Below are 143594 nucleotides of genomic sequence, written 5' to 3'. Positions count from 1 at the left end.
TTCCTTATAGTCCTATTCTCCATGTAATTCTGGGGAACTGCTAATTATGATGACTCCACTTTCTACCCACCCAAGCAGAGCCAATGGAGTGTCCTGTCCCCCTGGCCACCCAAGCAGAGCCAGTTCAAGTTTTCCTTAGGATTGATATGTGAGCCCTTGGAAATAGAAGACTTCTGGTCCCTACTGTAGGAGGCTATAAACCCAGGGTTGCTGATGGTCACTGTGCCAAGCAGAGTTGAATGGCAGAGAGAGAGAGAGAGAGAGAGCCCTGATGACTTTCTTTGAATCCTGGATTCAGTTGTCACTAAGACTGGTGACATTCCTGAACTTTTCTGTGTTGACCTTAAAAAGAAAACAGTTATTTTACCAGGAGAAATGGGTTTACTCAGGAATAGCAGAGAATTATAATTTGGGACATGCAAGCTATGCAAAACCATAGGCAAGTCCGGAGAATAAAGGAGAGGAACTTTCTTTTATAGGATAGAGGAAATTGGGAGGAGCTGTTATAAACAAAGAGTCTGTTGGAGGAAACTGGGGTTCGAAGTTTAGTGGTTTTCATTGGCTGGGCCGTTGCCGAGGGAGGAGAAAAACTTCCTTCCTCCTGCTGGGGTAGTAGAGTGAAAACCACCTTCTTGTTGGAGATGCAAGGCACTTGCCTTCCTGTTTGGGGCAACCCAGGATGAGTGGTAGGGTGTAAGCACTCCCCCATGGGTCCTCCCAACTCCAATCTTAGTGGAGATCTTCTTTATTAATTTTCACACCTGTTGTGTGAGTCTTGTTGCTTTGTCCTTTGGAACAGGGCTTTCTGCGATTTGCAGCAGAACACTACTAACTTGAGACGGAGACAAGAGATGATGACTTGGCTGGGTTATTTTTGCTGCCACGGAAGGATCTCAAAGCAGCCACTGCCTGACTGGTGTCCGATGTCAGCATAGGGAGGGGACCATGTTAGCAGGGTTGGCCCCATGCACAGTGGGGGAGCCTTCAGAGCATGTCGCTGGGATCCTCCCTTCCCACCGCAGCACCCCAGGGCCCCTCCATGGCTTCTTGCATGCCGTGCCTCATGACTGCCCAGGTTTTCTGTGATTCATTCCCAGCCCTGGGGGAACTAATTCTTGTTGGAGACTTCATAGGTGGCACATCAGCTTCTTGCTAGAACCTGGAATTCTCAAACATTTCCCCCCAAACAGGCTGGCTTGGGGAGAACAGGCCTGTGTGGGGACAGAGCCTGGAGTGCAGTTTCCAGGCTCTTGCCTCACGTGGAAAGGTGCCGGCTCAGGTAGTAAATGGCCATCAACTGTGATTGGATGGCCATCAGCTGTGGCTAGTTGGCCGTCAGCTGTAACCAGTGAGCCACTGGCCACTAATATAACTGCCGTGGCTACGCTAGCAGAGAATGGGGGCTAGCAAGAAGATGGGGGCTGAGCTAGCAAGAGCGGATTGCAGTTAGCAAGTGGGGTTGGTTGACAGAGAGAAGTGGACGGCAGGTTGCAGATCGTGTGGCTCCTGCTTCCTGTGTCCCCAACCCAGTCGCCAGCAAGACTATAGTGGTCTGACTCCCCTACCTATGGCTCCGTGGGTGTTCCTTTTTGGCCTCACCATGTCCTGTGTTCTTATGTGGGGAGTGGGAGCAGAGACCCTGCCTGACACCCCACATGACACCTGGACATCAGGGGTCTGGACTTGGTGGGCTGGGTGCAAAACCTCTTTGATGCCTTGTCATTCATCCTTACAGTGTATGTAAAATTCCTTGTCTATTACATATTCTACCACCATTTCATGTATCATGAAATAATGTTTTCAATGACTTCAGTCTCCCCACTCCCCCATCTTAGAGTTCAGCAACACTCCAGGGCAATGGTCGAGGTCTAGGCTGTGATGTCTCACCATGCCTTGTCCCACTGGGGGCCGAGGACCCTAGCCCCCAAACAGGGTTCATGTGAAAGGGTTGAGCAGTTGGGGCAGGGCCTGGTCTCTTGAAATCCCCAAAATGAGTTTCTCTCCTGGAGGACGAGTCTGCCTCCCCCACGCTCCAGCCGTGGTACCTTTTCTTTCCTTTCTGGAGTCTGACGCATGGTCCTTCTCGCTCCTGTCAGAGAACACAGTCTCTCTGGGGCAGCCTTGGACACCAGCCCTTCCCCAGGACCTGCCAAGTCTTCCAGCCCACAGGGCTGTCTCCCTTCTCCCCATCTCCCCATGTCCCCACAGCGTTTGGATTCCCACCTCTTCAAGCCATTACCCAGGTGTCCCTTGTCCACGGTTAGAAGCATGGCACCCTGGCCTGGCCGCCTTGGGGGCTGAAGTTTCTTGGAGGGGAGGAAGGATGCACCATGTCACCATCATCTCCGCCTGGCGCACAGTAGGTGCTCACTAAGCAGCGGGGAGCGGATCCCCCCGCAGGGCCACCCCACCTCTGTGGAGGGCTGGTTTTCCTTAGTGACCATAAGATGAGGCTGTTTGAAAAGACTCAGCAGTGCCACAACGGGCTGTAGGGGAGCGACAGCAGCAGGACGGGGGCTGCTCAGGGGAAGATGGAACTGCCCCCCTCAGCGCGGAAGGCGTGGGGGTGGGGTGACACAGTACATAAGTGTTAGGGAGCATGTTCCCAGCTGCTGCTCATTTGCACAGGGACTGAACAGGAAATGGGCCTCAGCTGTAGCAGGAAAGGTTCTGTGTTAAAAGTGAGGGTTACAAGACCACTCCACAGGCAGATGCTGCTGGGAGGGGCTCTGGGTTCCTGCCAGGAGCTCTTCCATCAACCAGCTCTGGGGCTTCTGACCCCTTTCTCCAGAACCGACTCACTAGGTCCCCGAAGAGCCCGTTCCAACATCTGGACATCGGCCCCATTGCCCCCTGTCAGAGCTGAGGAGCCCGGCTCACTGGCCAGTCAGTCCCTGACCAGTAATTGTGCCGGAACCTGCAGCCCTCTTAACCGCCTGAGTATATTTCAGTCCAGGATTCATAAAGATAGACGTCATCCACGGGAGACCAGGATCAGATGGTCATTGTCATTTCGTAGCGTTACAGCTCCTCCTGGACCTGGTCTGGGAAGGTCCCTGGTCCTGTCCTTGCCCTAGCTCTTTCCCTCCCAAACCCCCTCCCCACAGCCAGAGGGTCCCAACTAGAAGGGAGTGGGACCCTGTGCTTCCTCTGCCCATGAACCTTGAGGCTTCTTCTCTCACTCAGAAAAACGGCCGGGCCTTCAAAAGCCCCTGAGACCTGGCTCCCCTTCCTGACCACACCTTCTGGAACTTTCCATGTCATTACTCCAGTCAGGAGCCCCTGGATTCTTCATCGTCTGTCTGGTGGTCTGCAGTGGAGCCTGTCTGAGGGCTGGGGTCCTGGCTGGCCTCCCTTGTTCCCCCAGGCCCTGCTGAGCAGCGTCTGGCATGGAGAAGGTCCTCTGTGCTTGGGCACACGTGTGAGGACCAAGTGAGCACATGGACGGCCTTACATGTGACACCACAAGGCCCATTTCTGGCACGAGGAGAGTCGACTGACCACCATCAGAAAGGAGGCGGCGGTGTGTCCCAAGCTGGAAGGCCCTGAGAAGTGTCTGAGGATCTACTGAGAATATTCCAGCCGACCTGTATGGACACCTGGGCCTTCAACCACAGTCCTGCTCCCAGGGGGTGGTTTCAGCACCAGCACTGCCAAACAGGAAACACTCCAGTTACTGAAAATGCTTTTTAACATGGTTGACAAAAGTGCTAACCTGGAGATTCTTGATGTGGACCTTGGGAAACTGGGGGGCGAGGTGAACGGATTCCATGGAAGCCACCTGTACATGGGGTCTTGTCCAGGATCAGGCATGTTAGGGCAAGACGTTCTTCAGCTGAGGGCTGAACTGGAGGATGAGCCAGTGTGCAAATGCTCTCCTGGGGGGCCAGAGAGAGGGAAGGAGGGAGGGAGGGAGGGAGAGAGGGAGGGAGGGAGGGAGGGAGGGAGGGGGGGAGGGAGGAGGGAAAGAGGAAAGGAAACAGGGAGGAGGGAAGGAGGAAAACAGTGAGGGAGGAGGGGAGGGAGGGAAGGAAAAAAGGGGGAGGAAGGGAGAAAGAGAGAAAGAGAAGCAGAGGGGGAGAGAGGGGCTTTGGGAGGGTGCTGTCCAGGCAGGTCAAAGCTGTGACCCCATCCTGCTTGCCTGCCCTGAGCTCTGAGGGTCCCAGAGACCAGACTTGCCATCGTCCTGTCATGGAGGGAAGGGAACTAACAAGGAACAGTTGAATAAATACAACTTCACACTCAAAAATGGGCCTCAGACGTATCATGTTATTCCTTTTTTTTTTTTTTTTTTTTTTTTTTTTTTTTAAGTACAACAATAAATCTCCCTGTTTCGGCATTCTGAAAGCGAGTTTTAGTTTCCTTCTTTCTGGGTGTTCCCTTCCAGCTTAGACCAGAGACAAGAACGACCACGTGACTGCAGAACCTTCTAGATGCGGGGGCAGGGCCTGCTGCCCTTCCTCCTCTGCCCCATCTGGGCCAAGGCCTGGGTGGCCCTGGGAGTGCTGCTGTGTACAGCCCCCCATCAGTCCAAGCCACCCCAACACTGTGCGGGCCCCTTAACCTGCAAGGGGACATAATCAATGTATCCCTGTGTTGCATCTCCGCTTGTAATTCTAATGTCATGGGGAGATTGGGGGTGACTGGTAATTTGTGAAGCTGTGATCTTGGCTCTGAGCACCTTGTACCCTTGTACCCCAGGGATAGCTATCCCTGCATCTTCTCAAGCAGCCCCTCCCAAGGGCAGGCCTGACAGGGCCCCCTCACCACCCCAGGGAAGTCCCTGGGTTGAGAATTCCTCCTGGAGGGCAGTGAGTGTCCTGAGTCCCTGCCCAGCCCCTCCCTGAGGAGAGGACCCTCTGAAGGTCACAGCAGGGGCTTCTGTCCCCTGAGGTACTGGATGTGCTCCTGACCAGGAGCAGCAGGGAACCCTCCCTCCTGTGGTCAGGCTGGGCTGTCCCCAGGCCGCCTGAGGGGCCTGCTCTGTCCAGGTGGCCTGAGGGCTCACAGGCCTGGAAACCCCTCACTCAGCTTCATCACCTGTCTGGGGAAAAATCCAGGGGACAGTGAGGTTCAGACGCACAGGGAAACAGGGATAACTGGGGACCCTGGGGGAGGGGAGCGTCACCCTTTGAGAAGCCAGGTGCAGTGGAGGGTGGGGCATCCACCTGGGGTGTGCCATGTCCTCAGGAAGAGCACCTCAAGGTCAGTGATGGGGGCAGGGATCTTCCCCATTTTGTTCACCTGTGTCCTCAAGGCCTGGAAAAGCTCATCAGATGTGCCCACAATGGACGTCCCAGCACCCCCAGCTCCAAAGCAAGTCTAGACGGAAAGAAAGCTGGACAAGGGAAAAATTCTGTGGAACCTCCTGGCGGGGGGCGCGGGCCTGGCACCTGGCCCTGCCTCCTACCAGCCCTGGGCTCCTGGGCTCTCTCTGCACCTTTCAGGCCCCCACCAGGAGAACTGGGCAACTGTGGGCGGTGGCACAAACACTGTTGGAGGGGTCCAGGGAGGGACAGTGGGAACATGTCCCACAGCCCTGGGAAATGCGGCTACTGGGGAGCTGTGGCAGGGGTGGCTCAGAGGGGCAGTCACCCAAGGCTCTGCCAAAAGGGCTGCTGCCATTTCTGGGCGGACTCCAGGGTACAAGATCTGGAAGGTGTCCCCAAGGCGGCCTGAAGCCAGGGAGGAAGAGCCAAGGGACAGGGCCCGGGAGGAGGCAGGTCGGCCCAAGCCAATCATTTTAAAGTAGAAGCCATACGAGTGACCGGTCATTCACCTCCAAGCAGGTCTCGTTCTCTGTGCTGAGTGACCTGGACTCTCCTCATGTCACTTGCATTTCAAGGACTCCAGGTCCCTCTGGAATATTTCATACACTGAAGTGTCATGAAAAAGCCTTCCATGGACTTTTTCATGTAACAAATGCATTTATTTTTTCCCCCCTTAGTTGAAAAAATGAGGCGTATTTGCAAAACCCACAATGTAAGTCTGTCACAGTAAGCCCTCTCAGTGGCTGTTTCTGATTACAACGGTTTCAGGTTTTTCTAATTATTCTGCTCTAAATGTTTGTCTTTGTATTTTGCCCTCTGCGGAGAGGGCTGTGTTTACACCACATTATAGGGCAACCTTAGGCTAAGTTTGAGCACTCCTGATACCTGAGGCAACTAATGTGCATTGAGATTAAGCTTTCACCATGAATTCTGTATCGTCTGCCAAAATCAGGCTGTACGGCTTGATACCCAACCTCTTTTTCCCCTCCCTGATTAAGGAATGTTTTTATTTGGAAAGCCTAACAGGCATAAAAACAATACCATGTGGAGTTTTGCGTATCGTAAACCTTTTGCTGAAAAGAATAAAGTTTCAAGCGTCCCAGCACTGTGAGTTATGATGGCTCCATTCTTCATGAGTGTACGGGCGGTTTTATTTTTTTTAACACAAATAAATGATTTTTTGTGATAGCAGTCAAAAAATCTGAATATTTACTGTTCTAACTTGATGAGCTCAGCTCCTATGGCATGAAACTCTGTTTCGGGACAATGATTTGTCAAGCCGAAATCCCCCTCTGTGCGGTGCTTCGTTCCACAAGTATCTGAGCCCCACTAAGTGTCTGGCCGTGCGTTAGGGGTCGGAGGTTGACATGAGATAAAGTCCCTGTCTTCAGGGAGCTGATATTCTGGTGGAGGAAGAAGCTGACGAACGAGGCAGCAAATGATAGCAAGAGATAATTTCTGATCGTGATACGTGCTCAAGAGGGTTTGCTAGCAACTGGGGTGGGGCTCCTTCCTAGAGGGGTGTCCTCTCTTAGGTCACAATTCCTAAGGGCCGCTACCAGTTCAGGACTTGGGGTCCTCACGCAGGCCTGTTCCTGGGAGCTGAGGGACCCCCTCCAACGGCAGGCTTTGGCTCCAGGGCTTCCCGCCAGCCCAGCCGCAACTTTGCTGGAGCTGCATTGGAGTCCAAGGCGCTTCCTTTTCCTTCTTCTTCCATGGGCGTCAGCCCCGTACCCGCCTGCAGGCTGGCTGCCTCCTCCTTCTCCTCCCTTGGTCCCTCCTGGGTGTCCCCAGTGACGGACTCTCCCACACACCTAATCTCCTCTTGGCCTCAGCTTCCTGAGAGGACTGAACCAACAGAGCCTGTTGGAATAAAATAGGGATATTTAAGACATGTCTTGTGGCAGGCACATAAAAACGACCCTTGGCTGGGGCACCACCTGACCCATCTCCATTTCCAAAGTTCACTGGTGGAGGTTGCTCAATGCTGCTCCCATGTTGCATGTCTTTGTTAAGAGGACATCCTTCTGTCTCCCTCCCCTTCTGCCTTCCCCTGCCCCCTCTCCTCCCCTTCTCTCTCCCTCTTGCCCTCTCATCCTCTCCTGGCTAAGCGCCTCTCACTGTGATTCATATTTTGGTTCCACCCAGGTATTTTCTCTGCAGGGTCCCCAGGCTCTCCACCCATGCTCAGGAATACCTTTGCTCTATTTCAGCTGCCTTTGCAACATTATAACAACCAAGCCCAAAGGAATTATCTGTGGAAATCTTAGCTGGAAAATCAGGACTGGGTGTTGCTTAATATGTGGAAAAAAATGCAGTGTTTCCTTCTGCAAAGAACCACATGGTGGTCAGTGCACCAGCAGCAATGAGGGCCTGGCCAGGGCAGGTGCTGGGCGGTCCCACCAGGCTCTGCCCATCATGCCTCCTGAACGCTTCCCAGATGTGGGTTACCCCACAAAGGCATCACACTCCCCTGCTTCCAAGCCTTCACCTGTGTGAGCCTCCCCCATTTTGCCACGAAGGCAGGGCATGGGGGCGGTGGTCCAGTGCCGGGGAGGAGGGCCAGGGCCGGGTCACAGTTAGTAAGAGGTATGGGGCTTGGGCAGCTGCCAGGCAGTGGTGGCAACATCCAGGGGGTGGGGGTTCCCAGGGCGAACCTTACCTAGTCCCTCCTAGCCATCCCCTCCTGATCCTGGCTGAAAAACATTCCCCCTTGTGGGGGTCCACAGTCACGTCCACACAACAGCACAGACTTTTCTCGCAGAAAAAGGATTGATGGTGCTAGGATGTGAACCAAGAGAAAGAGAGGAAGGTTTAGGAATGGGGGGTTCGGGAACAAGCCAGAGATGGTTTTATGAATCACTTTCATCTAGAACATATTCGTTCTGGCTTTGATGACACCGCCCCAATGTACACTTAAGTCATATAGCGAGTGATGGAATAAATCGTATGCTTCACAATTATATGCAAATCGCCATGCAACCCCTTTCAACACCGTCATTTTGAAAAGCCTCATGCATTTAACTTTTTATGTGTGTGAATCTAATCTCTGTCTGGACCGGCCATGGGCTCGCCACGAGAGGGACGTGTGGGACAGAGCGAGTGCCAGGGTCAGGTTCCGGCCCCTGGTCTGTTCTCCCAGGCCCCGCCTCCAGGTGGGTACTGAGGCCTCCAGTGGACCTGGCCCCTCGCCGCCGACACAGTCCTCTCCTGTGAGTACTGGTTACTTTTGACCTCACTGTCGCCTCTGGCTGGAGACCAGCAGGGCTCAGAATGGTCTTCTTCTCTGGCGTCCCTGAGGGGCCCCAGCCAAACTGCCTCTGGGATGAGTGGCGCCTGTGCTCTGCGCTTGTTAATAAATGGCTGGCTGGTCAGCCGAGGGGGGTCACAGGAGGCGAGCCCCCGGGAGGCGTGCAGCGGAAGGAGGGAGCAGCACTCCAGGACCTCCATGGAAACAATGTGGGCAGGAGGTCTGCAGGATGGAACTGCAGAGGGAGCCAGGCTGAATGACTTTTTAGGGACTTTCCTGGGAATGATGAGTGTTCTGAGCAATTCTGAGAGATACAGCCCTGAACAGGTCTGCTGCTTCCGGTAACATCTTGGCAGCTGGAGCCTTTCTTTGGATGGGCCCGTGTGTGCAATGGGGTGCACGAGCCTCCCTGTCCCATTTCAGCCAGAAGGGAGACAATTGACTGCAAGGACAGGATCTCAGGGAGATGCCAAGAGCAGGGTCAAGAGGAAGATGGTAGGAAGTGACCAGAGAGAGAACAACTTGTAAGCTTCATCAGCGCAGTTTTAGAAAGATAAATTATACGACTGTTGATTTCCAAAACAGGATTTGAGAAGACTTATGATGACCATGCTTAAAGCATGTTAGTGCAAGGCTTCCAAGCCAGGATGGTGGGTGGACCATATGCCTTTGTCTTCTCTCCAGCCTGCAGCCTCATTAAAGGATAGTAAAGGGATTGCTGAAAGTTATACACTCACAAAAACAGAGACTGGGAGGGGATTGTTTGGAGGATGGGCGCTTCAACACATTTGGGGATGAGGTGGCGGGGCCGCCCTCCTGTGGATACTTGAGAGATGCAGAGCCCAGGAGGGGGTGTCAGCCCCACAGAGCCTGGGACGCCCGGGACTCAGGGTGCCCAGTGTGGAGAAGGTTATGGCCCTGAAATGGGAGGGGTTAAGAGGAAGCGCACCACCTGATTTTCCCCTCTCCGGAACCCCTAGCATTTAAATATTGCTCCCCCTCCCAGAGCATCTTACCTCCCACTGAAAATGTAACCAACTTACTGACCAACCAACCCACCCACCCAGCAACCAACCAACCAACCAACCAACCAACCAACCAACCGACGAACCAAGTAAGCAAGGAACCAACCTAAGTTTTTGCTCTAAAGAAATTCAGTGAGTTATTTTGGGAGGACTGAAGTTGGCATCACCTCTGCTGGGTACCCCAGAGCCAAGCCCTGGCAGTCTGACATTTACTGACACCTCCCCAGACCTTGTTCCCAAGGTCCTGAGGTACTGTTTGCCCCAGCTGGTCACCCAGTGTGAGGTCTGCCAGCGGCCAACCCCTTCTCCAAGCGGCTTCTATGCCCTGCTCCCATTAGTGAACACACCACTCGTAACTGCCAGACATTTAAGGCAAGCTGGCAATGTGAAGGAGAGCAGCAAAGAAAAAGCCCTCAGGGAAAAAAATGCAGAAGAAAAGCGCCTTCAGAGATGCCCGTGGAAGCCATGGAGGTGTGCACTCTGATCTCGCTCCCGGAAAGACGGCAGCTCGCTGACAGCCTGGCCTAGGGCCTTCAGGCTGTGCCCTGTCTTGTGCTGAGGCCATGTGCTCCATCAGCAGCCCCCCGCCAGTGACAGCGGTGACCAGGCTCACCGCTTCTGGCCAGGGTGGGAGTCCTCTAAGGGTGGGCTGCACAGCACTCTCTGATGGGCTGGCTGGGACATCCTCAGACTGCATGGCGGTCTTGCCCTTCCCCCCCATCTCCTGCTGTAGGGGCCGGACCTCCATCACCATCCGAAGGCCCTTCCCACCTCCTTCTGCCCCTCTCCCTTTATTTTTCACAGGTGTGATGCCCAATAAATCTCTTGTATGTCTGTCTTTGACCTGCTTTGCAGAAGACCCAAGAATTGGATTTAGGGACTCGTGCGCTCACAGCCTGGCTGGCCAGGGGTCTCCCATCTGCAGCGGTATGTGGGCTGTGGCTAGTCCCTGGCACAAGGTGGTGGCCTGGACACCAACAAGTTTAATGGTAGTGACTTGGGAGAGTGTCCCAGTGAAGGATACCCTGACTGGTACGACGACCCAGTCTACTGAGAATCGGGAGGCAATGACGCACCTGAGGAAAACAGAGACGGCGCTGCGCTCAGCACTGCAGCGCCCACAGGTGTCACTGCACCCACACACCTGGCACTGGTCTAGCCCTTCTGCCAAGGTACGGCATCGAAAACAGTGTCACCTTCCGGAAGGTGGGTGGGTTGGCACAGTCAGTGATGCCCTGGCAGATTTTAGAGTGTGGGGTGGTGGTCCCTCTCGTGTCTCTGTTTATGACCCACGAGTCGTGTAGCTGGGTGTGCCCAGGGCAGTCTCTTCTAACATGGAGCTGCTCCTGAGCCGATGCTGAGCAGGAGCGAGGGGCACAAGGCAGCTGCATGGCCCAGACCTCACCCCCACCGCAGCCACCGCAGTTGGACCAGTGCCGCGCCCCCAGCTGGCATCTCCGGCGCTGTGGGCGGGTCTGCTGAGGAGGAGGTAGTTCCAGCTTTGCAGATGGGCGAGCTTGGAACCTGCTGGCCAGATGGATACTCTCCTCACAGGCTTTACTGCCAAGTCTCATTCACTTTGCAGATGATCTGACATGCTAAAGGAAAAAACAAAACAAAACTAAATAAGAACAACAACAAACCGTGAAAAGAAATAAGACAAAAACTCAACATGAAACCTAGACTCGTTAGTGTCTTCAACAAATTTTTCTTTTTTTTAAAGATAATGCAGCCATGAAATGTGAACACAGGGCTGTGAGAATAGAATAGTTATAACAAGAAAGTGCTGGGACATTAAAAATATAGAAAAGAATTCAGTACAAGTGTTAGACGTAGAAGAAATCTCCTGGAAAATAGTACAAAAGACAAAGGTACAGACAGCACGAGAGAAAATGAGGTCAATCTAGGAGCTCCAGTGTCAGACTAGTAGTGTTAATAGTTATTGGGGACAGCCCCTTCTGCTCTGATGGACTCCGCTGGTGTGACTTCCTGCTTCTCACAGCTCCTTTCCTCGCCGCACTGACTTTCCAGACTTGTAAATTTGGGGAGGTTGCTGGGACACACAGCCTCATCTTTCTTCCTCCGGGAGGGGACTGTTTCTGCAGAGCACCCAGTTTCTGCTCTGTCCCAAAGTTGGGAGATCTGCCATGGTCCCATGTCACTGAGACTGGGTAAGCATGTCGGTCGAGTTCTGCAGCTGTCTGATTTGCTTTTCACTCTGAGGCACGTGTTTTCACGTGCCATCCACCAGCAACATGACTGATATTGCTGACCTCCTGTCTGGCGCTCTTGTGTCTCATTTCCCAGTTTGTTCTCCCCTGCCTCCAAAGCCAACAAGTGCAAATGGGCGAAAAGGAGGGGAAAACATTCTCAGAGAGAAAAAGGGGGGAAAAGATACCCTACAAAGAAATCAGTAGTAGACTGGCCTCAGGCTTCTCACCAGCAGCAGAGGTGCTGGAAGACAGTGGGGCAAAGTCTTCCAAGTTCGTAGAGGAAATGATTTTCATCTCAGCATTCTACACCCCATTCAATTACTACTGAAGTACAGGGAATAATAAAGGCATTTTCACACATCTAAGAACTCAGGACATTTACCTCCTGTGCACCTTTCCCTGGGAAGTTGTAGAGGACAAACCCCCAAAGAAGGAGAGACGAAAGGAAGAGACAGATCTGGATTCTAGGAGACAGTGCATTTCATTGCCAGAGCATGTTGTCCCCTCTGAGAATGATGATGGTGGGTAGTCCTGAGTGCAGGCCAGAGGAAACTCTCTGGCAAAGCAGGAGATGGTAGAGGAGGGAACAGCTGAGATTCTGGAGAACCTCAAGGAGATGGCAGAGCAATTGGTGGAAATATGTCTAGGGAGTTTTGTTTGTTACAATAGGATTGCTGGCCTTCTAGAGGAAGAAACGTAATCTTAGCACATTATTCACTTGTGTAGTGAAAAATATTTACACCATGGATGGGTGTGTGTTTAACTTTTAGATTCAATTTTTGGATCATGTACTCAATGCAGAAACATCATCAAAAGTAAATGTTTCCAATTTTTTTTAAAAAATAATCAGTGCCAGGATTCCTCACACGGGGTGGGGCAGTGGGAGGTGAAGGGAAGCGGCAGAGGGAAGACAGACATCAACGTCCTCTCACAACATGGGGTTCCAGAGTCACTCCCGGGATTCATGGTTGCTGTCAGACCTCTCAATCTGCTGACTCAAGTCTTTCAGTTCTGGGATGTTTTCTTTTATTATTTCTTTCATAATTTCTTTTCTCCATTCGAGACTTTTGGAATTGATTGATTCTTTTTTTTAAATTTTAAAAAGATTTTTATTAAAATATAGCTAACATACAATATTATATAAGTTTCAGGTATACACTGTAGTTACTCAACATTTATAGGCCTAAAGAAGTGATCACCATAAGTCCAGCAACCATCTGACACTATTACGCTATGACAATATTATTAACTATATTCCCTATGTTGTACATTACATCCCCATGATGTATTTGTTTCATATGTCGAAATTTGGACCTCTTATTCTGCTTCGACTTTTCCTCTCTTTTAAAAATTTTCAATTACAGTTGACATTCAATATCATTTTGTATTAATTTCAGGTAGACAGCCTAGTGGTTAAGCAGTTGTATAATTTAAGAAATGATCCCCCTGACTAGTCTAGTAACCCCCTGGCTCTATACATAGTTATTACCATATTTCCATGCCTATTTTTTAACTAGCAGTTTGTACTTCTTAATCCCTTCACCTTTTTCATCCTGCCCCCAACACCTCCCACTTTTCACCCCAACAAATCTAGTACCCATCTGACACCATACATAGTTATTACAATATTATTGACTATATTCCTTATGCTATATCCTACATCACCATGATTACTGTGTAAGAACCAATTTGTACTTCTTAATCCCTTTCCCTTTTCACTCACTCCCAACACCCTTCCCATCTCGCAACCATCAATATGTTCTTTGTATCTATGAGTTTGTTTCTGTTCTGTTTGTTTATTTTGTTCTTTAGATTCCACATATAAGTGAAATCACATTGCATCTGTCTTTCTCTGTCTGACACTCCACTCAGCACAATACCCACCAGTCCATCCCTGCTACCGCAGATGGCAAGAACCCATTCCCTTCCATGGCTGAGCAATATTCCACTGTATACATGTACCACCTCCTCCTTATCCATTCTTTCATAGACAGACACCCAGGCTGCCTCCACATCTTGGCCATTATAAACAATGCTGCAATGAACATATGGATGCACACGTACCCTTGAAGTAGCATTTGGGGTTCTTCCGATAAATCCCACTTCTTCCTGAAGTGCGATTACTAGGCCCTTCTTAGTCTCTTGTTATAGCCTTTGTTTTAAAGTTTATTGTGTCTGGTATAAGTATTGCTACTACAGTTTTTTCAGTTCTATTTTTGTGAAACTTCTTTTTCCATCACTTTACTTTCCATCTGTGTGTGTCTTTCAATCTGATGTGATTCTCGTGTAGGCAGCATATTTAAGGGTTTTGTTTTCTTATCCATTCAGCCACCCTATGTCTTTTGAGTGGAGCGTTTAATCCATTTACAATGAAAGTAATTGTTGATAGATGTGTAGCTATTGACATTTTATTATTCATAATTTTGATTTTTTTTTTTCCATTTTAAGGAAGTCCTCTAGCATTCCTTGTAATACTGTTTTGGTGGTCGTGAACTCCTTTTGCTTTTTCTTGTCTGGGAAGCTCTATCTATCCTTCAATTCTAAATGCTAGCTTTGCTAGGTAGATTAATCTTGGTTGTAGGTAGATTAATCTTGTCCTTGCTTTACATCACTTTGAGTGTTTCCTGCCAATCCTTTCTGGTCTGCAAAGCTTCTGTTGAGAAATCTGCCAACAATCTTATGGGAGTTCTTTTATAAGTTACTAGTTGCCTTTCTTTTGCTGCTTTTAGGATTCTCTCTTTGTCTTTAACATTTGCCATTCTAATTATAATGTGTCTTGGTGTGGGCCTGTTTGGGTTCATCTTGTTTGGGACTCTTTGTGTTTCCTGGGCTTGTATGTCTATTTCCTTCACCAGGTTAGGAAAATTTTCAGTTGGTATTTCTTCAAACATGTTTTCAATCCCTTGCTTTCTCTTTTCTCCTTCTGCTGTCCCTATGATGCAAATGCTATTACGTTTGATGTACAGACGTCTCTTAAAATGTCCTCATTTTGGGGGGTTCTTTTTCTGTTACAATTGGGTGTTTTCTTTTACCTTCTCTGTCAAATTGCTAATTCGATCCTCTGCTTCATGTAGTCTGCTGGTGATTCCTTCTAGTGAATTCTTTATTTCGGTTTTTGTATTCTTCACTTCTGACTGGTTCTTTTTTGTGGTTTCTATGCCTTTTTTTTTTTAATGCTTGCTATCTCTTTGTTGAAGCTCTCACTAAGTTCCTTGAGCATCCTTAGAACCATTGTTTTGAACTCTGTTTCTTGTAGGTTGCTTACCTCCCTTTTGTTTAGCTCCATTTTTGGAGTTTTCTCCTGATCTTTCATTTGGGATTTATTTAACTGTTTCCTGATTTTGGCTGCCTTTCTGTTTGTTTTTATGTATTAGGTAGATCAGCTATGTCTCCCAGTCTTGGCCAGGTGGCCTTATGTAATAGGTGCCCTGTGGGGCCCTGACACAGTCTCCCTGGTCACCTGCTTTGGGTGTTCCAGAAGTGTCTCTTGTGTGGGTTGTGTGTGTCCTCTTGTTATAGTTGAGCCGTGATTGCTATTGGCACATCAGTGGGTGGGATTGACTCTCAAGCTGATTGGCTCTGGGGTTTGGCTACACCAACAGCTTACATGCTGCTGTACAGGGGGCTTACCCCACTGAGTAGGATTTGGTGTCTGTTGAGAATGCCCTTTGGGTTTGCCACTTATGGGGCTAATTGAGTGGTGCTCTGCTGTGGTCTGAAGCCAACCTCCAAGTATGTTCATTCTGGGGTCTCTTGGGAGGGGCTCCTGTGCAGGTGCAGGTCACCCACTGCCTGTGACTATCTGGTAGGAGCTACAAAGTGACCTGTGGTTGTTCACTACCTGTGCTAACCCTGGTGGTATGTGGGAGAGGCCATGATGCAAACTGAGTTGGCTGCCACCAGTAGTGGGCCTGGGGTAGCTCTACAAAAAGCCAGGACACCCCCAGGCCTGCTGCCACCTGCTCGCTCCCTTCAAGTTTAGCCCCTGATAAAGCCTCGTGCGGTACAGAAGTTGGGTGAAGCAGGGTCTAAGGAAGTCACGAGAGTGGGGAGGGCTGTGGTTAACAGGTTAATGGAGACTTTGGTTTTGTTCCAGTGCTGAACCTGAAGCTACTCAGCAAAAGTCTCAGAGCACACTGAGGCCAGATGCAGCCCACCTGAGTCCTGCAGATTGATTGTTTTTCAAGAAAGGGTGCAATGCAGGCAGGGCTGTCTGCTCTCAGAGGAAGTGCCTCTGGTGTTGGGCGAGTTGGGTGCGGTGGTGCTTCAGGGAGTCAGGAGGGTAGAGCAGCAGAGGTCACCAGACCAATCAAACTCAGAGTTGGTGTGTGGGGACGGGCTCAATACAGGAAAGATGGCGCCGGCCTGCTGGCTGCACAGGAGGATGGCACACAGCAAAATTGGCTACTGTCCTCTAGCCCTCACTCTGATGTTCCCTGAGTCACAGTCCCTCCACTGGAGCTCAAGGTAAGTGCCTGAGAGTGAGATAATCTGTGCTTGGGCCATTTAAGATGACGTCTGGGTTTCCCACAGCCTTCTGTCCTACCTGGATAGTTGAAATTCGCACTGTTTTTCACAGCCAAATGTTGTGGGGGTTCCTCTTCCCGGCACCAGTACTCTGGGCTGGGGAGGCTGGTGTGGGACTGGGGTCCCTCACTCCTCTGATGGGGAACTCCTTTGGCCGAGATACCCCTCCTGGTTTTCAACCACCACACACATAGGTTTGGGGCTGGCCTGTTTCTTGTCTCCACCCCTCCTATCAGTCTGTGGGGACAAAGCCCCCCAAAACAGTTTCCAGGCTCTCAGCCTCACAATAGAAAGGTGCTGGCTCGGGTAGTAAATGGCCAGCAGCTGTGGCTAGTTGGCCGTCAGCTGTAACCCGTAAGCCATTGGCCACTAATATAACGGCTGTGTCTACGCTAGAAGCAGATTGGGGGCTAGCAAGAGCAGATTGCAGAGAGGCGGATGCCGCCGGTGAGAATATAGTGGTATGATTCCCCTACCTATGGCTCCGTGGGTGTTCCTTTTTGGCCTCACCATGTCCTGAGTTCTTATGTGGGGAGCGGGACCAGAGACCCTGCCGGCCACCCCACACGACACAGTCTCAACCTGACTTCCTCTTTATGTCCTTAGTTATAAAACTTCTGTTCAGCTAGACTTCAGATGGTTCTCCAGGTTGATTTTTCTGTAATTTAGTTGTAATTTTAATGTATTCATGGAAGGAAGCAGGCAGAGTGTTTATTTACTCCACCATCTTGGATTGATTCCTGATTCCTGATCCCTGATTGATTCCTTAGTGGTTGTATCTTTGTTCCTTCATTGTAAATTCCTTTTATTTTTGTCCTGCCTTTTTGGAGATTTCTTCAACTTTGTTTTCTATCACTTTTTTTTTTCTGTTCTCATCCTCATATTTTAAACTATCAAGTGGTCATTATTCTATTAAAAAATTTAAAAATAGTGTCCTTGTTTTAAGAATACATTATTTTATCCTATTTCTCTGAGGTTTTAAATATAGTTTTTTTCTGAAGGTTTATTCTGCTCTCTTTATTGTTTGCTTTAACTCAGAGTTCCTTTTTTTTTTTTCTTCTACAGTTGTTGATCTTCCTTGGTCTATGACTTTTATGTCAGGCACATATTTGAATTTGGGGCCTCAGGATGCTGATGGAAGAGTCTTGTGTATGGGTGACCGTGGGCCCCACTGCAGGGTAACCTGGAGTCTTGTTGGTTAGGGTCCCTCCACCCCCCGCTGTCATTCTCCACAGCTGACCTTCCCACTTCCAAATGAGATTACATCATCACTGGACAAGGGGCCCATGAGACCCCTTCTAAGGGCATCTGCCTCTATTAGTTTGCTGTGGCTGCTGTAACAAATTACCACAAACTTTGTGGCTTAAAGCAAAAGAAATTTACTTTCTCACAGTTCTGGAGGCTAGAAGTCTGAAATGAAGGTATCAGCAGAACTGTGCTCCTTCTGGAAAGTCTAGGGAAGGATTATTCCTTGCCTCTTGAAGTTTCTGGTGGCTCCAGCATTCCTTGGTTTGTGGCCACCTCACTCCAGCCTCTGCCTCCATTTTCTCCTTCTTCTCCCTGTGTCTTCTTTCTTGTCTCTTATAAGGACACTATTCATTGCCTAATTTAGGGCCCACCCAGGTAATGCAGGAAGATCTCATCTCAAAATCCTTAACTTAATCACATCTGCAAAGACCCGTTTCCAAATAAGGCCACATTCTGAGGTTCGAGGGGGTCCGGCTGTGGATATATTATTTGAAAGGCCACCATTCAAACCAGTACCCTCCCCGAACTCTTACACACCCCTTTTTCAGATGAATTCCCTGTAGAGTGAACTCTCTGCAGAGTCTGACAGATGAAAATAAGGGTAAAGTCAACTTGTTGGATCTCCAGGGGGCCATTCTGCTCCATGACTCCTAAAGGAGGGAGTATACACCATATCAATGAGGAGCATCTCTTGATTTTTATTTGTTTAGCAGATGGTTATATTCTGCGTGGCTCGGGTAGGTGTACAGTGGCAGATCAGCTTATCCCCGGTGTATATCTCTGGTTTCCTTTGGATGATGTTGGTGCCTGAATCCATCTCCAGGCTCATAGACCCTTCGCTGGACCTGGACATTGGCCTTCCTCCCTCCTGGGCTGGCCTTTCTCTGGTTGACTAATTGTCTGGCCAGTGAGCAATGCCTTGCTATCTCCTTGGACACCCAGACCCTGGTGACGAGCCACAAGTTCATTGCCCTTCCAAGGTGGGTACATCAACAGAGCAGAGCCTTATTCCAGGGATTGGGGGGGGGTCACCATGGTAATTGCAGGCGATGTGGTGAGTCAGAAAGGGTCATATTAGGGAGTGAAGTAGTCCTTAAATTATAGCAATAAAAACACAGATGAACACTTAAAAGGAATGGTAAAAATAAAACAGCAGAAACAGGATAAAGAAAGGGGTTAGAGGGAGAGTGTACCAGAAACACTGCATTATCCCGCAGAAGTGCTGACATTTTCTGTTTGGGGTCTGTTGCCTAGTGAAATTCCACAACTGGAGCGTCATTCCTGCTCGATCCAGGGTTGTCCAGAAACCTCAGGAGACCAACGGCTTCTACTATTTTAATAAAAGGGTCAATGGAAAACAGTTGGAAACCTGGTAGTTGGTTAAGCTCTCACTGGCCAGGCCGTGTTTCAATAGACACATTTATAATGTAGTTAATGCTTTAATAAACTACACCAGAGTCAGTTAGAAAATTTAAGTCAGGATTTTTTTTTTTGAGGGCTCAGTGCTGTGAGCCCCTGTCTGAACTGAGATCTGTCCTCAGGTCTCCCACTCCAGCTGTCCCTCTTCTGTGATGGAGGTCCTGACTGGAAGCCTGCAGGACATGTTTGGTTTTAAAAAAAATTTGCTCCAACATTTTACAATTCAATTTCACACGAAAAGTGAGATCTTAAGCTTGTCTTGAAATGCAGAAGCTCTGAGCACCCGGGGCTGGCATCTTTGCAGGGCAGTGGGGATGTTCTCGTTAGGTGCCACGGTTCCAACCTCACCTTACCCACACAGAACTGTAGAAACAGGTGTGCGAGAGGGTTCCAGAGAGTGGTGGGGCCACAGAGAGGGAGGCCAGCGTCCAGGAACCCCAAATCTGTCTTTGGAAGGTATATATATGCATATATATATACATACAAACATACACACACAGACACACACACTATCATATGTGTTTATCTGTTCTATCGTCTATCTATCTATCTATCTATCTATCTATCTATCTATCTATCTATCTATCTATCTATCTATCTATTTATCTATGTATTATCTATCATCTATCATCTATCTGTGTATTATCTATCTGTTTATCTAATCTATCTATGTATTATCTATCTATTATCTATCTATCTTTCTATCTAGTATACTAACATAACTGCAGCTGCCCTTGGAACTTGGGTTTACATGTGTGGATCCCCTTGGGATGAGAAGAACAGAAACTGTCATTCTTAACCCCCGGTGCTACATTGAGCCTGTGAGGAAAGAAGGATATGGCCAGCTCAGAACAGCTGGGCTTTGGCTTGAAATCCGTCTCAGAGACGGATCTCAGAGATCTCAGAGATCTCAGGGTCTCAGAGAGCTATGGATATCTTAATCAGCATGTCTAGAGAGGAAACATCCCAATAAAGACTTTTTAGAACTGGTTTCTGGAATCTATAGTGCATATTTAATTAAGTGATGAGTTAATTAATACAATAAGATATAACATATATAATTATATAACTATACATAATTATAGAATGTAAAATATAATACTTGATCATTTTCAGCCTGAATTTTTGTACTAAAGTGATTAAAATTCCTACTATACACAAACACACCCCTTTATAAAAGGTAATTGAAGTAAGAGAAAAGGAGAGGTCAACTGGAAAAAGGGTTACAGGATCAAGATCAAAAGAGGTAAATTTTTTTTTTTTTTGGATATTAGTTATAGAAGGAAGTAATTGCATGGCTTCTGAGACAAAGTTATTGTCTTTGTCTTGTCTGTATAACATGGTCTTATTGATGACTCTTTGTAGCTTGTCCCCAAAGAGAATATGGTGAGGAAGGTATTTTGTGGGACTGCATTCATGGAGCCCGAGGGGGTGGCGTTCTGTGGTTCCATTAATGGTGACAAAGGGGCCTGGAGACTGGAGAGCCACAGGCATCCATCCCCGGTTAGAGGACGTCTCCGAAATCATCTGTTCCTAGAAGGCTTGAAGAACCAGAAGAGGCTACAGCGTATCACAACATTGTACATTCCTTTTATCGGTTTGGGAGAGTGACAGAGGTTTAAAAACCTCTACATTTCATCACATCGTGCCGTAACTCGCACGATGTGAGATTTAGTGGAATAGCAAATGTTAAAATTTTGTCATTGACCTCCTTAAATTTTGGTTCCATACCTCCTTCTTGAAGCATTCTGGCAAAATGGTTTATTGAAACCTTTCCCTTTCCCTAAAGTCCTGGAAAGGAATTAACCGCTGGTTTTTCTCAAAAGGTGAAAGCATTCACAGACTCTACAAAGTGGGAGAGCAAGAAAGTTTTATAAAAGTTACGGCCGAGAGAAAATGCCCATGGCAGTGTCCAGAGATGATGGCTGCCACGGGGTGTAAGGAGAGAAACACCGGTGGGCGGTTGCCAGGGAAGAGTCTCAGAATGGACAGCTGCACCGAACTTCAGGTTAGCTTTTTCTTATATGGGAAAGGGGGAGTCGGTCTGGCAGGTCTGAGGGCTGACGTCGCTTCCTGGGTCTGGTCTGTTTGAAGATAACGTTATCTCGGACCCCCGAATGGGCCTCGGCCATCGAGGCCTGGGACTTTCTGCGTCACCAGGAATATGGCAAAGGAGCTGTAGATTGGATTCCGGTGTCCGGGCGCCTGAGGATTAAGAAATTGCTCTTTTCAGGTCAGGATTCTGTTAATTAAATGGCTTCAGGAGATATGGGTAGCCTGGAGAAATGGAACAGAACAGAATTCTTCAGTTAATCAGTGAGGGGAGAAACAAAGAAGAAACAGCTGAATATCAGGAAGGCTCAAACTGCGAACTACCCAAGTCTAATTACAGGTGGCTAGAAAGCGAGCTATGCGGAGAGTCACACTGCAAACTAGCCAAGTCTAACTGCGCTATTGATTTCCCGAATTTCACCCTTACACCTAATAGGATGGTCAGGGGCATGGATTGTACCAGACAGGAAGGGCTGGGAGCTTTTTAGGAGGAAATCATTCTCTGTGTCACGGAGACTGTGAGTAGGAGGAGAGCAGAACAGCCAAGGACCAAGTCAAAGTGATTTGTGAAGCTGGAGAGCTCTTTGTTCTGCTCATCTCCTCTCTGCCCACAGCCAGGGGCCGCCCTGGTCTGAAGGCCCCGAATGAAGGCTGCTCGCACTCCCTCCGTCCCTCCCCATCGGGCTGCTGTAGGATTTGTATTTAAGTAACATTATTAAGTGCCCATAGCATACTGTTATGCAGATCAACACTGTAAAGCACACCAATCATTTTAGACATTACTAACTTAAAAGGAGCTGTATGACTATAAAAATAATCCAAATTATAGACTCTTGCTTTTTTTGTCTACTCCTGTGATTTTTTATATTTTAAGTTTTGCCAGGGCTGGGACCTGTCTGCTTGTTCTGGTCTGTCTCTGCTCTGAGCCTATGCTGGCAGATGGGAAATGCCTAGTAGTAAATACCCAAGAATTAATGATGTGTGGTCCTGAAGCTCCCGCAGAGCCCCTCCTGTCAAAGATCTTTTGTGAATGATCTCAGCCAGCCGTGGTGGCCCCAGACAAGGACGACAGCACTGTCACTCGGCTGCAGAAGGCACTACCCACCGCCTGGCAGGCCAGTGGATATGCCCACCTGGCATCTGAGTCCTGTGGTCTTGGGAGGAAAGCAGCCCGGCGACCTTTCTCCAGTTCCTTCCCACCCAGCAAAGGTAGCCCTGAGGGTCCTAATGGGATGAGGATGGGCAAGAAGGGAAGCTTCTAGAAGGCACATTGAGGCCTTCTGGGTCATTGTTAGGGTCCGGTGGCCTGACAGAGAGGGACCTGGAGGTCTGGTCTTCAAGGCTTCATCTGTCATCTCCTGGGGTGATGTGGGGACAGAGGCATGAGGATAGCAGGCTCAGAAGCATCCAGAGGGGCTGAGAGAAACTTCGTGTGTGTCAGGGGCAGCAGGCTGACCATGATGGCCGGCGTGAGCCACTTCTGGCACTTGCTTCAGGACAATCGTGCAGAGAAGGCTGCAGGTATGAGCCTTGATTCGCCATACCTGTGGCAGCTGGGCAGTGGACATTCCTGAGCTGAAAAGGGATCCCAGGGGTTGGGTGGGGGCTGTAAGAGCCTGTGTAGCTGTAAGAGCCCTGGTCCCTAAGTACCACGTAACCCATCTCAATAGGTGTAAGTCTGGCCAGGGCAATCCTTGAAAGGGGGGTGCTTCTGGAGCTTTTCCTGGGCTCCAGAATCTTGACAGAGGCAGCCGCTAATAGTAGGTTTTATCACCAGGCACCTGTCTGCTGTGGTACCTAGTGGGACCCTTTTCGTGGGCATTTGAAGGTGACAAAAGGATGTCCTGAGAATGTGCCAGCCCTTTCTCTGTGCTGCGAACCACATACATTTGTCTCTAGCCACTGGCATTTTCTGCCATGTGAAAGCCCTCAAGGACAGCTTGGTTGTATGTATGAATGAATGAATGAATGAATGAATGAATGAAGCAATGGTGTCTCCAGCCTTGTTGCTACCAGGTTCTGGGCAAATGCTGCTGCTGAAAATCCTGCTGGGGAAGACTAAGGTCTCTGTACCTGCCTCTTCTCAGTCTCTCTAAGAAACAGGCTGGCAGTGCACCCCCATCTCTCGCAGAATTCGACTGGAAGATTTGGCATAAGTCTTGTGTGTCTTTTCAAGTGTCACTGTGTGTTTCCTCAGCATAAAGCTGCTGCTGTGTGGGTGAGAAGTAATGGGACATTTTTGGTGTCCCCAGTCCCCACTCAGAGCTGGAGAGGTGAGACGAGGAGAAGGCAAGGTGGAGACGCACTGGCATGGTCAGTTACTGTTTACAGCGTCTAGGCCGTGGCAGCCAGTGGAAAAAGGACTTCACCGCTGCTTATAAACCGTGAATCAGTAGCCGCCCTTGCTAACAGCTTCCTCTGTGAGTATCCCATTCACTTTGCCCCTGGAGGGAGGGCTGAGGTGGCAGCTGAAATGGGTGTGCCTGTGCCAGTTCCTATGAATGGCTGCCCGGCAGTCTGTCTGTTCCTCTCAATTGCCTCATTGACCCCAACTCAGTGCTCAGCCCCTCCCGGTCTGTGGCTGTGGTGGGTGGGCAGGAGGTGAGCTGGCTTTCCTTTGCTTGCTTCCACCCTTACTCACTACCATGTCGTCTTCTGGGTGTGTACCTACCCACCTGCGGGGCAGCTCACCGTCCTCCCTGAGGTCTCCCACCTCTATCCACCCACACCCCAAGGGCACCTGGCCCTTTTTCCCCCAGGTTCTCATGCTCCCCTCCCAGTCCCGTGTGCCAGTGGGTGCTGGATGAACAGACATGATGACACAGCACATGGCCTCCCCACGGCAGGAGGGGCCACTCCGTCAGGTGCCAAGGACGCCGTATAGAGGGAGTGATTGTCGAAGATGCTCTGGGCAGGGAAGGGAGAGGGCTTTCCAAGCAGAGGGAACAGTAGGGAGGCTATGAGGTGCTAAGGCTTTGATTCTCACCTGCTACATCTGCTAGAACCTCCTGTGTCTTCAAAATTCTTTCACTTACGCCTCTCAGCGGACCTCCATGACAACCCCGTGAGACCAGAATGAAGGGAGAACTGTTCTCATTTTACCGCAGAGAAAACTGGAGCTCAGATAGAGTGACCAGCTCAAAGTCCCACAGCCAGCCAATGGAGAGCTGTGTCTACAGTCCAAGGCCTCTTGTTCTCGGCTGTCCCTTACTTCTTGACTGATTGATGCATAGAATCTGTATTATCCTGTCCTGTCCTGTCCTGTCCTGTCCGATCCTATTCTGTCCTGTCCTGTCCAATCCTGTCCCGTCCCATCCCGTCCCATCCCATCCCATCCCATCCCATCCCATCCCATCCCACCCCGTCCTATTTTATTCTATTCTCCTCCTTCTACCTCTAAGCAACTACTAATTTTTTGGTTTCTATAGATTTGCCTATTCGAACAGTGCACATAAATGGAATCTTACAATATGTAGTCTTTTGTGATTGGCTTCTTTTGTTTAATGTAATGTTTTCAAAGTTCAACCATGCTGTAGCATGTGTCAGAACTTCATTCCTTTTTAATGCCGAATAATATTCCGTTGTGAGGATAAACCACATTTTATTTCTCTATTCATCAGTTGTTAGACAATTGGATTGTTTCTACTTTTTGGATATTATGAATCATGCTGCTGTGAACATTTTGTGCAAGGTGGAAAATTAGATGATTAATTATAGATCTTTCTTCCTTTCTAATAAATGCAATTAATGGTACAAATTTCTAAGCACTGTTTTTCACTGCATTGCACAAATTTTTATAAATTATGTTTTCATTGTTCTTTTGTTCAATATATCTTTAATTTCTCTTGATACTTCTTTGACTCATGTATCATTTAGAAATGTGTTTAATCTCTAAATATTTGGATTTCCTAGCTATTTTTCTGTTACCAATTTAAAGTTTAATTCCATACTTTATATGATTTCTATTCTTTTAAATTTGCTCAGGTGATTTTTATGGCTCAAAATGTGGTCTCTCTTTGTGAATGATTTATGTGACTTTGAGAAAAACGTTTATTCTTCTATTGTTTGGTGGGATATTTTATAAATGTTAATTGGGTCAACTTTATTGATAGTGATATTCAGATTACCTATATCTTTACTGATTATCTGATTGACTGACTTGTCAATTACTGAGAGGGAGATTGAAGTCTCCAACCATAGCAGGGATTTGTTGATTTCTCTTCATCAGCTTTTGCCTAATGTATTTTGATGCTCTGCGGGTAGGTGCATACATGTTAAAAATTGTTATCTCTTCTTGGATAACAATTCCTTTATCTTCATGTAATGCCCCTCTTTATCCTGATACTTTTCCTTGTTTGAAAGTCTGCTTACCTGAAATTAATATAATTAGTCCAATTTTCTTTTGATAAATGTTAACATGGCATATATCTTTTCACTGTCCATTTATCTGAGTCTTTATCTTTACACTGGGGTTCTTGTAGAAAACATATAGTTGGGTCTTTTTTTTTTAAATCCACTTTGACAATCTCTATCTTTATTTAGCACAGTTAGACTATTCCCATTTTAAATGATTTTTGATCGAGTTGGATTAATATCTACCATCTTTATAACTAGTTTTTGTTTATCACACTTGTTCTTTGTTTCTTTCTTCCCTGTTCTTTTTATGCCTTCTCTGGTTTTAACTGAGCATATTATGTGATTTTATTTTCTCTCTTCCCTTAGGATGTTGATTATGTATCTGTAAAAAGAAACATAGTGGTTGTTCTAGAGTTTGCTGTACACACTTACAAATAATCTCAGCCTTCTTACAAGTAACACTATAGTGTTTGACAGACAGCACAGCTATTTTTGTAAAAGAGTCTTTCCAATCAATCCCTCCCTCCAGTCCCTTACAACTTCCCGTCATTTATTTCATGTCCATATGCGGACACCACCTAATACATTGTTGCTGTTATTGCTTTGAGTAGTTATCTGTTGTATCCATCAAGCATGAGACAACCAAAATACTTTGTTTTGTCTTCATTTATTCCTTCCCAGATGCTCTTCCTTTGTTTATGAAGATCCCAGTTTCTGATATCCTGGCCTTCTTCAACCCAAAGGACCAGCTCAGCTTGGTGCTGGATGAACAATAAGAAAAGCAGATCTATGGAGACAGGAATGGGGAGCAAGGGCGAGAGGTGAGGAGCAGGACAGTACAAGGTGATGGACTCCAGTGGAGCCCTGAGGCTAACCTTGCTTTGGTGGGTGCCTCCCTCGGGGACCTGGGTGGATTAAAGGCACTGAAATCCCCCAGAGTCCAATGGGGCTGCTCAGCTGCCTCTGCTAAAAGTTCTCGCCACATCTGGGACAAACTCCTGTTTATTTGGGGGCTGATGAGAGAAGAGGACTTCGCTCCCAGCCCTGTACTGATCGTGTGAATCCTTTACGTCAAACTTGGGTTGCATATATGTTCATTATCTTGGAGACTTGTGACCCCAAACAACATTCTTAAAAGCTGTATCCAAACTTTAAAGGTTCTAATCTTGGAGATGAACCTGGGGCTGGAAAGCTAGCAAAGAAGGGCAAAGGAAAATTATTTCTTTCCCTAAGAGGGTTGTAGGGATGTGATTCAGAGCCATTTAGATGATATGGACAACATGAGGGAAAAACCTCGGTTGACTTATTATGTGGAAGAAAAATCTCATTATAATCTATGTTACACACACACACACAAAATCTAAATAGTGAAAAGCTGTCCCCATTTTGAGGCTGAAAATAGGCAGAATAGAGAAAACAATCAGTGTTCTTTTTATGAAGTTTATGGCTAAGTGTGAGAGAATGTAGCAGCCCGCAGGGAGAACCACAGACAAATGAGAAGGTCCTAGAGAGGGTGGGGAATCGGAAGGCTGATTTCCAGGGCTGGCTCTGCAGCTAGATCTTCCTGTGGCCTGATGGGTCATCATCTTTTCCTGCCTTGGTTTTCTCATCTGTAAAATGAAGAATTTGTACTATACGTCTCTCAGGAGACCTTCAGTTCTCGAATTCTCTTAATTCTATAGAGTGACACATTTTGACATGATAGGAAGTTCTCCTTTTTCTGTTGAACCAGTGGTTTGAAAAGACTCACGGGAAATGAGGCATTTATGAGACTAAAGAACAATTTGGGAGTTTGTGTTTGTCTCCTTCCCCAACTGACAACATCCAATTAAATTGTGAGCAGTGGTTTTGGTTGGCAATGTATTTGTTCACATGCTAAGAATTGAGGAAGCTTGATTTTCTTCCAGCTCTCTTACAGAATTAATCTTGGCAGACACCATGATATTTTAAGAGGAAGGATAAATAAGGAGTATTGAGAAAAAGTTACAAATGAAGGAAGAAAATGAAACAATGGCCTGGGGTGGGACACTCTGTCTGAGCCCGTCTGACCCCCAGTCACCTTTAGGGCTGAACTCTGGGCCCAGGTGATGTCTTTCTTCATTTTCTCCTGTTGGGAGGACATACAGGGTTCAATTGTCTGGGTTCTACTCTCTGCCCTACATTTATTAGAAAGGTGAACTTGGGCCAATGTATCAGCTGCTCCAAGCCTCAGTTTTCTTATCTGTAGATTGCAGTGATGACACTGGTATCTCATGGGGTTGTCATGAAGTGAGATGAGGCCCAGCATGTGTAGCTGTGAAGTTGATGCTGGTCATTGTCACTTGACGGGGGTGGCAGAAGTCCCCACAGAGTGCTCAGAGCTTATGGCAGATGACCTTGGATCCCACGTTCCAGAGACTGGAACTCCCCCCAGAGACTAAAAGAGCTGAGAATGTGATAACGACTCAGGGAGAGGGGCACCTGACGGCAGAGAAAGAGTGGCATTATTGGGTCGTGAAGAATACCCAAGTCAAAATCAGACATCACACCAGAGTCAAGAGCTGAAGCCCCGCCGGCCTCAGGTCCTGCCATTAACAGAGCAGGGCAGCCAGGACTGACTCTAGGCCGCAGACGCCTGGCCACACTGAGGGCCAAGCGGAAGCTTCTGGGATTGGGAGGCACGGCCACTTTCAGAGGAGGCAAGGAAGGGGCTTCCAGTCAAAGGCGTGGACCCAAACCACGCTTGAATGGCCAGGAAGGACCACTGTGATGATAAGCCACAGACCCTTCACAGCCAAAATGCAGACGTCATAGAATCCAGTGGGAGGGCAGGCGGCAGGCCAGGTTGGCACAACCTCACTGACATCTGGGTGCTCAGCTGTGGGGGCTGGCATAGGAAATGGACGCAACGTGAGCTGGTGGTTTTCAGCTGCTCTGTGCTGCCTCCCTTGGAGATGAGCAGTGTCACGTCTGAGGGGTGGTGGCGGCATTGATGGCAATGATCCCTTGGCCTGCCCACCATTCAGGACTCTTACAACTCATCCGAAATGCCCATCTTCAGGGGGAGTGCAGGTCAGTGAGGTGTGACCCTGAACTCACATCTCTGTCGGGTGGTCCAGGGCATTTGCTTCCCTCCCCTTCCCCAAGGATGATTCTGATTTTTACATATTTTATCCAATTTCTGTATTGAATTTGTTTACATTTATCAGGGGCAAAAGATTTGCTAATTATAACTTTCTTTATTTTTTAAATTGTATTTGTTAAAAAAATGGCAAAGCAAATTGAAAGCAGACCATAGGTGTATTGTGATATATTGATTCTCTGCGAAGTTATTACAACAGAGTGGCAAGTAATATATCAGACCCAGGGAGAACCATTTCTTTCAGCAAATAAGTGCTTTTTCTAGAAAATTTCAAGGCATTCTTCTAGAACCTGGGGGTGGGAGGGACATACATCCAAAGTTATGAGTAGCATTTGACCCTGAGGAGCACAAAGCTGGACATATTTAAGGAAAAGAGAGGGTATAGAGAGATAAGACACATATCTTAGGGAACTATCCCCCGTCTTTGCAGTATGTAACTGTTGCAATCATTCTAGTAACTTAGTCCATTAGTCAGCTCTGCTGTGATAACAAACACCAAATCTTAGTGGCTTTCAATACTGAACGTTTATGTCTTCATCATGTTGCATCAGAGTGCCTGTGGGTTGGCTGAAACATCTATTCCATTCACTCTGCAGTCTAGAGAAGCCTGGGTTGGAGAAGGAGCTCCCCTTCGGGTCACACTGTTGTTGTAGCAGACAGAGAGAGAGTTAGAGAGCAGCAGAAATCTGTGATGCATTTCTTACATTATGCCGTTTTCTCACGTCCCATTGGCTGAAGCTACTCACACATCTGGCTTGACAGTGGGGCGGGACTTACAATAAGCTGGAAAGTAGGTGCTGCAAATCAATGGCAGACGGAGGGAAGGTATCTGTGGGGACAAAGCCCCAAAAAGCAGTTTCCAGGCTCTCGGCCTCACATAGAAAGGTGCTGGCTCGGGTAGTAAATGGCCATCAACTGTGATCAGATGGCCAGCAGCTGTGGCTAGTTGGCCATCAGCTGTAACCCATAAGCCATTGGCCACTAATATAACTGCTGTGGCTACGCTAGCAGAAGAGATGGGGGCTAGCAAGAGCGGATTGCAGAGAGGCGGATGCCGCCGGTGAGAATATAATGATATGACTCCCCTACTTATGGCTCCGTTGGTGTTCCTTTTTGGCCTCACCATGTCCTGCGTTCTTATTTGGGGAGCGGGAGCTGAGACCCCGCCGGACGCCCTGCACGACAAATGGCTCAGCGAGCAGGGTCTCCAGCACGAAGGTATCCTCTTCTACCAGGGACGAGAGTGAATATTAGCGGGGCAATAATACACTCTGTCCCACCCAGCATGTTCTCTTCTTTGTAAACAAGGGAAAAGCAGAGAACACTGCAAATTTCACGTGAACTTTGCATGGTGAGGTTGTTCACTAGATGGAACCCCTACATTTAATGCAGTGCCCACGGCTTAAAAAGTGTGTGTCGAACGAGTTAAAGAATGAGAAATTATAGATGCAGTTGCGAGTCACATGTGTGATGTTCTTTAGCTGTTTTACGGGTATTGCGTCCAATATTTTAAAACACAAAAGCTGCAGTGAATTTCATTGACAAAATAAGGTGTATTTGGGGAGCAGCTCTCAAAATGATCTCTTGACCTTTTTTAAGCAGGAAAAATTCCTTGGAACACAGAAATAGCAGTCCGTTTAGAATTAATGAAAACCAGATATTTATAGGAATGTTTAGAAGTGTTTGGAACCCTTCCTGAAATAAGCCCTTTGTCTTAGAAGAATGACTAAAAATGCTCTTTGAAGGCATAATGGCATGGCACAGCTCAAACCTCTCAGCGCATGTCAATAGCAGGGGTGGCTTGCAAACAGCATGGCTCGCTGCCATTTGCAGTGTCCCAGGCCACTCCACATACGCTCCAGCAAGGGTGCGGCTTGCTTATCAGTTTGTGATGAGGCTGGAATGTGTTTCACAAAAACAGTCTGTTTTAATCATGACAGAGACTCGGTTGTAGAAAAACACATGAGAAATAAGCATTTTTAATGAAGGCTTTCCTTGCTTCAGCTTCTTGTAGGGAAAATCCCTTAACTGGGGACATTAAGACATAAGAAAACATCCCCGGGTTCTGTTCAGATTATTACAATTATCTTCCAAGGTATTTCAAGGGGAATTATACATTTTAAGAAAATGTGACCACACTTTTTTTTTAAATGATGGAAATATGTATATGAATTTATGCCAGGCACTTTTTCAAAGCCCGTTTCTCCAAATTGAAAAGTAGTGGCTTTGGTTCGAATAAACTTGATGCTGTTGTTGGGGACCCTCTCCCAATTTTCCACCCTTTAATCATCCTCAGAAAATTTGAAACTAAGTATTAAACCCACAGTTATTTGATTTTCTTCCAGATTGTTTCTTTATTTTTAAAAAATGTTCATTTTTTAAAATAAACTAAAACCCAGCCACCCTCTATGCCACCATTCCTGAAATCCTTTTAACTCTTTTCATTCATCTGTTTTGCTTCCATCTATCTTTATCTATCTATCTATCTATCTATCTATCTATCTATCTATCTATCTATCTATCATCTATCTATAATCTATCTGTCATCTATATCTATGTGAAATGCTTGTACTGTCCTCAGCTTTTTCAGTTACAAATGTCTTCTGACTTTCTTCTGTGGAAATGAGTGCTTAGCTTTTTTACGTCCACAGTTCCCCTCTCCTTATTGATAATTATGTCACAAGAGTGCTTATGAGAGTTACCAAGACTTCTTTGTTTCCTTGTCTATGTACCTATTGATATTTCTTCTCTAAACTCCTTTCAATAATCATCAAGCACAACACTACCCTATCTGTTTTCTCTAAGTTTCTGGGGCCTCCCATTTGGAACCCCCATCCTCTTGTTCTGGTTCCAGACCGTTCATTTTCAGGCTGGCCGCACAAGCTTCTGCTCCTTATCTACTTATGATCTACTTGGAAAGGCTCCTTCCCTGCCTCGTCTGTTGGATTCCTGTCCACCAGAGCCCCCATTTTCCTCTTTCTTGGTTTCCTTTCTTAATTTGGTGGAACACGTCCTTTAATGGACTTTGGAGAAAAGGTACTGGGAAATAACTTTTGGGATTTTGCCTAATGGTGTCTTTCTCCTACCCTTATATTTGATTAATAGTGGTTGGGTGTAGAATTCTAGAATGGTATATTTATTTTTTCCCCCAGACTTTTGAATGCATTTCTCTATGATCTCCTTGTTTCTAGCATTGTTTTTGAGAATGTCTGATAGGTCTTCTGATTCCTAATCCTTTGCATAAGTCCCTTAGTCTTTTTTCTTTTTGACTTTCTGTAAGTTTTTAGAATCTTCTCTTTATTATCAAAGTTTTGTGAGATGTCACAATGATGTCCCTTGGCAAGGCTCTTTCTTCATTCATTGTTTCATTGTTCAATCTAGAAAGACATACTCTCCAATTCTGTTTTTACCATATTATTTATCTAATAAATTTCTCCCTATTGTCTTCTGTTCTTTCATTGTATTACTTTTATTCCTCAGATATTGGATCTCTTGAATGGGCTTCCAATTTTTAAAAAAATTTTCTCTCACGTTGACATTTTTGTCATTTCTGAGAGATTTGTTCAAGTTAGTCTTCCAAAAACTTCTACTGAATTTTTTAGTTTTGTTATGGTATTTTTCTAAATTTATTGAGGAATAATTAACAAATACAATTTGTATATATTTAAGGTGTACAACATAATGTTCTGATAGACATATACATTGCAAAACGATTATCACAATAATTAACACATCCGTAACCTCACATAATTACTGTTTTTTTCTTTTGTGATGAGAACACTTAAGATCTACTCTCTCATCAAATTTCAAAGAATACAATATAGTTTTATTAACTCTCATCACTGTGCTGTATGTTAGAGCCCCATAACTTATTCAGCTTATAACTTGAGTTTGTGCTGCCCTCTCCAATATCTTTGACCGTCATCTCCTCATTCTCCCCCATCCCCTGCCTGCTGGCAACCACCATTCTTCTCTCTGCTTCTGAAATTCTACCTTTTTAGAATCCACAAGTAAGTGAGCTATCTTCTGGTATTTTTAACTTCTAAATAGATTTCTTGTTCAGTAAATATTCTCATTAAAAAATCCAGCATTCTTTTCTTGTTTCATGCATACAATATTTTTTCTTTGATTTCTGTGAACATTCAGTATTGACCTGTAGAAAAATTTTCTCTGCTTCTTGCATTGTCTGTCTTCTCTAAGTTTCTTAATTAATTAATGTTTGTTTAAGTTTCTGTTTCTTATTTAGAGGTTTTCCTAGAGGGCTTATCTTGTTGTTTATATTAAAGAATAGGGCTTCAAAATCTCGTTGGAAGCTCAATGTTCAAGGATGGGGCTTGTTGAACAATGGACTGCACAGTCAGGTGAGAACCGACCTATTTTTCTATGGACCCCTATATGTCAGCATATGGATATTTTTTCTTTTGGACCAGTGAGTTTCTCCATGGAGGAACTTTCCAATTTTCTGCGAGGCAAGTATCATGAGTTCAGTTGTGATTCCTAAAACCGGTATGTCCAACTCCTAACCCCGAGTACCTTATGTGACCTTATCTGGAAATAGGGTTGTCGCAGATGTAGTTAAGATGATGTCACAAAGGAATAGGGTGGGCCCCTAACCTAATATGACTGGTGTCTTTATAAGAAGACAGACGCAAGGAGAATGCTGTGTGCTGACGGGTTTAGAGTAATGCTGCCAGATTGGAGTAATGCTGCCAGAAACCAAAGGACCCCTGGAACCACAAGAAGCTGAAAGAAGGAAACATCCTCCCCTGGAAGCTTCTGAGGGAGTGTGGCTCCATGGACACCTTCTCTCTCTCTCTCTCTCTCTCTTTTTACTATTTATTTATTTTGACCTTCAATATTATTTTATATTAATTTCAGGTGGACAGCATAGTGGTTAGACATTTATATAATTTAAGAAGTGATCCCCCTGAGTAGTCTAGTACCCACCTAGCACCATACATAGTTATTACCATGTCACTGACTGTATTCTCTAGGCTTTGCTCTACATTTTTGTAACTACTAATTTGTACTCCTTAATGCCTTCACCTTTTTCACACTGCCCCTGAATCTCTCCCATCTATTACCCCAACAAATCTAGTACCCATCTGACACCATACATAGTTATTACAATATTACTGACTATATTCCTTATGCTGTACCCTACATCCCCATGATTACTGTGTAAGAACCAATTTGTGCTTCTTAATCCCTTCCTCTTTTTCACTCATCCCTAACCCCCTTCCATCTCGCAACCATCGAAATGTTCTCTGTATCTATAAAATTGTTTCTGTTTTGTTTGTTAATTTTGTTCTTTAGATTCTGCTTATAAGTGAAATCACATTGCATTTGTCTTTCTCTGTCTGACATACTCTACTAAATATAAGACCCAGCAGGTCCATCCATGCCACTGAAGATAGCAAGAACCCATTCCCTTCCATGGCTGAACAATAGTTCATATTATATATATATATATATATATATATACACATACATACATATATATGTATATATATACACACACACATATATATATTTTATTTTATCTATATCTATATCTCTATCTCTATCTATATCTCTATCTCTATCTCTATCTCTATCTCTATCTCTATCTCTATCTCTATCTCTATCTCTATCTCTATCTCTCTATCTCTATATCTATATCTATATCTATATCTCTTACTCTTTATCCACTCATCCATTGATGGACACCCAGGCTGCCTCCACATCTTGTGCAGGCAACAGTGGTGCAATGTAAACAATGGTGCAATGAACATAAATGGATGCACTCATCCCCTTGAAGCAGCATTTTGGGTTTCTTCAGATAATTACTCAGAAGTGGGATTACTGTGTCCTTCTTTGTCTCTAGTTGTTGCCTTTGCTATACAGTCTATTTTGTTTGGTATAAGTATTGCTACCCCAGATTTTTCTTTTTCTTTTCCATTTCGATTTTCACGAAATATCTTTTTCCATCCCTTTACTTTCCATCTGTGTGTCTTTTGATTGGAAGTGAGTCTCGCGTAGGCAGCATATGTAAAGGTCTTATTTTTTTAATCCATTTAGCCACACTATCTTTTGATTGGAGCATTTAATCCATTTACATTGAAAGTAATTCTTGATAGGTATGTAGCTATTGCCATTTTATTCATATTTTTGATTTTTTTCATCTTTAAGAAGTCCCTCTAATATTCTTTGTAATGCTGTTTTGGTGGTGATGAACTCCCTTAGTTTTTTCTTGTCTGGGAAGCTCTTTAGCTCTCCTTCAATTCTAAATGATAGCTTTGCTGGGTAGAATAACCTTGGTTGTAGGTCCTTGCTTTTCATCACTTTGAATATTTCCTGCCTATCTCTTCTGGCCTGCGAATTTTCTGTTGAGAAACCAGCTGACAGTCTTATAGGTAACTAACTGCTTTCTTATAGGTAACTAACTGCTTTTATCTTGCTGCTTTGAAAATTTTCTCTTTGTATTTAACCTAAAATTTTAATTATGATGTTTCTTGGTGTGGGCCTCTTTGGTTTCAACTTGTTTGGGACTCTTTGCACTTTCCAGACTTGTAGAGATAGTGCCAAAAATTTTATATACATTTTAAGAAAGGAAAACTGTAATGCTCAATATATATCAATAACAAAAGATGAATACAAGTCATGTTTGACTTCTGCAATTACAAGAGGTGCTCAAAGTGCTTACCATTAGTGTCCAGACACTTCTGATTATGGTAAACTACTGTTTGAACAACGTTGACCAATGTGTCCACTTGTATACATTTTTTTTTTTGCACCCCCAGTATGCTTATTTCCTTTGTCAGGTTAGGGAAGTTTTCTGTCATTAGTGTTACAAACAGGTTTTCATTTCCTTACTCTTTCTTTTCTCCTTCTGGTACCACTGTGATTCTAATGTTGGTATGCTTGATGTTTTCCCAGAGGCCCCTTAAACTATTCTCATTCTTTTGGGATTCTTTTTCCTTTTTGCTGTCTGATTGGGTGCTTTCTGCTACTTTCTCTTCCAAAGTGCTGATTCGATCCTCTGCTTCATCTAATCTACTGTTAATTCTCTCTCATGTATTGTTCATTTCAGTCATTGTATTCTTCATTTTTGACTTTTTTTTTATGTTTTCTATCTCCATTTTTGTGGCCTATCTCTTTGTTGAATTTCTCACTGAGATCACGGAGCATCCATACAAACAGTGTTTTGAACTCTGCATCTAGTAGATTGCTTGTCTCTGTTTTGCTTCGTTCTTTTTCTAAGACTTTGTTCTGTTCTGTCATTTGGGACATGTTTCTTTGTCTCATCATTTTGGCTGCCTTCCTGTGTTTGTTTTTATCTATCAGGTAGAGCTTCTATGTCTCCTGGCCTTATGTAGTAGGTGTCCTGTGGGACCCAGTGGTGCAGTCTCCCTAGTCACCAGAGATGGATGCTCCAGGTGTGTCCTTTGTGTGGGTTGTGTGTGCCCTCCAGTTGTAGTTGAGCCTTGGTTGCTCTTTGTACGTCAATGGGAGGGATTGACCCTCAGGCTGATTGGTTGTGAGGATTGGCCCTGACTACAGTGGAGAAGCTGTTGTGCAGAGGCTGACCCTACAGAGCAGGGTTCACTTTAGCATGGCTCTGGTACCTGCTCTGTTTGCCCTTTGGATGTGTCATCCTTAGAGGCAGGCCAGGTGATGCTCTGACTTGGTCAGAAGCTGGCCATTAGTTATGCCAGCCCTGGTGCCATCTGGGAGGGGACCCGCTGCAGGCCAAGTTTAATTGCAGCCTGTGCCTTACTCGGGGCCACCTGGTATGAACCACAAAGCAATCTGCATATGGCTGCTACCTACACTGGGTTTGGAGGTGCCTCGAGAGGACAATCTGCAGACTGAGGTCAGCTGTCACGAGTGCTGGACTTAGGGCTGCTCAGCCAGGGGTTCGGGACAAGCCAAAGCCAGATGCTGCTTGTTTGGGTTTTGTGGACCTGTGAGAGATTTTAGGAAAGTTTGCAGCATGAGCTAAGACAGGTCATTTGCAGGGAAAAGTCACTAAAAGTGACTTGGGTGTACCTGAAAGTTGGGTGGGTCGTGCTCTCAGGGAATCACTAGGGCAAGGCAGATGAAAGGTAATAGCTAGTTTAATGAAGACTCAGCTATGGTAGCTGCCTGAGTCTGCATGCCAGGAAGGGGGAAGCTTAACAAAGAAATAATGGCTTCTGCCAGCTCCTCCCTCTGGGAGAAAGCTGCCCCTCCAGCCTTTGTCCTGAGGCCAGACAACTCAGTTCCTCCCCATGTGTCCCTGGTGCCTTTGGAGCTGCTGCCCCATCGCTGGAGCTCAGTGAGTGAGTCCATCATCAAGTAATCCATGCATGGACCCTTTAAGAGGAGCACCTGGGAGTGCAGCCACCCTCTGTCCCACTCAGCCACAATCTCTGGTTTTTACAGCGAGAAGTTATGGGGACTTCTCTCCTGGCACTGAAACCCTGGGCTGGGGAGCCTAGTATGGGCAAGGGACCCCTTGCTCCTGGGGTGGGGGGAATCTCTGCAGCTGAGCTATCCCTCCTGATTTTTAGTGGTCACACGAGGGTGTGGGACCAGCCTGTTCCACATCTCTGCCCCTCCCCTCAATCTTGAGGTGGCTTCTGTAAGTGCGTAGTTGCAGGGCTTCAGTTCAGCTATACTTTAGGTGATTATCAGTAATGGTTATTCTGTGGTTTAGTTGGTCCTGAGAGGGGGTGAGCACCTACTTCGTCATCTTGACTAGAAATCTCCCTGTTGATACCTTGATTTTAAACTGTTAGCCTCTAGAACGAGAAAGACTAACTTTCTGTTGTTTTCAGCCTCCTGTCTGTGGCACTTTGTTTCAGAGGTTCTAGGACACTGTTCCAGAGACTATGTGATGAATGCTCCTTGCTATGGGGGCTGAGGGATCAAGCAGATTGCAGGGGATGGTCTTTTTCCATATAGAGACTTTACTTAACACCCCATTGTCAGTGTAGGGTCTCACCCTAGTCTTATTCTGTGCCCCATGTTTCCATGCCTGGAGCTTCTTTGCTTTTGAAATTAACCTCCTGATTCCTGTTTGGGTGAGGAAGGAGTGATCAGCATGAGGCAAGATCTAGGGGCCTGTGCCTTCCCCACTGATCCTTGTGCTTGCAGCCTCAGCTCACTCTTGAAAACTAACGGGAACTTCCTGCTCCCGAGTGACCTGCCTCTGCAAAGCAAATGTCTAGTTTTCAAGCCCCTCAACTAAAGGTCACAGCTTCCAGAACCCCTGCAGTCTCCCAGATGGAAATGAGGGTGCCCTCTTCTGGCCTCTTCAAGCATTTACTCGGTGCTCCCCCAGGCCTCTTCCTTTATCCTAGGTCTTACCTGCAATGGAAGATTCTAGAGGGAAGTCTCTGTGTCTGATTCCTCTGGGCATCACCTCCACTTCCCGGCACAGCTTTTGCACACCATAGCCCCTCAGTACACAGTGGCTGAATAACTGAGATGACAGTGAAGTTAAAATGAGTATATGTTTGACTTTAAGCCTAAGAGTAAATCAATCTGGAGGCTAAGTTTAAGAAAGAACCAACACACCTATACTTTACAAATGGAATTTATATTTCAAAGTAAAAAAAAAAATGAATCAAATTGGACCTTTAGTGTAGTTTAATAATTATAAAACCAAACATTTTCTTGCTAAAATTTTTGAATTGCAATCAACTGCAAACAGTTTCTTAGCCCTTCTCACATTTGGGTTTGCCATCCTTAAAATTAATCAGCTGACATGGTGTACAGCTCACAAAATTCTGGGAAAAATGCTGTATTTTTAACTGGGCAATTTTGCACACATTTTCCCAGAGGCAGTTCAATGCTGGCATATTACTTCTACTCAAAGCAATCTTCTCATTTCCTCAAATGGAGGGGCTCACATGTTCCCCAAAAGTTACTGATTCTGATTCAAGAAAACATAAAATCCCACTTGTTTGGCATGTCTTTGCAAGAACGTGTATCGTTACAAGGTGTTTTCCAAGCCTTAAAATCAAAGGCTGGCTTTGGGATGCTTCCCCAACCCCTCACCCTCCCCACCCTGCTCCTGCCATATCTTGTCAGTTGGACGCTTTAGTGAACACATTGAATATCTAGTTTCCATTTCAGGCTTTGAGTCCACGTGCCACGCGGTGACAAAGACTTCACTTCCTGTATGTGTGATTAGAAAAATGGTTTTAAGGAAAATCAACATGAGGTACCTTGTTACAACAACAGAAGTAATCATGGAATTACAGTGGTATTTATTGCAAGAGCCTGACTGACCTGCTAGCCTAGGACTTAGATTAGAAAGTTGCCCTGGAACTATTTTTATTAAGGCATCAGGCAGGACTCTTTGGGGTGCAAATTTCAGAAACCTCGCTCGAATTAGCATAAAAAAGAATAGTTTTGGGTCATGTAATCAAAGGGAGAGTTGAGATGGGTGGCGTGGGACCAAACTAAGGGCTGGGCTTGGCCTTAGGATGTGTGGAAGCAGGAAAGTGATGGTGTTCTCCCCTTCTCTCCTTTCTGTTTCCTTCCCTCTGGCTGCCTTCCTTCACATGGCTGCAAATATGGCAGCTCCTGGGATCACATCACAGAGGTCCTGAGACTGTCTGGCTGGAGGCACGAACTGGAAACCTTGGGGAAGGGCTTAGTTGGGACCATGTGTGTCATATGCCCATCTCTGGATCACGCAGTGGAGATGGTGGTGGAAGCTTCTGCAGGAAGATGGCAGATCCCTTTTGAAACACTTGATGAAAGCAGGGGAAAGGCTTTTCCCAAAGTAAGGGAAGTGCGGTGTAGACAAATGACATAACTGGTGTCTGTCCCCTACCAGTACTGTATTTTCCTTTATAGCCTGCTCTGCTTTGGTAATTGGAGGAGAAATGTCACTTACTTTTAGGCTCTCAGAAATTGCTGCAACAGCATTATTTGAATGGTAGACTAGACCAGTGGGAGGAGAGAAACCCTATGCGTGTACCAAGTATAGGAGAATGGGGTAATGAGCCCACCACCCATCTTCCATCCTTGACTGGGGTTGGGTGGGACTGAATCTAGAGGTGGATAGTCAGAAGTCTGCAGCCTGGGGCAGGGGAAGAGCAGAGGCTGGAGATCAGGCAGAGGCAAATATGCTTGATACAGTCCCGACTTCCAGGGGGTCAGTGCTGGACTTGTCCTGACATTGTCGTGACAGCTATCACTCCTACTGCAGATGAGGAAACTGAGCCTATCAAGCTTAGCTGATTCACCTGAGTCCTGCAGTTCATTAGTGGCAAGAAGGCATGAAGGCCTCGTTCCCACTTTCCACTATGCTGCTTCAGGAAGCAGACAACGGGTCCAGGGATGGAATGAGGAATCCCAGCTGCCCTCCAGCTGCGGGGTCAGTGGAAACCTCAACTCCTCCTTCTTGGTTGGGCTCACATTCCTTCTTCTCTTGAAATAGTAGAGTTGCCTCTTTGGAGCATTTCACTGTTAGTGGACTTTGGAATCTCACATACCCGGTTTCCAGGAAGATGACCCTCCAGCCTTCCAACAGTCAGCACGTCCATGAACGTGACTGCAGAGGCAGACGCTTGCTGTGAGCTCTGAATGCGGGGATGGTGCCGACACACAGGGAACCCTTGAGATTCTCCCCTCCATTCCCCAGGCTGTCTCTTCCAGGAATTTAGTTTTTATCTTAGAGCAGAAAGGCCTGTTGACTTTCCTTTTCTTCCTTGCTCAGTGTTTTCTAGGCGTCAACACGTGCAGGACTTCATGCACAGGATTGTCTGTAGGAGCTCAGGAATCCCAACACGATTGACCGATAAAGGGATACTCCTCATCTTTCAAGATTGGGGCACAATTATGTAGAACTGAGATTTTCCTTTACTCATAATGCTATAGTCTTCACGTCTGCTTGTTATTTGCCGAATTTTTTGATGCCTGTTGGGAAGATCCTTCTGGTCTTAAGCAGCATCCTTGGGGCTGAGAAGAGGGGGGTATGAGCTGTGACCCAGATAAAGGCTTTTTGATTATGGAAGGTGGTGGGGCACCTGTTGGCTTGTCTAGGGATCATGAGCTCAGCGGGCTGGACCCCAGGTCACATATCTCCCAAATGGGGACAGAGGTCACATTGGTGGCCTCCCGGGGCCCGTCCACTTTGTTACCTGTGCTTATTATGGATGGTGATGGGGGTGGGGATGGTGGTAGGGAAGTGATCTGTGGGAGGATTGGTAAAGATGTAAAATCAAAAAGGGTTTTGCTCCTGTGGACTTCTGAAAGCTCAGTTCTGGAAGCTGGTTGTGAACCATCTAATTTCCTATTCCCAGGGTGTCTGCCAGTAGCATTTCTGAAGGTTCACGCAAACTTGATGGTTTCCATTTTCACCGAGAGGCCATTTACAAAGTCCGGGTCACGTGAGATGTGTTATCTCTTCTCCTTCAGCATTGACTTCCCATGTTGACTTAAAATGAAGAGATGGCATTTGAGGAGAAATTGTTTCACATTTCTTCTAAAAACCAACCAATTTCCACTTAAGTGTATGCTCCCACATTTCGTTACACGTGGTACACATGAAACATTGCCGCTCATTGTCATGGTCTGCAGCTGTGACATTCCAAGAGAAGAGGCTCAAAGGCACAGAGGCTGCCAGGCACAGAAAAACCCGTGTAGGACTGAGCTGGAGATTAAGCAGATACAATACTCATCAAATAAAATTGCCTCTACAATCCCATTTGGGCCTAGTATTCTTTCTTTTTTTTGGTCTGCCATATGAAATATATGAGGACAGGCTTTTATTGCCGAACGAAACTTTACAGCTGATGTAATTGCCGGCACCAGTCATGGTTCCATGCAGGGAAGAGAAACACCCGTCTGTTGTGGGCAGAAAGGGGTTTGTGGCCAGGAATTGTTGGGGAGGGCCGGAGGAGTGGGCTGGCGGCGGGGACTCCAGCAATGACACCTGGAACGTCCTGCACCGTTTTCTGGCCCATCCTGGGAGGTGGGGAGATGGGGGGGCTGCACTGACACAAACAGCACGCTATAATCCAGGGTTAGGGAACATAGATGGGGAAGGGGTGGATCCCCAGCTGAATGTGGAGTCTGGCTGCAGCTACTCCCTTCAGGACATACCTTCCGCTCTTGGAGCCAGTGAGGGGATGCTGAGCTCAGCTTCCCCTCCCCCACTGCTGCTTAGCTCCCTGGAAGCTGGAGTCTCCCTGAGAATTCTGCCTACCAAACACATCATGATATCTCCAGAAGAGGCCGCTCCCAGCTGCCCAGGGAGTCCTCCCACAAGGTGCACAGTGGCTGGGGTGGGTGCCCCAACTTGGGAAGGGGTCTGGGACAGGCTTCCCTGTCCCAGAGTGACTGCCAGAAGCAAAAAGCCCAGCCGAAGTAGTAGAAAAGCTGCCAGAGCTTGTGTCCATCTTCCCCACACGACAGCAGTACGTCTGAGGGAAAGCTAACGTGCCCTCAGAGGCCCCCCTGCAAGGAGCCTGGGATATGGGCATGTAACGGTCTGTGCAGAAGGAAATGGAGGCGGAGCCAGGGCCAATTCAAACCAACAGCGAAAGGGAAACTGACTCGAGTGATTCTGTGGCGTCTGAGGCCCCTCAGGTGGCCAGGCCCTGACCCAGGACCCTCGATATTTAGATCAGTGCTGACATTTGCCGTGGTTTCTTCTTGAGACCAGGCAGCATAGAGGAACTGGACATTTCGGTGAGAATCCCCAATCTTAGTGATTATGTGAGGAAACCATGGGACACAAAATACTCTCGCTAATATACGCAAAGGAAGACGCTGGAGGCTTGCCACTCACTGCCACCAGCCTCCTGAGGTTTCTGGAGCCGCAGGCAGTGTTGAACAGGGCCTAGGTCATCCATGATTAGTGACTGTGGGGACAAAGTCCCCCAAAAAACAGTTTCCAGGCTCTCGGCCTCACATAGAAAGGTGCTGGCTCGGGTAGTAAATGGCCATCAACTGTGATCAGATGGCCAGCAGCTGTGGCTAGTTGGCCGTCAGCTGTAACCCGTAGGCCATTGGCCACTAATATAACGGCTGTGGCTACGCTAGCAGAAATGAAATGGGGGCTAGCAAGAAGATGGTGGCTGGCAAGCGCGGACTGCTGTTAGGCAGATTATGTAGATCCTGCTTCCTGTGTCTCCAGCCCAGCCGCCAGCAAGAATATATTGGTTTGACTCCCCTATCTATGGCTCCGTGGGTGTTCCTTTTTGGCCTTACCGTGTCCTGCGTTCTTGGGCGGAGAGTGGGAGCTGAGACCCTGCACGACAAATGGCGCAGCGAGCAGGGTCCCCTGCACGACAGTGACAATTAAATATTATGGAGTACAGTTCTTAACGGAGTGGGCTTTTTTCTATTTCTTTAAATCTTGTTCTCCTAACGTCAAGGAATGTACATTCTTAGCTATTCTGTATGTGGCTGTTGTGCAGGAGACCCTGCTCGCTGCGCCATTTGTCGTGCAGGGCGTCCGGCCGGGTCTCTGGTCCTGCTCCCCACATAAGAACGCAGGACATGGTGAGGCCAAAAAGGAACCCCTACGGAGCCATAGGTAGGGGAGTCATACCACTATGGTCTCACTGAAGGCTGGATTCACACGACGTGCAACCTGCTGTCCGCTTTGCTGCCAACTGACCAACTCTCCTCCTCTCTCCTTACTCTCCTCCAGTCTCCTCCTTCACTCTCCTCGGCTCCCCTCTGTAGCCGCGGCAGTTATATCAGTGACCAATGGCTTAATGGCTACAGCTGACGGCCAACCAGCCACAGCTGACGGCCATCTACAATCCGAGCCAGCACCTCTCCACATGAGGCCGAGAGCCTGGAAACTGCTTTCTGGGGCTCTGTCCCCACAGGCGGCCTGCGGGTCTCAGCTCCCGCTCCCCACATAAGAACACAGGACATGGTGAGGCCAAAAAGGAACACCCACGGAGCCATAGGTAGGGGAGTCATACCGCTATAGTCTTGCTGGTGGCTGGGTTGGAGACACAGGAAGCAGGAGCCACAAAATCCACAACCCGCCATCCACTTCTCTGCCAACCAACCTACCTCACTTGCTAGCTGCAATCTGCGCTTGCTAGCTCAGCCACCATCTTCTTGCTAGCCCCCATTTCCTGCTAGCGTAGCCACGGCAGTTATATTAGTGGCCAATGGCCCACTGGTTACAGCTGATGGCCAACTAGCCACAGCTGATGGCCATCCAATCACAGTTGATGGCCATTTACTACCTGAGCCAGCACTTTTCCACGTGAGGCCAAGAGCCTGGAAACTGCTTTCTGGGGCTCTGTCCCCACAGTGGCCTTTCCACATGTCACACGGTTGATGTGAGTCCTACTCAGAGCCTCTGCTCATTTCTTCTTCATCTACTGGTGATGAGCAGGGACGTGTCTCAATGCAGGTCTCTGTCCTTGTCCTCTAGCCTGACAGTCTGCGAGCTGAACCCTAGGGTGCAGAGAAGGGCGAGTCTGGAGGCCCTGGGGCTGCAGGAGGAAGCAGGCACGGCCTTGTGTGCACGGTCTCCACTTCTCCCCTAAACTTGGAAAGGAATTAATGGTGTCTCAGATGTCTCTGGATATTTTGCAGTCGCCATGTGACAGGAGAGCAGCGAGAAGTGTGGGGATGTCCAAGGCCAGGGTGCAGATGTGTGCTCTGCTATGAACCTAGGTTTGTCTCATCTGTAAGATGGGACCATAATCTCACCTAACCAAAGCAACGACATGTATCTCTGTGAGAGAGCTTGGGGTGGCGATGGTCGTGATCAAAGAGATGACATATATCCCAGTGTTGTGGACCATGTGACGCCTGTTAGAAACACAAGTACTTTCTCAAGAATTTTCTTGGAACCTGAGCGGGAGAATCATTGCCTTTCCCCTTATACATGTCCTGGTATAGGGGTATGGGGTCCTTAGCCTCACCATCAGCGTCATTACTATAGAACTGCAGGAAAGACCACGTGGTGGGTCTCCTGTTCTTCCCTTTTCACTGGCAAACAGAGCTTTGGTTAGCAGAGAGCTCAGGCGACGTGAATGGCTGGTTTTTTTTTTTTTTTTTTTTTTTTTTATATTTGAAAGGGGAGATTATTAGGAGAAATCCCAATTCAGAAACTTCAAGAAAAAACGGGAGGGCGTGGTGAGGGTGGAGGGGGGCGACTGCATTTCCTGTTTCCCTTTCTGATGGTGTTGGAAAACATTGCAGGAAAACCATGGATACCCACGAAAAAATTCCAAAATTCATTCTCTTTGCCACCGGGGCCCAGCCCAAAAAGGGGACGAGTAGAGTGGATTTTTTTTTTTCGTGTGTGTGTGTGTCAAAAGGTGGGGTTTGCAGGAGGCCAGCGGAACGTCTGTAGGGTGAAGACAGCATTCAGAGGGTGACATCAGCCCGCGGCCCGGGCTGGAGCAGCAGAGCACAGAGAGTCTGGTTTTCATTTACAGTTCGGGGCAGGCCAGTGGTGGGGAGGGGGAGAGGAGGGTCCGGGGAGGGGGCGGAGGAGGAGCCAGAGGAAGCCCGGACTGTACCCTGGACGCCGTCCAGTCCGAGCTCAGTATTCCACCCGGGGCTGCTCCGCGCTCCTGCGCTCCGTCCAGCCTCCTGCAGGGACCGCCAGGAGGGTTCCTTACCTCCTCCGCTCTGGTCCCCTCCGCTGCGGGAAGGGGAGACGCTGTGAGTGGGAAAAACATGCGTCAGGTCGAGCATAACTGAATATCGACGCCCGGGGACACACACCTCTTCAGGCTTGCTCAGGGTGAGTGCCAGCTCCCCTCTCTGTTCCCAAGTCTGTGAGCGCCTTCACCCCGGTGACCGCTTCCAGATGGCTCTCAGGTGCCCGCGGGGACAGTTTTCTGTGCGCGTTGCGGGCCTCTGGGAGGTTCCGCGGGTTTTTCTCTCCCAGGTGTGGCGACTGGGTTTGTGGAGCCGGGTGGAGGCCGTGGGGCCCCGGGCTGCAGCTGGGGGGCTCCGGGGCTTCCCGTGCTCGCCCGTGCGCTCCCATGCAGACTTCTCGACTTAGACTCACCGTGTCTTGGACGGTGTCTCCTCCTTCTAAAGCCCAGCTGGAACCTGCTTTGTTAGCAGAAGTGTCTTTGCGGGGATTCAAGGGAGCTACCTGTTGGGCAGCGCCTTGGGGAGACTCCACCTGAGATCTCCCAGGTGTGGCAGGCGGGTTTTCTGCCCCCGCAGGAGGACCTGGCCTGGACCCGGGCTGGTGGAGCACATCTGCGCCTTCTGGGGCCCTGGGGACTTTGGTGCCCGGCTCTGGGCCAAGTCGAGGTCCTCAGCCGTTACCATCAGGCTTCATCTTTTCAGGAACCTGAAGTCCCTGTTGAAGCCTTTGTTTTCTGAGGTTGCTTAAAGCGGCTGCAGGGGTCAGAGGAGGAGAAGGCGTTTGGGGTTTGGGCTGCGGCCCAGTGGATAAGACAGGGCTCCTGGGGCCACAGGCCGGCCTGTGTTGCCCAGATGTGGTATGGGTGCCAAGCTAGGAGGCCCAAGGCCTGTTCCCTGGCAGGGAGGGTGGGGCTCAGTCCTCTGGCCCAGGATGGAAAGTGCTTCCTGATAGTTGCCAGCCTGCTTTGGGGACCTGTTTCAAGGGCTTACTGTGTTAGGAAATCAACTGGGGTTGAAGTAGGTAGGGGTGGGGGACTGGGGAGGACCCAAGGGAGTATTATGTAGTGTAAAATAAATCAGCTCAAGGGACAAGTTTAGAGGCTGGTCTGGACCCCAAGAACAAACTGCTCTGAGTGTAGGGGAGTGTCCTGCACCCAGGGGAGATGCAGGGGTGTTGACCCATGCCAGCCAGCTTCTTGGCCTGCACACAGCTACGTCTGCCTGTGAATTGCCAGCGTGCACAGAGCTCACGTAGATAGATTATTCTTAGCCTGGGATTCCCCCAGTGTCTCAGGGAACCCTTTCTTAATACTTCAAACACCTGAACGGAAATGGCTTTAAAATCAAGTACTCTGTTTCTAACTAAGTCGAGAGCTGGCTGGCTGTTGGACAAGATCAGAACCTCTGAGTTTTGTGCTGGGCCAACAATGATGGACGAGGTTCTTGTTCAGCAACCACTGAGATGTGGTTCTTTGCTTTTAAAGATGCAGAGTTGGGGTTCTGAGGTGTTAAGTTACTTGCTGAGGACACAGGATCAGCAGGTGGCTGAGATGGCAGTGAAATATTTACCATTTCAGGAAAGCAGGTGGCCTAGCAATGGGGGATCTCGAACTAATTTACTTCTGGGTTTGGAATGTGCTATTTGATTTGTTCCCCCAGAAGATAACATCCTCCTGTCTCAGTCTACTACAAGTAATAGGAGAAATGGTTTGTGCTCCCTAAGGCTCTACCAAGGAATGGAGAAAGAAGTGCTGGACAGGTCAGCTGACCCGCAGGCACGGACATCAGCTCTATGAGCAGATCACCTGAGCAGGCTTCCTTGTTGCGTAGGGCTGGGGAAGTAAGGGGCTTTTGTAGGAATTCAAAATATAACAATGGTGACAGCGTCTTGCTATCTTGTTTGCTGAGACAAGGGTTTTTCATTTCCATGGGTTTACTTTTTCCTGCTCATGGCAGTGAGAAAACCATTAAGAGGACACTGGTCGGAGAGGAGGACCATGATATCCTTGGGAAAGGATATCATGGCAGGGTGGTGAAGCGTGGCTGTCCTGCCTTTTTAAAACTGGGGAATTGGAGGGTGTGGCCACCCCACCGTCCTGGGAGGTGGCTGGGGAAGGCTCTAGAATGTTAGCCCTTGGCCCTGACTCTTCCAGCACTTACGAGGGTGTGTGCCCCACCTCACTCTGCTTGTGGTCCTCAGGTGATGGGGTTTATGGTGAGTGTTCAAACTTGGGTCTTACGGACATATTTGATAGACGATAAGCATCTTTCTGAATAGGAACTGTCTTTTTTTCTGCACTTCCTTTGATTTCTAACGTGTTTAGGATTCACTGTACCTCGTTCTGTCATCATGGTGCTTTTTGTAATTTTGTAGCTTAGAACCTAATACATCACTGATGATAAAGCAGGAAGAAACCCCTCTACTCAATCAATGGTCTGTGAACTATTTGTGGCTCAAATGAGGAGCCCCATCTGACCTTAGTTTTGAGTTAGGAGGCTGCAGACAGCACTGCTTAAAGCCAGCTTGAAATCAGCCCTCCTTTCCCTTTGAAAGTTTGTAGAGAGTTTTTGCCATTGAGGTTTCTTATGTCTCTTTGCTCAGTCTTTAGACAACCAAATAAAGTGTGGTCCTTACCAGGAGTCTGTGTCACCACCCACTTTTATGTGAAATTCCACATTTAGGATTTAAAATTCATCGGCAAGTCCTGAATTTTGTAGCATGTGACTGTCTTACAGGTATAATGTAAATAACTTTAGCCAAAAGTTTTATTTGAAAATTTGTTCTTTTTGGAAGAACCTGAGGATTTGTTATCTTGAAGAAGAATCGGACCTTGAATGACACGTCCCATTCTGAGTGGGACATTGTGTACCAGGCAGCTTTCTCCGTGACCTACAGGAGCAAACTTTTCACTGTGTCTTAGCTGTGGAAAGCAGGCAGTGAAAACACACCACGGCCTCGGAAATATTGGATGATGTGAGAGCAACCGGACATTTAAAAAAATTTTATTAGTAGCTCTGGCTAAGGAAACGAAAGCCCCAAATGCTTCAAATTTTAAAGCAGGGAAGCTTAAAAAGTCCCTGCTAATTCAGACAGCTTTGAAGTAGTCAAGGACTGTTATCTCCATCCCCCCCATCTCTAGATATGGTTTCTCTCTTTCCAGTGTAAAAATTCTGGGAGATAATCCCTTCCTTTACTGAAAAGACGCTGCTTGTTCCCTCTAAACCATGGGTAATGGCTGTCTCACACTCAGTGTCCTGATTTACAAAGAGGGGTTCTCTTCAGAAATTCATTATGTTGGTTCTCTTTTAATACCTACTGATCTCATAGGTCTACTTTGGGAAGGAGATGAAATTTTGAATTAGAGCACTGTTCCTGAAAATGCAGTCTGGCTTTCTGTCCTCTAGAGGGCGGTGTATCACTCCGAGCTCTAGAAAATTCTCCAAGTGGTGCTGGAGTTTCTCAGGGTGGGGCTTCCGGTCTGCAGGGAGTGGGTTGGGAGGCACTGCAACAGAGCTCGTGGGTAACTTCAGGACCTATCTAGAGATGGTTTCAATACATAATTTAAAAAAATCATGACTGTAATATCTGAAATAGATGTAAATTTAGAATTTTATTTTTTTCTATGCGCAGGTAGGAGTCTATCGAGGTGAAATTATTCCTTGAAATGAAGCATTCTGTACTCTGAAATCATTTCGTTACAAGGGTATTAAGCAATCAACTTTTAAAAGAAATGTTGTACCAATATCTTCTATAAAAAGTTTAAATTAACAAAGCCAGTTTGCATATTCATGCTGTGCTGTATTACGTAGAATTCTTGACATTTAGAACTGGAAGGGAAGTTAAGATGAGCTGATCCAGGAACTCACACTTTATAATTACCTGCCTTTGTTATTTTCTTCTAATAGGGCCACTTTTGAATATTTGAATATATTATTAAAAATTCACACAAACTATAATTATAAATGTCCCATTTTAAATATTTGCTAATTACAAATATATCACTGACTCTCTGACCTCTGATTGTTACTCTGAGATGTCCGCTGTTAGGGTGCTGAGTTATAGAATTCCAACTCCGCGCGAACAAACTTCACCTTCTACTTGGTCTCTGTGGTTAATATACGCCACTGGGCGCCATGGCGGATAGCTTTGGGGTTGAGGGAGGGGACAAAAATGACTAAGACATGAGCCCTACTCTCTGGCTGGCAAATATGATTTCCATTTGACTATTTGAATTGTCAAAAAATTCCTTGGTAGATGCTTTCTCCACACCCTTGACATTTTGAATGAAGAACTGTAGCACAGAGAGGTGAATTCCTGGCTTGAGGTCCCAGAGCAGGTCCCAGAGCAGGCAGTGAAGCCAAATCATCCTTTCCTGGGGGCTCCTGCACATGTTAGCGTATTCCCATGGGCAAACCCCTGGGACCAGGAATCCCGGAAGCACATGTCTCTAAGCGTGTATTGTAGAGCAGCATGTGAAGAAAGGCGCTTCCTTCCATTGACCAGTCTTCTAAAGAGTAGCATATTTTAAGTTTATTTAGCAGAGAGGTAATTGTTGTTCAAAAAAATTATATGAATAGAAGAAAATTAAGACAAATATGGAAAGTTCTGCCAAACCCTCTCCCAAAGGCAAGTTGTTAATCTTTTGTAGGGGTCTGGCTGGATTTAGCATCGTGTAATCCTGCTGCTCTCTGGAACGCTAAGGCTCAGGAAACACACAGAAACATTATCCAGATAGGAGAGGCCAGGGAAAGCACAATGGGAAATACTTCTATTCCCCCATCCCCCCATTTCGTGCTATACATGCAATTTTCATGGGTCCCGAGCATGGAGAATTGGCTACTAGAAGGAAGAGCTCATGGGTTGATTTAATTTCAAAATTAAAAATTGAACAGCAGCTGGAGATGACTCAGGTCTCAAGGGAAGCCATTCCAGGAAACCGGTTTTTCTCTTCTGGAATCTTCATCAGTTGATTCAGTGGCCCAGTGCTGGCACCCAGAGCTAGAGCCAGCTCAGCTGAGCCCATGGATTGCCCCGAAGTGCACTGGGGGGCTCTCTGTTTGTGGTGGGGGCAGTGGGAACCCCATCACCAGTCAGAGCCTAGGGTAACAGATGGAAGACAGTGGTTGCAGAAGTACTGCCTGTCGGAGCACCAGGCAATTTGCCTCATTTTACCCCTAAGCGAGGCTGGGAGGAATTAACCGGCCATTACTGATAGAGACAGTGAGGAAATAGAATTTTTCCAGGCTATTACACTACATCCAGAGTTGATATTTTATCAGATGTTTTGACTTAATTTTTTAAAGTCTCCACTTTACATAATTTTCTCTTTTACTTGATCATGAATCAGACTGGAAAACAAACTCAAATGTTTAATTGTTCCTCATAATATGAGAACATTTTAGTCACTTTGAATAATTCTACAAAGGAACACCATGGTTTTGGAGAGGCCAGTAGCCTCGAAGTCCGAGGCCCAGAAAGGAAGGGAGGAGGGTGAGTGCCGAGGGCTGATCTGGAGCCAACAGCCCCCGTGTCCTAGGGCTGGGATGGAGTGGGTGTTCGTGCCATTTCTTTTGAAGCATTTCTAAAGCACCCTCTTCCTTAATGTTAAATCCGAATGTGTCTCTGCCCCATGTTTATAATTAGCAGTAGAAGTGGAGGAAGAGCCTTGTCTGGCTGCCTTAGATTTAAGAGGGGAAAATGTGTTGTACATTTGCATGGTGGTAGCTGGCTTTTCCAGCTACAACAGAGATGGAACTTTCTGCCTCATGGTCATTATCTTGGACTCTAGGAATATGTCTTTAAATAAATTCCCAAATATGTGGGCAGTTAATCAGGAGGTTCTTCAAGTTGCCTTCATGGGGGGAAGGAAACTAACCCCGACGTGCTCAGCACGTCCTTGCTTAGGACCTCACGTGGAAGGAGGCTACTAGCCAGGGATGTCCACCCCCTTTTCTGTCTTACTCTTTTGTAACACGTGAGCTGCCGAACAGGTATTGTGTCACTTGATTTTACCAGGAAGAACTGCGGATCTCGAGTCAGCCACTCAGTCAGCCGCTTACAAGGACACCAGTAAGTGGCAGTGAGGCTGAGGCAGCACACACAGGGTCAGAAGAGTTAAAATTTTACTTCCCCAGAAACAGCGTTCAGAGCGTGGGTCAAATAGACTACTGCTTACAGATATGTATGTATAGCTGATATTTCTTATCTATTGAGGTTTCGTAGAATGGAAATGAGATTCGAGTTGTAAAATAAACAGTAAAAAAAAAAATATTCTGAAGTATTTCTTTGAAGAGGTTTTCTTAGGCTTGTTCCAAATCATTTTTGCTTTTGAGGATTCCCCCAAAGCTCTTTCAAACGGAAATAATACATCAAATCCCACGCTCCTCCTTCCCTGTTCGAAGGACCCAATAAATCTCTTAACTTCCTCTCTGGGGATAAGAATGGGGAACTCCTTTCCCAAGATTCAGGCAAGAAAGGGAAGAAGAGCAAGAAAAAGAGAGAACGAGGCAGCTTGCAAGCTCAGAGCCCCTAGGGTTTACTGAAATGTGACTTCTCATTTCACAGCGGATGGCAGGGTTCTCTCACCATGGTCTTTTATTCCTGCGGCTCCCATTTTAAATGGGACAGTTAGGAGTTAACAGACGTCCTAGAACTTCATAGGAGAACCAGCCTGACTTTCAGAGGGAGTACTTGGAGAAGACCAAAGAAATGACTTCAAAATAGGAGCTCTGGATGTATTTAAGCCTTTGTTTTAAAATTCTTTCCTTGTGTGCATGTGTGTGTCTCCTTCTTTAAAAAGATTTCCAGACATGGAAAATGAAAAGCTTTTGAGTAGACTGAATGAAAAGTAAAGTCACAGAATTACAAAATAGCTTGGGAAAGTCTTTGGAATATGACTAAATACAAGTTCAAGTCGAAGTGTCGTGTAAAGCAACCTTTATAAGATGAACAGCTGCTAAAAGGAAAAAAGCATCTCCAATCCTTTTTAGAAAGAGGCAGAGTAGAAAGAAGGAATTACCAATGCTAAATAGAAAGAGTAAAAATGTATTGAAGTTCTATTATTGAATCTGTTGCCTTTGGGACATTGAATCTATGACACAAAAGCAGCATGTCGCCCCACCCAACCCAAGGGTCTCAAGCAGCCAGTTTTTTTCATACTGGAAGGAACAGCAACAGACAAATGGATTCTGTTGACATAGAATCTGTGGTTTGTCACCACCAAAGAAGTCTATTTTTTTCCCCCAAAGACATGGGGGAGTTTCCTTGATCTGGACCAAATCTGGCACAGCCTCTTAGGGTTTCTTGGGGTTCTTCCCCTGGGCTTTGGAAATGCAGACTCTCATGAGGATGCTGGTTCTAGTTTGTTTTACCTGTGTGCCCTTGGGCAAATCACTTTGCCTCACCTGGTTTAGGTTCCCAGCTACAAAATGGGGGGGAAATAGCCATTGAGTTATTGGGAGGAAGGCACAAAATCCCACCTATGAGATAGGCACCCAGTAAATATTCCTTTCGCTCTCTTGTCTCTATTTCCTGGGGGCGGGGGAGGGTCATGAGGGGGCTGGCTGCCTTATTGAAATGGGCAAGCCAGGTGGTCACTTGGAAAGATGAGGTTTGATGTCATTTAATAAACTGAATGAAATGATTCTCCAAGTGTATTGCCAGGAACTTCAGTTTTAAAAATTGGGACTCCATGACATGATAAGCAATAGAATAGATTTAATTGCAAACAAAAGCATTAACAAATATTTAACATCTGGACTAGGAACGCTCAAGCCACATGGCTGGCTCCTAATTATGATGGCAGGAAAAGCGTGTGGAGCCGAAGGCGGTTTTCCCACCTGGGAATTCAGCTCAACCAAATCATGTGAGTTCTTAGTCATCAGTCTGCATAACTCATTAGCTTACAAATGTCTCTCCCGTTCTTCGTTTTCAGAGTTGGAAGGGCTTCTCCTCCTCCCTTCCTTCCTCTCTCAATATCTGTATAGATTTTGGAAAAGATAATTCCTGTGCACTGTATATTTATTTCATTACTTTGTGTCCCAGTGGGAAGCACTTCATTTAGGGGGTTACTCTTTTAAAGATTAATATCTTGGAAATACAAATATTTACATATGATTTTCAACTAATTTAAAATTCATTTTCCTAAAAAAATAGTTGAAGTAAGTAATGTCTCAGAGAGACTTTACAGATTTCAGCCTAATACAATTTAGATTTTGTTAAGCTCTATGAAAGATGAGAGCATTATTTTGGAATACCGCCTAACATCCTGCATATTTAAAACAATTGAACTGGCCCCCTGGAAGACTTCCATTAAATCTTTTCATTGAAGCAGTGGTAGTTAAACTCCAGTGGGGAGTTGGAATAGATGCCGTCCGAATCGCATTCGAGCATGGATCTTATGCCCAGGAAACCCCAGGCACATAATCTGCACACATTTGTGAAAAGTTGTCAGGTCCTTTAAAACTGTGGATTCCATATTAAAAATGTTCTTGCCCAATTATAACGTTACAGGTTGTTTTGGAAAGGATAGGCTATATTTCTGGAAAGGACCCAATAAAATTTAAATAACGTGGACAGGTAATTTCCCCATAAAATGGCTTTCTAGTAGAGTGATTATCACTAATAAAAATTCCAATGTTTACTTTTAATAGAAAGAATTAAGACTAGCATGTGTACAATTTAGTTTTACCTTTTTCTAAAGTGTATTCCCTCAATTAGTTGAGAACACACACACAAATCACAGACACTGCAATTGCTTTTTTTTTCAAAAGAAAAACTCAGGAATAGGTCTAACAGGGTGTGGGGAAGGAAGGTATGGGTGGGTGGAAAGGTCTAGAAGATTCTCAAGATAGAGCATGGGCTTGAGGGATTTCTAGAGAGTGAATGGGGCAATGCTGGGGCTGTGGCGTGGCAGGTCATTCTCAATGGAGAAAGCACACCAGCCAGCCAAGCAGTGGGTTTCACTGTCCTGTTTCCTTCCGCTGCACAGAAGTTTTTGTTTGATGCAGTCCTATTTGTCTATTCTTGCTTTTGTTGCCCGTGCTATTGGTGTCATATCCAAGAAATTTAATGTTATGAAGATTTTCTCCTAAGAGTTTTATACTTTCAGGTCTTACATTTAGATCTTTAATCCATTTTGAGTTAGTTTTGGTCAATTGTGCAAGGTAAGGGTCTAACTACATTCTTTTGCATGTGGATATGCAGTTTTCCCAGCACAATTTGTTGAAGAGACTATCTTTTCCCCATGTGTAGCCTTGGCACCCTTATAGGAGTTAATTCGACCATGTACATGAAGTTTTATTTCTGGGATCTCTATTTTATTCCATTGCTCTGTATGTCTATCTTTATTCCAGTACCATACTGTTTTGATTACTGTGGCTTTTTAATATGTTTTGAAATGTGAGGCCTCCAGCTTTATTTTTCTGTCTGAAACTTGCTATGGTTCTTCTGGGTCCTTTCAAGTTCCATATGAATTTTAGGATTAAAAAAAAATTTCTACAAAAACATGCCATTGGGATTTTGATAGGGATTGCATTGAATCTGTAGATTACCTTGGGTAGTATGGACATTTAACCAATATTAAGTCTTCCAATTCATGTACACAGGATTTCTTTCCATTTGTTTGTGTCTTTTAGTTTCTTTCAGCAATGTTTAGTGGTTTTCAGTGTACAAGTCACCTACTTGGTTAAGTTTATTCCTAAGTATTTCGTTGTTTTTTTAATGCTATTGTAAATGAGACTGTTTTCTTGATTTTCTTTTCAGATTGTTCAGTTAGTATAGAATTGCAACTGATTTTTGTATGTTGATTTTATACCCTGAAACTTTGCTAAATTTGTTTATTAGTTCTAACAGTTATTTTCTCTCTCTCTCTCTCTCTCTCTCTCTCTCTCTCTCTCTCTTTCATCTTTAGAGTTTTCTACATATAAGATCATGTCATCTTCAAACAGAGACAATTTTAACTTCTCCCTTTCTCATTTGGATGCCACTTATATTTCTTGCACAATTCAATACTATGTTGAATAGATGTGGTGAGAGAGGGCATTCTTGCTTTATTCCTGATCTCAGAAGGAAAGCTTTCATTTTTTTCACCATTGAGTATGGTGTTAGCTGTGGGCTTTCCACATAAGGCTTTTATTATGTTAAGGTAATTTCCTTCTATTGCTAGTTTGCTTAGTGTTTTTATCATGAAAGGGTGTTGAATTTTGCAATGTGCTATTTCTGCATCAGTTGAGAAGAACTTTTTTTTTCCCCTTCGTTCTATTATTGTGATATATTACATTGATTGAATTTCATATGTTGAACCATCATTGCTTTCTAGGAATGACTGCTGCTTGGTCATGTATAATCCTTTCTATGTGTTACTGAATTTGATTTGCTAGTATTTTGTGGAGAATTTTTGCATCAATATTCATCAGGGATATTGGCCTTAGCTTTCATTTCTTGTAGTATCTTTTTTATTGATTTTGGCCTTATAGAGTTTTGAAGTGTTCTCTCCTCTTCAGTTTTTTGGAAAAGTTTGAGAAGTGTTGCTGTTAATTCTTCTTTAAATGTTTGCAAAATTCTCCAGTGAAGCCATCTGGCCCTAGATTTTTCTTTCTTAGATGATTTTTGATTATTGAAATTATTGAAATAATCTCCTAACTAGCTCTAGGTTTATTCAGATTTTTTATTTCTTCATGATTCAGTCTTGATAGGTTGTATGTTTCTAGAAATTTATCCACTTTTTCTAGGTTATTCAATTTGTTGGTACATTTCTGTCCTCACTTCTTCTGGGTTTCATGGAGTCTTGCAAGTGTTCTCAGCTTCTCAGTAGTGATGATATTTCATAAGCCATTTTGCATTCCTGATTTGCTCTTGTTTCCCCTTGCCTCTCTCAGGGAAGAGTCAAGCCATTCCTTACGCAGAGTATATAAAAGCAATTTAGAAGCGTTTGGACTTTTAGGATTATAAAATGAAAAAAACTACATTTGAAGATCTGACATATACTTGAAAATCAAGAGAGATGTTTTTGATTTTCATTCACACTGCAGCCGAATGCCTTTTTGTGTTGTCATTCACAAGGCCTTCTTTTTAACCTTCAAACCCTAACAATGAAATATAAATTATGATGGTAACCCAATCTCTCTAGATTAAATAGTTAAGTTTCTTAAATCAAGTGGGATTTCCCACTTAACTGTACACTACACCATATAATTTCCAATATCATATAGTACTTCCTGAAACTAAGTACAAGAAACAATAACCAATAATATGAACTAGCACCCTAGATGTTCATGCTGGTGATGAGATTGGTCCTGCCCCTCCGCAGAGCCTCTTTGGAGATACTTTGGTCATCTCCACATTCCATCCTCTCACTTGGTCACTAGGAGGTGGTGAGCTTCTCCATCAAGGGACATGGATCCTCTCTTGCAGTTAATAGAGTCCAAGGGAACAGACATCAGCAAAGCCCTGACCTGGGTCAGGAGATCTGGGCAGGTGCAGATGCCTCTAGCTTAGTGCTTTAGAGCAGCAAGGATTTAGCAAGACCAGACCTGGGAATGAGTACCCGCTGCTCCTAATGTGTGCCACTTGTGTCTTTGGATGTGAATAGCTATTATTGAAGAAAGATTTTATGAGACATGTTTGGGAAATTCTGGGTTAAATAAAGTGGAACAGGTTTCTTTCCTTGTCCCAGCTGTTAACAACAAAAGATACTCTTTTGTTGTTAGTGTATATTGTAACTATTCCAGAAGGTGGCTGGCTATTTAGTGCTTCCCAAACTCTGTTGCTCATGGAACCCCCTCCTTTTTTTTCTAGAACATTTCATAGGATGAATGTTCCATGGAATATACTTTGGGAAGTGCTGGCAAAACTTACCTTGGAAGAGAATGGTAGTTAGAATTCACCTACTATCCAGTCTGTGTCAGGCATTTAACGAGCAGCTGTTACAGGTCCCAAGGAAGCTGGCAAGAGAGGTGTTATTAGTATTTCTCCATGTTACAGAAGAGGAAACTGGGGCTTCGGGCAGTCCAATGACCTGCCCAGGTGGGATGTGGTGGAATTAAGACCCAGGTTTATCCGACTCCCAGTACCTTGATAGTCACCCAATCACTGTCACTGGCTCCTCATTTGATTTCTAAAAAGCTCCAAATTCAAGCTGTTGAACTTGATTGACAAGTTCAACTTGATTCTACAAGTTGTTGTAGAGTATAATAAATGCTTTTCTTCTTATAGACCTTGAGAGTAGTGGGTGCCATTTGAATATCGAGGTGTCCATTAATAGTTGTGTGACTTGGGCCAGTTACTCTCTGAGCCCCAATGCCTTCTTTATAGGCATGAGGATGGACATCTACCTAGAAAGATAGAGTGAAAATAAATGAGATAAATGGTGAAAAGCAGTGCTTGGCACATAGGAGGTGCTTAGTAACTTTTGATAACATGACGTCAAAAACAGTGGTTTGATAATGTCATAGCGTGTTCATGTTGCCAGCGCCCTTTCTCTCTACTGTTGTTACCCGAGCCCCTGACCAGGAAACCTCTCCTGGTCTGGGTAAGAGTAAGGACAGTCTTGATATACATACACATCTGCACCCAGCATCAGCTCCATCATTGGTGGGCCCAGTGCAAAGTGAACATGAGGGGCCCTTGTCCAAAAGTTATTAGGAATTTCAAGACAGCATTAAATTACGCATGGGATTTTATGGGATTGCAAGGGTCACATAGCCATGACCCAGGAAAAAGTTGGGGGCCATCAGAGCCTTGGACCACGGGGAAGAGAAAAGAGGTGCTGTCCTGGCAAGGGGACATAAGCCTGGACAGAGAAGACCTGGCCAGCTCTCTGGAGGGTTGTAAGGAAAAGCCCAGGTTTTCAAGCTGATGTCATTGGATTGGGGCTTGGAAGGTGAAGAGGGGACTTCAAGGTTTGGTATGGGTGGGGTGCTTTCTGGTTTCGCGTGGGGAGTGGGTGTTGTTAGCTTGCGGGGAAAAGGTTCGGTGACCAGGAGCTTAGCTGGCCGGAAGTCCTGTTTGCAGCCACCAGCTGGTGGGTGGGTATGGGGACCATGCAACTCAGTAGTCAGTCCTCAGGTCTGGTTTCACAGTGTTGCTAATTCAATAGCTCTGAGCTTGTTCCATTCTGAGATTGGAGGTGGACACACAGGTGGTTTTTGTTGGAGGAAAAGTACTAAATGCGAATAGGGAATAAGGGGATGATTCAAAATGGTCCCAGCTGCTGTGGTTGTGTTTGCACGTGCTGTGATTTGGGCAAAGTCCCTTCTCCATGAACTGAGGCTTTCCTATGGGATCCCGTTACACGTGATTTACAAAGTTAAGCTGGGTGTCACAAACCTGCCGCTTTTGTGCCCGAGCCGGCCTTTACTCCTGCTTATTTCCATTTTGCCATTTGTTTAGTGATACGCCATTGCTGCCTGCCCCAATTTGAGAGGAAAAAAGTTTAATTGCACAGTTTTTGGCTATGGTCAAAATAATACAATCATGAGATTCAAAGATTCTCATTTATGTGTTCAGTCAAAACTATTTTTCATAAACGGGATAAATCCTTAATTCGCTAGTTAGCAATCTGAGAGTCAAACACTGGTCATTGTCCTCTGCTCTGTTTTCTCTTTTAGGTTCACATTTGGTGCTCAGACAAATTCAAAATGAGGAAACACCGACATTTGCCGTTAGTGGCCATCTTTGGTCTTTTTCTCTCAGGCTTTTCGTTAACTTGTGCCCAGCAACAAGCAGGTAAGATCCAGAAACGTCTCTGAACGTTATTAAAATAAACAGTGTCTTCTGATTTGAGGTCATGAGGTCATGAGCGGATGTAGAGCTTAGAGAAGCTTTAGGGGCTAGCTAAGCTGTTTATCATGGAATGTTCATCTAATTTACAGACGTCCTCAGATACTCTTTATCCAGTGGGATATGGCTTAGTTTTACGAGTACTTGGGTTTCATATCTTGGAGTTGGTTTGCAAGTCGTTTGTTTTTACATTGGGTATGAACAGAAAGTTTGTGTCACAAAGACTGTACCATCCGAACCGCTTTTCCACATTTCTGGCCCTGGCTGGTCTCTGAGCCCATCAAACCGGGGGAAGACAAGTATTGAGAGTAAACATGATTTTTCTGGAAAACCAAGTACAAAGAGCACCCTCTCTCTATAATTCTGGACACAGAAACATTTCCCATCTAGAATCATCCGATCTTTTCAAAACCAGTTTCCTAAAACTGTTTTAAAAAATCAATCCTAGATAACCTTGTTAAGAATTGGTTTGCAGAGTTTTAGAAAACTGAGAAATGCTTCATGCATTATGAGCTCAGAAGGATTGATTAGGGTCTTCCCCTCTTGTGCCGGAAGAGCTGGGTCTCTGCTAGGGATCCTCCCGTCAGACCTGCTAATTCTTAGATGGTGGGGAGGTGAGTGCCACCTCAATGGAAGGGGAGCATTGGTTGGGGCACGGGGTCAGCCCGAGGTAGGTAGAGCCCAGGAGCCAGCCTGGCCCATCCCAACCGCCCGGCACCCTAAGTCTCCTGCTCCCACTCCTGAGGGAGAACGGGATTCATCTCTGAAAGAGGTAACCTAAGCCCAACAGTTAGGAAGGCTTTTCTGGCCCTGAAAAGTGTGAAGAAAGGTCTCGTTACGGGACCTTTCTTCATGCTGAAAAGTCTGAGAAAAATGAGACTTGGTGTTCTCTACAGTTAAACAAGTCTTCTTCACTGAAGGAAGACTTATTTATTGCACTTATTTTTCTTGACATTCCCCAAAGCATTGGAGGTTAGTAACGTAAAAAGTAGTAGTTTTCACTGTTGCTTCTCTTCAAGGCCCAGTTTCAGGCCCCAAACTGAAGAATGAGTTTAAACAATGATGGTTGGTCACCTGTCATAGGCTGTCCGTCGGGTCTGAGAAGGTGGGTTTTGGGGCTCACAGTGCCACAAAGAATCATGCTTGAGTTACCAGACAGCCCAAGCGTGTTGCTTCCTGTTCTGGGGCGCGCCCACGGGTGGTGTGCGCTCACTCATTGCACACAGAACTTGGGCCGGGACTGGGTACCAGCAGCTGTTGAATCCATATGTCCAGGTCCCTGCTTCTCAGGTAAGTCAGCCTACCTGCCTGTATTGCAAGTGAGGTGTGAATTATTTAGTAACAGCATAGCACAAACTGAATTAGTTTAGGAAGGCTTTGCTTGAACAGGAGAAAAATCTAAACCAATGTCTTTTTTTAAAGATGTCAAAAATGGTGCCGCTGCCGATATAATATTTCTAGTGGATTCCTCTTGGAGCATTGGGAAGGAACATTTCCAACTTGTTCGAGAGTTTCTATATGATGTTATAGAATCTTTAGCTGTGGGAGAAAATGATTTCCGTTTTGCTCTGGTCCAGTTCAACAGCAACCCACATACCGAGTTCCTGTTAAATACGTATCGTACTAAACAAGAAGTCCTCTCCCATATTTCCAACATGTCTTATATTGGGGAAAGCAATCAGACTGGAAAAGGATTAGAATACATAATGCAGAACCACCTCACTAAGGCTGCTGGAAGCCGGGCCAGTGACGGAGTCCCTCAGATTATTGTAGTGTTAACTGATGGACACTCGGACGACGGCCTTGCTCTGCCCTCAGCGGAACTTAAGTCTGCTGACGTTAACGTGTTTGCAATTGGAGTTGAGGATGCCAATGAAGGAGCGTTAAAAGAAATAGCAAGTGAACCGTTCAATATGCATATTTTCAACCTAGAGAATGTTACCTCACTTCCTGACATAGTAGGAAACTTAGTGTCCTATGTGCGCTCATCCGTGGCTCTAGAAAGGGCTGGAGACACAGAGACCCTTAAAGACGTCACAGGTAATGGCAACGCTGTCACGCTGCTGCCTGCCTTGCTGTTCTTTGGAGATAAGCTTGGCAACTGCTGGCATTAAAGCAACATTATGGCTAAAGGATGGCGGGTGGATTAGGGAAGAGATGACTGTTCACAGGTTTAAAAACAAAGGTTTGGATACTCTCTGTAGTCTCCTTCTAAAATAGAGCATTCACTTACATCCAAGAGGATGGTTTTTGAAACAAGTTTTAACTCGAAAAACCATACCTGGTAGACATTATGATCTCACAAGAGGTACTTGTATGATCCATAGAAAAGAAAGCCTCAGTGAGGCGAAGCAGGCTTCTAACGGAAACCCCTCCATTTGTCATGGGAAAACAAGGCCTGTTTCCTTTAAAGAAAGCTCCATGTCTAAAAGGGCCTGAGTGGAAGGAGAAAGAAGCATCCACTCTCGTGTCTAGTGGAATACCATAGAGAGCTCTTCTCTTCCGTTCTATGGAATTTATTTCAGAGAATTGATGGAATTAGACTCGTAAGAAACCTTAGATATATGATCCAGTCCAGATCGATTTAGGAGAAATTGAGTCCTGGAGGGTAAGTGACATGGAGTTAGAAAAAGCCAGAGCTGGAGGCCCTTACGTGTGGGTTCTGGGTCTGGTCTTCCCTCATCTCTATGCTACAACCATGGCTGTGCCCACAGACACTCTTCTGTTCGAATGGCCTTTGTCTCTGCCGCTCTGCGAGAACTGGCAGTGCATGGGCTTGGAACTGAGGTGTTATTGCACAGTGGTAAGTGCAGAACTAATTGGCAAGTCATTTAACCAGTCAGGCCCATTAGCTCTCTCTCTAGTGCTGAGTGCCTAAAAGACCGACAAGGAAAGAATTTGGCAAGTAAAATGTCAAATATTCTGTACCGCAGCAATTTGACCGATGCCCATGACTCAGCTTACTCATCGTGGATGGGCAGGTTCGAAGGCCTGACTTTGTCTGGAAACTAGTCCATGAAGCCGATTGACAATTGATAACGGAGATTTCTAGGAGAGTGGGCAGGGGGTTAAGGTGGAAGCAAAGGGCCTCAGGGGAGAGGCGAGCTCCAGAAAAGAGAGAGGCACATCCTCTGAGATGGAGGGAAGGAAAGAGAAAGGGGCTGTGTGTTTAGGATTTTGAGGTGGATGGGGAAAGCTGAGCGAGTTCCACTTGAGTTGGTGTCAATCATCTCAGTAAGAGAAGATGACAGAGAGAGAGGAGGCAGTGGCGTTTGGGAGTTGGAGGCTGTGGTGGGGGGGCCACAAAGTGTCCAGGACACCACCGCTGAATCGCAGTGACAGGCCGTTGTCAGCAGAGATCCTGGGTCTTCTGGTTAGTGGGCCACCCTGACTTTCTGCTGAGGTCTCAGGCCCTTTTAGAAGAAAAGGAGTTCCCAGGTTTAGAGTTTGCAAAAAGAGAATGATAGAGAGGCAAGATCTTGGCAAGGAAATCCAGAGTGGTAGCAAGTAAATTCCTGACCTAGCCCGCCCTGGGGTCCTGGCTGGGCTGGGAAGCGGATGAAAGCTGGAATGAGCTGGGAGACTTCAGAAAAGCCGGGCGACCAGAGGCCAGACTGAGGGGACAGCCCCAGAGGCAGCCGCGTGCTCAACACGGGGACACTGCCAGCATGCGTGGGGGGCGGACGGTGGGGGTGAAGAGTTTCAAGTGAACGCACAATGGCCCTCACGGGCTTAGGGTGCAGTCATCGGAGGACCACAGGCATGAGGAAGCAGGAGACCCGAGAGGCTGGTGCTCAGGAACCTCATCTGTCTAGACGTAAAGTCACCACAGGGTATGTGGTGTGGACGCAGGCTGAGCCTGTGTAACTGAAATCCTTTAGGAAGCCTGGAGAATCCCTCCAGGGTACTTAGCTGCAACAAGGATGTGGATAATTCTGTGAATGAAAAAAAGGAGTGACTGGGCAAACGGGCCTAAGGAGGCATGCAGACGATGGAGCAGAAAGATCTCTGGGGCAAGACTTATGGACTGCTTTTGTCCCGGGCTTTTTAAAATGGTTCCCGCCAAGAGGGTTGCAGAGATAGCGGGGTGGAGGCGAGGTGACAGGTTGCAAAGTCAGTCTCTGGTTAATTCAAGACATTGGATGGAGCAGAAAGAAGGAAGAGTTGTAGATTTGAGGCATAAAATCAACCAATCCGAAAAGCCATATGGGAGGGGCCTAGGGAGGCCAGTGGGGCGGAGAAGTGTAGAGAAAGGTAGAGCGTTCGGGATGATCAGGGTAATGGAGGAATTGTAGGGAAACAGTACTAGACATCAGTCCTTTGTAACAGAGATTCCGAAATCAAGGGACGAGGAGCGAGATGACTAGAAGTCAGGAGAAAGGAAGCAGCTGTCTCGGGCAGGCAGAGAGCTTAGTTAAGAGAAGGGTTTCAGAACTAACCAACCTCAAGGTGTTTCATTTGGTTGTGCATAAAATGGTTTCCCTGATGGTTACGCATGGTTTCAGCTTTGATGGGGTGGGAGAGCTAATGCCCCCACCAGTGGGTCTGCTTCCAATAGTGAGGGGTGAGTGACAGTCCGGATCATTTATATTTAACACTAAAACATGTCTCCTCCTTCAAATGACATGCTTCACCTCTGTATGATGGCACCAGTGTTGATCCTGCCAGATTTCAGGAAATGCAGGTGGGACCCTCAAGAGCCCCCCAAACCAAACACTCCAGGTTACAAGGAAATGACAAGTGGGTACCTGTAAGGACCCATTCCATTTGCTACGATATTCTCAGTATCAATAATTCACTGATCACTCCATTTCTGAATACATTGATAGGAACTAATCCATGTCAAAAGCAGTGAGGGGGGATCCTTAGAGAAATGGGACATCTTTTCTTTATTGACGTGCTGTCCAACTCAGGAAAAAGCGTGGATGGGTCTGCCGTTATGTAAGCGAGCAGACTATTAGATTGCCATACGAATTCTGAATGAGCCTATCGACATAATATGTTTCTATACAGATGATAAAACCTTTGTTTTTATACCAAGAAAGCATCTCTGTCTTCTAGTGTCCAAGCCACTAGCAGCACCAGGGTGGACCATTAATCCATTTATGTCGTCTTTTCTAATTAACTTCACTCTGTAATTCCTCCAGTATCATGTCCCACTGCATGTTCCACAGAAAAAATAAAATAATATTTATAACTCTCTGCTTATCATCTTGGGGAAAGGGAGTCAGGAAGGCATTACAGAGACTGCTAATGAGTCAGGGCATTTTGTTCCCATCACCTGCCCACCAGGTAACTTCCCCCATCAATATATTTATGTATACAATGTTCATGATTGCCACTGCTCTAAATAAATGCTGCAATCAGTCTTGGAAAATCCTGGTTTTTAAAGTCCCTTTTATAAATGGATATTAGACACAAAAGCTTTGACCTAAAATGTAAACTGTGCTATAATCAGTGAGGATTCCCGTAGGAGTTTTCTTCTCTCTGCAAAACATGAAGATTTCAAGAATGCATGAAACCCATCAACAATTTTGTATTTGCATAAGAAATACAAATGTGATCTTCTTAATTTATCTTAAAAAAGAAAGTGCCCCATGAGCTAAGGACCAGTTCACGGTGTTAATTTTCCACAGACCGGATCCCACTTAGAGCTCTTATTGGTGACTGGTGTGCCCTGCTGTATGTACACAGCAGCCGTTGGCTCTTGCGTCTTCTTGAGGCTTCGGCTCTCTTGGATAACACAGCATGCCCTTGTGTGTCCCATCATTGTGTGCCTGAGAGGACAAGGTTGTTTTTTTCAGTGATGACAAATTATCCAACATTTTTCTATGACCTGCAGCTCTTCAGCCTTTTAGAAGAGAAACGTTCAAGGGTTTTCCCTCAGGGTTCATTTGTCTTATTTGGACTCTTGTAAATTGCAATCAAGAAGTATGTAATTAAAAGGGAACATGTCATCCAAGATATTTTCTATTATGGGTCGTGGGATCATTGTTAATCTTTCTTTGAGTTGTCTGGCTCTGTAGAGTGTGTGGCAAATCTTCCTTTGTCCCTCGGGGTCATTGGTGGAGGCCTGGGCCATGTTGAGGGATTCTGCAGTGTGATTTGCAGAGCCTCTAGTCATGTGAAGACGTGAGCATTTCTACGGCCTGTGACTTAGCTCACGGTGCTGGTACCACACCCGCCCACACGTCCCTCAGGAATCTAATGTTTTTGCTAAAGAGTGGCAAATGCTTTGGAATTCTTAGCAAATGCCCAGCCTTATTTAATTCTTTTCTGTGACAATTATTAAAAACACAAGGTCTTAATTACTCTGGTGGAAAATTATCCTCACTAGACCTTATATTTCCAAGTTAATATCTTTCCCTCTGCAAGGATGTCAGGGATGTATGTAAAGAAAGAAAGAGCCGTTCTGATTCTAGCAATTTCTGGCTCAGCTTACACAATGAGAGGGATTGTAGGGTGAGAACATAATTTCACTGTAGCAAAATTCTTCAACTGTTTGAGACAAAATTTGTATCCTGTTTCCATAGTGAACATAAAGGCAATTTTGCTGGCACAAAGAAAAAATAATTTTAAATACAAAATGTTCACTGTCATGAAGAAGCTCAGAATGAATGGCCTTATATATAATATTATAATTATACCCCAAATATAGCTTCCTCACATCTCAGAATATAAATATTGTATATGATCCCATAAAATCTCGTCCTGTTCTAACACACACTTAAGTTATTAAAATAACATTTACCAGAATATTTTTGCTTTTTTGGTAGATTAACTCAGTCTGACTTAAATGTTCTAGCTGAGACTGTGAAATATCCTACCCTGGTTTATAGATTTTTGGATTGCCATTCCTCGCTCAGTGCTTCTGTGAAACCCCAATTCTCAGTAACGGAATGGAAGTTTCATATTTGCCATTGTGGGGAGAAAAGAGGTCTTGGTCAGCCTTTTTTATGTTCATTTGCATAACCTGGAAGCTAATTCTGATTAAGGGTTTCTTAGAGGCTCACGGTCCCGTTAGGGAATCAGTTTAGGATGTCATAAAAAACAAAGTTGGATAATTATGTCATGACTGGTTTCATATCACTCTGCTTAACATTGTTCTGCATTACGTGATTGAATACAGAGGCAATAGCAAAAAGACATTAACAAAGCATCTAGCCTAACCCCAGACCTGCATTTGAGTGTCACGAAACTTAACATCATGTGAGAAAAAGAAAATCAAACCACAAATTTGTCAGAGTATTTATAAAATCAAAACTTTAAGTGTAGTTTGAATTCTTCCTTTCAAATTCACAAAGTTGCATGTATGTGGCCATTTTGGTTTTTAAAGAAAAAAGGAAGACACAATAATTGATCAAGGAATCAAGTGTTTAACATACTGGGGATGAGTCACCAAACCCTGAATCTGAGATTCTGTTTTGTCGCTGTGGATTTGGACAAGGAAAATTCTTACAATTACGTGAGGATAATAAGAGAAATGGTTAAAAATTAGAAATCGTCTTTGGACCTTTGTTAATGTACTCCTTTATTTTCTTCTATAGGTATGATAATGCACAATTTCATGCAACTACATTTCCCTCCAAATTTATTAGAAATATCTAGAGTATGTACCCAGAATAGTGAATAAGAGCTCTACAAAACTGGCACAAATAAAAATTTGATTTAAATGTCCCTATTTTACACCATCATTTCTAAGAAGTTGCCTCTTATCCATTCAGAATGCAGAACTAAAAAAGAATTTCACGTTCCTTAATCAACATGTGTTGCGTTTGTCCATATTTCCTGTTTCTTATTGGTTTCCAAAGAAACATGTCAGAGCACTGAACAATGCATGTGGTCACTTGTTCTAACGCTTTCACATTTTTGCATTTCTTTCTTTTAAAGCACAAGACTCTGCTGACATTATTTTCCTTATTGATGGATCAAACAACACCGGAAGTGTCAATTTCACAGTCATTCGCGACTTCCTTGTAAATCTCCTTGAGAGACTCTCAATTGGAACTCAGCAGATCCGAGTGGGGGTGGTCCAGTATAGTGATGAGCCCAGAACCATGTTCTCCTTGGACACCTACTCCACCAAGGCTGAGGTTCTGGATGTAATCAAAGCCCTTGGGTTCATTGGTGGGGAGTTGGCCAATGTCGGCCTTGCCCTTGACTTCGTGGTGGAGAATCACTTCACCCGGGCAGGAGGCAGCCGAGTGGAAGAAGGGATTCCCCAGGTGCTGGTCCTCATAAGTGCCGGGCCTTCTAGTGACGAGATCCACGACGGGGTGGTAGCACTGAAGCAGGCTAGCGTGTTTTCTTTCGGCCTTGGAACGCAGGCCGCCCCCAGGGCGGAGCTTCAGTACATAGCTACCAATGAGAACTTGGTGTTTACTGTCCCGGAATTCCATAGCTTTGGGGATCTCCAGGAGCAATTACTGTCGTACATTGTTGGTGTGGCCCAAAGGCGCATTGTCTTGCAACCGCCAACCATTGTCACACAAGGTACGTATGCTCTTCTCACCCTCCGTGTGGGAGTGGGGTGTTTTGTGTGTTGGTTTTTGTGGATGTAAGGCCGGCACCTTACAGAATGAATCGCCTCAGGAGAACCTGTAAGTACCACACACAGCCAAGTCGTTTTGAGGTGAGCCAGTGCTTGGATGTGATGTCTGTGATGGTTGAGGTTTCTAAAGATCTATGAGTGAGTGGAAAGCTCGTGAGTGGTCAAGAAAGTTGTCATTCTACGAACCTGTTACTTTGAGATGTCAAACGTCATTGTATCATCGACTTATGATGCAGTTATCCTAAAAATGGACCTTAAGCGTTCATTACGATTCTGAGAAAATTACTCCAGGATAATGCCATTGACCTTGAAAAGTCTGCATGTTGGAAGTGTGCTCATAGATACGTGAGAACTGTCTGCCGAAAATCTTTGGTTTTGTGCTGGCTGTTGGGAGATGCACTTCTGAAGGGGAGATGTAGCAAAGCACTCCGTGTGGTACAATATTTAGGGAAACCTTTTTCCCTATGCCTGTCAAGTTTAGGGTAGTTCTTCTGAGTGGAGACATGATGACATACACTCAAAGGAGGGCCTTGGGCAAAAAACCCAGTTGGAGTCATTTGAAAAACATAAAACTAATCAATTCACATAACAAATATATATGTAACAACTGTGGGAGTTGGGAAGTATATTGCAAAATTCAAACAAGAATGCAGATGTGCTTGGTGCCGTGGGAGTTAAGCATCAGGCACACCTGGTTGTACGAGGTTACAGTGACTGGAGGTCCCAACTGTCCGTCAGAGATCTTATTACCAATGGCATTAGGCGTATTGCTGGGCGGGGTAAATTAGAATGGACACGAAATCCCATTCTGAAGATTCTCTTGGTGTTTGTAGACATCCATCTGATTGGAACACAACCTGCAAAGGTTTCTCTAGGCTTGCTCAGTTTTGGAAACCGAAAATTTCCAGGGGTTTTGTAAACCCCTATGAAATGCCAAAGCTGTAGCCAGGAAAGACGGCCTTTGGTCCCGGGTCCTATGTTAGCCAGCTGTGTGATCCTGGGTAGGCCACACAACTTCTCTGGGCTCCAGTTTCTTGAATCTATGACAAAGAGTTACACTAGAGGAAGATCTAGTTCTGTTCCCGGAGAAGTTGCAAATTCTTTTTTATTTGTGGCAGCACATGTCCCTCATTTCAGTTTTCCCTTGCTCACTAGTGTGTGAGCTTCATTTACAAACATCATTTTTAATCTTTGTGATTTGTTTATGAATATTGAAAAAAGATTCTCGGCTCTCTGGTATGTGCCAATCTGTGTGCCAAGGCCTGTGTCTACAGTGCTGGTGGACGAGACCATTGGGGACACTGGCCTCTTACAGTATAATGGGGAGATAGATACATAACAAAAATGTAAACCAATGACCAAACAAAACATTCCTCGAGTGTGGTAAGTTAGATGAGGACAGGTAAGGGGGCTGTCATGGAAAGAACGAGGGCAGAGAGTGTTTGATGGTGTGGCCAGGTGGCTAGAGAAGGCCAGTCTGAGAGGCTGCAGGACAGAAAGGAGATGAACAGACAGAGAGCAGAGGGGACAGTGTTCCAGGTGGGGTGGCCTGCAGCATGGAGGAGCCTGGCTCACTCAGAATTGTCGGAGACGGGGCTGGGGCTCACTTGGTACGTGGAAGAGTGGAGAAGCAACTCATTTAGGGAGCGAGTGTCTGCAGCTTTATTGTGGGCACGTCAAGTTTAGGAGCACATGGGCAGTGGGTACTGACATGGACGTGAGAGGAGACCTAGGGTGTGGATGGGGAGAGACAGGCCCCGGGGACCGGGCTCCAGGAGCTGTACTTGAGCAGCTGGGTGAGGAAAAGAATGGCCTGGAAAGGAGCCAGGAGGGGCAGTCAGCGATGGGGGGGAGAGGTCCCAGGGCCCTGAACTGCTGAGAAGCTGCGTAGGGTGAAGAAAAAAGCACCCACTGCTGTGTCCATATGGATGTCATCAGGGTCCCGGTGTGGAGAGAAGGGGGGAGCGGACAGGGCCGATGCTGGACTGTGGGAGCCAGCGCCCCACAGCACTCTTCAGTGGCTTCTAGCATCTCAGTGAGCTGGGAGCCCTGTGTGGCGTGATGGGGACGGAGCTTGGAGCAGAGAGCAGATGTGGCCAAGTCGTTGTGGAGGATGGGAGAGCATAGCTTGCCAGGGCAGTGCTATTTTGACCGCAGGTGTGTGCGGTCTGGGATTCCCGCAAGCAGTGTGGACATCCACTTGTATGGTTTTTTCAGGAACGTCCACCCGGCTGCCTGGGGTGCATGGGGAAGAGAGAGGAGCAGGAAGGGGGCTTTGGCAGGAGTGTGTGACGGAGGGCACGGGAACTGGCAGCAAGATCGTGGAGAGGGAAGTGAAGTTGGCAAGGGGCCGACTGGGAGAAAGGGTGGATGGACGTGGGCCTTGGTGTGGCTGAAGAGGGTGGAGTGTGAGTGAGCTGGAGGAAAGAGCCAGGCGGGGGGACAAGCAGGCCACGTGTGATCCTGGAAGCAGGTGCTGCAGGACAGGAGGCCATGCTCTATTAGAAGTTAGGATCCCCGAGTCACTGAGTAGAGTGGCCTAGGGGAAGCCTCGAGTCATCCCAAGCGTATGGTGGAGAGGAAGATGGCACCAAGGAAACGCGACGGGGGTCTGGATGTGTGAGGAGAATTTGCTTGGAAACTGTATGTGGGAGAGTGAGGGCAGTCACCCAGTCCTGGGCTGCAAGGTCTGCAGGGGAGCTGGCATCTTGGGTGACATGCTGGGGTCAGTCCCCAGGGAGGTGAGGGCTGAAGCCGACTGGTCCGCAGGACCTCAGATTCACCTCCCATCATGGGGATTGCAAACCGCATCCCAGCAGAAGCCTGTGAAAGAGAGAAGATGGCTCTGTTAGGGTTGGCATCTCACATCAGGAAGGAGGACATCTCTTCCTGGAGGGGGAGGGAGGGGCTGCCACCCAAGCAGATAAGGTGGGCGCTGAGCTGTCCTCTTGCTGAGTACAGGAATCTGTGCTCATGATGGCGCTGTCAGCTTCTGTGGTACAGAAAGGCCGTGCGTGAGAGTGTGTGCACTCAGGCATGCCGGAAAGGCACCCGTAATCAAAGCAAGGCTATGTACGTGTTTTCTATGTCTATACGGAGGGAAGGAGAAGGCAGGTGCAGGACACTCAGTGTCTTTCGGCCGCACGTGTAGTGAGAGTCCATGTGGAGGTCATCAGAGTCCTAGTGTGGAGAGAAGGGGGGAGCAGACAGGGCTGACGCTGGGAGGCTGTGGGAGCCAGCGCCCCTCAGTGGCTTCCAGTACCTCAGTGAGCTGGGAGCTGAGATCCCTGTGTGGGGTGATGTAGGACTGTCTTTAGGTCTCCATAAGAGTTGAGAACTTAACATTCATTGTCTACACCATAGCTTAATGCCAAAGCGATGATCCCCATGTGCCTGTCCCTGGGTGCTTTGTGTCTATGTATGCATTTATGTGATTCCTTCTATAGAGAAAGGTTTGGACCAATCAGTGTCAATATAGTTAAATATCAAGTGAATTAAAGTGTTGCATATAATTCACTGACCGTGTGGAAGGATGGCGGCCCCTCACATCCAGACCACTACCTAATAAACTGCAAACTCTCCTGCCCCAGCTTTAGCCATGTATGGTCTTGTGAGTCTTGGAAGCCCTGCCAGGTTGGTTGGATTGGGTGTTGTGGGCTGATCCGTTTCATTCCCCTGACCCAGGAGGGCTGCTGAGGCGTGGACACAGCAGGGGGACAAGTTCTGTCACCTCCAGGCAGAGATCTTGTCGAGGTGTTTTTGCTTCCTCGTTTGTCTTTAGCACAGTCTTACCACACAGCTTAGAACCTTCACAACACAGGGCTCTATAAGTTTCATGATGCCAAGTAATGTTTTTTGCTGCCTGAACAATCAAGGCATGGAGAATAGAACGGAAGGAATGGGGATGTTTATGCTCTTTCAGCCTTTGCACTTGGCAGTAGGTATTTATGAAGTCAAGCTTGCAACACAAGCAGGCCACTGAGCAGACACAGATTGCTTCTTTTATCATCTGAGCGATGGCATCATTCTAGGCTCTGAAACCCAAGCTATAGATTTATGGCAGAAAAGAGCTTCCTGGTTTGTTAAGTGATAGCATGCTAAACTGGTGGCTACTAAAACTAAATTTGTTTTTGTGCAACAATTTTTGTAAAAAGTACTGAAGGCGGGAGGTGGGTGGTGGTGAATGGGAGCCCAGCCTGCCATCCCGTAGGGAAGGACGCAGCTGTAACCTGTGCGTGTGTGTGAGCGTGTGTGTGTGTGTGTGTGTGTGTGTGTGTGTGTGTTATGACAAATGCCCCAGGGGCTCCCCTGACTTCCCTTTAGTCCCAGCAGATGAGAACATTCTTTGAGTGGATTTAGCTGTGTAGAGTTGTAGTTGCATGTGACTGGTAAGACTGTTGTTCTCACCTCACAATGTTGCTACCTACAGTCATTGAAGTCAACAAGAGGGACATAGTTTTCCTGGTGGATGGCTCATCGGCACTGGGAGCACCCAACTTCGCTGCCATCCGTGACTTCATTGTCAAAGTCATCCAGAAGCTGGAAATCGGCCAGGATCTTATCCAAGTGTCGGTGGCTCAGTATGCAGACACCGTGAGGCCAGAGTTTAATTTCAACAGCCATCCCAGCAAGAAGGAAGTCATTTCCGCCGTGCGGAAAATGAAGGCCATGGGAGGCTCAGCCCTGTACACGGGCTCTGCTTTGGAGTATGTTCAGAACAACCTGTTCACCAGTGCGGCTGGCTACCGGGCCTCTGAGGGGGTTCCCAAGCTCTTGGTGCTGATTACAGGCGGTAAGTCCCTGGACGACATCAGCCAGCCAGCGCAGGAGCTGAAGAAAAGTGGCATCATGTGCTTTGCCATTGGGAGCAAGGCTGCTGACCAGGCTGAGCTGGAAGAGATGGCGTTTGACTCGTCCCTGGTGTTCACCCCAGCTGAGTTCCTAGCCACCCCTTTGCAGGGTATGCTGCCCAGCTTGCTGGCACCTCTCAGGACCCTCTCTGGAACCACTGAAGGTAAGGTGGGGAGGGCGTCAGGCACACAGTTGGGTGGTCTCCAGGCACAGCCTTTGAGAAAAAAAGAGAAAAAAACAAACGAAAGGAAGTTTTCTTTGTGTTCAGTGAGGGGACAGCTCTTAAATGATGGAAGCGACAGCAACAAATGGGATTTATTTCAGCTTTCCATTTAGCCCGAACTGGGAATTGTATGCCTTCAAACGCCATTTGGTACAGATGTATGTCTTAAGGTCATATAAGAATTGTACGACTTCAAATGTCATAAACTCAGAACTGTATGAGTCAAACTATGGGACCCGGAGCCAACTGTCTTGGAAGCTTCTGGCTGAGGAGGTTCCTCACTTCACAGTTCTTCCCCCTCTTCAGGTCCCCGTGTTCTGTTTCCAATGACGACTGCTGCCCAGCCTCCCCCTCCCCCACCTAGATGTAGCCTGGCTCTTCCTTTCCCGAACTGGCCATCCTTCCAAATGGTCCAAACCTGACCAGCATAGAACGTTACCCCCTCTCCTCTCTAAGGGAGTTCTTTCAGTGGGAAAGCATAGCGAATGGATGAGTGTGAAGATAAAAACAGTGGTTCTTCAGATCTCTCATGTACTATGATTATCAGTGGAAAGTTATTTTTAAAAATATTACAACGGTCTATGAGCTTATGACTTGAATGGGTACAACTTGCTATCCGTAATGAAGATGAATGTCAAGGAAACAGGCTTTTCTGCCTCATAAACTTTACCAGTGGAAGACTGTTTGGTGCATGACCCATGCTGCATGAATGCATGCTCCCCCCACCCCCTCTCTTGTTTCCTTAAAGCTTCTAAACTACACTTTGATTGCCAAAGTTCAATGTGATTGAACACAGGGTAAAATGGTTAGGTTTTACATTTTAGTGGGCACCTGGGGAGAAATGGGAGATAATTGTTTCTAAAGGCACATACTAAACGTGTTGGGGAGAATGCTCTAATCTGAGAATGATACATTTGATTCTTCATGTACACGACCTGAGCCAACCATAGCAAGTTGACTCTGTGTTGTACTGCGTTTCCATGATCCCGTGATCTCACTCTGGAGGAATTCCCATGGGCACCCTGTTGGATCATTGTTTGGCAATGCTGAGTTGCCCCCTCAGGACAGGGGACAGTAGAGAATGACAAATGGGTGGTTCTAGGAATACCTCAAGATGAGAACAGCCTAATTTTGTTAATTTGTTTTAGCCATAAGGAAGTCATGTTCTCAGGTTAACTTGGGCTAACACTTCTAATGTGTCTGCAAGTGAAACTCTCTGTAAATGTGTAGAGGTGAACTCCAGAGGACACAGGCCATGCATATAAAGCTGGCTGTGACCGAGGTCCTAGACACAAGCGAGGCAGAGAGCATGGCACCCTTGTAGAAGTAATTTCCAGGAAAGGACCTTCTGCTGCAAGGATTCCTATCATTTTTGTTGGTTGCAGACATTCTAGCTTTGGCACTGTGTCTCTGTGTGAGCTAAGGTGGTGTCGTAACCTTGGCTTTCGGTGTGCCTCACACACACCGGCCATCACTGGAGGGAAATATGCAGCCTTCTGCCATATTTTGCGAGATGGACGCGCTTTGCTCACTGATGTCCTGCTCTGTGTCCTGCGTGTTGGCATGTGTGCACGTGTTACAGGCACACATGACGACACCCTCCGCGGGTGTGTATGTCTCACCTTGTTTTCTGTGCTTCACTGCAGTTCACGTAAACAAAAGAGATATCATCTTTCTTTTGGATGGATCGTTCAACGTTGGAAAGACCAATTTCCCTTATGTGCGGGACTTTGTAATGGCCATAGTTAACAGCCTTGATGTTGGAAGTGACAGTATCCGTGTTGGTGTAGTGCAATTTAGTGACACTCCGGTGACGGAGTTCTCCCTAAACACATACCAGTCCAAGTCAGACGTGCTTGCGCACCTGAGGCAGCTGCGGCTGCAGGGAGGGTCAGGCCTGAACACCGGCGCCGCCCTAAGCTATGTGCATGCACACCACTTCACCGAAGCCGGCGGCAGCAGGACCCGTGACCGCGTCCCGCAGCTCCTGCTCCTGCTCACGGCCGGGCAGTCTGAGGACTCCTATTTGCAGGCGGCCAACGCGCTGGCCCGCGAGGGCGTCCTGACTTTTTGTGTAGGCGCCAACCAGGCGGATAAGGCCGAGCTCGAGCACATTGCTTTTAACCCGAGCCTGGTGTACCTCATGGATGATTTCAGCTCCCTGCCGGCTCTGCCTCAGCAGCTGCTTCAGCCCTTAACCACATATGTTAGTGGAGGTGTGGAGGAAGTGCCGCTCTCCCAGCCAGGTAACGCTCCCCACCTGCCTGCGCCTGCGCCTGCCTGCGCGGGGCTCGTTCTACTGGCTCCTCGCTGGCCCGCAGGCGGCCCGATCAGGACTCCAGAGCTTGGTGGACCTTAGACAGACGATTGGCTCCCTGGGGTTGAAGTATTTTGAAGGGGGTTTGAGTCACTGTACCAGCAAGTTCAGATTCCCTCTCTAAAGAGTGTTTGTAAAAGGAAGCAAGTGGAGAAAATCCAGCTTACGTTCCTTGCATCCTATCCCACCCTTTTTTCAGAAACTGCTTCTTCTTCTCATTTTTTTTGTTTGCTTTTTGCTCCAATGCCTGTGAAGATGCTGGTGTGCAACTCCAGGTGGAAGTGAGAGAGTGAGAGGGAGATGGGTTCCCTTTCATACATGAGTATGTATTAGGATCATTTAAAAATTGCCGTTATTTCCATTATATGATATTTTTTACGTTCAAAATCTGCTGTATCTACAAAATTATTTGTTATATACCCAACAAAGGCTGTATCTGTATGTGATGGTAAAATGATTTCCAAAGGAAGTCTGCATTAGAATTATTTCTGCAGGTTAATATGGTGGTTAGCTATGCACGCATTCAATCTACCAGCTTGCTGACATCACAGATGGGAGGCCGGACTGAGACAACCGAAAGCGAATCAAACTAATCCTAAGAAGCGTTTGCACTGAAAATCATGTTCATATGACACGTGGTAGTCTCCGATGGGCTGTCATCCTTTTTCTGTTGTCTAATTACAGCAGATTAGAAAGCACTGACAGAGAGCCTGACCTGCAAGTGGTGATGGGTGCTCTTCTGGGGCCTAATCCATAACCTCAAACGTAATGAAAAGAGAATCCAGTTAGAGCAGATATACATCAACTCAGTTATCTGTGGGTGATTAACCCATATTAGCCTTTGTCACTAGAGACAGGTCAATTTTTAAGCAAAGGGACAATAAAGACCACATGTTCAGTAGTTTAATTTATGATAATTTGAAAACACTGTCTGTTTTCCTAGAGTGATTGTCACCTGGTGCAAGAATGGAACCCTCTGGGCTTTTCACTCTCTTGCTTTGTTGAAGAAGCATGATGGGTAGACCCATCTAGCTATTCTAGTGCTTTGCAAATAAGCACTGCTTTGAAATGGACACTCGGATGACAATGGGTGTGGGTTGGTCTTCCCTTGCTGGTACAGTGATTATCAGATGAATTGCATGGACTCCCATTACCGAATGCTGGTGGTGCTGGGCTCTCATCAGTTTGGTGCCTGTGATATTCTTGCCCCTCATTGTGTCCTAACTGTGGGTGTTGTATTTTTTTTTTTTTGTAGAAAGCAAGCGAGACATTCTCTTCCTCTTTGATGGCTCAGCCAACCTCCTGGGCCAGTTCACTGCCGTCCGTGACTTTCTCTACAAGGTTATAGACGAGCTTGATGTGAAGCCAGATGGGACCCGAGTCGCTGTGGCTCAGTACAGTAACGATGTGAGGGTGGAGTCCGGTTTTGATCAGCACCAGAATAAGCCTGAAATCCTGAACGTTGTGAAGAGAATGAAGCTCAAAACTGGCAAAGTCCTCAAACTGGGCTACGCCCTGGACTACGCCCAGAGATACATTTTTGTGGAGTCTGCCGGAAGCCGGATTGAGGATGGTGTGCCTCAGTTGCTGGTGCTGCTGGTGGCGGGAAAGTCTTCCGATCGCGTGGACATACCAGCACTCAACCTGAGAGAGACATCTGTAGTGCCTTTAGTCTTACAGGCCAAGAACGCAGACCGTGCCGAATTAGAGCAGATTGCGCCGTCCGCTGCCTTTATCCTCACCGCGGAGTCACTTCCTAAGATTGGAGACCTCCAACCAGAGATTGTGAAGTTTGTCAACCTGGTGAAAAATGGGGTGTCGACACCAGGTATGGCATAGAAATTCCGGTTGCTTCCACAATCCAGTTCTCCAGTGCATGAGTTGGTGGTAGGCTGCTGGGCCCAGGTCCTCAGATTGAGGCCTTCCTTGGGTTTCCAGAGGAGATGGAAAATTAATAGGTGGTTTCTGTAGGATCAAGGATCTATGTATGACTTTTGTTTCCTGCCTCTGACTCTCTAACTGCTCTGTAGGGCAAAACAGGAGATCCAGGGTTATTATTCTTAAGGACATTAGAGTATTTCATAATCAGATACATTATAAAGATGTTGACTCGTTAGTGGTTAAAAATACTTTTAAGAAACATGATTTTTGCTTTATTCCTAAGAAAAGCCATATGACTTGGTTACATTGTAGCTAAAATAATTTCCTCTTCATACCCCCCAGTGTCTTGTTTTAAGGGGGTAACACTGTGTATCCTTCACCGCATTCACCAAGAAGAAAGCGTGATGAGAGGCAGACACATTCCCACCGTAAATACTGCATGAAAATGTCCATGCTGCCCATTTGCATTACCATGACTCTGTGTTTAACCACTTTCCATTTGCTGATAAAAATGCAGTGAAAAGAGTCATCGGTTTCATGTATAATCCTTTTGATTAAAAAACTGAGAATCTAGAGTTTCTTCATCGACTATTGGGCCCCTACACTGTTGGTTTGGATTGTAACCTGAACCTCTGGGTTACATTTTTCCCCATTGATCCACTGTGACTTGTAGAAAATCATTTGAAACCTCCCATCTATGAAATGCTAACAATTATGAAGGCTCTGCCATCCTTATCTCTCTGGTCCTCAATGTTGTTTCTTGAGTGCACCTTTGAAAGTTAATAATACTGTTCAAGCATTGAAAACTTCTACAATGGAAGGGTATCTCTATATATTGGTGTATTCGTTTGCTATGGCTGCTGTAACAAATTACCACAAACTGAGTGGGTCAAAACAACATGAATTCTTATATTGTTAGAGGTCAGAAATCCAAAACCGTTTTCACTGGGCTAAACTCAAGGTGTCGGTAAGACTGCATTCCTCCTGGAGATTCTAGTGGATTACGTGTGTCCTTGCCTTTTTCAGCTTCTCGGTGCTGCCTGCATTCCTTGGCTCATGGCCCCTTCCTCCATATTATATCTTCTCTCTTCCCTGACCTCTGTTTCCATCCTCATATCTCATATCTTATTCCTTTAACTCTGATCCTCTTGTGTCCTTCTTATAAGGACACCCCTAGAGTCAAGTTCTGGGGATTCTGAATTGGATGTCTTTGTGGGGTCTTTGTTCAGCTCCCCGCATCGGGAGGAAATTGTCCCTCTTCCGTGCCATGTGAGTCATCCAGGCTGTCTTCCTCCCAGTTTCAGGTGAAAAGGACGTGGTTTTTCTGCTGGATGGCTCTGATGGTGTCAGGAACGGCTTCCCTCTGTTGAAAGAGTTTGTCCAGAGAGTGGTGGAGAGCCTGGACGTGGGCCCAGACCGGGTCCGTGTGGCCCTGGTACAGTACAGTGACCGGACCAGGCCCGAGTTCTACCTGAATTCGTACATGGACCAGCAGAGCGTGATCGCTGCCATCCACAGGCTGACCCTGCTGAGGGGGCCGACCCCCAACACCGGGGCCGCCCTGGACTTTGTCCTGAGGAATGTCCTGACTAAGTCTGCCGGAAGCAGGATAGAAGACGGCGTCCCCCAGCTCCTGATCGTCCTCACGGCTGCCAGGTCTGGGGATGATGTGAGGGGCCCCTCGGTGAACCTGAAGCTGGGCGGGGCAGTGCCCATTGGCATCGGCATTGGCAGCGCTGACGCCACGGAGATGCAGACCATCTCCTTCATGCCAGACTTTGCAGTGGCCGTCCCCACCTTCAGGCAGCTGGGGGATATCCAGCAGGACATCTCGCAGAGAGTGACCCAGCTCAGCCGGGAAGAGGTGAGCAGGTTGCGGTCAGTCTTGCACCCTTCACCGAGCCCAGGTAAGGAGGGGACTCTTTGGGTCATTGTTTCTTGGAGCATCTGGGGCTCCTTGTTTGGACTGTGGGCTACAAAGTGTTCTCAGTTTTGTTTCCTCTGCCATATAGAGTGAAAACCAGAATTACTCGAAGAATTACGAACCATGTGTGTTTCATTTCGGAGGACAGAAATGACAGAGGCTTGGGGAGATGCTAAGATTCATGTTTTTGGCCAAATTAAAGTCTGAAAGAGGGGACTATGCATGGCTTATAGTGTAGACCCCTGAACTCTGCATAAAGGCTTTCGTATAGCTATGTGAAGGGTGGGACCACCTGATTGACACCACCAGTTCAGTACCGTTGGTTCTAAGCTGCCGCAACCTTCCATGATCAGGGAGGGAGTTTGACCACAGGTGCTCTGTCAAGCTGGAGCACAGTCTCCAAAATATTGGTATTTCCAGAGCCAAAGTGTGGAGATTGCTTCAGAGTTTGCTTGGTCTTAAGTGACACGGCGGCCCTGTGGCTCTATGAGCATATTTCAGTAAATATCCTCTTTCCGGTTCCCCTTTTCTAGGCCTGGTTTCAATGAACTGGAAAGTGGTGGCAGGCTGGCTTCTGAGAAGGAAGGGGGCTGAGATATATTCATCCCTTCCAAAAATACCCACCAGGAACCTACCCTCCCTGGGCACCCACTTGGGGAGGGTCACAGTGGTAACAAAGCAGCTGTGTCTTGTTCTTTGTAGCTCACATCCTACAAAATATCATCTGCAGCCTCAGGGCATGGAGAGGGGGAAAGAGGAAGAGAGGAGCAAAAGCAAGTGAGCGAAAAGTCAGCTGCAGGATACGGTGCTTTTGGGTGGGTGAGGAGGGCCAGTGTGACTGACATGGCACAATTGAGGGGTGTCAGCTTCTTCTTGCTGGTGTCCCAGATAGCGTGCAACATGTCTCACAGGTGTCCAGGGAATGGTCTAAACACTCATCATCAAATAAAGTTGGGAAACAGTGAGATAAACAAAGTGAGAGGTTTTCCCCCCAATAATTGATGTGTTTTGTGTATGTCCAATACAGTAAGGGAATGCAACATTTCCAAAACTTGTTTGACTCTAATGGCCTTTTCACGATATGTTTGGAACTATCAGTGTCCTGAGGAACACACTTTGGAACCACTGTCATAATGAATGTGCAGCTTTCTTTTAAGTACAAGCGTATGTTTCTACAACAATACAGTTCCTAGTCCATTCACTGTCCCACTCTTCATAGTGATGATTTCCTATCTCCCCCTTCTCCCTGTCACGCTTCTTACCCGCTCTCCTCCCTCAGCTTGCTCTGAGATAGCAATCTGGATTCCCACTTCACTGAGGAAACAGGAGTAAGTTGGAAAAGAACTTCCAGAAGCATCAGCACACGACGTCTCCGGCATCCGTGTCAATACTCAGCTTCCCTCCTGTGATGGGGTGAACTATCTCTGTCCCCTGGGGCATTGTCCTTTGTCCCCTACTCAAGGGTGTCATCTGCAATTCTTCTCTCTCCTGCACTATCAGTTCTCCTCTGAGCATAGGAAGCATGATTCCCTTCATGACACAAACGCATTGCTTTCTCTCTCTCAAACACTCTCTCGATGCCCATCTTCCCCATCTAGTAGCGCCTCAGCCTCCTTTTAGAAGTTATAAGTGCTCTCCACAACTCTGCTCCAAACTACCCAATCTATCAGTCACTGTCACCATGCTACACAAAGTGCTCTTGTCAAGGCCCCTCCAGTGGTCAATTCTCAGGTGCCATTTTGCTTCACCTACGAGCAGCATGTGTTACAGTTGAGAATCCCCTCCTTCCCAAAACACCATCACCACTTTTCTGGACATGGCTCTTGTGTGTCTAGTCTCTGCCTCCCTCAGAGTTACTCTTCCTTATGCTTTGCTGGTTCCTTCCTTTCTCCCTGACTTATAATCACTGAAAGGCCAGGACTCACTCCTGGGACTAGCATTTTTAATGGTAACAGTCAGAATTAGGATGCTTTGTCTGTCAGGTGGTGATTTCATGACAAACCAGGAGGTGGTTTGTTAGTGCTAAGAACTGGGTGCCAATGAAGGTGAAACCCATGCTACTGTGTGATTCACAGGTGTCGGCAACAAGAAGGATGTGGTCTTTCTCATCGATGGGTCCCAAAGTGCTGGCCCTGAGTTTCAGTACATCCGCAACCTCATTGAGAGACTGGTCGACTCCCTGGACGTGGATTTTGACACGACCCGGGTGGCAGTCGTCCAGTTCAGTGAGGACCCCAGTGTGGAATTCCTGCTGAATGCTCACTCCAGCAAGGACGAGGTGCAGAATGCGGTGAGGCGGCTGCGGCCCAAAGGTGGCAGGCAGATCAACATTGGGCGTGCCCTGGAGTATGTGGTGAGGAACATCTTCAAGAGGCCACAGGGGAGCCGGATAGAAGAGGGTGTCCCTCAGTTTCTGGTCCTCATTTCATCCGGGAAATCTGGGGATGAGGTGGGCGACTCGGCAATAGAGCTCAAGCAGTCTGGCGTGGCGCCATTGGCTATTGCAAGGCACACAGACCAGAAAGAGCTGGTTCAGATTTCCCTGAGCCCTGAGTACGTGTTCTCTCTGAGCACCTTCCGGGAGCTGCCCAGCCTGGAGCAGCAACTGCTGACCCCCATCACGACCCTGACCTCAGAGCAGATACAGCGGATCCTGTCCAGCACTCAGTATCCTCCAGGTAAGATGGAATGTGTTTTGTTGCTGTTGTTCTCTGAGTATATTTAATATAAAAAAATAACAGGCTCAAAGATCCATGGTATGCACTATGAGTTAAATGGAAATCAGGGGAAACCTATAGTTGAACCAGTTGTGTCTATTGCTTGTTGCATGAGGGAGGGTGCACAGGATGGTGAATCATGGGATAGCTCACTAAGAGGGTGTTAGAAAGGACTTCTGATAGGATTTGAACTTGTGGTAGGTGATTCTAGGGAAGGCTTAAGAAAATGGGACTTTGCCCAGGATCAGGTGTTGTCAGGAAATGGAAGCAATTCTATGATTGGGTGTCTTACTAAATCTTATGGTTTAAGCTTGAATTGGTAAAAAAGCAGTGGTCACTCCCATTAGCCAAGATAGGGAGTGTTTGGTTATTTTTGTCTTTTTTTGGTCAGTGTTCACATGATTACAGCGTGACCTCATTTTTGTCTTGATCCATCGTGGTCACAGTGTGGCTTCCTCTGATAAATGCTGAAGTTCTCTGAAATCTTTTGTGTCCTATAGGAGAACCCAAGGCTTGGCTGAGACAACTTTTCTTTCTCAGTGTAAAGGGTTCAATTCTGTGACTTGCTCAGTTTTTGCTGTGCTAGTTTTCTTTTTTTCTTTTTTCCCCCCTGCAATGCAATACAAAGTTCAGAATAATCAGCACAGCACAGCAAAATCACTCTGAGTAGCCCAGGGATTTATGAGGCAAAAGACAGTTTGAATTTGTTGGGTGACAACATATTCTGAGTAGTTTCATAAAAGGACATCCAAGAAGTACCCAGAATTCTAACTAAGAGGAAAACACGGCTCATCTTTCTCAGGACTTTTTGATTAATTTTATAGTTAACAAATGGACTCATGTAAAGAAAATAGGAGAAGTAATAGTGAAAATAAAAACTTTGTATAAATGCTAGAGACATGTGAGCACAAAGAAATACTATGAATCAAACACCTGGGGAGATGTAGTGGCCTTTGGGGGACAGTTGGCATTCTCTGGGTGATTGGTAGCTAAGCGGTGGCTGTGGGCGAGGAGAAGACCTTTGGCCTCAGCTGTGTCTCTCCTTCTGTACAACAAAGATGTTAGTTTGGATGAGCTCAGTCCCTTCGGGTAGTAACAGTTCACAGTTCTGTAGATTATGGTCTCCAGGATTAGTTTCTAAATGCTGCTTTCATTTTTAACATTAATTGTAACCCAGGCCACAAAGCCAAAATTAAAATCAAGTAGACTCAGAAAGTTTTGGAGAACTTAAGATAATTGAAGAAGTGGATAGTGTTTGGGTGAAAAAGGCCCAATTTTTGATAATCAAGTTTAAAAAGCCCAAGAGATAAACACATGTGCAGTTGGTTATAATTTTAACACTCATATTATGGTGCAACACAATGCAAAGTTCAGGAGCAAATGCAGAGACAAAACCAGTTGAGCACCAGTCACATATTGCGTTTTTCTCCTGTTTTCCTTGTATCTAGCTGTTGAGAGTGACGCTGCAGACATCGTCTTCCTCATTGATAGCTCTGATGGCGTGGGAGCTAACGACATCGCACATATTCGAGATTTTATCATGAAGATTGTTCGAAGACTCAGTGTTGGCCCCAATAAAGTGAGAATTGGGGTTGTGCAGTTCAGCAACGATGCCTTTCCTGAATTCTACCTGAAGACTTATAAATCCCAGGCCTCCGTGCTCGATGCCATACATCGCCTGAGGTTCCGAGGAGGGTCTCCGCTGAACACTGGCAAAGCTCTGGAATTTGTGGCAAGAAATCTCTTTGTCAAGTCTGCTGGGAGCCGGATAGAAGATGGTGTGCCCCAACACCTGGTTCTGTTTCTGGGTGGAAAATCCCAGGATGACGTTTCCAGGTTTTCACAGGTGATACGCTCCTCGGGGATTGTGAGTTTAGGGGTTGGAACCCGAAACATCGACAGAACAGAGTTGCAGACCATCACCAATGACCCCAGACTGGTCTTCATGGTGCGAGAGTTCAGAGATATCCCCAACCTAGAAGACAGGATCTTGAACGCATTTGGACCCTCTAGGGTCACTCCTGCCCCTCCAGGACTGGTCACACCTTCCCCCCCTCGGACAGGTATGAACTTGGGACCCATGACTGAAGAGTGTGATATCAATTTTTTTCAATTGAAAAATGTAATTAGCATTCATTTGAATGATTTTCTCCTCTTGATTGCTACTGCAGATAATATTAGAAAAATAAATATTAGAAAAAAAGTTCAGTTGACATTGTAGAAGGAAACATATCTGTAAGGGATAGAATATATCAAGGTCTGCCTGGGTACATTTGGGGATATAAGCTTTCCCAGTGACTTGGATACGTGCTTGGCCTTGGGAGGATTGGCTACCCTCCCAAGGACCAAGAAAGTACAGGACGGGGAGCCTGGCCTTCGCAGGCTCCAGCACATCTAATCTCGTACCAAGGACTGGCCCCGGCTCCTAGCCAGATCTGGACCAGTTCCTTATGTTGCTGACATGTATGCTTATTGGCTCCTTGCCACTGTTGTTAGTAAAGTCCTTAAAACCCCAGAAGAACAAAGGCAGGTACGGTTGTTCCCTGGGCCGCCTCTGCTGTGGCAAGATATTCAGCCCGTGCTGATGAAGGGCCGGTGCTGTTTCTGTGACTCTAATTGACTGGGCCCTGGTGGTATGATGGATCGCCTCCTTGCTTGTTAGTGGTATGATAATATATTCCCCTAATCTCTGTCTTGTCTTATTTACTTTCGCTTTGTAATAAAACTCTTTAACTCCTCCATCCTGGCTTGTGGTGGTGGTGTGCCCTGCATATTGAGCCTTGAAATTAAGTCTGTGCATAGCAATTGATAATACTTATCGATACAATATTCCAGAAAACATGTGGTCATTGATTCTTCCAGGAGGCATCCATGAGCTTCCATGAGGTTAACTGTAGCCCCATTGACAGGTTTTATAAAGGTACACTGAGGGATAACAGCAAACTCGATGGCTGTCTGTCTAGGATGGCATCTTTGGAGGTGGCCAATCCATGCCCTTCTCTACTCCAGTCTTGACCACTTGATATAACTGGGAAATTATCCCCACATGCCATTCATTTTCAGGAGGGTTCCACAAAAGCTCTCAGCATGCTGGCAGATACCCCTCCAAAAGCGTGTGGGATCTACTTCCCATTTTCCAATCTGTTTTTTCCAGACCTTCCTTGCTCTGCCTCTAGCACATCTGCCCTGACTCCTGACAGACACCATCCTTTATTTTTGACCAAAGGAAAGTATTTAGTGGTGTTTTCTAAAACACCTGAGGTTCTGGACCGTTGAATCTGTTGTGTAATGACATTTTGCATGGGATGATTGGGACTCAATTTCCCTGAGTTCTCATGTTCCTTTTCTTTTTGTTTAAATGATTTATCATTTCTCGTTTTGTTCTTAGCATAATGCTTTGAGGGCTGTGAATTTGAAAACTATAGAGGCACAGAACAGAGCTAAGGTGTTCACTGTGAATAAGTTACAGGAACGTCTTAATTTTAATTATTTAATTTACATTTTGTGTATGAATGGTCTGGATATGGAAACCAAATTTCTCCTCATTTTCATTTTGGTCATTTTTAGATACAAGGAAAGCAGATATTGTGTTCCTGTTGGATGGTTCCATCAATTTCCAGAAGACTAGTTTCCAGGAAGTGCTCCATTTTGTGTCCGAAATTGTGGATACAGTTTATGGAGAGGATGCTTCCATCCAAGTCGGGCTGGTCCAGTACAACTCGGACCCCACTGACGAATTCTTCCTGAAGGACTTTTCCACCAAGCAGCAGATTATCAGCGCAATCAACAAAGTGGTCTACAAAGGGGGGAGACACGCCAACACCAAGGTTGGGATTGAACACCTGCAGCAGAATCACTTCGTGCCAGAGGCTGGCAGCCGCCTGGATCAGAGGGTCCCTCAGATTGCGTTTGTGATCATGGGGGGAAAGTCAATGGAAGATGCCCAGGAGGCGAGCCTGGCACTCACCCAGAGTGGTGTGAAAGTGTTCGCGGTGGGCTTGGGGAACACGGACTCCGTGGAGGTTGGGAAGATCGCGTCCAACAGTGCGACGGCGTTCCGAGTGGGGAACGTCCAGAAGCTGTCAGAATTGAAAGAGCAAGTTCTGGAAACTCTGGATGGTGCAATGCATGAAACCTTATGTCCGGGTGTGACTGATATTTCCAGAGGTAAGTCCCCTTCATGGACATATTGTCAATCCTGTCTTGTTGATGTGCACGAGCCTATGGATTCCTTAAGCCTGTGGTAACTTCAGGCATTTACTTATGTCCATGTGGGTTTGACCTTGGGGGTCACCTAGCCACTGCTTTCGGATGTCCTTCCAGGATAAGAGTGGAAGATTGTCTTTTTTGTGTGCCTTTGTAAGACTTACCTTTTCTCCCAAGTCTTTAATCTCCAAAATAATTCAGAAGTAGTGATTCCTGCTTCTGTTCATAGGTTTATTAGATTAATTGTATGAGATCAGAGTATTTGAATCCTGAAGTGCATGTAAAGCACAAACTTGGGAAGCACTTCCACTGTACATCACGCCAAAATTGGTTAATATTATGAGAAAAATAAAAATAAAAAGAACATAGTAAAATGGCCTAATGGTCAGCACCCGTGTTCCCTGTGAAAGAGGCACACCCGGCTGCTTCTCAAAGCTCATCCATACAAAGTGTCGTTTTGCCTTTGAGGGGACGTCTTGGTCCAGGTCCCAGGGCCGTGCTTGTGCGTTGCGTTCGTCTCCTCTCCTTGCCCGATGTAGAGCTCATTGCCTGCTTTTCCCCTTTCCAGCGTGTAACCTGGATGTGATTCTGGGGTTTGATGGTTCCAGAACGCAGAATGTGTTTGTGGCTCAGAAGGGCCTGGAGTCCAAGGTGGACGCCATCTTGAATCGACTCAGCCAGATGCAACGGCTCAGCTGCGGGGGCGGCCAGACTCCCACGGTGCGGGTGTCCGTGGTGGCCAGCACGCCCTCGGGCCCCGTGGAGGCCTTTGGCTTCTCCGAGTACCAGCCCGAGCTGTTGGAGAAGTTCCGGAACATGCGCAGCCAGCACCCCTATGTGCTCACGGCGGACGCGCTGAAGGTCTATCAGAGCAGGTTCAGGCAGTCGGCGCCCGACAGCGTGAAGGTGAGCGCGGCTCCCGAGGCCGGGCAGGTGCAACTTCCAGGCTTGGCCGGTCGGGAGGAGCGGCTTGGGGCTTGGGAAACGCTCTGCCTGTCCTTGGGGCTGCTAGTGCCGTCGTAAGAGTCCTTTATTCAACCCATCATAAGAGCCTGAAAGGTAGTATCGTCCTTGTTTTACTTAAGCTCGAACAAATCCTGGAAATCAGCTTGAATGAGTGGAATTCGTGGTTAATTCATGTTTATAGTCCAACCCGTTAAATAGTTCTGTTCTCGCTACACATTTCTCTCTTTCTCTCTGTATGTACACCCATATGTGCTTATTGTGTGTGCATACCCATACTCACACACATGCAGGTGCGCGCGCGCACACACACACACACACACACACACACACACCTGTTCACTGGAGCTGCCATACAAACTGAGCGGCCTTAAACCACGGAAGTGTGCGTTCTCAGTCCTGGAGGCTGGTGCTCCCAGATCAAAATGTCAGCAGGGTTGGATTCTTCTGAGCCTCTCAACTTGGCTTGTAGATGGTGCTTCTCCCTCTGTCCCCATGTAGCTTTCCCTCTGTGTGTCTGTGTCCTAATCTCTTCTTATAAGGACACCAGTCATGTGGAATTAGGACTCCCCCCAAATGATCCCATTTCACCATATCACCTCTTTAAAATCCCTATTGCCAACCAAATACAGTCACATTCTGAGGTACTGGGGGGTAGGACTTCAACAAATGAGTTTTGGAGGGGTACAGTTCAGTCCATTACACATACACAGACACACATACTCACACTCACACTTACACATGGCACACACTCATACTCAACACTCACACACAGACCACACACACCCTCACACATACGCATAACACACCCACACTCACAGTTATTCCCATTCACACACCATACACAGCCACCCTCACACATACACATAACACACATAAACTCACACCCTCACACATACACATAACACGTATACTCACACACCACACACACCCTCACACATACACATAACACACACATACACATAACACATACACGCACACACACACACACCTTCCAGACACTATGTCACATAAATAGGAGAGTGAGATAAACTGTTTTTATTTTCCTTGCTGCTGTGTCTTTTGATGTCAGACTCCGACACATTCATTTCTGCCTCATTTGTTGCATAATATCAAACAGCTGTGGACATGGGGTGTTTATTTCTCAGCCTGATTCTCAGTTTCCTCAACTGTAAGATGAGGGGTTCAAATGGGCTCATCTCCCTTTCAAGAGCCTGTGATGGTTTCTTTTTAATTTCGGCTGGTGTTTGACTCATCATCTGCTTTCAGGTGGTCATTCATTTTACTGATGGAGCAGATGGAGATTTGGCTGATTTACAAAGGGCATCGGAGGCACTCCGAGAAGAAGGTAGGTTCTGAGGCTTTCTAAACATGAGAAATAAACCTGGGGGAGGCAGGCACACTGGTCTGCTGGAGAGAAGAGACTCTGCTGGTGGGGTCTTCTGAAGAGCACTGGTCACCTAGCACCCTGCCCTCTGTTGCCCCTCTGGGGCTTGGGGCTATCCAGGGTTTCATGTAGGCCATGTCCTGCCACAGGCCCTGCCAGGTCAGAAAGACTGACCATGTGGTAGGACAGCTAGAAAGTGTGACGCTTTTGGAGAATATCGTGAAGGTTTGATTCGTCTAGCTACATCACATAAAGTAAGAGTTAATTTTGAAGCAAAAATATTGCTATATTGTAGTGTATGGTTATCACAGCTCAGAAATACCACAATGCTAAGTAAAAATACACTTTAATATCAAGTAAATAACAACAGCACACTTTCCAAGTTCAAGGCGACTGGCTACACCACAGTGCCCTTTGTCAGCTATACTATTTGGTTGTCCATTGCTTTGGAATTTGGTAGCAATGACTGCCAAAAAGTGGAAGCCAACACTAGAGGTTTGAGAAGAATTTACAGAAGCATCACTGATCATGAGAACATGCGATTTATTCGCCTGTTTTTCATGAGCAGTGGAGATGACATTGCTATTACCTGATTTTGGAGGTTTGATATTTCAGTTCTCGCAGCATACCTGAGTTATGTGAATAGGACCAGAGTTTGAGAATTTGTGTATGAATATGCTTCGTGGTGTCACTTCCTGTATTTATAGGAACCAGTTAGTTATTGACATATCTGAGACAATTGCTCAGAGGGTCCAAAGTTCCAGTCTTTCCACTCTTGAGAGTGGCTGACAAGTTTGATTGAACATGTTTCAGCTAAAGGCCAAATTTTGTACTGAAGTTTTCTTTAAAAAAAAAAAAAAGTCAGCAGAAAAAGATGTTGAATGTCTCCAGGGCCTCGGTGAGTTATGAAATGTTCTTCTCCTTGTAGGTGTCCGAGCTCTGATCTTGGTGGGCCTCGAACGCGTAGCCAATATGGAGCAGCTCGCGCAGCTGGAGTTTGGGCGAGGATTTGCGTACAACAGGCCGCTGGGACTGAACTTGCTGGACCTGGATTACGAACTCGTAGAGCAGCTGGTGAGGTTTTACGTTTGCACCCACACACCAGTTCAGATGCTACAGTTTTGGGCATTTCAATATAACGGAGTCAGTTATATCACCAGGCGATGGGCGAGGGGCCTCTGGTGGGTAATGTAACCCATTTAACGCACTTGGGACCTGCCTTGCTGCCATAACCCATGTAAGCCCTGGAAACGGAGCTATCCAAGAGTTGGAAAGACAGCACTGTGGAGACTGGGTCCCTAGGCGTGCTGATGTTGTCGCTTTGGCATTTCCTCTGCCCTCTTTAATGAGGACCTTTTCATTCCTAAGATTGCTGAGAAGACAAAACTCTGCGATTGGCCATTCCCATTCAGGAAGTGTCCAGAGCCTCAGAAAGCTCACAGGGCAAAAACAAGCCTATGCCAGGGAGAAAGACCATTTCTGGGTGGAGAAGCACTTCTAATGCCTTCTTGTCTAGTTTCCTTTGCAGCAAATGAAAGTGCCCTCTGGGGCTCCCTAAACCCCATAAGTTCAGCCTCAGCAGGAGGTTTGGGAGTGGGGTGGGGCTTTGGGGAAATGTGGGGATGCTTTGTCAACTGAGAGACCCTCTGGTGGTGGTGACAGTGGACAGTGGGGTGAACTGAGTTTGACCCTTCCTTTCCATTCGCTGCTTCCCAGCACCGCTGGAAGTAGGCTTTTTGAAAACTGGCTGGAAGGATGTCAACTTGGTTGATGTTTGGGATGTGGGAGAGAGTGAAAACTCTAGGAAGCTCGCTGCAAGAAAACACATTTGGCCCCATGAGTTTAGCAGAAGGAAGCCTATTTTGGGTGTGTGCTTTCCCATGTAAGGTCAGGGCTGAGCTGGGAAGGGAAAGTCAGGGGTGTGACGGCTCTGAGACGCCCTGGTGACCCGGAGTTGTGGCGATTGCGGCTGAGAGGCAGGGACCACTCGTGAGCACCCCCCACCTCAGCTGCTCCCCAGGCCTCTTGCCGGCTGGTGCCGTAGCCCATGACCCTGACACGGTTCTGAGAAAGGGCACATGGACCTCCATTTTGGAACCACCTTCTGCCCTGACCCTCTGCAATTTGCTTGTTAGGTTTTGCTCTTCGGAGCTTAAAACTATATAAGTTACGCGTAACATTTGAAATTTGAACATCTGGGTTGGAAGCTTCTAGAAGTAAGGCCCAGCTTGAGGTGGCATTGCGAATATGATCGATCGATCTTACTTTGGTTGCCCTTCAGTGTCCCACTTGTGACTTCCCACGCCCACCGAGCCAGTCTGTGAGTGAACGCCACATGACAGTTAGTGACTTTCGTCTCTCACTGTGGAATCCACACACTTCAGATTTTAACCTTTATGGCATATTTATGCCTTTTTTTTTTCTAGGCATTTACTGAGACTTGAACTTTTTTTTTTCATGTTCACAGGACAACATTGCCGAGAAAGCTTGCTGTGGGGTGCCCTGCAAATGCTCCGGAGAAAGGGGTGACCGGGGGCCCATCGGCAGCATTGGGCCGAAGGTATGGTGGCTTTGCCCTTTTCTTACACTGAGACCAGGTTTCAGGAGTCCATTATTACCTTGGCTGGGTGATGTCTCTACTGTCACTGCATGGAGATGGAGAGAGGAGGAGAAGGGGTACTCTCAGGTGGCAGATCTGAGGAGCAAATACCGGTTCCCTTCTCCCTATTCACGGAGAGAGGGACTCTTCCTGAACACACTGGTTCTTCACTTTATGAAAGAACGTTAAAACCAGCGGGTATCACTGGCCGGCAGTCTCCCTGCGCATGGTTAGCAGGGACTCTTAGCACTGCCTCTGAGTTACAGGGTTTCCTGGTAGACCAGGAGCCCTAAAGAGCCTGAAACAAAGGATAATGGCACTGAACTTGTGAGTGGAGAACCGTTAAGTTCAAAGAACACCCAGCTTCTTGCTAAATCTTCGCACCACTATACCACATGGAGGCAGGGAGGGGGGTTGGGAAGATGCTTAAATAGAAAACCCCACCCCAAACCTACGGATTTAATCCAGGAGTGGATTTACTTTGTTGTAGGGCATCTCTGGAGAAGATGGCTACCGAGGTTATCCTGGTGACGAGGGTGGACCCGTAAGTGGCATTGTTTTATTCCTTACATTTTTATTTTCTCTTTGTTTCTCATGTGCTAGGATTGAATTGTGGAGTCCAAAATCTATTCAGTTTCCAGTCCAGTGAACAGTCCAATGACTTTCCCACTGGGAAAAACATCACTTTTAACTTCCTTAATGCCTTTATTCATGTTTGTGCTTAACGGGAGACAGTCTGGGGACGTGAGCAGGCTAGTGTGGTTACAGAGTGCAGGGCTCTCTTCCGTGTCAGAGGGAGGAAGGAAGTGGCTTCTGAGACTGATGGCATATTCAGTGTCCTCTAAGACCAGAACCCAAGCAGAGATGGCAGCGAGCCGGAGCGTGGTGCAGGGGACCGAATCAGGCTGCAATCAGGGTTATGCCCTGTAAGGGGAGGGTGTCTCCCAGGGAAGGTTTGGTGGTTTGGGTGGTTAGTAAACCTGGGGCCCATTTGGGGTTGGATAGAGCCTTCAGGAAGCTGTACTTGGGCAGAAGTGGTCCGAGAGGCTTTGAGACACTAGAAGGAGGCACGGCCCTGGGATGGGGTTATAGGGCCCCATGGGGAGCAGGTGAGGGTGCAGGCTCCCAGCTGGTAGGTCTGCATGTGAGGGCTGGTCACGTGCTGCATCAGGGCTGGGAACCAGGGGCCATGCAGCAGAGCAGTCGGCCCGTGGCTGCTCCATGGGGGCCCAGCTCCCACCCAGACCCGGTGCCCAGAGACCCACTCCCCTCATCCCCTAGGATGCCCCTCTGCTCTGCAGACCCTCAGACCCCATTCCCTTCAGGGTGCTGTGGACTGGGTCTGGGGGGCAGGAATGCTGGAGGCGCTCCCCGGCTCAGTCAGCATTCCCGCTAGTAAAATGTGCTTTCTCACACACGCCTTCCAGTGACGCACACTCAGTGGAGACCCAATGACAGATGGCTCCAACTTACTTTTGTCTCTCCTGACAGGGTGAACGGGGTCCGCCTGGCGTGAATGGCACTCAAGGTTTCCAGGGCTGCCCTGGCCAGAGAGGAGTAAAGGTACAATGTGGAGAGGGGACCACAGCATCCCGCCCGGCGGGGACAGGTGGTCAGTGGCACGAGCAGAAGTGGGGCACCTTCTCTAAGTGCCTCCTAGGCTGGGGCTTCTCTGCTCTCAGGGTCCAGTAGCCCATGGCCTCTGGTGGGAAGGCAGCTTGCAGGCTGGCAGCTTCCGGAGCACAGGTCGCACTGGGAAGGGAGCCTGAGGATGGAGAAATAGTTTCCTATGGAAACACGAAGCTGCCAGGAAACATTCACTAGGACAGACAGGGCGTGAGCCAGGGCAGAGAGAAGGCCGCTGCCCATGGCTTCAGCCCCTGGACCCGAGAGGAGCCAGGGAAAGCGGGGGGTAGGGGCGGAGGGGGAAGGCGAGAGAGAGGACTGAATGTGCTGGAAGGTTCTTTGTGTGAGATACTTGGATTCGAGGGCTGGTGAACTTTTTCCTGAATTTGCTAAAGTTTGAAAGCAGGTGCTGAAAGGAAGGGCCATTACACTGCGAAGTTACAAAGGGACAGGGACTGAAGCCCCTGTCCCTGGCTTTCAGGGCCCACCCCTCCTACCCAGGGAGCCAAGGCCACACTAGTGCTGAGGTTCCAGGCAAATGAGCTTTATCATCTCCCACGTGATAGTGAGAGGGCAACGCAAACAGATAAACCTCTAATGTTAACTGTCAGATGCTGTGGCCTTCGAGTGGGGTGGGGCTGTGGGGTGTGGGGGTGGGCGAGCCCTGTTCTGTGGCTGAGGGACTAGCTTCCAGGAAGGAGGTAACGTCTCCTCTTTCTCTCACCTTCTAGGGTTCTCGCGGGTTCCCAGGAGAGAAGGTACTCAAACTTGTTTTTGTTCTTATATTGAGAGCTTGCCCAGTAGCTCTCATTTCTCCTTGGCTAGGATGGTTTCCACACTCACCCATGTGTCTTGTCCCCTGACAGGGTGAATTAGGGGAGATTGGGCTGGATGGCCTCGACGGTGAAGATGTAAGTGATTTCATGCTCTCAAGCTGCTCTTTGGTCCTGAAGATTCCAGTGACTAATACCTCAGTCTGTGGTAGAAGTGCCAGGAATGACATTTTATCATTGTCTTTGGCAGGGAGACAAAGGATTGCCTGGTTCTTCTGGAGAGAAAGGGAGTCCCGGGAGAAGGGTAGGTGTATTTCCATAGTGTCGCTGTTGTGAAAACACTATAAACATTTCATTCGGGGACTGTTTCTTTTACTCGTGTATGTTAAGACCACTTCCTCCAAGCAGCTTTCCCTGACCTCGTCCCCTGTGTCCCCGGCAGCTGTGACACATTTCATTATATTGTCTTGATTGGAGACTATGTCTCATAGGGCAGGGACTGAGTTTGTTTCATAGGGCAGAGATTTCATAAAGAAATCTCAGTGTCTGCACAGAGTGAGTCTCCAGTAAGGATTTGTGGATTACCTGACCAAATCAGAAATATTTGGAAGTAATTTTACCTTCATGGCAAACGAGTAAATAACTGGTTACCATTGGTCTATATAAAATTTATGAACTAAAGAATGTGATTTTAAGGGTGAAATAAAAATTTGAAATCCTATTTCATTTTGAGTCTCTGCTTGTGCTTTTTATTTAGGGTGATAAAGGACCTAAAGGAGTCAAAGGAGAAAGAGGAGACGTTGGAATTAGAGGTGACCCGGTAAGGAAGATTCCTCATTGACAACTTGAGACCTGGGGAAGAGGATTGTGGGAGAAGAGGCCTGAAAGGAAGACTTTTACCTTTGAAATTGCTTTAAAACATGTTGATAAAAGATGTGGTTTGTCCTTTTCCTACAATTTTGGGGTTGATGGAGATAAGTTTGCTCTCTAGCAGCTAAGATACACTGCAAAGATCGTAAGTGTTTGCAAAGCCTGTCATACAAAGATCAGAGAGATTTCCCAAACATGTGGTCTCAGGAACTTTAATCCAGATGGATTGGGTGGTCAGAAAAATATTAGTGAGGATATGAATGCAGGGCTCTTCAGCCAAAACCCATCCCACTCTGACTGGACTGGACCATGAGGTTGGCCAAACATTCTTAGCCCCAAACAGGGGGGCGATGGTTCTTCCTCCCCAGGGAGGACGGTGCCCCAGGCTCCCTCTTGCCTTGTCCTGGCCTGGAGGACAGGAGGCTGGCCCAGGGACGGTCATTTGCTTACAGGTTTTATAGAGCTATGGATAAGAAAAACTGCAAATGCTTCTCTTTTGCTAAAGCCAATTTCAAGTGTCCTTTTCTTGCACATGTGGCTCACATTCCTGACCTGTGTTGTTTTCAGGGTGAGTCGGGACGGGACAGCCAGCAGAGAGGACCCAAAGGAGAAACGGGAGACATTGGGCCCATGGTATGACACTCCCCGTTTCTACACACGCTGTGCTGAGGGCCAGAGACCAAGCTCACGCTGGCTTGTTTCCGGCCACAGAGGCCGTAGAAGCAGTGACCATCAGGGCTGTGGACATAAGAGGTCAGGTGCAGATGGCTCCACCCCTCTAAAGCCGATGGTGTGTCCCCATGAAGGATGACCCCGCTGGGGAGCAGAAGCAACCCTTCCAGGAGGGGTTTCTTCTCTGCAGAACTGGTGCCCCTTACCTATTCACGGACAGTGCTTGTCAAGCCCAAGGCTGTGGAGGGGGGAATGCAGCTCGTCTGCTGCCCCCCACAAGTGTCCGGCCTCCCCATGCGTATCCATCCCTCTTCCTGTAGCGTCTTGTGCAATGTCGCCGCGTTAGACAGTCTTCTCTGCAGAGGAGACTCTCATGTCAATTTTCTTTCCCACACCAGGGTCTCCCTGGGAGAGATGGGGTGTCTGGAAGTCCTGGAGAACCCGGGAAGGATGTGAGTGACTCTTTGGGGGCTTTGGGGGGCTCTGCTGTGATATTAGTAAGTGCCACCGGAATCGCCAAACACCGCCTAGGGCAAAGTTATGCAGCAACTTTTTACGAGGGAATTTCTGAAACCACTGTCACCCAAATCTGCTGCTTAGAGAAACCGCTTTTGTATCATTTGCTCTGTGCTTCTTTTTTCCTTCCCCCAGGCCTGCTTCCTTGCCCTCCCCAAAAACATAGTGATGTAATATCTTTGCTGCTTTGAAATATTTGGCCAGGTTTTAGCCCACTAAATATTTAAAATATCCAAACAAAACCATGAACCCAAGTTGAGGGGTGAGGTGAGGGAATGAGGGGCAGGAAGGCTGGTGGGGTTGGATGCTCATTGTTGGTTTTATAACTATTATTTTTTTGTGTGCTGCTGTAACACAAGTAATGAAATCAGGTTTCCATTTTCCGGGGAACTGCATCTTGCCACTGCCATTTCAAGGAATGTCAATTGCAGAATAGCTCATTTTTTGAGTCTAGGATGCCTAATGTTGGAGTCTTGATGAAGAGTTGTAAAGCCAAAGCAATAGAAATGATCTCTTAGGAAGTTGTTTGAAAGCCTTCAGGGCCCAGAGGCACTCAGAGCTGAGACCTGAAGCTGGTAAATGGTCCCAGCATGGGGAGAAGTAGTCTGGGATTTGTAAATCCTCAGGGGCAGTTCCGGAAGCTGGTGCGTGCGCACGGCAGGTCTCGGCTCAGAAACTGGCTGGGGCTGTGCAGCCAAGAACAGGGCACCCTCTGGCATTTCCCCAGGGGCAGTGACAGACTTGTCCAGGGATCAGCAGCTGGATGGTGGGAGGGGGTGTGCTGGCGTGAGTGCTTTTATAAGAAACGACTCTCATCCTTAATCATGGGATGCTGTGGGCATATTTTTACCTTTAAAATTAGGAAGAAGACTTAATATTTGAAAAGGCTATCTTTCAAGTCTTGAGTATTATTTTCGAATAATGCTGCCGAGCTATGTGATAACAAAGCAGTGAGGAAGGACTCAATTGTTATAATGTACTCTACCACTCAGTTTGTGAGCAGAGGCAAAACTCGTTTTCAGGAAATGACTTACAATATAATTTTGCATACAATTCATTTTAATTCTATGCACAAGGTGGAAATTTGGGTTTGAATTCGATGCAGTCCCTTGTAGGCCCTTGTAGACTCAGTTCTTCCCTTCGTAGCAGGGTGAGGCCTGGCGCTATGGCCCTCTACCCCTTCCCTAGGACCTTGCTGTGACAGGCTTGCGCCCAGATGAGATGTGTCCTTCCACTGGGCTACCCCACTCCTCACGTCAGGCTGCCTCTGGCCTGAGCGATGAATCATTGAGCTGATGGCCTCTTGTCATACTCGAGGCTGTCCCCTTTGGAAGGGGCCAGCCAGCTTGTTACTCTGTGGAGGAGCCACCAGGTCCCACCCCTCCCTCACTTGCCCATGGAAGGAAGCCAAAGTCTTCCATTCAAGAAGCTGCCACTACAGTGAGTAATGGCAAATGATTGCCATGGGGCTGGTCCACTGGGAGTGGAGGATGTGGTTCTTGGGTTTATGCAGAAGTGGGCCGAGCCCTGGAACCAGCTGCTAGTTACACTCTCCAGAATACCAGAATACTGCAGGTTGGGAACCTTGCAGAGACATACCCAGGGTGTTCCCGGGTTCCCATCCCAACCTTTCCCACTCAAGAGGAAGCGATCACAGCGTGGGAATGACTAGGTCGCTGATGCAGTGAGCCCTCATTTATTTGGACTAAGGGTTACCTCTGGAGCCTGGAGGAAAGTGTGGCCAAGTCACGAGCCCAAACTAAGCACTGCTGGGCTTTTCAGGTTCATGTGTGTGCACTTGCATTCTGTTCACTGAGGATGTGTTATATTTGGCCAGGAGGATTGGAGAGGTTGGGACTCCCTTCCATTATAATGAACGCATTTCATTACCTCTCCCTACTGTTAGGAAAATGGTAGAAAAGCAGACAGCTTGACATTCCCATTTCACATTCCATATTTGAAATTGGCTGAGATTGTGCAGCCAGAACGAGTCATTATTTTGCTTGGCAGGTCTGCAGTAATTCTCAAAACTTCCGTTTGGGTGACTAACGGTAGCGTGGAAGCAAAGCTTTCCTGAGATGAGGGCAGGAAGCAGGGTGTCTTTTTATGTGTTTCCTCGGGGCTGACTGGGCACAGGGTCTGGCACACAGCGGCTGCCAGAGGAACGTGTGGGCTGTCACACAAAGCCCCCAGGCTCCATCCCCCGTGTCCCCTCACTGTTTGTGTGACTTCTTCCACAGGGCGGCTTTGGACGCAGGGGACCAGTGGGAGCTAAGGTGAGCCTCTGAGCTGGCACCTTTTCTCTGTCACCGTAATGTAAGTCACCGTGTGCTCTCAGGAGACTGTCCTTAAAGGGCACAGAGGCCACCCCGCCCATAGTTAAAATAGTCTCTCCTCTGCAAGCGAGGCTTATGGCACCTTTTGTCCCGTTCCCTTAACGTTAGCCTCTTCTAAAAGACTTGTGAAAATGATTAACGGGAGCTGGGGGTGCAAATAAGGGAAACAGATGGAGGAGGCAGTGCCCCGGCCATTTCTCCTCTATCATGTGTTCACTTATCTGGTCGTTAGAAAGTGACAACGTCTAGGTGTGTCAGTCTTCTCACCTGGGCAAGACAGGTTTGGGTCTAAAAAAAAAATCCTATTTCACAAAGTCCTCTTGAAGAAAAGGTGGGGCAAGAGTGAGAACCAATGGTAAGAATGCAATTCTGGCTCCACTTCGTAAATGCCTTACCCTGGAGTTATCGGGTCGATGGCTTCCAACCCCCAGGTAGAGCAGGGATTGTTGCCCTGTCCCCTCGTCCACACACGATGGTGGAACAGAGAGCTGACATTGGTATAAACCATCCTGACTCCTCCCTGCATCTTCTCTCTCCTTTCAAAGGGCAACAAGGGTGGTGTTGGCCAGCCGGGCTCCGTGGGAGAGCAGGGGACCCGAGGTGCGCAGGTCAGTATCCTCCCCAACCCGAGTGACTGCATGCCTTGTGACGTTTCCTCAGATGCTCTAGTGTTTTCCTTAAATTGAGGTGACAGTCAATTTCACAAAACTGAGCACAAAATGAATCATCGTAAAATGAACAACTCAGTGACGTGAGCACATGTACAAGGTTGTACGACCGTCTCCTGTCTCTAGTTTCAAAACATTTCATCACCCGAAGGACTCTGTGCCCGTGAAGCAGTCAGTGCTCACCTTCCCTCTGCCCAGCAACTGGCAGCACGAATTTCCTTTGGGCCTTTGTGGATTTGCCTCCTTGGACATTTCATATAAATGGAGTCATTTACTAGGTGGCCTTTTGTGTCTGGCTTCTTTCACTCACATCGTATTTTTGAGGTCCACCATGTTGAAATGTGTGTCAGTACTTTGTTCCTTTCTGTGACTGAGTCATGTCCCACTGGATGGATGGACCACGGTTTATTTATCGATTCGTCGGCTGATGGACACTTGGGCTAGTCTCCCTTTCAGAGACTGGGACTGGCGCCGCTGTGAGCTTTCTGTAAAGCTTTTGGTTGCACACTTGTTCCTTGCATTTTTCTAAACTAACTTCCCCACTCGCATTCTTGGCTGGGGCTGCTGCTCGAACTGCTGAGATAGCAGGGTGGCCAGCAGAAGCGAGGCTCTGGGCTCTGTGGAAATGCAGATGCCACCCGAGCTTCCATGGAGTGCTGCCTGGACGCAGCACTTACACCGGCCTTTTACTTCTGCAGGGCCCACCTGGTCCCACCGGCCCTCCAGGCCTGATTGGTGAGCAAGGCATCCCGGGGCCTCGGGTGAGTTGCTGTGGGTCCCACCCTGTTTAGCTCAGTGGGTGGCATGGCTCCGAGCAGACTGAGGACAGACCGTCCCCGTAGCCGAGTCTTTGGCAGCACTGACCCTGGGTCAGTCCTTGCAGAGATGGGCTAGTTTACCTGCGGAAGGAAGAGCCCTTTCTCTTGGTGCTCCAGGGACTTCTAGGGCCAGTGGTGCCCCTTCTGTACGTGGACCAGCTGGGTGGTTGGTGAAAGCAGGAGGTGCCTCATCTCAGAGGTCATGGGATGGAACTGCCTACAATCGAATCAAATCTACAGAAATGCTCAGATTATGCCAAACTGTTTCATATTTGGCCCCTGGAGATTGGCTCTGTGGCTTGGCATTTTTCTGTACGAGTTCCCCATCCTCAAGTGTGACCCAGAAGTCCCTTAAACCTGGTGTGACTGCAAACTTCCATGTCTGTCCTGGCTGTCAGCGATGACTAGCAGACGTGCTATTCCAGCCGAGGCGGGATCGGTGCCCGGCATTCTGTACCTGCTGTGCCTTTTGCATGACACACGTTCAGGGAGCCATCCTGTCACTTGTTACAGAAAATAGCAATGACTAAGACATGGTAATGAACTACCTAACAGCACAAACATGTTTTGTTGTGCAGGCAGGAACTTGGTGAGAGTTGTTTGCTTAGAAAGTCCTTCCCCAGTTTGAAATCTGATAAATATCTATTTTTTTTTAAAGATTTTATTGGGGAAGGGGAACAGGACTTTATTGGGGAACAGTGTGGACTTCCAGGCCTTTTTTCCAAGTCAAGTTGTTGTCCTTCAGTCTTAGTTGTGGAGGGCGCAGCTCAGCTCCAGGTCCAGTTGCCATTGCTAGTTGCAGGGGGCGCAGCCCACCATCCCTTGTGGCAGTCGAACCGGCAACCTTGTGGATGAGAGGATGCGCTCCAACCAACTGAGCCATCTGGGAGCTCAGCGGCAGCTCAGCTCAAGGTGCCGTGTTCAATCTTAGTTGCAGGGGGCGCTGCCCACCATCCCTTGTGGGACTCGAGGAATTGAACCAGCAACCTTGTGGGAATCGAACTAGCAGCCTTTGGAGTTAGGAGCATGGAGCTCTAACAGCCTGAGCCACCAGGCTGGCCCTAAATATCTATTTTTAAAGCTTTTTTTTTTTTTTTGGTCAACATTTATTTCAGCTCTGATTAGTCAAGAATTTAAGACCAAGTAGGGTGAGCCAACGCTCTTAGTAGTTACCAATCACAGAAAGCTGTCTCGTCTAGTTTTGCCATTCATTAGGGCTGTGCCCGCGCTCTGGGTGCTGTCTTGCACGGCGGGACGCTGGTTCAGCCACTCACTCAGGAAAAGTGCACACAGGTTTCCACATTTGTCCAGTCACATGTCACTGTGGAGGTGTGGGGCACGAGAAGGACAAAGCCATGTACATTGAAACCCACAATGTGTGAAAACTGGCCAGAACGATCACACTCATATTTTGGATTTGCACAAGCCATGTCCACGCGTGTTTGCATGTGCGTGTTTGCATATGGGTCTGCCACACCGTGCTTGGTGCTGAGTGTGGCTCTGACCTCCGGGGGATGGGGGAGCGGTGGGACGCAGACACAGGCTTGGAGGGTGAGCGTTGCACTGACCCTCCTCTCCTCCCGCTCCAGGGAAGTGGAGGGACCCCAGGTGCTCCTGGAGAACGTGGCAGGACCGGGCCCCTGGGAAGAAAGGTTTGTCTTGATGAAGGTTGAGCTCATTTCCTGAGGTCAGGACTGGCCAGGCCTTAAGTGGCCTCCCCCTCACTTGTCAGCCCGCCCACCTGCTGAGTTCACACATCCTTTCTTTTCTTTTTTTTTTTTTTTGGAGGTCTGCAAGATCATTTTATTTTATTTTTTTTATTTTTTTATTTTTTTTAATTTATTTATTTATTAGTTTCAGGTGTACAAAACAAGGTAATACTTAGACGTTCATCATTTATATCCCTCATACTGTGAACCCCCCTACCCCCATCCACTATCCCTCCGACCTCACAGAGGACTTGGGGAGACATTTCTCTAAAAAGGACATACAGAAGGCAAGAAGACATATGAAGAAATGCTCAACCTCACTAACCATCAGAGAAATGCAAATAAAAACCACAATGAGATACCACCTCACTCCAGTCAAAATGGCTATTATCACACATCCTTTCTCCTCACCTCGGGCCTTTCCCAGCCCAGCCTGCCCTGTTGGTAGCTGGCTTGGCATGAGGATCCCTGTCCCTACACAACTTGTGCCAGTGGGGTGACTTTCTTGTCGCCAGAACAAACGCACTGGCAGCCCTGGATAATCTGACCTGTTCATGCCACAGCTGTGAACATAGCGCAGCGTCCTCCGAGCCATCAGAGCAGATCTGTGGCACTTAGAGCATCCGTACTGGGCTGAGCACACGCCCTTAAATGCTGGCAGTGCAGCCAGCAGCTGTGCCCGCCACGTTCACTAGTCCAAGAGCCCCAGGTGGCTACCCCAGAGACCAGCACCTTGCTGTGATGGCTGAGAACCTGCCACCGATAAGCCTTGAGAAAACCCACAACTTCTCACAACCCATCTGAAAGGGCAGCATTTCCTCCATTCAAGAAATGTGTTCATGTGAGGCCAAACTTGTCTCCATGCCTCCCGTCGGTGGGGTTGTATTTCCTGCTGAATTCAGCCCATTGACTCTCGTGGTGTTTTCTTTTTCTGTTTCTCTTTCTCTCTCTTTTCCCCGTCAGCATGTCCCGATGCCACGTTAATGAAAAAAACAAACACCAACCTTCTTGGATTCTTTAGGAGGAGTCCACTCAGGAACGTAGCAATTTAAAAAACCATTTGTATCAAAATCTAAAAGGTGAAGTTAGCAGCTGTCAGCAGCTCTACCAGTGGCACCACCTAGAATGAAGCAGGGTTTGGAATCGCATTTCAAATCCATCCCAGACCCTCAGGGATCTCAGCCTTGTTTCTCGTGTGTAGGGTGAGCCTGGAGATCCGGGACCAAAGGGAGGACTTGGGAGCCGGGGGCCCCGTGGGGAGACGGTAAGATCAAAATATATTGTCGCTGACTCTTTTCTGAAAGGCTCAGTAAGCGGGGAGATGTGACCATGTGCTGGTCTAGTCTGTGTCTTTGCAAATTGGGTTTATTCCAAGTAGAGATGACTTGATGCTTGCTTTTTAGATTGTTGGGGGTGTGATTGAAAAAAAAACTATTGCTTATGATAAGCAAATAAACTTCAAAATAGGTTTTATTTCATTGGGGTGGGAGGAGTGGGTAAAGACATCATTTTCTGAGTATGTGAAGGTTGAACCACCTTTATTTCTGGTCCTGCAAATGCTTTGTGAGCACGATTAGTTGGAGCTTTACTGCAAAATAAGTAAGTAAATAAATAAATAAATAAATATCCTTGGGTTAAAATAGGATTGGGTTTGATAAAGTCTCAATCCAGATTAGAGCAGTTTCCTTTGAATGAGACATTCTAGGAATTGAAATTATTACCTTGATAACACATTTTAAAAACTGTTATTTAGAATATCTAACTGCTCACGAACAATAATTGTCTAGGGTACATTTCTATACCGGAAAAAGAAATCTACAGAACATTGAGAATTTTTCTAAAATGAGTCAGTATACCTAAAAGTTCTATAAATGGACCTTGTTGATCTGACTTATAATCCCAAAGTTTTAAAATATTTATCTTCTGTATTTATCATCTCTACAGCTAATTGAAGTTTTAAGAAACTCCATGTCTGCTACTCTCAGTCTTAGAAGCAGAGGGAAAAAAAAAACCAGAATTTAATATCTATTCACACCATTACGGGAAAAATCTTCCTGGTTCTGTTTCCATAAATTTGGGAGCAATAACTGTTTAGCTGTTGGTGTCCATTTAAAACTGTACATTAACTAAGTAGCATGTTCCATGTATGTTTTAGAGATATTAATATCTATTTTACCTAAATTCTTGTGATTCTTTTGAAATAATTAATTGTGTCCATTTCTGAAAGCCACCCATGAAAATGTGATAGGGACGGATCTTAGCATTCCGGGAGGGGTTGTTTGGAAAGAAGGCAGTCTCCGGCGTGACCTGGAAGGAAGGGAAGGGGCATGGCAGAGAGGCTAGAAGGTCTGAGCACAGAAGACTCAGGAAGGTAGGAGAAGTGCAGTCCTGTGTTCTTGCTTTGAAGTAGAATCAAAGACTGATTGGTGCACAGAGTCAAGGTGACCTTCAACAGTCCTTTCAACTCTAAGATTCCCAGGTTCGATGAGTCTCTGATTCCACATCCAAGCAGTACCTTCGCCAATAGCTATGAGAACGTCTTTCCGTTGGTAGTCCACCAGCACCGTTTTGCCAAAGGAGTCCTTTAGCCCCCCTTTACAGACACAGTCTTGTTTACACCTGGAGGATGGGGTAAGAGTAGGAACAGTTCCTTGATCCGTACCTCCATCTGGGAACATTTCAGGGACTCGAGCACCCTCTGCTGAGGGCTGTAGACGAAGGTGGTTGTGCCGTGCGCCCAGCACGGTGGCCTGCAGTAACGCTCTCTCTCTCTACAATTAGGGAGATGACGGGCGAGATGGAGTTGGCAGTGAAGGACGCAAGGGCAAAAAAGTACGTACTTCAGTCATGTACTTTTAAAGAATCATTTCTGAAAAATATTTTGGAATATAGTGAATTTTTCTTCTTGAGGACTCTGGATATATTTCTTTCTGCTCAAGAATAATTTATTTTAGATGAACTTAAATTGAGACCAAAATTGAGTCATTTATGTATCTTTTATAGGGAGAAAGAGGATTTCCTGGATACCCTGGTCCAAAGGTAAATATTCCCCTAGTGGTAAAAAGATCACAATGTTTTAGGAGAAAACATTGTGTCCATGGACTGTGAGTCAGAATATCTTGGTTTTAGTACTAAGTCAGCCACTTGTGAACCCAGTGACCCTGGGAAAGGCCCCGTCCTCTCCATGTTGCTCCCACATCTGTCAAATGGAAATGACAGTATGCACTTGTCATGGTGCTTGTGAAGATGAAATGAAACAACCCTGCAACGAAATACTCTGTAAACCTTAAAATGCTATCATCTACATGTCATCATTATGGGTTCAATAAGCTAAGGCTGAAGCTGCAAAAGACGCAAATGCACTAGTTACCCAGTGGAAAAGGAAATCAAAGTCGGCCATTTGGCTGCCCTGGGAAGTGCGGTCGGATGTCCCAGGGACGTCAGCGAGACCTTTCATGCGCCACTTCCTGGCTCTCTTCCCAGGGAACCTCTGGTGAGCCAGGGACCGGGGGAGCTCCAGGCCCCAAAGGCATCAGAGGCCGAAGGGTAAGTCTGCCTTCACCATGGCTGCCGGTGGGAATGGGAATATGTGTGGCAGTGGGATTGAACACTGACCCCTCCGTTGCTTCTTTGCACACTATTCTTCACCTGCAACTTGGCGATGATAATATAGGGTGCGAGAAAAGGAATCCTAAGCCGGAGGGCAGTCTCCTTCGGACTCCCTGTGGTTGTGTCTGTGTTGTCCTTTTTCTGCCATGTCCCCCTGATGGGGAGGGCCCAGGAGCCCCTTCCTCTAACACCTCTCAAGAGTCACTAGTCCGTGGTCCACGCCCAGTGTATCGCCATGGGCACTCAGGTCTCAGAAGGAGTGATGGTGATGTCTCTGTGGTCATATTTGGTCTTCCCCACCAGACAGTGAGGCGACAGGATTTCATGAGGTAGGTGCGGGATGTGCTTACAAGGTTCCCCGGCTCAGAGGCGAGCCAGGCTGAGACCACGTGCTCCTCTCCTCCCACCATGAAAAGACTCATCTTCTTCCTCAAGCTACTTTGGCTCTGGATGACTCTCTTCAGTGGTGGATATTTACTTGTCTTTTGAAGAGTGCACTGAGTCTTGAGTTAGCAAATTGTGGTCTAGATATGGGTAAAAGTTCCCAACAGTTCTTTTTAGCTTAAAGTGTAGTTAAAATCATAGTAGTGATCCTGTTAATTTGCTTCATAAAGACAGTCAAACTAGGTTGTTTACTACTCAAGGTAGGGTTTCAAAACTCGGATTTTGGTTATCTAGACCAAACAGTGATCTAATTACATGTCAACTACCGGTTTCTTTGTGTCCGTGAATAGTCTTATTAATGGTCCTTAGGCAAGCTCTGTCTTACCTTAACCTGCCTGAGAACATAGCTGTGGGGAGTTGCACGTTAGGTTCGTTAAGGCCACTTGGCCCTAAACTTGAATTTTGGACACACAAGTTCCCTGACGGTGAGAGATTTCTGGTGGTGATGGGGGCTGTGGGATTAGATCGCCTGCAGCACCCTTTCCACCTGCAGGAGTTGACGATTTCCTTCTTCTGCCGCGATTGACCAGTGCTTGTTCTGCCCCTTCTAGGGAAATTCAGGACCTCCAGGCACAGTTGGACAGAAGGGAGACCCTGGGTACCCAGGACCATCTGTAAGTACCTACCCAGTTCGAATTAAGCGCCTGGGGGTGGGGTGACAGTCTTCACATGGTCCCTGAAAATTTGCCACTGTCTCCTTTTCTCACAAAAAAGTTGTGCTCCATTTTTGTTGTTACTGTTTTTATTTTTGTTTTCTAACCCACTTTCCTTCTGATACTACAATGGAGCAAAGAGCTTTTGAGTTTTAGAGTAACAAGAAAGTTTTAAGACAAGTTTCATGTAGAGCTCTGTAGTCTAGGGCATTTGCAATTTCCTGGTGTGATTTCCTTGTTTGAGGCTTGTGTAGGGGAGACACAAGCAGACAAAAGAGGACATGTTTGAAGATCTCTTGAGTGCATCTTGTGGAAGGAGTATGACTGTCAGACCTCAGTTTGGGGAATACTTTCTTTGGTCTATAAAACCCCCAGGGCAGCTACTGCTTCACGGTTTAGAACCTGCGAGTCGTCCGTCCTGCCACAGAGGACACCTCTCTGCAGCCTTCCATAAAATCTCTTCGTTACTCATCTCTTTGTTTCCTTATTTGAATTTCTCCCTCTATTGTCTTCCAATGTTGAAATTAATGAGGTTCAAAGAAGAATGGACAAGGTAACTCAGGACATGGAAGATCACCCCTAGAAGGAAAGGCTAAGGGATTACACGGGCTGGACCCAGGAGAAGAAGGCCGAGTCAGGGGTTTAAATGAGTGAAGGCTTTAGTGGGAGACCGATTCGCCAGGTGCTATGGGAGGCGAGCGGGCAGAAGCAGCCTTATGGAGAGACGCCCACGGGGCCCACAGGAGACTGCCTGACCATCAGGGTGGACACATATCGGGGTGAGATGTGAGGGCGGTGGAGGGTCTCCCCTGGAGCATTCAGCTCGGATAGGATGCTGTAGACCTGGAGCTGACGGGAAGCCAAGTGACTCCCCACTGTCCTGGGAACAGGATGTCCCCGGTAGCAGGTGAAAGGGCATTCTTCCTTTTCTCTGCAGAAGTGGTGTTTGGACTCACATGCAGGTGTGTGGTTCACGTGGCTTTGTAATGAGCTTCCAGGTTTTCATGGTGTGGAGCTATTTACCTCACACGTGAAATAATGTCTCCAAAGTCTTCTCTCTTTTTGCTCTTTGAGCAGTAAAATCAAATTCATAGGGAGAGCCTGAAATGATCAAGGTCAGCCAAGGTCCACTGCTGCTTCCTCTGACATGTTTCTGGGTGTCAAGGACCGTTCCTCACGTCCCACGTCCCACATCAGCCTCTCCTCCCTTGTTTTACAGGGTCACAAAGGCAACAGAGGCGACTCGATCGATGTAAGTTGCTTGTGGGCAGCATGAATCTTTGTCCTGTAAGCCTTTTTGTCTGCTCTCCTTACGCCTTCTTTCCTTTCCTTTTGAAGCAATGCGCCCTTGTCCAGAGCATCAAGGATAAATGTCGTAAGTACATGATTTCCTGCTGTCCGTGATGCATTTTTATGTTCCCATTTGGAAGTCCCACCTGGTAGACACGTCTTTCACTCCTCTCTTTGTTTTCTTGACAGCTTGCTGCTATGGTAAGTTAATTTCTGTACTTTGACCTCCTTCTGAGGAAAGAGGAAGACCCCTTTTCCAGTAAGTAAAGTGTGTCTTTGACCACCCCCCACTTCCCACAGGGCCCCAGGAATGCCCCGTCTTCCCGACGGAACTGGCCTTTGCTTTAGACACGTCCGAGGGGGTCACCTCAGATGCGTTTGGCCGCATGAGGGATGTGCTCTTGAAGATCGTGGGCGACTTGACCATTGCTGAAAGCAACTGCCCGCGGGGGGCCCGCGTGGCCGTGGTCACCTACAACAACGAGGTGACCACGGAGATCCGGTTTGCCGACTCCAAGAAGAAGTCAGCTCTCCTGGAGAGTATCAGGAACCTTCAGGTGTCTCTGACATCCAAGCAGCAGAGTCTGGAAACCGCCATGTCCTTCGTGGCCAGAAACACGTTTAAGCGTGTGAGGAATGGATTCCTGATGAGGAAGGTGGCCGTTTTCTTCAGCAATAAGCCCACGAGGGCGTCCCCACAGCTCAGGGAGGCTGTGCTGAAGCTGTCGGATGCCGGGATCACGCCCTTGTTCCTCACGAACCAGGAGGACCGGCAGCTCATCAACGCTCTGCAGGTCTGTGCCCTGTGTGCTTTGGTGACATCTGCTCTTCTTCTTGGGCTCTGAGACGGGTCTTAGGCACGTCCATGCCCTCCTTGATGTATCCATGCCCCAGAGTTTCTAGAAGGTTCTGGAGGAGGCTGGTCTGACTGAGACCTTCAGTAGTGAGATTTCCAAGACAGCCTCTGGCTTCGGCACTAGATTGAGGGTCCTTCCTCATGTGTTGGAAGACAGTCTCCTAGGGCTGACCTGGGAGGCCTGCCATCTCCTAATGAGGTCCCCAAACCTGGGTGACTCCAGCACCCCGGTGTGGACCTTCTTCAAACCTTTCTTCAGTTAGGCTGGCATCCAAGGGGCGGCCTGTGACGCAGCTATGTGCACCCTTGTCATTCGCTTAAATAACTGTTTACTTGCTGTACCTTGTCCATCAAAATTTACTCTGCGAATTCTAGGGTTACTGTTCAAGAGGGGTGGATGACGGGCATGGAGAGGGGAAGAGTGGGGAGGCCTTGGCTCTAGTTCCTGACCACCCACTTTCCAGCTTTAGGACTCTTGGTCATGTTACTTAAACTCTCTGTGTCTTAGATTCCTCACCTGCAAAAGACAAGGTGAGGGTGACATGGTTGCATATATCTTTCCTTCCAAATTGAATATTTTAAAGCTTGCCCACTGCCTATGTCAGCGGGATGATTGGGTCATTGCTGCCATCTCTTGGGGTTTATTCTGCCAAACCGAAACCCAGTTAGAGCACAGAGCAGTGCACTTGGGAGTCCCTCTCGGGCCATCAGCTGTGTGCTCTTGTAAGGGGCGCGTTTACCTACATCTCCCCTTATGTGGGCCGAGTGACCCAGAACCACGCAGGTTTCTCAACAGCATAGTTTCAACGAGTTTGAAAAGTTAATTATTCATTCATTAATTCACTTTAATGATTCATTAAGTGAATAATTAGTGATGGTGTACCTGGTGCCGTGATGGGTAGGACTTTTTGAGTCTTGCAGAAACGATTTCGTTACTTGCTTTGTCATCAAATCCCTTTCTAGCCCTGGGAGAGCGGGAAAGGAATGTGGTAACATTTGCTAGTTGCTATTATTATTATTGCTGAGCATAATGACCTTATTCAAGTCCCCACTGTTTGCTAGAGGCTGTACCAGGCCCTTGACATACGTTATCTAATTTAGCCTTTCACATAACTCCATTGGCAATATACCATGATCGCCATTTTACAGCTGAGGAAACAACCCCAGAGAGGTTAAATCATTTTGCTTTGGGTCCAGCAGAAAGTACAGGGGTGGGATTTGAACTCCCGCTCATTTCAGCAGAAGAAAACCTATATTTTCCTATTAAACTCAGTGCCTCCTCCTCACCCTCCCTCTAAAAAAAAAAAAAAAAAAAAAAATTAGAAGATACTGAACTATTGGGAAGCTTGTCTTAATGACGTGACCCTAACTCATGCCTCAGCTGTATTCTCAAATAGTTGCTTATCATCTCTCCTACTGAGTGTTTCCTTTTGTTGAACCAGATCAATAACACAGCAGTGGGGCATGCACTCGTGCTGCCCCCCAGGAGAGACCTCACGGACTTCCTGAAGAATGTCCTGACGTGTCATATTTGCTTGGGTAAGGTGCTTCCCCAGCGGGTATCTGTCCAGCTGCAACTGCAGAGTGTACTATCCATGGGGGGACATTTGGGTGAATTATCATCACCTGTGTAAAGGCCTTCCGTAAATTAAGATTCATAAAGCTGGTATTTACCAGTATGGACACTACGTCATAAGCAGTTTCCATATTTAAAGCGACCCCCCGCCCCCAAACAGAGCTTTATCTGATAGAGAAGGACAAGTTTTATAGGTAATAAAGGAGAAAGTGGGCTCTGCTTACATTTTGACCTTGGAGTCCAGATTTTAATTATCTGGCTTTGGGACTTTCTATTAATAGAACACATTTCTTCAAGGAATGGTGAAAAAGTAAGGTGGTTTTCCTTCCCTTCCCTTCCCTCCCTCCTCCCTCCCTCCCATCTCCCTTCCCTCTTTCCCATCCCCCTTCCCTTTCTAAAGCCAATGCCACAGTATACTAACAAGAATTTTGGCTTACTGATTTATTTAGTAAGTGTTAGGTGATGAAAACGGAAATCTGGTTACAGTAACGTCAACAGGATATAAATAGGTTTCTGGATTCTGTGACAATTTTCATGACCCCAGGCTCTCAGCAGATTGCTGTGCCACGTCTTGCTGCAGGAGTCATGGTATAAACGGGCTGCCGTGCTTCTTTCCAGACATCTGCAACATTGACCCGTCCTGTGGATTTGGCAGCTGGAGGCCCGCCTTCAGGGACCGGCGAGCTGCGGGCAGTGATGTGGACATCGACATGGCTTTCATCTTAGACAGCGCTGAGACCACGACTCTGTTCCAGTTCAACGAGATGAAGAAGTACATCGGGTACCTGGTCAGACAGCTGGACGTGAGCCCCGACCCCCAGGCCTCTCAGCATTTCGCCAGAATAGCAGTTGTGCAGCACGCACCCTACGGGTCTGTGGGGAACGCCAGTGTGCCGCCTGTGAAGGTGGAGTTCTCCCTGACTGACTACGGCTCCAAGGAGAAGCTGGTGGATTTACTTGGCAGCAGGATGACACAGCTGCAGGGCACCAGGGCCCTGGGCAGCGCCATTCAATACACTGTGGAAAACGTCTTTGAAAGTGCACCCAACCCGCGTGACCTGAAGATCGTGGTTCTGATGCTGACAGGCGAGGTGCCAAAGCCGCAGCTGGAGGAAGCCCAGAGAGCCATCTTGCAGGCCAAATGCAGGGGCTACTTCTTCGTGATTCTGGGCATTGGCAGGAAGGTCAACGTCAAGGAGGTGTACAGCTTCGCCAGCGAGCCAAACGACGTCTTCTTCAAATTGGTGGATAAGTCCACGGAGCTCAACGAGGAGCCTCTGATGCGCTTTGGGAGGCTGTTGCCATCTTTTGTCAACAGTAAGTCCTGCTGGACATCGTGGGCTTTCTGTCCGGCCACACCCTGGGGTTATCAGGGACGGGGGCGGTGGGCCCAGGAATGGGAAAGGCAACTCGTGTGTGGATGGTGATTTGTTCTTTCACTCAATAATATACAGAGGGTGCCCAAAAAGTGTATACACATTTTAAGAAAGGAAAATTGTATTAAAATTGTTATACTTAATATGTGCCAATAACAGAAGATGAATACAAGTCACGTTTGACTTCTGCAATTACAAGAGGTGCTCAAAGTGGTTACCATCAGCGTACAGACACTTCTGATTATAGTGAACTACTGCTTGAGGAACGCTGACCAAAATGTCCACTTGTATCTCTGCACATGCTGTTTCAATTTCTTCACACAGTACCATGTGTCTCAAACTTACCACGGATGTGTGCAATTTAGGCGTGTTGGAGGTTCTGTGGCATACTCCTGCCCCTCTGTCGTACTTCCACAACATTCTCGAATTTCAAATACCACTTCCAAATGGTCTTGTGCTCCTCGAATGACAACCATGCTTCCGCCATTTTCTTTGACTGTCCTGCCTGTCGCGTGGTGACGCTAGTATTCATTTGATTAATACCATCTTTTGAGCAAGCGTCGAACTACACATTGCTACCGTAATTCAATTCAGTTTGAAAAGTAATACATAGATAACATTCCATAAAATGTGTATACATGTTTTTTGCACCCCTGGTATATCAATGCCCACCACATCCCAGGCACACGTTAGGAGCCAGAACTGGCAGTGAACACACAGATGGAAACCCTGTCCGTGTTCACGTGCTTATTCAACCAAATTCGACTGGGCACCTCCCGCCCTTGACACAGTGTCCCTGAGAGTTTACAGTCTAGGTGGGGGAATGGGTGAAGTACACAGTTATTATACATGACATGATATGTTGCCGAGATATGTGTGTATCCTGATGGGGTATTGGGGTAGCTTCCAGAAGGAGTTGCATCGATCTGGACTTAGCCTCCAGCTCCACACTTGGAAACCTCTGGGTCTTTGCCAGTGTGACTACCCCTCCCCACAATGCTCACCATCTCTGCTTTAACAGTAAATCTACATTCATCTTCAAAACTTATCTCTAGCCGCCCCTACTCACCATCGATGCTCCCCTTCCCAGGCTTGTTCATCTTTAATCTGGACACTATACCTACCCCATCTATTACATGGCCCATTGGTCATTCATTTATGGGTCGGTGGTCCTGTGGACGGCAGGGTCCTAGAGAAGGTGTATCACTGACCACTGTGTTCCCTAGAGCCTCACATGGTGTGTGGCCCAGAGTTGTCACAGGAAGGTCTCTGACAAAGGAGGGAGATGCATAAAGTATAGATAAACACGTGTATGTGGAGAGTTTATTATTCAGGGGAAAGTGAGGTCCACGAAACCAGTATTCACACTTAGGAAGCCTGTCCCCCAAAAGTCGTAGGGAAAAAAATGTGAAGCAAAGGTAAGCCAGGCAAGTTTACCTGGGGCCACTGTCTTTAGAAGATTGAAAACAAAAGTTTGGCAACCACCGCATTGAGAAAATATTGAAAGTAACTTGGTTATAATTTGATGTTCGAGAGCTTGGAACTTGTTCAACTCTGCTCTTGATTTTCCTTCTATTCCTGTCTTCCTCCTCACATTGAGTAAATATTACCTTCAATTGAATCACCCAAATAATTGCCAAGTAGGAGATGTTGGCTTAAGATGTTTTATAGATCAAGTACCATTATACTTAATGTTTAAAATCACCGCACTTAGCTTGTCTGAAAGAATGAATGAATACAACAAATATTTATGGGCTTCCTACTGTATGATCCATTGAACTCATTAGCAGTTTAATTTTAATTTGCAAGTGATTTCATGCACTTAAAGTATACATATTTTTCTGTTTGTCTCTAGGTGAAAATGCTTTCTACTTGTCCCCAGATATCAGGAAACAGTGTGATTGGTTCCAAGGGGATCAACCGGCAAAGAATCTTTTGAAATTTGGTCACAAACAAGTGTAAGTGACTATAACAATTGTCTCCCAAATGACAGTGCTAGAGGGAATACAGAGGTCCTCCAATGCGTAACTTTATGGGGTGAGGACATTGAAATCCAGAGAATGTGACTTCCTAAAAGTCATATGGGACATTCTTTTGGAAGGATCTGTTGTACCTGTTAGCCTTTGCTGCGTAACAAACAACCTCAAATATAGTGGCTTAAAACAGCTATTTATTTAATTTGCAATTCTGTGGGTTAGCAAAATTTGCTTGGGCTCAGCTGGGCGGTTCTTTTGGCCTCCAGTGAGCTCACTGATATGTTTGTGGTTTGCTGCTCATCAGCTGTGGACTGGTAGTCTAGAGTGGTCTCAGCTGGATGGCTCATCTCTGTTTTATATGGTCTCTCCTTCTCTAGTGGCAAGCCTGGGTTTGTCCACAGGCGACTGGGCAAGATTCCATGAGAGAAGGCGGAAGTGTGCAAGGCCTCTTGAGGCCTAGGCTAAAACAGGCACACTGTTACTTCTGACACATTCTATTGACCAAAACATGTCTAAATGCCAGCTTAGCCAGATTTCAGGGTGAGGAGGACTTGGTGGGAGGACCCGTCACATCCCATTGTAAAGGGCATGGGTACAGAGAGGGTGGGCAGTGGGGGCCCTGTGTCCAAACAGTCTACCATCTCTGGTGTGAAATGATTTGATACAGAAGGATTGGATACATTAAGCAAAAAAATGGGCTACAAATCTTCTTCAAATAATTAATGGTTTAATAATACAGGTGATAGTGGTAGTGTTAGGAGGCAATGTGTACGTTCTACTAGGAAGACTAATGAGATGGTTGGGGGATGGGAGGGACTGGGGTGCCCACAGTGAGGCTGACCCCCTGGTATGTGCTCAGTGACCTTAAGACCAGCTCCATCGTTGGTGCCAACTCTAGGAGCAGATGGGAGAGCCGTGTGGTCGTGTGACAGAGAGCTAGGCGAGGGGGACGTGGCATCAGAAACTGAGCACAGGCAATGCGACAGCAATTTGTGCCACTCAGGAGGATGCCGTAGTGTGCCATGCTTTGAGGCAAGTGGGAGTTTTGACTGTTGCACCCAGATGAGATTTGGATTTGAATTGCCCTTGAAAAATGAGCATCTGGCTTACTCCTGGCTGACCTCCAGGGTGGAGAGGGAGAGCCCTCCTCTTCCTCCTGCGTACCCTTCTGTCTGTCAGCTCTCAAATCCTTCTACTCTTGCCTCTGTCCTCAGAGGGGATGCATCAGATCTCGGCCTCGTTAGTTGAGAATCGTTACTAAGGCAGCCGCGGCCCCTTTCCGCCCTGTGGTGCCTGCCTGATCTCTTCACAGGTTCTCTTTTTCTAGTTTCACTCATCTTTATAATTCCTCTCGAGCATTTTGTAAAGTTGGCTCAACCTTATCTTTAGGAAAACAGAATGGACGAGCTTCGTATTTGAAGCTGTATAACATTAACTTGAAAATACTCTGCATATGACATACAGCACAATCTAGCTATACGATAGTGAACGTTCATCTCCAGACAAGAAAGGAACAAAGGGTGGTCTGGGCCATTGGGTCTGTTTAGTTGTGTTGCTATTCTCTTTAGGGATTCATAATAGATCAAGAAATTGTGAGGAAAACTAACCACACACACACACACACACACACACACAAATTAATGCAAACAAAAATACACCGTAAGCCCTGGGAGTGGAAGTGGACTCTGACACTATAATTTTCCAGCTAAGGACAGCGTTTTGTTGAGTGGATGCTCTCTTATAATGAGAGTAGCTATTAACTGATTTTATTTAATTTTTGGTGTACATGATTGAGTACATCAATTTTTATAATTAGGACATTGGTCAACTATTATTGTTAACAATACAAATAATAATAATTATTAAAATATTTATTATTGTCTCTTTACTCTCTCCCTGCTTTATCTCATAAATGGAAAATAAGATGTCAGATGTATTTATAGTACAATATCGGCTTCATTTTTAATGATTCTGTTTTTATATGCTGTTCACTGTGTTTTCTGTGGCACACGTCCCATAAAGGTGCAATTCTATGTGGGAGACATAAAAACTCCTGCATGGGTTTTGATAAGACAGCAAGCACATTTCGCATAACTCGTGGGGTTACATCTATGTATATTAGACAGGAGGCAATAATATGTGTGGGTTGAAACAGTATTTAATTTGTTTTAACAGAAACATTCTGAATAATGTTACTTCAAGTCCTACATCCAAACCAATGACCAAAACAAAGCCAGTGACCGCCACAGAACCAGTGACCACCACAACCAAACCAGTAACTACGGTAAACCTGCCGGCCCCTGCAAAGTCAGTCCCTGCAAAGCCGGCCACCACGAGACCTGTGGCTGCCAAGCCTGAGACTGTGCAGTCGGACATGGTTAGACCCGCAGTGGCAGCGAAGCCTGGGGCAGTGAAGCCAGCAGCAGCGAAGCCAGCAGTTGTAAGACCTCCCACTGCTGCCAAACCAGTGGCTGTAAAGCCTGAGGCCCCCAAGCTCCAGGCAGCCAGACCGGCCACCACCAAGCCAGCTACGGCTAAGCCCATGGGTAAGAAAGCCGTGGGTAGGGCTGCTGACTTGTGATGTCGTCATTTACTGTGTCTAGGGCATGTCCCCTGATGCCTGCTTACAAAGCAATTGAAATACAATCATTGGTCTGGGATTTGTACATCTAGATGATGTATTCTAAGAGGTGCCCATCAGAGCATGGAATTGTCAAAACATTGTTTTGTTCCTATATTACAAAGCGATCTTTCTCCTACCCCACTCCCCACCCGAGCCTTGGGGTGAGGATGGGAGCTGCCCATTCTCTCTGGGATGTCAGCAGTCGGCACAGCCCTTCTCTCCTGGACATCTAGTTGTCTTCAGCTAAAGGGATGATGTAGAAGTAGGGTCTTAGACCATTTAGGGAATGAGAATGAGAAGCCTTTTGTCGGCCCCTGGGCAGAGAAGTGGCAGTTGGGATGCTTGGGTCCTGGAGCCAGACCTGCCTCCCTTTGGATAGGATTCCAGAAGATCTGGGAGGAGCTTTGCATTGCCGACTTTGTCCTGCGATGCAGCACGTTCCCATAGAAAAGAGCAATATCGGGTGTTTAGTTCAGCAAACTAAGTCGGAGCCCAGACCATCCCTTCTTCAGCAGACTGAGTGCCTGCTGATACCACTCACGGGAAAGCAGGTTCCAGGCCGCGTTAGATACGAGGCGGAGGTGGGCTCAATGAGACCCAGTGTGTGTCATGTTATTGTTTTCCCTCAAAGAAGATGCTAGAAGATGCTATCGAGTGCCACAAACTGCAGAAAAGTGAAGGCACAATGTATATGCTCATGGGAAAAACTCATGGAAATTGTCTTCACTTTATGAACAGAGAAAAAACAGATTCCTTTAAAAGAATTTCATGTCATGCCTAAAGTTTCATGACTTAATGTACTTTAAAGTATGGGGCTCATTCTGTATCGAACACTTCATTCAGATTATTAGCACACTGAACCGTGTGTTTTCAAAGAATCTTTTAATAAGAGGGATTTTCGACAGGAAATGGAGTTATGTTCCATGCTGATGAGTCATGCGATTTTGAATTATTATGAATTTCACATTTCACATAGGAACTTGAACAAGAAATGTGTTCCCTGCTTCACCGCAGTGTCCGATCAACTGTCTGCTGGTACACACCTCTCGGATTTCATCTCTCACTGTCTCGGTCACTGAAGGTTTTATTTTGATGTCCGCACTCTGCTTTGATCTCCCTTCCAGGGAAGCCTTCTGGAGAGGTCCAGGTGTCTGAGATCACAGAGAACAGTGCCAAACTCCACTGGGACAGGCCGGAACCCTCCAGTCCTTATTTTTATGACCTTACCGTCACCTCGGCCCACGATCAGTCCCTGGTTCTGAAGCAGAACGTCACTGTCACAGACCGCGTCATCGGGGGCCTGCGTGCTGGGCAGACATACCACGTGGCGGTGGTCTGCTACCTGAGGTCTCAGGTCAGGGCCACCTACCGAGGAAGTTTCAGCACAAGTGAGTACATTGTCGGTTTAAGGAAAGTAGGTACCTTGATATTCCATGTAGAAGTGCTTTGTAGACGAATGTCAACAGGTTACAGAGGGAACAATTCTTCATCCAATCTGTTCTGATATAACAACAAGGTTAAAACCAAATCCTGGGTGTTTTGGTTGCACCCAGCTTCTTAAATGCATGAAATGGAAAATGGGGTTCCTTGGTCAAGTATGGCCGTGCCTTTGGTGTCCTGGGCCACGTGAGGGAGGAAAGCAGATCCGTTGGGCCTGAGTGCAGCTCCTTCCACGGGAGAAAGAAATATGCCCATGAAACCTGGCTGGGGCTCGACTGTCCACCCTGTCCATGTTTCAGAAGCGTATTTCCACGTTCAGTGAACAGAAAACAGCACGAGAGTCACTGTCTCCTTCGGGAATAACTGAGGAGTCACACCACTCCAGGGGCCATGGGACGTCCATGGTCACTGCAGAAAGGACATCAGAATTTGCCTCCCCTGGTCCCACCATGCTGGGGCTCTGTCCTCTGCCATCTGTTGACCCCTGCTCCTCTGCTGCACTGAGGCCTGCCCTTGCATGCCTTTCCAGTCTCTTAATTACTCATGCCCCACCTCGTTTCTAAGTTCTGTATATCCCCCTGCCACCCCTCTGCCCACATTCTTTTCAACCCCTGCTTCTCTGGGGGATGAACATTCTGTTCTCTTTGGGCCGGTGCTATTCAGATCGAGGAACTACGAGGAAAGGGAATGCCCACCAGTCACCATGTAATCCACGAAGATAAGAGTCCACAGACCCTTCAAGCCCAGATATCTGTTTTCTGGGCTGGAAACAGAAGAGGTTATGTGGGAAATGAGAGGCTCTGTTCAGAGTTCAGTGATTTTCTGTTTGCTTGTTGAGATGAATCCAACTTGCAGACAACAGGCATCAGTAGTGTGTGTGGAGACTTCTTCAGTCTCTTCAATGGCCCACCCTCATCTAAGACTTAATCCAGAAAGGCAAACTGGCCCCAGTCCCTATGGATTCCCAAACCCGTCAGTGTCTGAGTTACCTACTCGTTGCATATATTTTTCTTTTCTAGAGAAAACTCCGCCTCCACCTCCACAACCAGCAAAGTTAGCTGCTAGTTCAACCATCAATCTAATGGTGAGCACGGAACCGTTGGCTGGTAATGAAAGAGGTGAGTTGTGAAAACATTGGGTCCCTTAGCCACACTAAAGAAACATTCTTCCAAACACTTGAAAGCCTTTGAAGTGGTGATTCTCGGTCATCTGCTGGGGCTCTAATTCTCAGGCCAGGCATGACTTCATGGGGAAAGTTCCTCGTCGGCTCTGTGTGGCCCAGCATGGTCTCATGGCGCATATTCCGAACGCTAAATTGGCAACTTACCTTGGCTGTCTCTTGGAGAAAATTGGATGGGGGGGTTGTTTTGGGGGCTATGGCCAGGAATTCATGTATCGTCATTTTCCCTCTGCCTAGTCTTGGAACTAGAGTGTATTTGTGGTTTGTGACATTGCAAAGCGTAGGGTTTCATCCAGTCAATGATTCAATCTAATAAAAACCTGCTTAAAAGGACACAAGACAACGCAGACAGGAACTCATGAGCAACACGGGTCTGTAAGTGAGCCAAGGGATGCGTGTGCTGGTCCTACCTCCCTGAGCACACACCTGGGCTTGTCCATCACACACTCTGTGCCTGGGCCGTGCTGGTGCACATCGTGTGTTTAACCAGGAACTAGGTAGACGTGTTTCTGGAACTGACAGCTGTTACTTGCTTGTTCTTTCTTGGGCAGTAGAACTCTGCGAGACCTGTAACTGCCCCGCTGAGCGGACTGTGAGCTTAGGCCGTTCACCCACGAGGAACTGATGATAGAAATAGTCGACATGCGTTGCTTAAGTGTTTTGCAAAAGATGTTGGTACTAATATCTAAAGTCCAAAGCCTATGGCCATTTAGATATAGTTTTGTTTTATAAACCCCAAAGGAGAAGGTCTTCCCTAAAAGTGGGGACAGTTCATGATTTCCCGGTGTGTGGGCCTCAGTCAGGAGGAGGGAGGCATAGTTCTTTACAGTGCTTGTGTCTGTGATCGATTATGGTGAAAGCCATCTTGTGGGGGCCCAGCTGCTTTTGTGCTGTTCGATTTAAAAGCATCTGTGCTTCTTCAATACATGTGCAGTCAGAAGGAGCAGCCCGTTATTGTTTGAGCTATTGACCAAGATTCCTTATTTTACTCTTTCCACTGTAAGTTTTTAAAATGATTTGATTCTCCATCTTATCTCTCTGTAGACTCTGCACCCTGTGCTCTGTGTTTAAATAAAGTTGCATGCATGGTTTCTGACTCCACACCCCTATCTCTTTGGGGCCACTTGGGAGTAGAGCCTCCTGATTCTTTTAGTTGTTTTTAGAGGGAATCTTCTCTGTTGTTAGAATATATTATTGCATCAATGGACTTTCTCTATATCTATCTATCTATCTATCTATCTATCTATCTATCTATCTATCTATCATCTATCATCTATCTATCTATCTATCATCTATCTATCCTCTATATCAGTCATATCTATCTTTCTACCTATCTACTATCATCACCTATCAATCATCTATCTATATCTATCATCTATCAATCTATCATCTATCTATCATCAATTTATCTATCATCTATCATCTATCTATCTATCTATCTATCATCTATCTATCCATCTATCTATCTATCATCTATTTATCTATCATTTCTTAATACAGCTACAACCCATACTGACATGTGTCATCAGGTATTACGAGAAAGAAGGTAACTGAGTCAGTGCAGGAATTGTGAAACTACTATGCACATAGATGTACAATAAGGGCATGTAAATGAGCTACTTATAGGACTAGAAAATGTGCAAAGTAGTTTGCTTTTGGAAACAAGCTTAGGAATTAGTCTATATTAAAGGCAGTCATGTGGTCTTCAAACCCCTCTGCCTTCTAATGGAAAGGTTGACAAAAAACCAAGACATTCTCTCCTCTTGATAGAAACTTGTGGGAACTATTCAGGAATTCATGGTAGATTGGGTAGTTAAGCTTTAACTTCATGAGGATTGTACAAAAATATTTTATAAAAACTTCTAATAAGATTTTCAACTCAAACAAAAAAGACAATGGACGTAGGAATGTGGGGTGAGGCTTTTGGATGGAGAAGAAAACTTCAGTCTCGACCCCGTTCATTTCTGCTCATCAGCAGTTTTCTGAGTACAGCAGCGAGGGCCGTGCACAAGCCTTAGGCCCAGTCCCTGCACTGGGTCCCTGCAGCTCCTCACCCACTCCAGCTCCTTTCTGAGTCGCCTCCAACATGGTACTTTGACTCAGAGAGCAGCCACAAAAGACTCGTAGGATTTCCCAAAGATATGGGTCAGGACAGATGAAATTCTAACTTCCAAGTCACTGAGATCTGTGTGTATTGTTTCCCACTCACTGGTGACTTTACCTCTCATAGAGTGTAGGAAATGTAAAATTTCTAGCCAATTCAGTGCTTCATTGAGAGAAAATGACAAGGCGTGAGCTACACAGCGAGCCTTGGGAATGGTTTTGGTTCTCTTATGTGTGGTCCAGAAGGGACAAGAATATATAAACAGCGTTTAGTTAATATAAACAACACAATCTTTAAACAAGAAGCTGGCTGGGCCGGTCCTTTTTATTTTTTTTAAGACTGAGTCACAGATTCAGAAATAGAAAGATGTTTTCAGTTCAGACCTTTAACATTTAGGTCTCCTTTCTCTGTGTGATAGAGAGAAAAGAGTTTTTGAAATTGGGGCTTGTGTGTCTTTCAGTGTTGCAAGTAGTTTGTCTAAACCTTTCTCCTTCATCCTGATGAGCATGTAGCTCTCAGACCCAGGACTTGGATCTTTCACCATTTCGCGTGTATTTCCCACTAGTGATGCAAGTCAGCGTGAAGATAGGACTCACTTGTTTTTCGTAAGAACAGGCCACTGCGTAATTGATCTACACAGTAACAAAATGGTGCTTTTTGCCTGAAGATGCTTAATACACAGTTACTCAATGGAATTAAATTAATTGGATGTTGACCTGAAAATGTTTAAAATTCAAAACGGGCAAACAGAATAAGGAGATGAAGGCTTGTCTTGCCCCCTTCCTTCCCAACCTCTGCCTCTCTCCTGCCCCCGTATAATTAAGTCATTTTGGAAATTTTCCCTGAGGGCAAACATATTTTAATGATATTCATATATATTTTTTTTTGTGGATAGAAAAAGAAATGGTAATTTATCACTTTATTAAGTATTTATCAAGTACCATATTTTTAAAAACATGGTAACTGGATGCTGAGTCGCTAGTTACATGTATTTTTGCATCGAAATATCAATTATGACAGTATGCATTATTTCTCCAAAGATGTAGTTTTCAGACAATTCCAGCAAAATCAAGTTTTAAAAACAGCTTTTCTATATGAGCGTGAATGCAGTTTAATTCCTTTTATTTTCTGCAACACCAGTCAGTTAAAAACACGGTGTGTATTTACAGAGTGTGTCCCTTTCTTAGGATTAAATGTTAGGTGCTTTTCCTTGCTGTTTTATCTCCACGAGTGAAAGGTTCACTGGATTTTGATTCTATTTTAAGGAACTATATTTTGTCATAGTTTGGCACTTCGCTTTAGGAAACGTGGTGACCAGTGTCCGAGTCTATGCAGGAACCTGTGGGCGAAACCCTATGAAATGAAGGGGCCCCTTGTCCATGCCATCTAATGAAGGGGAAGACGAGTGAGCAGTTTTCACACTTTTGTTTCCCCTGACATATGTTCATGTTCGCCCATTTTGAAATCCATATTTAATAATACTTCTCTATTAGGCCCTCCTGATGTGACACAGGTACATAATGCCAGGACGGTCTGTGAGGGGACAGTCTTTGTCCCTGGGTAGGGCCTGGCTCTGTCTGGTGTGGAGAGCAAGTGTGGTGCCGCGGCCTCGGCTTTGAGATGGAGGTTGGTACCTCAGCAGACCGATGGCATCATTACTAACCACTCAGAGTCCAGGCTTTGCAATTTCACACGATTCCGTTTTAAATAATACTTACATTTTCCTCAACGAAACAAAACAAAACAAATTCCCTTTCCCCCAAAAAAATCCCATCTCTCTTTTTTGTGTTCCTCAGCATTGAAAAGAATCACAGACATTTTTCTGTGATCTGGTTGCTGCCTGTAAATGGCAGTTACAATAAGTAAGTGTATCTTTCAGTGATGATCACAGCCTTGGAAAGCCTTGGCTACCAGACACCTGCAGCCAGCTTGGTTACTGCTGGTTTTCAAGTGCTCTGTAGTTGCTAATTTTGGTTTTAGGTTTTTGTCACCATTTCTCTCCTCCTCCTTCTCATTTTTGGCTAAAGAAGCCTTGGGTACATGTTTTCTATGCATATTATGACCAAAAGTAAGATTCTCTGAAGTTTCTAAACAACCAAAAAAATTTTACTTAGAAAATTTACTTTTTGCAATATTACAAAATGAATTCTAAATTATTGGCTTACCCATACATACTGAAGGAAAGTTTTAATGCAAGAGAGCCAAAGTAACTAACAAAATATGTAACATGCTTTTCTACTTGTTCTAGAAATTAGCCATCGGTAGAGAGGACGACATTTTGTCTGAGCAGGCATAGCTGGGTTGATTACATAGCTCTAAAGGAAATTAAGTTCACCAACATATTACTTATTTTATTGATTCTGAGATGCATGATTGTCCCATTGTAACACTTCTGAAATTAAAATGTGACTTATAATGGGTGACATGTCATGGTTTCTTGACAGTGTTTTGTCTACTTTGTGGAATATAAAATAATAGTGCGTAGCAAAATGAAGATTTCTTAGTTTGATGAAATGCAGTATTTGGTTGGCCGTGTTGCACGAGAAATATATGGCGTTGGCCAGCACCAAAGGATGTAGTAATGATAACCCATGACTTTATGTGAATAATAATATAAATAAGTAACTTAACTCCACAAGTTGAGGTAAATTAAATAGCTACAAATACTTTCTCTACGTCGTTAAAGAGAAGTAGCCATTTTCAAGGCTGTGTGTTTATCACTGTGTGAGAGTGTGTGTATGTCAGTGCAGTATTTAGGTTATGATGGGTCTCAAAGGGCATTTGGCATGTTTATTGTCAAGTATAAGAATTAAAAACAAAAAAGTCTATTGGTCAAGATCTGAAAGAGCAAAGGGGCCAAAACTTAACCACAGCTACCTTTAAAACTGAGTTAGAAATACCACAATTTCTTTGGTTACTTTTGAGCCCATCAATGCTCAAAATGTAGACACAGGGAAGTTTTTTTCACTCAGGCAAGTCGTACTTGCTTCTGAGGTTTGGAAGCGCTTATACCACGTCAGCAATGTGGGGTCTGAGGGCTATGAAGCCTTGTTTGTGAAACCATTAAACTTATGAGGGATGTCGTCCCAATTGCAGCATAAACACCCAACCCCTGCTCCCCATTTTGCTCAAAAAAGCACTGAAATCCTGATACTTCGCTGCTTTGGAAAATGTCAAAGCTGATGCCCTTAAAAATGCTGCTTTTAGACGCCATAGAAATCTCAAATGACAAAAAGGCATGTTTTCCAGTTCAACACATTTTCTGTTTCAAAAGTACTATCTTTTTCTAGTTACAAAATAGTAGGTATTCATTGTGAAGAATTCAGAACATGCAGAAAAATATAAGAAACTGTGACTTCCACCGTCACAGCATTGGTGACCACCTTTAATGACCCAATGCATATTGGTTCTGTTTTTTATTTTATTTTTTTATTCTGGATTGTATTTTATTTGATTAATTTATTTATTTTTAATTTATTGGGGTGACAAAGAAGTTGTGGTATATATACACCATGGAATACTATTCAGCGGTAAGAAAAGATGGTGTAGGAACATTTGTGACAACATGGATGGATATTGAGAGTATAATGCTAAGTTCCTGTTTCCCGCCCCCCATGAATACTATATGTGGGTACGCGCGCGCACACACACACGCACGCACATTTTTATTACCAAAATGGACCATGGTTCTAGGGGGTGATTCTACAGCATGGTTGTTGTTCCAGGATGTCCCAGGCTAGCCTCTGTGTCTTCTGTGAATAGCTGGGCCTCCCTGAGCAGGGTTTATCCAAACGCTGCTTTTGCATTAGTTTCCTTTCGTGTTTGGATGCTCCCTGAAGCCTGATGACCCATCGCTATTTCACCAGGAGGTTTCAGCAGGTGGTCATCCAAATCAGGCGGCCATTCAAGTCTTTCCTTTAAAATGAAGCTTTTGTATGTTGTTCTAGGCAAAAGTGAACCAGGAAACATTATTGATGACCTTCACTCTCTGTTGTCTTCTAGGCTCCCAAAGTGTTCTCAACATAAGGTGGGGAAAATGAGTGGGGGTGCAGCTAGACGCTCTCTTAGGTCAAAGCAAGGGCTCCAGGCTCCCTCCAGGGTTGTACTCAAAAGGGCGACTCAGTTTGGAGGGGGAACATGAACAATTGCTGAGTCCAAAGACTTGTTCTAGGGAAGAGCTTCAACGAGGTCCAACCATCCATACCTCTTTGGACACCAAGACACTTTTTTTGTCTTTAAAATGGTTGTGTTAGCATATGTGGACATAGCACAGGTGACTCAGGTCCAAGATATGTATTTCAGAAATCGTGATGATGGGAGTTTAAAACTCCAAAGCTTCTGAAGGACACAGCACCTCCCGTTTTCATGGCTGAAAAATGGAGAATTGCAGGTTTTTGTCTTTGAAGAGTGTGGGGCCCTCATTAAGATATTTCTCTTGGTTTCACAAATATCTGCATGTCCACTGTAGCAGTGCCCTAACACTTTGTTAGTAAACCACACAGGGTCTCAGCAGAGACTTTCGCTGGAGCAAAGGGTGCAGAATGCAAGGGTGATGCTTTGGTGCTGGAGAGAGGAGGAGAAAATGTCAGGAAGCTGGAAAAGCCAGTCAGTCACGGAGCAGAGTGTCCAGCTGCAGGACTGCCTGCAGGCCAGTGTACTTGGGTCCGGGAGGACAGTTCCTGTCTGCTTCAGAAGGGAACAGGGCAATGGGAAGGGAAGGGAAAACACAGGTGGCCAGGCTAGCACAGTTGGTACAAATAAAGTGGAACCAACATGGGCCATTTGGGCGATACTCTGAGGAAGAAAGGAGAGGGGATGAGACAACCATTTGGTTTGGGCCTCACGCTCACAGGGGACCCAGTAAACGAGGGATAAGTTTTGGTGGTTGGGTGATCTTGCCTTGCTCAGTCCTCTCCTAAACATTCCTTGAAAACCAGGCATTTCCCTTCAGTTGTTGGCACATTTGAGAAGAAGAAAGTGGTTGACGTGGATTGTCGTCACTTTATTCCAGCTTTGTTGTGTCTTCAAAGGCTCTTGGTGGCGCCGCTGGCTTCCTGGGTCTCTGAGAGGGTCTGCAGCTGGGACACGGAGCTGTGTAGCCTCCAGTCTTCTTGCCTGGGTGACAGCTCCCCCAAACGTTGCCAGGGTGTGTTTTAGAGCAATTCTGAGCCTCAGTCCTGTGTGCCCTGGAGTCCGGTCCATCGTGTAGACCCATGCGTTGGTTCTCTCCCAGAAGACTCAGGTTTTCCTTTCCCATCTTGGTACCCATCAGAACCACACATGCTCAGCAGCTCTGCAGCTGTGAGCAACCCATGTAGCTGGGGACAGAGGCCCATGGAGATGTCAGCCTGCGTGGGGAGGGCCGGGTGATTCAAGCCTTAGCTACTCATGTAAACACAGCATCGGACACGCCAGGGGGGTTTCAGCAAGAAGGGTTACGTTTTTCAAACTTTCAGATAACGGTTGACACGAATGCTCCTCCTTTGCAGCAGTCTGGAGTTTGCCAGAAAACTCTGTCAACGGGAGTTTTCCTGTGTGCGAGCTGTAAACTTCTCCTTCCCAGCACTGGGGCCAGCGTAGCTTTTACTTTGCAGCTGGGTTGCATCAGAAGTATGCATTTCAAACATAAACTTCCTTAACTGGAAAAAGAATGCTTCTCAGCCTTCAAACTAGCTTCACGATGTGACATTTTTGCTGTGGTGAATTCTACATCAGTGTTAGTTCTTTGTCCTTGTTTAATTTGGTCGGTCACGAAGGCACTGGGCTACACACACACACACACAGGATTTTTCTTTTCCACTTTAACTTTGATTTTCAATCTAATTGGCTGGCAGTGAAATGTACTGCTTTATTTTTGAACTATATTTGATAGAATTAATTGCTATTTTGCCAATGTGTAGAAAACGCCAAGGTTTTAAAATTCGGTTTCTTCTTCGGGATTTAGCCATGAAAGGATCAGAGAGTAAACAGCCCAGTGGTTGGAAAGGGGAAACACAGTTCATTGCACCTTAAATTATCCCACGCCGATAGCTGACATTCGGAATTCTGAGTGCAGGTTATCAAATCCTTTCATCAATGTAGTTGTATCTACTGCTATGGGTGAGTATTATGTCCATTTGACAGCGAGGAAACTGAGGCTCTGGAAGGTTTGGGGAGCTTTCCTCCCCTCCCTTCTCTGGTCTGTGTCCGACACTATTGTGATTAGACCTTCAGTCTCTCGTGCTGGGTGCTCAGTAGCTGGCACTTTCTAATTTTTGCTCTTTCCTCATCTTGCTTTTAAAGATATATGTAAGCTGCTAAAAGAAGAAGGAACTTGCCGGAAATTTATTTTGAAGTGGTACTATGATTCTCAGACCAATAGCTGTGCGAGATTCTGGTACGGAGGCTGCGGTGGAAATGAAAATAGATTTAATTCACAGAAAGAGTGTGAAAAGGTTTGCGCTCCTGGTAAGTGACTATGCTTTTGTTTTTGCGGCGTTCTCAAATAAAGTCAGAGACCCAGGTCAGTAATGAAGCTTCCAAAGACATTTGAATGATTCTGATGGCTATGGAAAGGAAGATAAATTGTATCTTCTGATAAGGAAGATATTCAAATAAAACACATGAATGGAATTAATTTTCTGATTTATTGTAATTTCCTAAAAACATACAAGTATCTTTGTATTTTTTGCCAGTGAAGAAACACACGGCCAACTACTCCTCAGTATTTGGAAATGTTACTAAAGTCTCTGTTATTCATAAAATATTATAATAAGCACGGTTATAAGGGAAATAATATAATGAACGATTATAGATCACACCAAAGATAAATAGCCCCATCTATTCATGTTTTAATAATTTTGCTTCCTCTAAATAATAATGTTGGTACTGGGGCCACCCGATATCTCCATTATGTTGGGCAGCTCGATTGGTAATAAAATAAGAACAGCTGCACCGGGAGCCTGGGCCCAGTGCCAGGACGGGAGAGTTCAGCATGAAGGTCTGGCAGGTGATGCAAGGTGACATCTGGGCCCGGGTGGCACAGAGAGCCTCACCCCAAGCCAAAAAGCTCCCGGGAAACCAATGAAGGTTTGCAGCAGAAAAGTGAGATGGGCGATGAAAACCAGTGGCCATGGGATTGTTTTCATGAGAAATCCAGTGCCCTTTTTGGTCAGTAACATGGCTTTTCCCCTTCTTCTTCTCTCCCTGCCCGCGCCCTCCATCACTGCTCAGTGCTTGTCAACCCTGGAGTCATCAATGCAATTGGGACCTAAGGGTGGCCGACCCGTGACACATACCTCTTGAAGAAGAAGGAGTCAGCCCTTTGCAAGCCGTCTTCCTAGAAGCTCTGGGTGTAGACCCCCTGGCACTGTACCATTTCATGTTTCGACTCACATTCGAACTCGGGACGAACCGTTCCATCACCTGACCTATCGATGTGGTGCTAAGTGTGTCTGGACCCAACGCTCTTTGTCTCCAGGCAGTAATATCGTATACTTTGAACGTTGTGTAATAGTTATCCACTGCTGGTGTGTATGTGAACATTCCTATAAACTCAAATTCCGTCTGGAGTTTCATGTTATGCCTGTTCCGGGCAAATGTAAGTTCTAGAAAATAATCCCAACTTCACAGCTAGTCTATATACTTCCGCTTGGTTCTTTTCTTTCCCCCTCTTAATTAAGCATGACTTTAGATGGAAAGCCTGTGTATGGTGAATAAACAAGTGCCCAACTTTTCCGTTTTTCTCCCAATACCCTGGATTAAATTTTGAGAGTATTTTCTTCTTCTAAAGCCTCTAACAAACGATCGCGTTGGAAGGAAGCAAAATCTCTTAATCTCTGTGCACTATTACGGGACCAATGCCGTCATTAAAGAATGAAAAGAAAATCATAATAGAGAATATTTTTGGCATTCCTCTAATGTTGTGTGTGTTTTTATTTTGTGCGGGGGAGGGGGGTTTAATTTTAATTTTAAAATTTTTAGGAAATTTATACAAAGAAACTTTTTAATAAAGTATATTGAAAGTGTCTTGGGTTTGGTGTTATTATTGGCTGTCTTGTTTCCATAGCACCTGTTATCAGAATCACCCCTAGGTCAGGGGAATTGAGCCTCATCCAGGCCTACGGCCATGGTTACCACCTTCTTGTTTCCAATGGAGGGATTTGACCTACTCGCACCCAGCACTCCCTAGTCAGCTGAACGGGGCTCCTTGCTCAGGACCCTGGAGTCTTTCTGGTCTTGAGGACCCTGCTAGCTTTTCCCTGTTCCTCCGCCAACGCCCTCATCTTTGAGGACCCCCCCTTTGTAGCATAAGACCAACCTAGTAGACCTCCAAAGGGCCCAGTGATGGTCATGGATTCCCTTCAAATGGATATGAAGCCTGGATGGGAAATGTGATCTGTGCCTTTCTCAGTGACAGCCACCCCAAAGTCCCCCAGCCTCTCTATGGCCTGTGCACCTCCCCTCAGGCTGTGTGTGTTCAGGCCAAGTTCATTCCATTGGAGCAGGAGGTGTCTGTAGAGGGGCTGGGGAAGGGTGTGTCAGTGGCGTAGTGGATGGTTTATAAGCCAGGAATCTATTTGTTTACTCAGTCTGCCATGACCAAATATCACAAACTGGGTGGCTTAAAACAACAGAGGTTTATTCTCTGCCAGTTCTGGGGGCCGGAAGTCCAAAATCAAGGTGTTGGCAGGGCCGTGCTACCCTGAAATCTCTGGTGGAATCTTTCCTTACCTCTTCCTACCTTTTGGTGGTTCCTTGGTTTGCAGCCACATGGCTCCAATCTCTGCCTCTGTCTTCACGTGGCTTCTCCCCATGTCTCTGCCTTCATATGGCCATCTCCTTATAACGACACTGGTCATATTGGATGAGCGGCTAACCCTACCCCAGTGTGACCTCATCTTAACCAGTTAATCTGTATTGACCTTATTTCCACGTAAGGTCATATCCTGAAATCCTGGGTGTTAGAACTTCAGCATATCTTTTTATTTTTGTTTTTTATTATTTTGTGGGGGGTGTTGGGGGTGGGTGCAATTCAGCCGATTCAACCACAACACAGTTTTAGCATTTCTAATACCTGCTTCCAACTCTGATATGTTGATCCATTGCTGACAGCTTGGTAGCAGCTCTAGTGAAGAGCTTTCAGCTGAATTCAATCACTTCCTAGTCGCTTTTAGGTATTAAAACCATCACTACTGGATCTTGAGGCTGGATCCTGTTTGTTTTAAAACTTAAACCGCAGATACTATCCAATACCTTGAACCCCATGCAGGTTGGACTTGTGGTACAGGACGGGGTTTGAGTGGAGATGTCCAGGGCTTCCTGTTTATCTTCCTGGCTTGTGGAGTTCTGTGTTGGAGTTCCTCGTTGGATTCCTGAGGCAGAGGTTGAGTTGACTTTCTGTTGGCTGGGGCTGCTCTCTCTTACCCTGCCCGTGGGTCCCTTCTGCAGCAAGGCCCCCATGCTGCTCTCTCTGGGCATATAGTGGTTCTCTGGCAGAATCTGTGCAGACTAGCTTGGGCAACGGGGCTTCTGTGAACCTCTTACTCCCGTCTTGCAGCCCCTGTTGGGGGAAGCCCTCCCCACAGGCTCTTGGTGTTGGAGATGCCTTTATCCAGTACAACACCCTCTTGGGTCAGGTGTTGTCCAGTCAGGTCAAGTCCAGCTGCCTTCTTGGGTCACTTAATCCACAGGAAACTCACATGACCTTGCCAAATCAACTGGCTTCCCTGTTTCCACCCAACCTCCTCCTGCAGGTCCAGTGGTCAGGCTCATGGTCACTTGAAAGCTGGTTTTCAGCCCCTAACTCGGTGGCAGTGAGGATGATTCAGGCCAACTACCCCATCTGGGTATTTCTTTTAGGGTTTTGTCTTCAAGGAAGGGGTCAGTTGAATGCCCCTTCCTGCTGCCACAGGAAGTGAGTTTCCTCCCTTCCCCATGGGATGTGAGAAAAGAGTGTAGCTTCTCCACAAGTGCTGCATTGACCTTGAAAGGCCACCGTGACCTTCTCCCCTGGTTCTCTTCTACCTCAGCAGTGATTGGTGTACTCACTGCCCTTCGTGACCACTTCTGGGAAGATGGCATCCACCCAACACCAGCATCTTGTAGGAAACTCATAAGCAGAGGGTTTTGTGCCCCAGTCTCCTCAGCGATGGGCTGAACACTGCACCCCCCCTCCATGCCCCTAACTCTCCTAGAAGAAAAATGGAAGCCCCAGGCACCCCAGTAGTGTGTGTGAATCTGTCTTCACCATACATTAGTGACCAGTGACTGAAGACTCCTTGAGGGGACGAGAGGGAAAGTTCATCACATATCCCGTGGTCTGACTTCACACAAAAGCCCTTGAACAAGCTGTCTCAGCCCCAAAGTGCCTCTCCTCCACAGCTGCCTCAAATCCTCTCCTCTTCCCTGGCCCAGCTGCTTACAATCCCCTCCCACCTCACAGCAGTCAGGCCTTCCTCCGGGCGTGGGCGCTTCAACTACCAGGAAAACAAAAGCCCTAGAGATGGTAGAATGGTGGGCGTCTTGCTTCCGGCCCTGTTTCCACGAGGCCTATTCACCGCATCACATTAAAACAATTAATTTTGCATCCAATAAGGTGCGTCCATATATGTGTACTGTTTCATGAGTTTTGACTAATGAATATACCCACGTGATCCTTACCACACTCACGACGTGAAACATCTCTGTTGTCCCACCCAGGAGTGTGTGTAAAGAGCATTGCAAGTTTTCATTACTTTTCTCCCAATAAATTTACACATAGAAATTTATCCTAAGGAAACAACTGGAGATGCACAAAGATTTATGTTCAAGGATATTCCATATGGCATTATTTGCAATGATAAAAATGAATTAGAGACTATCAAAATCACCAACGAGAAGGGGGTGCTTAAACACATCATGCTTCACCAACAAAAGCAAAAGATAAGTAGCCATCGAATGTCATAATGTTGATAAACGGTCCATGCAGTTGTCGCCCCTTATCCCTGGGGTCCCATTCCAAGACCCCCAGTGGATGCCTGACACCATGGGAGTACCAAACCCTACGTCTACGATGATTTTTTTCTCTACATACATAGGTACCTACAACAAAGTTTAAATTATAAATTGTGTACAGTAAGAGATTTACAATAATAATTAATAACAACATAGAACAATTATAAAAATATGCTGTAATAAAAGTTATGTGAATGTGGTCTCTCTCTCAAAACATCTTATTGTGCTGTACTCACTCTTTTTCTTGTGATGATGTGAGATGATACAAAGCCTATGTGATGAGATGAAGTGAGGTACTCAGAATGGCGTGCAATTCCAAACTTCATGAATTGTTTATTTCTGGAATTTTCCATTTTATATTTTTGGACCACAGTTGACTGCGGGTAACTGTGAAAATGTGGAAAGTGAAACCAAAGCTAATGGGGGACAACTGTAGTCAGTCAATGTTTATGATAGAGGGTTTAAAAAAGATACACATCTGTATATTTAATCTGTGTATTTAATTTCATGCATGTATATGTATACATGCACACACACAAATATATGTGTCTCTTTTGCAAAGAAAAAATACTGAAAGTAAATACAACAAAATGTAAGTAGTGGCGCTTTCCAGCGTGGTGATTGAAATGTTCTTCTGCACTTAATTTTTTTATTAAAATAACATGCTACCTTTATCAAATAGTTATTTTAAACTTGACGATATTTCCATACATAGGTTGTACTAGTTGTAAATTTAACTTGTTTTATGATCTGTGTTGTATGGATGTACTTAACCATTCACTCACTCATTCATTCCTTTGTTTCACACGTGTTTATTGAATGTTTATCACGTGCTCGACCCAGATCTAGACACTGGACACGCAGTTCTCCTGGACGTGACCTAGGTTGGGGGACCAGACAGCATAAATACATCCAGAAAATCTTAGGAGGTGAAAGATGCTGAGGAGAAAAGTAAAATGGCCGCCTTTCCTATTCCCTTGGTTTCCTATCCTGACGCGGCACAGTTAGCATGCAGTGGTCCCAGGGAGAGAAAGCCTGGACTTTAGGAGAGCTCCAGGGTACATGACCACCGGCACTGGCCCTCACACCGACGCCAGGATACTTGGATGTGCAGAGTCAACAACTGTGGGCGGGAGAGCTGTGGTCTGAGAACCCCGCTGGGCCACAAGGACACTCCTCAAGGTGCTTTCCCTAGCCATCAATGATGCTTTCACTCCTCACACGTCCAGACCCTAAAAAGGTTGCTTTTTACCCCAATGTTAACTATAAAATGCAGTGGGAGAATAATGAATGGATTCAGCTGCCCCAGATTTTCAATTTTACATGAAGATCTCGTTGCCATGTAATTTTGTTTTATAATATATTCATTCATCTGACAGATACTGAGGACATCGTATGTGCTATTCTGTGCTTCGGGGTTCAATTAGTGAATATACCAGACTGGATCTCTGCCCCAAGGGGATGACACTCTTGTGGTGGGAAACAGACAAAACGCAAGCAATGAGATGAAGAGCCAATGACGTGCTACTATGGGAGGTGACAATGGCTGTGGGACAGAGAAGGTGAGCCTGGGGGATGGACCGTGCTGCGGTAGGGGGGGCCACCAAATTGCAGTAGGTAACCACGCTTCTCACTGAGAAAGCAACTTTGGAAGAGCATGTGAAGACGGTGAGGGAAGCAGCCAAGAAGGTAGCTGAGGGAGAGTTCTGGGCAGCCTGGACCCCGCGAGCAAGGAGTGTGCGTCACACGGAGGAGGAGCGCCGGGGAGAGCCAGGGCTGGGCTGCGCGAGTGAGGGGAGAGGGCAGACTCGGCGGTAAGCAAGCCATCATTCAGCGCTGCTTAAGATGACTGCCGTGATCGTTGGTGAGTTTTGAAGGACCCCTGGCTGCCGGGTGTGGACGAGATGCCAGAGCAGCGAGGTGATGAGGCCAGAGCTGAGGCTGTGGCAGAAATTCAGGTGAGAGGCGGTGGTGGCCAAGACCAGAGCAATCGCAGAAGAAATGAAGTGTGGGCTCTGCAGACATTTTGTTTCCAAATAGGCAAGAACTGATACCATCTTCTGTGCTCTGTTCAGCTTTCCACATATATTCCCACAAAGAGACAGAAACAAAACCCTGTTAGGTCATCTGTCCTGACTTTGTGGTCTGAGGTGCAGGACTCCTGCCCTGAAAACTCATGGGCGTCTTTCCAAGACTCGTCCTTTGCCAGAACACGCCAGGGACTCCGCATCCTTCCTTGAACCCTGGCATGCCCCTGACCCTGATGTCCAGCCAGTTCTTTCTGGGGCAGCCCTCAGAGAACTCCCAGCCTGGCCGGTGTAGAAGGGGGCGTGCCAGTAAAGAACACCTGTCTTGGATTTTGTTAACAAGAACTAAACTTCTATTGGGTGAGGCACTGGGGCTGTCCTAGCAGCTAGCGTGACCTTGGTTAACACAAGTCACCTTTATCCAGCAGCAACTGTGTGCTAGGCACTGTACAGGGGGTTTCACACTCGTCATCTCAAGCAGTGCTGTCTGGTACTGGCCATTGTACTAGTTTTACAGATGATGAAACAGAGGGTCAGAGTGGTCGAGTTTATCCAGCTGTATCTGAGCAAGTCACCATGACCCAGAAGCTTTCCCTGAGCTCCCAAGGCCACATTAGTGCCTGCTGGACCCTCACTGCCATTCCCCAGGGGCTTTGGATGCTCTCCCTGGAAATTGGATGTGAAGTAGGGCTCCATCTTCTCTCAGCACCCTACCCAAGACTTCTGTTACTCCCAGCGGACAGAGAGTCTCTATCCTTTCCCTTCCTTTTATTCCAGTTTTCCCACCTCTTTCTCATTATCTGGAGCTGCTCTGCTGGGGAAGGACTCAGAGAAGCTGGACATTCCAGCTCAAGTTTAGGGCTGTGCAGAAGGTGACGTGTTTGGGGCTGAGTCACTGGCACATCTGTCTGGACTCAACATCAGCACATTGCAGTGCTTTCATCATCATTTTTGCTGGATTTGTGACTATAAGTGCCTTTACCTCCCCCCACCACTTGCCTCGCCCTTTACAACTTTCTACATAATTAAAAAAAAAGTCACAGTGAGTGGGAATGGGCGCCAGAACTTCTGTCGGAAGCCAATATCATGAACCCTCAGGGTCAATTTTAACCTTCTTCCCTGATGGTGATTCATTTCGGGGGAATAGTTCAGATTTTCCTGCCAAATTTCCCTTGCTGTCAAATGTCCAGCTGGATCTTGTTAGTCTTCACGAGCCAGCTTCTCTGGGTTCACCCATCTGGGCGCGGCTTCCAGAGAAGCTGGGGGCTGCTGTCGGTGCTGGGACACGGGGCCAAGTCCAGGGGCTTCCCAAGGCTCTGCTCCTTCCTCGGCTTTAGTTCCCGGGTCTCAGCTTTGATGCTGCCTCTGTCTCCCCCCTGCCCTCTGAGCCACACGGCTGGTGTGAGCTGTTCCTAGCACTGTTGGCTTCCCAGGGGGTCTTCCTGTTTGTTTGGAATCATGACTCCAGAGCTGGACTGTACTTCAGAGATCCTGAGGCTCAATGTGGAACCAGTTCAAGGATCTCTTTCCACATTATTCCTCATTCTGTGACCCACATGGTGGGTGTGAACTCGTCAGAGTGAAACACCAGACAAGGAGTATTTGAAAATCCAGTTGCTACAGCCCAAAGATATTTGACAGTGGGTGATGGGAGACAACCAAAGAAGAAAGGGCCCCTGGGCATATGCATAAGGGAAATGCCTTCCAAGTCATACGAAACCTGGAAAATAGATATGGTTTTCCTGCCTTAAGTCAAAGATGTCTGTGAAAACCTTCCCTGCGCTGTTGCAGAAAATCCTCTAGAAAAAGGACTGGGGCATGTGTACAGGGAAGAAGCCAAGTATATTTGCATTCAAGAGACATGCTGGAGTGCCAGTCTTTGCACACATTTCCCAGGAAATGTTAGAAACGGAAATAGCACAACACAAAAAAAATTGGTGGAGCCTGTAGTCTCAAGAAGGAATATCAGATTAGAAGACTCAAATTAGAACAGTTGTGTTTGGTAGGAGTTCTGGTTCAAGGAGTTGCCTGGTCATACGTGACCCAGTCTTTGTTGGGTTTCCCCTAAAAGCAGACTCTGGCCAAGGTGTGGTCGCAGGTCGTTTGTTTAGGAAGCTACGTGGGGTGCATCAATGAGGGAATTAAGAAGCAAGACAGAGAAAGGTCAACAGAAAGTGCATTGATTACTAGCAGTTACCACTGTGGTTGCAATAGTGGTGAACCACCCACCCTGCCGGGGACCCGCAGAGAAGCTGTGGGTGGTGTGATGAGGAAGGGGACTCTGTGTGCCCATCTGTCCCCTTTCATCCCTTTGGTTAGGATTTTCCTGGGGAGGTTAAGTCCCCTGTACTTCCAGGTTGCCTGCCCTCACTGTTGCTACAGAAGGTCCTTAGGTCAAGATGCAGGAAGACATGGGCCCTTGAGGGAGAGAGCTGCCAGCTCACCTGGAGCTATCCACTGTGGCCGCAGGTGAACTCAGAGGTGGGCTGAGGAGTATGGCATAAATAGCACTGACTTCTAGCCCGAGTGGACATGAACACGTAGGAATTGAAGTGGAGACGTAAGATCAAATTAATGAAAGTGGGTTCTCAAGAGAGATCTATCTATAGCAAACACTACACCCCTCGTTACTCTAGTGGGGAGAAACGAGGGAATTCAATGACTGAGCAGATATTCGGAGCTCTTACCATAGCCCACTGCATGCCCAGCGCTCCACCAGATGGGGGTCAGTGTTTCGGAAAAAGACCACCCGATGTCCAGCGGTCCAGGAGCTCCAGAGAGAGTCATCCTGCTTATGACCTGTCTGTGGAGCGAATTTCCACCGTGGCTCTGGCTGCTTAGCTCCCGGGTTCCTGTCCATTTTGAAATCAAACATGGTTTTCTAGTCTTCCTGTTATTGTTATAAGATACTCAATATCCTTCCAATAAAATAATTTTCTGTGTATGTTAACCAGAGTAAGTTTTTGTCACTTGCAGCCTTGAACCTGGACGGGTACACATTCAGCCATGCACTCACTTGTCCAACAAACATAGGTTCAGCACTGACACATGCCAGGTGTGGGATGAGGCCTCGGTCTGCACAGGTGAACAGTGCATATTCCTGCCCTGGTGAGGCTTACATGGCACGGGGGAGGGGAGGCAAACTTACAGACCATGCAGTGAACAAGGACCCATCAGGGGGGCAGAGAGGATCTGACGAGCTGCCTGGTGGTTAAGGCAAGCCCTTCAGAGGAGTTGATTTATCGCTAAGACCCAAACGGCAAGAGGGAGTCAGCCATGGGGTAACCTGAGAGAAGAGGATTCCAGGTTGAGAGAAGAGCTGGGTCAAAGGCTTTTCTGAGTCTGCCATGTTGAGTGGGGCACACTGGAGGAAGAGCAAGATGGCTCGTGTGACTGGCGAACCAGCGAAGGGGCAGTTGTAGGAACTGCAGCCCTGGCCATGAGAAGATGACGGCTTGCGCCAGGTACTGGCCACGGAGATGGAGAAGAAAGGATGGGTTTGAGCTTATTTTGGAAGTGGAGTCAATTGGACTTGCTTATGAATTGGACAGGGGGGTTAGGAAAAGAAGTTAAATGGTTGAGGATGCCTTTTACTGAAAGGAGGAAAAATGGGGGGAGGAACGGCATTTTTGGTGTGCTTTTTTTGTTTGTTTTAGAGGTGGATGGTGTAATCAAGAACAAACAAGCCCACCTCCCATGAGGCTGGGACCTAAGGTCGGTGGGGCTCTGGTCTGGAGGATGCGGGCTGACGCGTGCACAGGTCTGTGTGTGTGTGTGTGTGTGTGTGTGTGTGTGTGCACAACACACAGCAATCTGTGCCATTTAACAAAGTGTGTGTGGTTCATCCAATGGTATAAGCTTTATCTGTCCCAATGCGCTCTCATGATAATTTCCAAAGGGAAAAAAAGAAACAAACAAACTCAGAGCAACAGAAACAAAGTGGCATAGCTTTTAAAGGGAAGCACTTGAACTAATGGGGTTACCGACACTCCCAGTCTGTTGTCCATCTTTGGGACAGGAACACTGGGCCCTGACTTGACTGCCAACTCAGCTGCTTCAATGAGCTACGTGCTTTGCTGCCTCTCAGTTTGGACGTGCGTGGTCTGTGCCCAACCCTCCAGCCAACACCTAATTCCCCACCTTCGTGACTTCCTGGTGGTCTTCCTTAATTCCTGGGCCAGATCTAATGTGGGTGACCTCTGACAACGCTGTGGAAAACAGCGTCTTGATTGAGAATGCATTCAGGGCTGTGCAAAAAGACTTCAAACATGTCTCTTATCTTTGTCTTTCTGGACGTTAGTGGGCAAAAGAATGCTTGACCCTTAGTTACACCCAACAGTTTCCAAATTTCCCACCTCATCAAGGGAACTAATGCTACTCGTCATAAGACACAATTTCAGGAGAACAAAAATAAACATGAGCCATCTCCAGAAACAAAAACTACTTATGCACATTTTATACGGTGTGGCATAAAGTTCCCAAATTAGAATACATTCTAATTCTGTTCTATTCTATTCTACTCTCATCATAGAATATATTCAGAAAACTGCTTCCTTCTGTGAGAGTTCCTTGGGAGAGGCTCAAGCCGAGGACTGGATCTGTTTATCCTCATGCTCCAACCAAGCGGCCAACAGCAAAGTAAATGTCTGAAGGGGATTTCGACAAGTGGCTTTATGAATCACACAGCGATAGTTTTCCCTCGGAGGACCGGACTGCAACATATCTGTGGCTCAAATCCTAGTAGTCCTCATTTGAGTTTCAAAATAAAAACCCATTTTCACTTCAAGGACGCTCATAGGCAGGTTCTCAGTAGTTCACCTGTCCCCCAAGACCTCTGTAGGGTGGAAATCCTGGGGCCCACCTGGGGTCCAGGCTCTTGTCTCTGTAGCCATCCGATCTGACTTTCTCTTGCCTTTTAAGGAAACACACTGGGCCTCTGGAGGCGTTTCAGCCGCTGCATTCCAGTTCACACACATGGAACCCATTGCCTGCCATTTAGCTGGAGAGCTGCTGCCAGCGTGGCAGGGAGGAGGGCTAAAAATAGTTGGGCGTAGTTCATTAGCCTCCGCTGTGGCAGCCCCTTTTCACCTACTGTGAAAGTATACTAACTGTCTGCCGGGTCTCACTGGGACTCTCATTCTCCCGTTTGGATGAAGTTGTCACTCAAACCCTACCCAAAATTAATGTTCGGTTTTCAGACAGGAGCTCCACCAGCACGGTGTCCTTCAGGCCCCCGGTCTCGTAATCACCCTGACAGTGAGGCTCACGCCTTCTTAGGCTCCTGGGCCCCGGACCCCAGCGTTCTCACTCTAGATGCCCAAAGTGGGCAGATTGGGACAGTGCGGAAGAGATGGGTTTAGCAGCCAGAGAAGCCACTGTGAGCACAGCTCAGAGACCACCCGTGCTCTGGGGCCCTTGTGTCTGCTTGGAGCTCATTTAGGATACTTGCTTTAGTGGGGTCAGAGACACAGTGCTTTCAAGGGTCAAGCGTGTCGCATAGATGGGTAAAGCCAGAGCGGGACTGCTGAGGCTTGAGGCTTATAGGGGCAAATATCCATCTTATAGGCATCCAGGTTTGAAGACTCGAATACACTTGTCGTGCAGGGTGTCATGCGGGGTCTCTGGTCCCTCTCCCCACATAAGAGCGCAGGACATGGTGAGGCCAAAAAGGAACACCGACGGAGCCATAGGGAGGGGAGTCATACCACTATATTCTCTCTGGTGGCTGGGTTGGAGACACAGGAAGCAGGAGCCACACGATCCGCAACCCGCCATCTGCTTCTCTGCCAACCAACCCCACTTGCTAGCTGCAATCCGCCATCCTAACTGCAATCCGCTCTTGCTAGCTCAGCCACCATCTTCTTGCTAGCCCCCATTCTCTGCTAGCGTAGCCACGGCAGTTATATTAGTGTCAGGTTACAGCTGACGGCCAGCTAGCCACAGCTGATGGCCATCTGATCACAGTTGATGGCCATTCATTACATGAGTGAGCACCTTTCCACGTGAGGGTGAGAGCCTGGAAACTGCCCACCTGGCTCTGTCCCCACAACACTGATGCCAAATAAATGTCTTCTAGGCAAACCTGGCCCCTGGGCCACCAGTCTGCAATCTCTGGCTTAGAGGCACTGAGTTAAAACTCACTGTTGCTGTGTCTGGTCTGCTGTACGCAAGTGTACACAACTTTGACGCTTTGGATTGAAAACGGACCACCTCCCCTCCTGACCTCAGGATCATTGTATGTCACCGCAACAGAAAGACGGAACACATGACGGGTCCAGAAGTCTTCCTGTGAACACATGCCAGACTATGAGAGTTTCCGAAGGTGTTTGAAGATTCACTGTGGTCAGCGGCACTGTTTCTATAAAGAATAAACGCAGTCCCTGAGGTAATGGAGTAAGTATCCTGGATGTACGGGGCATTCTGAGCCACCAGGAAAGAGGACAGCAACCTGCAGACCAACCTGCAACGTGGGCTGAATGCTGAAGACATTTTTATAAATGAAGTGCCTGGAGGAAGAAGCTTCTGGAAGTGAAGCTACAGACCAGGTGTGGGGACAGAGGCAGGAGAGCAGTTTCCAGGCTCTCGGCCTCACATAGAAAGATGCTGGCTCGGGTAGTAAATGGCCATCAACTGTGATTGGATGGCCATCAGCTATGGCTAGTTGGCCGTCAGCTGTAACCAGTGAGCCATTGGCCACTAATATAACTGCCGTGGCTATGCTAGCAGAAAATGGGGGCTAGCAAGAAGATGGTGGCTGAGCTAGCAAGCGCGGATTGCAGTTAGGACGGCAGATTGCAGCTAGTAAGTGAGGTTGGTTGGCAGAGAGAAGTGGACGGTAGGTTGTGGATAGTGTGGCTCCTGCTTCCTGTGTCTCCAACCCAGCCGCCAGCGAGAATATAGTGGTGTGACTCCCCTAGCTATGGCTCCGTAGGTGTTCCTTTTTGGCCTCACCATGTCCTGCGTTCTTATGTGGGGAGCGGGAACTGAGACCCTGCAGGCCGCCCCGCATGACAGAGGCTCTTAACAGTCCAGCTGAAAGTGATACAGGCACAGTCAGCGCTGTGCCATGGGTGGGAAGAAGTGGGGCACCCAAGGGGTGTCGGGGCAGAATGAGAGGACTCGGTGGCTGGTGGAGGTGGCTGGTGGACACACCTGCACGGTTCCCACCTTTCCATGATTGTAGAGAGTTCAGTGACACATACCTTGTGATAGATGTTAACACCAGTATCTTTTTCTCACTGCTAAACCAATGAGAAGAAATGGAACGTGTGATCGAGGATGACGCACATTCTTGTTTGTTGGCACGTGTCGCCAAAGGCCACCTGCAGAGAAGTGACAGCAACTTAGACTCCTACAAACGGGCTTGGAAAGATCTCCTATGCCTGATAAGGATATATCCATTTTACTAACTCTTTGCTGATTCGATACGTGAGACTTTATGTTACATTATTTTAATTATTTAAATGACCAGTTAAGTTAAAATTTTAAACACGCTGAATTCATTCTAAACAGTCGTGAAAAGTCTAACAGTCGCATCTACTGCGATGGCTTCCCCGGGTCAGAGACTGTGCTCCAGGCCTGGCACTCATCGCTTCGTCCACCAGCACTGACGTGGGCTCTTCATTCTGGAGCCAGGCCAGCCGAGGCCCAGAGAGGTTTGTAACTGCCCCGAGTCACACAGCACTGAGTGGACGAACTGGCTTTTGAATTCAACAGTCTGAAAGTCTGCCTTGCCAGTGGTGCTATTTTTTTCTTTTTTGGCATATTTATTGCTCTATGTTAAGAATTTCTTTACTTATTGAATGAGTTTCACAAATATTGTACATTTGGAAAGCACTTGCCCATAGAAACAACCAGTGTCCTTCAATAGATGGTTGGATAAAGAAGACGTGGTACAGATACACAATGGAATACTACTCTGCAATAAGATGAAATAGTGCCATTTGTGACAACATGGACGGACCTTGAGAGTATGATGCTAAGCGAAATAAGTCAGACCGAAAAAGTTGAGAACCATATGATTTTACTGATATGTGGTACATAAAACTGAAAGCAGCAAAGGAACAAGACAAGTAAATAAAGAAACCAAAAACTCATAGACACAGACAATAGTTTAGTGGTTACCAGAGGGTAAGGGGGAGGGGATGGGAGATGAGGGTAAGGGGGTCAAATATATGGTGATGGAAGGAGAACTGACTCTGGGTGGTGAACACACAATGGGGTTTACAGATGATGTAATACAGAATTGTACACTTGAAACCTATGTAATTTTACTAAGCATTGTCACCCCCAATAAATAAAAAAAATAATAAAAGCACTTACCATGTTCCTTTCTTTATGTGGCTGTGAAGTTTATGAGCTAATGTCTATCTTTCCTTAGACACCTCATCTCTGCAGGCTTGCTTACAAATGTCATCTCTGTTTCCAGGTTAAAAAATTGTGCAGTAGATGCTGTTTGGGAGCTTCCCAGGCCCTGGGACTCTGACAGCTGCCCTGTGCCCCCCCCCCCCAACCAGTGTCAGAAGCTGCGTCTTACTCAAGGAAGCCACAGCAAATGGCGAAGTCCTGGGCAGAGGGCCATAACAGCCAAAGTGTCAGCTGTTAATTCGGGTGGCAAAGTGAGTGTTGACGATCACATTAGAGAGTCAGGGCGTAGCACGGCTGACTCAGACACCGTGGGTACCACCACTGAAGCTGAGAGGCAGCTCACCAAGGTCCCGTTGCCAAGGAATCACCAGGTGCTGTGAACGAGGCTTCAGGGTTCTCAGCATCTTGGGTCATCCTTGGGCCCCAAAGCCAATTGGCTGATCTCAGCTCTAAGTGGCTGCCTAGTGGAGAAAAATAGGGGGTCTGGAAATGGGGAACGGGGGCAGCAGTGCCGTGGCACAACATTGCATCTGTCCCCAGCCTCGTCCCTCTCCTGGAAGGATGCCCAGACCAGGAGCACATCCCTCTCTGTCCTTGGTGTGGGCGTGGGAGAAGTAGCCATTAGTGCCTCTTTTATCTTTTGTTTCTGGATCCCCACACCCCAGGGCCTAGGTTTCTTTCCGTTTGTTAGGGTCTGGAAGAGTGCCTTATTTGGTTGAGACACACAGCGGCTAGGAGTATAGAATGAGGCAGCTTGTAAATCCTACACCTCCCAGAAGCCATGCTGCCGAGGTCCCGGGCTGGGTGGTGTGAGGCGCATCTGATGGTTGGCTCACTGGGCGGTCTTATCGTTCACCATCGCCTGGCGTCTCCTCCGCGTGCTGTTTACATCTCCTAATCAGATTCCTCTTCTGAATCTTTCCACTGTGCCTTCTGAGTCGCCGCTCTCATCACCAAACTCCTTTGGTGTCTTCGACGGTTTTCAGAATGGTGTTTGTTCTCCTATTTATCTTCCTTGAAAACTGGCTTTCTGCTGTTGGGAATATCCTCTGCCTCAGTCCTACCCAGGGTTTTCTGTGGACACAGTGATACCAGCCCCCGAGGATGGGTTTGCCGTCTTGGCTCCCCATCACCGCCTCCCAGAGCTGTTCTCGTGCCCCCCAACCTCATGAAAACCAACCCCTTCCATTTAATGGCTGATATCTGCCCACCTTGAGCACATCCCTCATCACTCCCCTTGTTGTCACTCCCTTCATTCCTCCACCCCAATAACTGTGACCTTGAGGAGGGCAGTGTTGATCCGCAAAGCACAGCTCGATAACCCTTCTGCACGGACTCTCCATCTCAGATACGGGTTCTGTGAACCTGACTTGTGGCAGTAAGGAAGCCCCTGGTGGCTGGGTGGCCGGAGAGAGATCTGGTAACAGGTGGCAGGTGGGGACTTCTCCGGGGAAATGCTCTATGTGTAATGCACTGCCTCGGATGAGCCCATAAACTTTGAGTAAAACTGTAAAAACAAAACAAAACAAAACAAAAACCCCCACAAAGCCCTATGAAACTGATTAGTTCAAACGGGTGCAGAACCAAAGCAAAGTCACACGGTGGCGATGGGAGAGGATGAAGGCTGGAGGCCAGTGGGGGGGAAACAGACATTGGGGTTTCAGTAATTGTCATATATGACGTTTATTCCTCATTCCATGAGTCTTTGGGAGCAAGGGTTTGGATCAGTTTGTGTGTATGTCCCCCCAAAGCAGACCCACAGACTGCTTTGTTCAATGCACATCTGCAGAACGGCGAGTGACTGAGTACACGTTGGCTGCGAGGTGGAGAAGAATATTAGAACATCCCCAGGACACGTGGGGCCATATGCCTACGTCCTGCTGAGGGCACACTTGCCTCAACTCAAACCCTTTTGAGTAAGGCGGGGAGCCGAGCATTTGATGTGATGGCACCTTGAGGCTATTTCCTGGTTTCCCCACTGGAGGGTAAGCTGGAGGTCGGAAGGGTCATGTGTACCATTTGGAAGATCCTTTTCGTCTTTGTCAAGTAAAACACGGTAGCAGAATCGCCATCTTACCTCATTACTGTCTCTCCGTTCTTTCCGGCTCTGTCCCATAATCATTAGTGTTTACACTATTTTTATTTTCTTTCTCTTGAATACTTTTAAAGCTTTATTTTGGTAACTTTTTAGACCTTTTGAATGGCATCTTGGTTGTTCATAACCTCAGTGGGTGCCACTTCATTTTGCTTTTCTAAATTGAAAAAAACCACAAGACACTTTTCAGGTTGTTTCCTTATTCTTTTCGTTTCTTTGAAAATGAACTTTGTAAACTTCAGGGCTTGTATCTCCTCGATTTATTTGTACTGCCACGAGCTTATTTTCTTTAAAGACTTTTTAGTTTGTCATGGGCCAGACACATGCGAGCCGCATCTGGGGAGCAGCTGTACGGCCCCGGGGTGGCTCTTTGATCCAACGCAGCCTGTCACAGACTCCCTGTGGGTGCGAGGGAGCTGGGAGCGGCCAGTGACAGGCCAGCCCTGGCTGGAGTCACAGCAGCGTCCCTGGAGATTTGGGAGCCCATCCACGTGCTCTTGAGCGTGGAAGGGCTCGCCTTTGGGAACAGCTCCTGTCATTCTAGTGAGTGAGACATGGCCATGC

General features: G+C 46.7%; 1 protein-coding gene across 1 annotated transcript; it reads left to right on the top strand.

Moving 5' to 3' along the window:
* Positions 1-45065: 45065 nt before the first annotated feature.
* On the top strand, positions 45066-127575 carry COL6A3 (collagen type VI alpha 3 chain). Its single transcript, XM_081051382.1, has 43 exons — positions 45066-45195; positions 58662-58779; positions 66724-67326; positions 71814-72398; positions 74105-74704; positions 76031-76603; positions 77955-78563; positions 80656-81258; positions 82746-83360; positions 84865-85464; positions 86072-86409; positions 87736-87814; positions 88782-88927; positions 90321-90413; positions 90943-90996; positions 91944-92015; positions 92810-92836; positions 92945-92989; positions 93102-93155; positions 93609-93671; positions 94289-94354; positions 94792-94845; positions 97150-97185; positions 97791-97853; positions 98612-98674; positions 100321-100383; positions 101642-101704; positions 103222-103272; positions 103444-103479; positions 103924-103986; positions 105045-105107; positions 106366-106398; positions 106485-106521; positions 106626-106637; positions 106737-107230; positions 108735-108831; positions 109487-110185; positions 112100-112202; positions 114396-114766; positions 115968-116231; positions 117303-117401; positions 125850-126014; positions 126780-127575. Exons 2-43 carry the CDS (start codon positions 58692-58694, stop codon positions 126818-126820), a joined length of 8883 nt encoding a protein of 2960 aa, XP_080907508.1. The 5' UTR covers positions 45066-45195; positions 58662-58691; the 3' UTR covers positions 126821-127575.
* The last annotated feature ends 16019 nt before the right edge of the window (positions 127576-143594 follow it).

This window comes from Rhinolophus hipposideros (assembly GCF_964194185.1).
Source record: "Rhinolophus hipposideros genome assembly, chromosome: 6".
Classification (NCBI taxonomy): domain Eukaryota; kingdom Metazoa; phylum Chordata; class Mammalia; order Chiroptera; family Rhinolophidae; genus Rhinolophus; species Rhinolophus hipposideros.
The sequence above is the reverse complement of the archived record's forward strand: the minus strand, read 5'-3'. Positions and strand labels throughout refer to the sequence as shown.

What these genes read in the sequence shown, in the direction of transcription:
- COL6A3 (XM_081051382.1), top strand. Translation starts at nt 58,692, where the DNA reads ATGAGGAAACACCGACATTTGCCGTTAGTGGCCATCTTTGGTCTTTTT. An exon ending in GCACCCTTCACCGAGCCCAG is followed by an intron (nt 78,564 to 80,655) that starts GTAAGGAGGGGA and finishes TGTGATTCACAG; the next exon opens with GTGTCGGCAACAAGAAGGAT. An exon ending in ATGGCCTCGACGGTGAAGAT is followed by an intron (nt 92,990 to 93,101) that starts GTAAGTGATTTC and finishes TGTCTTTGGCAG; the next exon opens with GGAGACAAAGGATTGCCTGG.